General features: G+C 38.7%; 1 protein-coding gene across 2 annotated transcripts; it reads left to right on the top strand.

Moving 5' to 3' along the window:
- Positions 1 to 24642: 24642 nt before the first annotated feature.
- ntf3 (neurotrophin 3) lies at positions 24643 to 86195 on the top strand. Of its 2 annotated transcripts, XM_066724665.1 has the most exons (3): positions 24643 to 24844; positions 29945 to 30066; positions 80570 to 86195. In XM_066724665.1, exon 3 carries the CDS (start codon positions 80591 to 80593, stop codon positions 81347 to 81349), a length of 759 nt encoding a protein of 252 aa, XP_066580762.1. In that variant the 5' UTR covers positions 24643 to 24844; positions 29945 to 30066; positions 80570 to 80590; the 3' UTR covers positions 81350 to 86195. The 2 variants fall into 2 exon arrangements, with proteins under 2 accessions (XP_066580762.1, XP_066580761.1); XM_066724664.1 differs by lacking the exon at positions 29945 to 30066 and having other exon boundaries at positions 24645 to 24844.
- The last annotated feature ends 46231 nt before the right edge of the window (positions 86196 to 132426 follow it).

Raw genomic sequence — 132426 nt, 5'->3', positions numbered from 1 at the left:
AGGCCCTAGTACTGATCCCTGTGGAACTCCACTAACAACCTCACAGCAACTCCTCTAATTGACACCCTCTGTTTCCTATACATCAACCAGTTCATAATCCATATACTTACATTACACTGAATACCTACAGCTTCCAATTTGAGGATCAGTCTTTGGTGTGGAACCTTATCAAAAGCTTTTTGAAGATCTAAGTATATCATATCATATGCTTTCATATGTTGTGATCTACAGCTGCAGTTGCATGTTCAAAAAAATTGAATAAATTAGTAAGACATCTGCCTTGTCCAAACCCATGCTCCAAGAATATGGTTTTCATTAAGATGCTCCTCTATTTTCTGTCAAATAATTTTTTCCAACATTTTACAAGTAATGCAGGTGAGACTGATTGGTCTGCAATTTCCTGGCTCAGTTTTGTCCCCTTGTGGATTGGTATGACATTTGCTGTCTTCCAGTCAGTTGGCACATCCCCTGTTCTAAGTGTCATTTGGAATATTTGTGTTAGCGGCCTATAAATAATTTCCTTCATTTCTTTAAGTACTGTTGGAAATATACCATCTGGCCCAGGTGATTTGTTGGTTTTTAATTCTGCTAGTCCCTTTAGTACTTCCTCCTCATTTATCCTGATCTCTCTTAGGGATTGACTGGACTGATTGTTAACCTGTGGCATGTCATCTGTTTTTTCTTTTGTAAAAACCTCTGTGAAATACTCATTTAGAACATTTGCCACATCTTGTTCATTTTCCGAGATACCTCAATTTTTGCCATTTATCTGTTTCACTTCCTCCTTTATTGACCACTTGCTGTTGTAATATTGAAAAAATCTCTTTGCATTGGTTTTAGCTCCAAGAGCTATGTTTCTTTCTATTTCCCTCTTTGCTTTCCTGATCCCTTTCTTAAGATCTCTTTGCAGCTCAACATATTCTATGTATTTTGTTTCGTCTCCATCCCTTTTGTATGCGCTATACAACATTTTCTTCCTCTTTATATTTTTTTGCATACCTCTATTAAACCATTTTGGCCAGTGTTTTTAGGTCCAAATTGCTCCTGAGCCTCAAGTAGTATATTCTTAAAATATACTCATCCATTTTCAACTGACTCTGTATCCAATGTGCTCCAGTCTTCCTCTTCTCATACCTTCAAGGTTTGCTTTTCTAAAATTGTAGACCATTGTTTTAGACTTGGACCTTGTCTTTTGAAAGAATGCCTCAAAGCTAACCATATTGTGATCACAATTTACCATTGGTTCTCTAACTACTGTCCCCCTGACTCTATCTTGGTCATTTGAAAAGATCAAGTCAATACATGCACTCTCTCTGGTTGGTTCTCTGACAAATTGAGTTAGAAAGCAGTCATTTACCATCTCAACCATTTCTATTTCTGCTTCTGTAGTCCCCACTGGGCTTTCCCAGTCTAAGTTTGGGAAATTGAAATCCCCCATTATAACAGCCACATCCTTGCTACATGCAGTCCTGTACTGTACAATGCAGCATCTTCCTGAATATCTGAGTTTGGTGGCCTGTAACACACTCCTACCACTAATCCTCCAGATCTCTTGTCCAAAAGTTTCACCCACAAAGATTCTGTTTCATTACTGGGATCTAATACGAGTTCTTCTGCCTCAATGTCATTTTTCACATATAATGTTACCCCACCCCCTCTTCGATTTTGCCTGTCTCTCCTAAACTGTGTGTATCCTTCCAACTTGTATTCATCCCCATTCATTTTCTGTAAGCCATGTTTCTGTCACTCCTACAACATCATAGTCACATGCTAGCACTGTGGCTTCCAAGTCTAACATCTTGTTCCTTATACATTGAGGTACAAACATTTCAGGACTCTCCTACTAGCAGTTTCCCTTGGTTTTCTTTCCATCTCCCATTGTCAGAGCTCCCTGCCCCCCTGGTTCCTAGTTTCAATTATTCTAAATTTCACTGCACATATGCTCTCCCAATGCATTAGCCCCCCTTCTGTTTAGATGTAGACCGTCTGGTTTGTACAGGTCCCATCTATCCCAGAAGAAAGACCAATGCTCCATAAACCTAAACCTCTCTTCCCTACACCAAGCTTTCAACCACGTGTTAAACTTTCTAATCTCAGCCTGTCTCCCTGGGCATGCACATGGTACTGGGAGTATTTCAGAGAAAACTACCGTGGAGGTTCTGCTCTTTAGTTTTGTTCCTAACTCTTTAAATTTGTCTTGCAGAACCTCTGTCCTATCTTTTCCTATGTCATTGGTTCCAATGTGGACCATGACTAGTGGATTCCCCCCGGCTTTGGCCAGTAGCCCGTCTACTAGTTTAGGGAGATCTGCAACCTGAGCACCAGGCAGGCAAGATACCATGCGGGTCTCCTTGTCACTAGAACACACTGTGTGATCTACACCTCTAAGAATTGAGTCTCCTACTTTAACTACCTCCCTCTTCTGGGGGGGAGTGGGCACCATGGTGCTCTGGTACTCAACTGCCCCCCCCATCACCCTCTGAGCTGTCACTGTCCAACTCGGTGTCCAGCAGTTGGAACCTGTTCGGCAATTCTATCTCTTGGGGTGTCTCTAGGGGTTGTGCATGCCCTTTTCTGCGGTTACTACTGTAACCCAGCAGTTCTCTACACTGTCCTGCTCTAAGGTCTCAACTCTCCTAGGTTTTGGCGTGCACACCATCTCTCTCATGGGCTGATTGACCAATTCTTCTATATCCCTAATACAGCGCAGATCGACAAGCTGAGCCTCAAGATCACAAATCTTGATCTCTAGGATTTCAACCTGTTGACAATGTTCACAAATGAAGCCTTCTTGGATGAGTTCATCCAGGAAGGCAATCATTCTGCAAACCTTACACTGTAGTGGCCACATGCTTCTAGATGTTAGTTTATTTTTTTATTGTAGGTCTCTTGGTTCCTGCTGCCTAGTCAACTGCCTAACTTTTGTCAACGAGAAACAGCGCAGCTCTTTCTCATGTAGTGGGAAAATTTACTGTTATTTACTTTATATTCTTTATCTTATTAATTGTTTCAGTTTTGTCTATGAAGCAATCATTTGTTTGTATTTGCTCCTTTTTGCGGGCTACTTTAATTAAGTTTGTTAAAGAATTTTTATCTGTAGTTTCGTACAAAAGGCCAAATGCTAAAGAAATCTACAAAAAGCATGTTACCCTGTCTTAAGGTTCATCGTTTCTTGAAATGTATACAGCCATTATCTTCTGAATACTTGAGTCAATTGCTGCCTGAGAGGGCATGTTATCTAACCAACCAGTCTTTTGCATTTTCAATCTCCTGGACACTTAATCAACGACTGTATTATTATGTATGTGGCAAACTGAAAACCTGTACAGCTTTTTTTAATGGATTTTAATGAGATCACTTCCAATAGAAAAAATGGTAACCTATTGTTCATCACAAGATACAGAAAGGCTTCTTTCAACTCTCAGCGCTAGTTCTTTTCTTTCACTTCACCTGAGAGGAGAGCTCCAGGTTAACCTGTATTTATGCTTTCTGTAATAAACTTGTTACTTCTTCATCAGTGTTTCCTGGGATTTACTGAAACCAATACACTAAGGTCTACACCACTAAACCACAGCTGCTTTAAGTAGCTTTTGTCTACCTGACCCCAATTCACACCTAACTGGCCGCACCTGGCTGCTACTACAACAGAATTCCTTGCTAGTCATTGACTAAATCACCTTTCACCAACTCAGCAGCTGAACTGAATTTACTTCAATTAAGGCAAACTACAGACAATACTAACTTCAATTAAGGCAAACTTAAAACAAAATGAGGAATGCTAAAACTGGTCTGAAACTAGTCAAACAACAAGATGGCTGCCTCTCACCTGTACTCTCCCTGTGTCTGTCTGTGGCAGCTTGTAAATACTTCTTGAGACACTTCTTCACACAGTTTTCACAGTCTGGAACAAATTCCCCAGCGATGTGGTTGAAGCTGAAAATTTGGGAACATTTAAAAATAGACTATAGACTAGGCTATTATCCTTGGAGGGTGGCATGGTGGTTAGCACTGCTGCCTTATAGCTCCAGGGGTCCTGGGTTTGAGTCTTGGCTCAGGGTGTCTGTCTGTGTGGAGTTTGCATGTTCTCCCTGTGTCTGTGTGGGTTTCCTCCCACCATCCAAAGACATGCTGGTTAGGTTGATTGGCCACACTAAATTGTCGTGTGCGTGTGCCCAGTGATGGACTGGCTTCCCATCCTGGGTGTATTCCTGCCTTGTGCCCTATGCTTACCGGGATTGGCTCCAGTGTCCCCCGCAACCCACATGGATAAGTGGTTTTGAAAATGGATGCATGGATGGATGGATGTTCCTTGGATCACCTAGTTATTAATGGACACCAAACAAGAACAATGGGTTGAATGGCCTCCTCTCATTTGTAAACTTTCTTATGTTCTATCGTTTATCAATAACTGCTTCAGCCAGTACAAGGTGGTGGTTAACCCGGACAGCCAGGCAGGTTACATCCTGGAACAGAGTCCTGCCTAGGTCTGATTTTAACTACTAATTTCCACCCTGATCCCAAAATAACAGCAATGGACCCGCTACCGGAACCTGCAACCAGAGTTACTTCTGTCTGCAACCTGACCGGACCTACAGTTAGGTCCATAAATATTTGGACAGTGACACAATTGTCAAAATTTTGTCTCTATACGCCACCACGATGGATTTGAAAGGAAACAATCAATATGCGCTTTAAGTGTAGACTTTCATCTTTAATTTGAGGGTAGTTACATCCAAATTGGGTGAACGGTGTAGGAATTACACACATTTGTATATGTGTTCCCCCAAATATAGGGGCTCAAAAGTAACTGGACAAACTAAAATAATCATGAATTAAATTGTGAGTTTCAATACTTGGTTGCAAATCCTTTGCAGTCAATGACTGCCTGAAGTCTGGAATCCATAGACATCACCAGATACTGGGTTTCTTCCCTGGTGATGCTCTGCCAAGTCTATACTGCAGCTGTCTTTAGTTCCTGCTTGTTCTTGGGGCGTTTTGACTTCAGTTTTGCCTTAGAAATCAAAACAAACCAATCAGAGAGATAGCAAAAACATTAGGTGTGGCCAAATCAACTATTTGGTACATTCTTAAAAAGAAAGAACGCACTGGTGAGCTCAGGAACACCAAAAGGCTGGAAGACCACACTTTGCCACACTGTAATGTATGTGACTATTTATGACAGCTACAGTGAGGGGGAAAAGTATCTGATCCCCTGCTGATTTTGTACATTTGCCCACTGACAAAGAAATGATCAGTCTATAATTTTAATGGTACGTATATTTTAACAGAGACAGAATAACAACACATATCAATCAGCAAGATTTCTGGCTCCCAGGTGTCTTTTATACAGGTAACGAGCTGAGATTAGGAGCACTCTCTTAAAGGGAGTGCTCCTAATCTCAGCTCGTTGCCTGTATAAAACAGGTCCACAGAAGCAATCAATCAATCAGATTCCAAACTCTCCACCATGGCCAAGACCAAAGAGCTGTCCAAGGATGTCAGGGACAAGATTGTAGACCTACACAAGGCTGGAATGGGCTACAAGACCATTGCCAAACAGCTTGGTGAGAAGGTGACTACAGTTGGTGCGATTATTCGCAAATGGAAGAAACACAAAATAACTGTCAGTCTCCCTCGGTCTGGGGCTCCAAGCAAGATCTCACCTCGTGGAGTTTCAATGATCATGAGAACGGTGAGGAATCGGCCCAGAACTACACGGGAGGATCTTGTTAATGATCTCAAGGCAGCTGGGACCATAGTCACCAAGAAAACAATTGGTAACACACTACGCCGTGAAGGACTGAAATCCTGCAGCGTCCACAAGGTTCCCCTGCTCAAGAAAGCACATGTTCAGGCCCGTCTGAAGTTTGCCAATGAACATCTGAATGATTCAGAGAACTGGGTGAAAGTCTTGTGGTCAGATGAGACCAAAATCAAGCTCTTTGGCATCAACACAACTCGATGTGTTTGGAGGAGGAGGAATGACCCCAAGAACACCATCCCCATCCCCGTCAAACATGAAGGTGGAAACATTATGCTTTGGGGGTGTTTTTCTGCTAAGGGGAAAGGACAACTGCACCGCATCAAAGGGACGATGGACGGGGCCATGTACCGTCAAATCTTGGGTAAGAACCTCCTTCTCTCAGCCAGGGCATTGAAAATGGGTCGTGGATGGGTATTCCAGCATGACAATGACCCAAAACACACAGCCAAGGCAACAAAGGAGTGGCTCAAGAAGAAGCACATTAAGGTCCTGGAGTGGCCTAGCCAGTCTCCAGACCTTAATCCCATAGACAATCTGTGGAAGGAGCTGAAGGTTCGAGTTGCAAAACGTCAGCCTTGAAACCTTAATGACTTGGAGAGGATCTGCAAAGAGGAGAGGGACAAAATCCCTCCTGAGATGTGTGCAAACCTGGTTGCCAACTACAAGAAACGTCTGACCTCTGTGATTGCCAACAAGGGTTTTGCCACCAAGTACTAAGTTGAAGGGGTCAAATACTTATTTCACTCATTAACATGCAAATCAATTTATAACTTTTTTGAAATGCATTTTTCTGGATTTTTTTGTTGTTATTCTGTCTCTGTTAAGATACACCTACCATTAAAATTATAGACTGATAATTTCTTTGTCAGTGGGCAAATGTACAAAATCAGCAGGGGATCAAATACTTTTTTTCCCTCACTGTACGTTACAAACATGATGATTCAATAGCTGTATTGCGCTTATATTTTGTAAGTCGCCCTGGATAAGGGTGTCTGCTAATAAATAAATAAATAAATAAATATAATAACTAGAAGTTGCATGCAACTTTTAAGGCTTCCAGGGTGTATCAGTAGGTTTCAAATTTGAGCAGGCATTTGTAGTGCTTGTGTTATTAAATGTGTAATTTTCAATGTCAATCCATTGTAGTATACATTTGAGATTTTCAATCTTTTGTCATTTGTAGTGCATATTTCAGTGTCACTGGACTATAATCTTAATTTCCTGTTTGTATGCATCAACTATGTAAGGTTTCATTGTATTTTTCACTTAATTCCAGCACATATGTGAAGTTTTCATTCTTGTGTCATTTAAGATGCAGACTTCAATTTCCAAACTTGTCCACATGATGGAGGTAGAGGTCTACATACAGTGAGGGAAAAAAGTATTCGATCCCCTGCTGATTTTGTACGTTTGCCCACTGACAAAGAAATGATCAGTCTATAATTTTAATGGTAGGTGTATTTTAACAGTGAGAGACGGAATAACAACAAAAAAATCCAGAAAAACTAATTTCAAAAAAGTTATAAATTGGTTTGCATGTTAATGAGTGAAATAAGTATTTGACCCCTTCGACTTAGTACTTGGTGGCAAAACCCTTGTTGGCAATCACAGAGGTCAGACGTTTCTTGTAGTTGGCCACCAGGTTTGCACACATCTCAGGAAGGATTTTGTCCCACTCTTCTTTGCAGATCCTCTCCAAGTCATTAAGGTTTCGAGGCTGACGTTTGGCAACTCAAACCTTCAGCTCCCTCCACAGATTTTCTATGGGATTAAGGTCTGGAGTAGCACACTGCCTGTCCCTTTCTTTGTGACTCCTCACTTATGTCTCCTGCTAAAGTGTAGTAAAAATAATGTACCCAATAATTTGAACCTATAGGCTTCACCGTAATTACCAAAGAACACATTTCTCTGTGGTAATTACCCTACATTGTTTGAATGAGATCAGGTCAGTTTTGTGTTAAACAGCACAGTAACATAATGCTAATCATATTTTGGGCACAGTGGGTAGTACCTGCTCTTCCTCTCTCATCTCTATCATCTTCTTTTTATTTTTTTCTCAGTCTCATCTCGTTGTTCCCTGTTGCTTCCCTTCCCAAAGCTGAGCTTTAATTGATATAGTCTTTTCATTTTCGTCTGTGTCAGTAAAGAAAGCAAATGTTACCGGCCTCAGCTAGGATAATCTTGCAATGAAAATAAAAATATATAGTAGTACCTCATCATTTTAACATGCATTTCAACCCTACACAAACTGATATGAAAGAAAAGCATATCATAATTAGTCCGTCACTGGATGGATGTAGTTAATGGTAGCTGGTAGCTAGTTTACTCATGATGGACGGCCACTGTTTAACGAAGCGCGACCGCGCACTGGAGCTATTTGTCAGATGATGTGTGACTGGGTGGGGATGAATCATGGCAATGAACTACAAGCAGACGACTAGTACAATTCTCCAGTTACCTCATAACGCTTGGGCGGATTAAGGTGTCTGCCTGCCCGGTGTGTTGACACATAGTCATAGTCGATAGAAATCTCCATCTCTACGTGCACACTGCCCGCTCGCAGGGGGCGGGTCTTATTTTTAAACTAGCGAGTAGAAAGAGAAGGCACTTCAATATGCAGAGCACATCTGCCTCCCATTGGTTGTCGCCGAACTCCATTACTGCGCGCTCGCTGCTAATTTGCATAAAGTTGAACATGCACAACTCTGCACTGTCGCCGGGATGCTGCTCTCCTTGTAGATGAATGGGAGCGAATCGCTCTGTCGCGCTAGCGGGCAGGCAGTGTGACGCACCTTGACCCTGCACAGTGCAGCGCAAAGCCCGCTCCCCGGCCCATTTCATTGGTCAACTCATGCAAGCAGTAATTTGAGAAGGTTGGTTATCTTTGTGTTGTACGAAGTGAGATCTTGCATGGAGCCCCAGACCGAGGGAGACCGATAGTTATTTTGTGTTTCTTCCATTTGGGAATAATCGCACCAACTGTTGTCACCTTCTCAACAAGCTGCTTGGCGATGGTCTTGCAATGGCCCATTCCAGCCTTGTGTAGGTCTACAGTCTTGTCCCTGACAACCTTGGACAGCTCTTTGGTCTTGGTCGTGGTGGAGAGTTTGGAATCTGATTGATTTATTGCTTCTGTGGACAGGTGTCTTTTATACAGGTAACGAGCTGAGATTAGGAGCACTCTCTTAAAGGGAGTGCTCCTAATCTCAGCTCGTTACCTGTATAAAAGACACCTGGGAGCCAGAAATCTTGCTGATTGATAGGGGATCAAATACTTATTTCACGCATTAACATACAAATCAATTTATAACTTTTTTGAAATGCGTTTTTCTGGATTTTGTTGTTTTTATTCTGTCTCTCACTGTTAAAATACACCTACCATTAAAATTATAGACTGATTCACGACATGCATACTTTGCAGAGTCTGCGCATACTTTTCGCATACTCTGCGATTAAACTGTCCAAGTTACCCGTCTGCATGAACTCAGCTGGAATACACGTCACAATGCGACGCATCCACAGGCTGCAAAGTCTGCACAGCCGTGCAGCTTCTCAAGAGGTAGTGCGCTGGTGCAGCCGCGGCTTCAAAACAACAAACGAGCGCTGTGTGACAAAGACGTGTCAATCAGAGACAGAGCTCACTAGTCAGTGGGTGTGAATCACCCTTGAGTCATGTCATGAAGGATCTTCTTAATTTCATGCTAGATATGGCAAAATACAACAGAAATATAATATTTTAAAGATTGACAGTTCAACAATAAAAGAATATGCATGTGTAGTGGTTGCCGTATACATTATAACCTAATTTCCACGTATTATGTGAATTTGTAAGTTGCACACCTGGCAAGGAAATCCATAATAATACATACAAAATATTGTACATGTGTATTTCTCTGAATGCACAGGTTTAATGTAGATTCAAAACCAGTCGATATATAATATTGTATACACACAAACAAAATCTGTTGTAGTTAATTTGATCAGTATGTGAGTATATAACCCTTAAGTGTCCCAACAATGAGTAGGAATAAAGATTTCTACTAATTAAAGATTATTAACGGATCCTAAAGCTACTTAATCTGATATGAACTGATTAAATGGCCCATTTTCTGATTACACTGTAAAGTGTGAAGCTGGTGCAGCACAAAGGGAACTTTGATTGCATTAACTTCTGTGAATAGAACTGATTTCTCTCAACACCAACTCCATGTTTATTCTGCTGGAGTCTGCAGCTCTAGTGCCAAAGCTGTCCACGCTCCGTCTGCACAGACCGTGGCGTCACACTCCCGTCTGCAATCTAACCGGCACAAAAGTGTCGAGAACGTAGCCAGAGACAGAGAGAGAGAGCGCAAGAGAGAAAGATACAGCAGTTAACAGAGCACAACAGGTGGCCGCCGAGTCCACACAAAACACGACAAAGTCAGCACAGTTTCAAAATCAACCCTATTATCTAAAATATATTCAAACTCACCATTTACATTTTCAAAGGAGCACAATCTTTGAGCACAAAGTTGTTGTGGTTGGATCGATCCATAATAATGTTAGCAATGTTACAATTTCCCAAATTACTTAGCTAGCTAGCGGTAGCTAACGTTAACTAATTTGGCTCAGACTACACTGCGTGCTAATGCCCGCCAATTTCACGCAGCAAATGACGCAGTGACGCAAATGGAACTGGCTGGCGCTTATTCTGCTCAGTGATATTCTTGGTTGTTCCATGGTGGGGCTAAGTTGGGGCTAACACGATTCTTGTTGGGGCTGTAGCCCAACCAAGCCATACCCTGCCGCCGCCCCTGATTAAGTGACATATGCATGTGTCAGTTGGTTTTGGAGAAGAAGATTTTTGTAGCATTTCACAATTTTGCCGCTAATCGCAATATGGTGGCAGCACCGTGTGACTGGTGCGTGTAGTTTTCATTGCATTTGTAGGTGGAAGTGGTGTCTGCAAGCCACGTCGTGCATGGAAGCCTAATAATTAGATATTTGTGTATAAACAAACATAACCGAACATAAGTGACAGACAGGACAACATTTATCTTTTTACATACTCAGCATTTTATTTATCTAATATTTCTCATACAACAATACACATGCAGAAAACATTTCTCAAGCAGTGTTTACATCTCTCTAATGGTTTTCTAATGATTGTGCTGTATGCTTTGCTGGTAACTGTCACTGTTTCATTCCACACATCCACAATTCCCAGGTTCACCACCAGAGGTCAGCATCACCAGAATTCTAACCCTGGCTCATTCTCATTCCTCAACCAGTCCTGCAATTACCCAATCAGCATTCCTCAACACCATGTGCACTTGCTCAATCATCCTCAGCTCCCACTGGACCAGCACTCTTCTTCACTGCCCTCTGCTCCCCTCTAGACATATAACCCCCCCTTGACTCCCTATCACTGCTAAGTCTTGTCTTCTGCCTTAGTTGCAATTCTAAGTGTTCCCTGTTACCATTGATTATGTATTCTGACCATTGATTCCCAAATTCTCCCTACTAGTCTTTAGCTTGGTCACTGACCTCCTGCTTGCCTTATCGGCTACACCAGGGTGTAACAATTTCCCGGAAACACTATCGACTATCAACATGAAAGGGTAAGATTATTAAAAGTTAAGACACTTAACCCAATAAACTGCCAGCAAAATAAGGAACACCAGATTCACTTAAAATGGATTGCTTCGTCTTTTATTAAAGTATAGAATGTGAGAATCATGGGATTAACCAGAGGAAAAATTAAAGGTAGTAAAAAATAATGAATAGCGAGGTAGGACACTGCAAACGTTCATCCATAAGATTAAGAAAAAAACAATCCAAATAGAACGTGCACGCAATAAAGATAATCAACATAAAAGTCTCGAAACACAAAGGCTCACTGTAATCCAAGGAAAAAATTAAGTAAAGTCAGATGAGCGTATTCCATATAAAAGAATAACGCAAAAAATCTAAAAAACAATCCCAAAAAATCTAAAAATTAAACAAAGTATTCTCACCCACCAGGACGCACTTCAGGCTTGTATGCAGTTTTGTTTTGCCATGTCCAATGTTGCTGAGTTCCCTTGAACTTGAAGTAGTGGGAAAATAACCAGGGTCCCGGCGTTCCACACTTTCAAAGGCAGCTCCAAACAATAGGGTTAGAGAAATGATGACCATGAAACCACACACGGCCATCCCAAACAGCCGTCAACAGGAAGTAAACATAGCCAGAGGCTAGGCCATGTGACACCTTGCCTGTCATTTCCTGTGTAGACTGTATTCCCCCTTAAAGAGACAACATCCCTTTACTGCAGCTAAGGAAACTTTGTGTCAAAGGAAAGGAAAGCTATAACAATTATAGTTAAATGAAAGAATGGAGTCCTGGCCAGGCTACTGAAGCTTATTAAGTCTGCAGATGGGGAATGTAAGCCTCCACTTTATGTGGTGTAGTCACATGGTCGTCGTCCCCCAGACCGAAGGTGCGAGGGTTCAAACCAAAATAAGTTTTGAGATTAACGACATTGATTACATCCTCTTTTTGACGAAGAGATTGAACCTTGTAGTTAATTGGGCCTAGTTTCCTCTCCATGGAATATGGACCAGCCCACCGTGGTGCTAACTTTGCTGAAAATCTGTTGGCAGCATCGTGGAGTGGATGTGTTCTTATCTATACCAGATGTCCTACTTGGAAGTTCACTATCTGCTGCTTTAAATTATAATATTTTGCCTGTTTCTGTTGTGCTTTTCCAACATTACTTGCTACCTGCTCTGCTATTTGCCTCTGTCTTTCTAAAACTGCATATCTTGAAGAACATGGTGTGGGTGCAGCAGTCAGCAACCAGTCGAAGGGCCTCTTCAGGGTCCTACCTAATGCTAATTCTGCTGGAGAAAACCCTGTCAACTCCTGGAATGAAGAGTTGATGGTATACCTAAACTCATGAACCCACCTATCCCAATTCTCGTGGCGATCCCCCACATATAAGGCAATCATGGTTTTTAGAGTCCTATTGACCCTCTCTTTAAGGTTAGTTTGAGGGTGGTAACTGGTACTTAATTTTCTCACAACTCCACATATTTTACACACGTCTCTCAGGAGTTGGCTGGTAAACTGACTTCCCCTGTCTGACACAATGCTGCAAGGAGTTCCCCACTGGGTAAAGATGCCATTGACTAGGATGTTAACAATACGAAATGTCTTACCGTCACACAAAGGGAACAACTCCACCCATTTGGTATAGTAATCCACCACCACCATCAGCATTGTATTGCCAGATTTACTCTGCGGAAACGGTCCCATTAGATCAACCCCCAACGTTTGTCCAGGTTCGGAGACCTGAGTGGATTGTAGCATGCCAGCTGGCGTGGTGTTAGATGGTTTGTACTTCTGACAAACAGAACATGGTTTGATATAGGACCAGGTGTGTTTTCTGATCTCTGGCCACCAAACGACTTCTAACATTCTGATCAATGTTTTCAGGCGCCCCCAAATGCCCTGCAAGAGGATTGTCATAGTAATAGTGGAGAAAAGACAGAGTTAATTATGCTGGAATCACAATTTGGAATTTATGACCATCATTTGGTATAGGCGATATAAAACACCCTGCTTCTGTGTAAAGACTATATGGTCAGTTCTGACCAAATCAGCTGAGGACTGATTAACAACGAGGTCCTGTATAGTCTTATCTCTCAACTGGGCTGCTGCAATCTCATCAAGGGATACCGGCAGGTCAGAATTAGAAGATGAAGTTATGTGCATTCTTGACAATGCATCAGGGACTGCATTTAAGCTACCTTTCCAATAAAGAACAGTGAAGTCAAACTGCTGGAGTCTTAAAGTCCACCTAGTCAGCCGTGAAGTGGCTTTGGGGGCATTGAAAGCCTAGGCCAGAGCAGCATGGTCAGTCACCACCTCAAATGGCACTTCTTCAAGAAAGTGATGCCACTTCTCTACTGCCCAAACAACGGCCAAACACTCTTTTTGAGATACTGTGTAATTAATTTCCGCACCAGTGAGGATCCTGGAGGCATAAGCAATCACTTGCTCTACACCTTCATAACTCTGGACCAATACTGTGCCCAGCCTCACCTCACTGGCGTCAGTATAGACACGGAAAGACTTGGAGAGATCAGGATGACCTAAGACCGGAGGAGAGAGCAGAGCTTCTTTAAGTGCTGTCAAACTCTGCTGACATGCAGGAGTCCAATTCCAGCACACATTTTTCTTCTTCAGGTTATTCAAAGGAGCCGCAATGTCAGAGAAGCCTGGAATAAATCTGTGATACCAACCCACTAAGCAAAGAAAGCATTGTAACTCTTTTGCATTAGTGAGAACTGGATATTCCTGAATTGCTTTCAGTTTATCTGGATCAGCAGCTATCCCTTGTTTTGACACCTGGTGTCCCAAGAAGGTCAATGTATACTTGAAAAAGTTACACTTGAGATTCAATGTCAAATGTGCTTCATGCAGTTTTTTAACACAGTACCAAGATCCTTCAAGTGTTGCTCCTCACTTCTGGAGTACACTATGATATCATCGATATACACAAAATAACATTGCCCTCGTGTTCTTCTAGCAAATTCTCCATTAATCTTTGAAAGGTGGCCGAAGCACTTTTCAAACCAAAGGGCATGACATTAAACTGAAACAAACCAAAAGGGGTGTTGAAAGCAGTTCTCTCTTTACAAGCAGAATCCATAGCCACCTGCCAATAACCAGATTTTAGGTCAAGAGAACTGAAAATACTTGCTCCTTTAAAAGATTCAAGGATTTCATGTATTAATAGCATGGGATATGCATCAAAGTGGTAGTTCACACAGAAACGCCAAGTACCATCTGGTTTTGGTACCAGAACAACAGGTGCAGCCCAGGCCGATTCTGATGGCTCTATTATGCCATCTTTTTGCATTTGCTGTAGATGTTCCTGTATAATGGCCTTCTTCTTGGGACTTACTCGATAAGTCCCACATCGCACAGGCAATTCATCGGTTGTATGTATTACATGTTTGTTAACTGATGTTTTCCCAGGCTTTGTTGAACACACTGTAGACCACTGCCTCATTAAGCCAACCAAATCAGGTCGGAAACTTGTTCCTGAAATGGCTCTGAAACCAGGCTGTCATGCTCAAAGCTATTCTCACTGTTTTTTACTGGGAGGGCATAATACAGGTGAACCCCAGGACACCAAGTATGTCCCCAGTCTGCCTGATCTAAGAATGGGAAAAATGTGTACTGATCACTTCCACACACCCCATACTGCCTTTCAGCTAAATTGATCTTAGTTTTTGTTTTTACCAGAAAAACCAATCCAAGAATAACTGGAAATGCCAAGTCTGCATCGAATAAAACAAATATAGGCATTGACCAGTAGTTACAATGGAGGTCATCTGTAAGCTGTGCTTGGCCTTGTGCCTTGTGCCTTGTCCCATTGGCAAGAAAATATATTTGCCCTTCACATTGCACCAACGTTTTGCCCTGCCGTTTTACCTTATCCCATAGCTGTTTCTGCATCAAGGAAAATGTGCTCCCTGTGTCAAGTAAAGCGGGGCGCTGGACTCCCCTCAGCTGGATATTCAAAACAATAGAGAGAGAGAGATTCCTGGTTCTGTTTTTTCATGGCTTTATTCTCCATTGACTTTATGACACTCACTTCAGCTGGCTTTTTTGGTTTGCGAGGGAGCTTTTGCTCTGGAGGATTTATATGGTTTACTTTGGCCCAATATGCTTTCAGGCTGGCCCAGTCCCTCTCAATCATTGTTCCCACCTTTACCAGTTCTGCCACCATACGAATAGCACCATGCATACCACTGGCAACTTTGGGTTCACATTATTTAGGATTTTCCAAACAACCTCATATTCCTCAATCTCAGGCCTCCACTTTATACAAAGAACTCTATAGTCATATGCAAAGTCTTGAAAAAACTCCTGAGGTGACTGTACCCGGTCAAGTAAGCGATTCTCAATCTCTGTCTGGAAATCAGAGGACAGGAAAGCTTTCAAAAAGGCAGATTTAAAACAAGCCCATGAATCAATATTATGCCACAATCCACCAACGTTTTGCAGAACCCTTCAATACAGATGACAGAGTGGCCATTATTTCCAGTTCAGATAAGGGTCTAATCACTAGGAACTCCTCATATAACTCAATAAACCCCATGGGATCTCCAACTTTATCTTCAGCTCCAAACTCAGGGAAATGTATTTGAATTGGCAATGCTGAAGATCTTTTCTCACCTATTATTGTGTCAAAGGAAAGGAAAGCTATAACAATTATAGTTAAATGAAAGAATGGACTCCTGGCCAGGCTACTGCAGCTTATTAATTCTGCAGATAGGGAATTTATGCCTCCACTTTATGTGGTGTAGTTCATTATTAGTTTTTTTCAGGGTCCAGATTTCTTGGTCAAGGTATTGTCAAGGTCCAGACTCCAGAGGGGGAAAAAAATTACACCTCCAAATGCCCCTTTCCAACAGTGGCGTGCACAGACAATTTGGGGGACATGTGCTCAAGCCCAAAAAAGGGCACTGCCACTGAAGTGCGTTCCGGGGGGGAGCCACCGAAGTGCGGCCTGGGGGGCAGGTGCTCGGGAAAAAGGGCACTTTGGAAATCTTACGGAAAAATGGCATGTGCAGTTTGAGCCTTAACTGTGCACATGCCTGCTTTCCAACACACACACAATTCTGTGAATTAGTAATATACCCCTTTGCTTATCTTTAGTACATTCATTTGTTTTAATTTGTTAAAGATTATTGCAGGCATATAGATATACATAATATAAACTTTCAAGCATCTTATTGGATTTAAGTCTTTACCACTTCACTTTATCACTATCCACTGTTAAAAATTTATGTTGCAAAATTAAAGCAAAGAGGATTGAGGAATTTCCGGCATGGGGTCTGGGGGTCCTCCCCCAGGAGATTATTGAAGAGTCGCAGAAATCCAGAGAGAGATGTACCTCCAATCAAAAGGTTTTTATTACAAGCAGCTGCAAGGAAGAGGTTCAAGAGGCAATCTCAAGAACAGTCTTAGAGAAGTTACAAACTACAGGTACATTTATAAAGACCAGACAGGAGAGAAAGATAATAGGTCCCACATGTCTGTCCCGTGATGAGTGTAAGTTCAGTTTCTGCCTGACAATTGCTCAGGAAGACCCATATATAGTCAAACCAGGGAGAATTAAGGCAATGTTTAATATAAGGGTGTTTGTACGATGTATCAAGCCCAGATTGCTGGTGAAAACTGGTTCTTATTAGACTCTGTTCTCCTAGGTATCAGGGTTGAACTATAGCACAGTACCATAGCACAGTGAGACAGTGACCTTGTTTACACAGACACACATCTAAAGAAATAATTTCATAACTGAAGAACTGAAATGAACAATTCTGAGTCATTTCGAAGTCGAAAAACTTAGCTCAAAATCTCAATGAAATCCATTAAATCAGGCAGATTTGGACTTAAACATATCTTTGCTTCATGACCACATATCACCAGCGATCACATCACATATCAACTGAGATTATACATGCAAACTAAACGCAGTTTCGAGTGCTTGTCAATCACAGAGATCTATTTCAGAGGAGCACTGTAACAGGTGAGGATGCACAATTTTCAATCAACAACTTACGTGAACACGAGCTCTATATAGGACATCCCATATTAATACATAACATCCTATTGGCTAATAACCAGGAAGAGCTGCTACTAGGTTCCACATTATAACAAGCACTGAGTGCAACAAACCTCCATAACAATACATAAAAAAAACAAAACAAAACAAAAAAACAATCTTGATAATAAGTTAATTAAAATTATTCTCGCTGTCCATTCAAAAGCGTCTGGTGGTCCGGATTTGGCCTGCAGTCTGCCTATTGACTACCCCTGGACTACACCTTCTGGATTCTCCTGGACATTACTGTTTGCTGGCATTGACCCCAGCCTGTTCCTGACTACCTCTCTCTCCGCACCTGGGTTCCCCTACATTGTAGTGCTATGTTACAGTAACATCATTGTAAGTAGTAGCAACCATAAGTGCTTCAGAAACAATTCATGTTAACTAGAGAGGTATTACTGCACTTTAAAACAATAAACAGTGGGTTTTCCATAGCCATGTTGTGCTAAGAGCGTTAATATAAAGAAATCATTAATATACATTTTTTTGTATTAAGAATTGAAATGTTGCCTCTAAGTTAGGTGCAGAGCATTATATCTATTTTAGTTTTTATAATCCACCCATGTCATTTTATAATCCACCCCAGAGATAAAATCTATGTGGTTTCAGGGTTTGTTGCGTTAAGTGTTGTAAGTTAATATGACGCTGAAAACTCCAACCCCCATACAAACTTAAGAATTTAGTGATAAGACAAGTCATAATATAATCCTTGCAATACAGTATTCACAGATCTTTCTAGTGTTTCATTCTTACGCTTCCAACAAAATACGTTTATAATTAAACAATGAGCATAGACAGGCTTAGCAAATGCTTCTGTCTCATCTTGAATAAATGAAAACCAAAGGACCATGTGATTATCACTCCACCTAAGTTCTCAAATACCTAATTTAACCAATAATTTTCTCCACTTACCTAATCCCTTTTCATTTGATGAAAAAAAACACCTTGACTTGGTCCCATTTAAATTTGTGTTGAGACTGTCTGGGCCTAGGACAGGCTAATACTGATCCAGATTAAATCAAATCTGCCAATCACAGTGCAGTATTAATTAATTGTAATTTATGACTGTTTTGAAAAATATTTCTAAAGCAATTATCTATAAACTAATATAATATATGTACTTCCTTGAAGCTCATAGTACAGAATGGCATATTACTAAATGTGGAAAATGATGGTTCCAAACTGACATGATCTTAATGATAAACAGTTTTTAAATATTCAGCATTGTTACACAACTTGAATGCTTTCTTCAGATGTGGAATCAGAAGAAAACATAAAATGTTAATCATGACTGCCATGTTTATTTTTGCAACAATCAAATGTGAGAGGATGATTAAGTGCACCTTGCTGAAGTGACATTGATACTTATATAAATCAATTTCAAACAAATTATATCAGTATAGTCCATAGAAGATCTTTATTTTTTCAAGTAATCTATAAAGATATTTATTTCTCAGCAGATGCCCTTATCCTGGGAGACTTATAGTTGTCACACAATATCAATCAATCAATTCAATTTTTTTTTATTTGTATAGCGCCCTTCGCAGGGTAGCCACAGAGCGCTTTACAGACTAGTAAACATATAACAAATGTACAGCAAAATAAAATATATAAATAATAGAATAAAGTAAAAATAGAAATAGACCATTAACAGTTTAAGTAATCTAAAATAATGTAAATAAGAATTTAAATAAATAAATAAACCACTAGGCACAGAGGCGAGAATGTAGGAGAAAATAAATCTCTGGGGGTTTCATAGCTTAAGGCCTAGGCCTAATGGTTGCCTCCCCTCCAGGCAGTATAGTTGTTACAGCAGCAAGGAGATCAGAAAGTTCTTAATCGGTGCTGCTGGCTGTGGTTTTCCCTCCGGAGGGGGCCTCTTTGCAAGCCCTCAGGGGTGGGGGGGGTTGTACCATCAACGGCCGTTGGGTGGCGATAGCTCATCAGACCTTGGAGTGTGGGTGCCTTGTTAGCATCCCATAGTGGGGTGCCTCTGGGGTGGGTTGTGCCTCGTCGAGCTTGCCTCATCGGACCCTCAGAGGGGGCTGTTGCTGGAAGACAAAGACAATTGTGTTCAGATACTTGTCATGGAATGCAGGACATCTCCAAAAACAGTTATGCATTGCATGTCCAATGCACACTGGTGGCACTATGTGCTAGAAAAACAGAGACTAAACAGATGAGTCTTCAGGCATGATATAAAGGCTGAGGGGGCATCTCTTACAGAGGCTGGAAAATCGTTCCACAGTTTTGAGGCCCTATAACTAAATGCTCTACCACTTGCGGTTTTCTTGTGTATTTTAGGGACCACTAAGTAACCACCGGCTTCCTGGGATCTCAATGGCCAACCTGGAGTGTATTCGATAAGGCGATCTTTAAAATTGGGAGGTGCCAGTTCCTTTACTGCTTTAAATGCTAGTAAGTCTATCCTATAGCGCACGGGCACACATGTCAAATACATATGTATTTTTCATCAAGATTCATTCTATTTTATTTAGCTTTTTCCTTTTCTTGTACACCTAAAGACAATACAATTTTCATTTATAGGCCCTTATTTTCACCATGTTGTAGGTTGATAAAATGGAAAGATAGATTATACTAGACATAAATGCTTTAAATAGTTTGTACAAAAGCCTGTTAAAACTTTGATGAGTAGCAATACAAGTTCCTCCCCATGGCATTGAACATGAATCATTGCTTCTCTTATAATTACTTTAGACGTCAAAAATCATTCAAATATTTATAGCTGTGGAAAAGTATGAATAAAAAATGAGTTACAATAAAGAATGTATAATGTTAACAACAGGTTATTTTAATTACAACTTGCATAAATAAATTCTGAATGTGCTTATGGAGTGTTAACTAAATGGACAACAAGGACAGAAAACATCTTAACTGTTACTTCCAAAATAAATGAATTAGATCTGAAAGCTTTGAAGAAGAGAAAACCTTTCTAATTTTCTTCCATAAAATTAATAAATAATTTAGGTTTAAGGATATTATTATAGGTGTACATAAAAAGGCCAAAATGTTTTTGGGCAGCACTGACGAAAATTCAGAACTAGAGCTAGAGATTTCAGAACTAGAGAGAGAAAAACATCCTATGCAAGAAATTTCTTATGAGGTTTAAAATCTACGCTACATGGCCAAAAGTACGTGGACACCTGCTCTGAACATCTCATTCCAAAAGCATGGGCATTAATATGGAGTCGGTTCCCCCTTTGCTGCTATAACAGCCTCCACTCTTCTGGGAAGGCTTTCCACTAGATATTGGAACATTGCTGTGGGGATTTGCTTCCAGTCAGCCCCAAGAGCATTAATGAGGTCGGGCATTGATGTTGGGCATTTAGGCCTGGTTCACAGTTGGCGTTCCAATTCATCCCAAAGGTGTTCGATGGGGTTGAGGTCAGGGCTCTGTGCAGGCCAGTCAAGTTCTTCCACAACACTCTCAACAAACCATTTCTGTATGGACCATATTTGTGCACGGGGGCATTGTTATGCTGAAACAGGAAAGGGCCTTCCCCAAACTGTTGCCACAAAGTTGGAAGTGCAAAAACTGTATGCTGTAGCATTAAGATTTCCCCTCAGTGTAACTAAGGGGCCTAGCCTGCACCATGAAAAACAGTAACATATATTCATCAGAACATAAGAAAGTTTACAAACGAGAGGAGGCCATTCAACCCATCGTTCTCGTTTGGTGTCCATTAATAACTAAGTGATCCAAGGATACTATCCAGTCTATTTTCAAACGTTCCCACATTTTCAGCTTCAACCACATCGCTGGGGAGTTTGTTCCAGATTGTGACAACTCTCTGTGTGAGGAAGTGTCTCCTGTTTTCCATCTTGAATGCCTTGAAGCCCAATTTCCATTTGTGTCCCTGCTGATCTGGAAAAGCTCCTGGTTTGATGAGGTTGATGCCTTTCATGATTTTGAAGACTTGAATCAAGTCCCCACGTAGTCTCCTCTGTTACTGGGTGAAAAGGTTCAGTTCCCTCAGTCTCTCCAAGTAGGACATTCCCTTCAAACCTGGAATAAGTCTGGTTGCTCTCCTCTGAAATGCCTTTAGAGCAGCAATATCTTTCTTGAAGTGTAGTGCCCAGAACTGTACACAGTATTCCAGATGAGGTCTAACTAGTGCATTGTACAGTCTTAACATTACTGCCCTTGTTTTAAATTCTACACTTTTGACAATATACCCTAACATTCTGTTTGCCTTTTTTATTGCTTCCTCACAATGTTTGGATGGAGAAGATGAGGAGTCCATGCAGACTCCTAGGTCTTTCTCATGCGATACTTCATCTAGTTCTATTCCTCCCATAGTGTAATTATAGTGGATTTTTTTGTTACCTGCATGTAATACCATGCACTTGTCCACATTGAATTTCATCTGCCAGGTGTCGGCCCACAACTGAATATTATCTAAGTCCCTTTGAATAGCCTGTGCTGCCGAGATGGTATCTGCTGAGCCACCTATTTTAGTATCATTTGCAAATTTGACAAGTTTGCTAACTATCCCAGAGTCCAGATTATTAATATAGATTAGAAAAAGCAAAGGCGCTAGTACTTGATCCCTGTGGAACTCCACTAACAACCTCACTCCAGTTAGAAGCAACTCCTCTTATCGACACCCTCTGTTTCCTAGACATCAACCAGTTCATAATCCATCTACTTACATTAACCTGAATGCCTACAGCTTCCAATTAGAGGATCAGTCTTTGGTGTGGAACCTTATCAAAAGCTTTTTGAAAATCTAAGTATATCATATCATATGCTTTCATGTGATCTGCAGTTGCATGTTCAAAGAACTGTAATAAATTTGTAAGACATGATCTGCCTTGTCGAAACCCGTTGACTATCTCCAAGAATATGGTTTTCATTAAGATGCTCTTCTATTTTCTGTCTAATCATTTTTTCCAACATTTTACAAGTAATGCAGGTGAGACTGATTGGTCTGTAATTTCCTGGCTCAGTTTTGTCCCCTTTCTTGAGGATTGGTATGACATTTGCCATCTTCCAAGGTGTCTTTTGGAATATTTGAGTTAGTGGCCTATGAATAAATACCTAATTTCTTTAAGTACGGTTGGAAATATACCATCTGGCCCAGGTGATTTGTGTATTTCTAATTCTGCTAATCCCTTTAGTACCTCCTCCTCATTTATTCTGATCTCTCTTAGGGTTTCACTGGACTGATTGTTAACCTGTAGCATGTTATCAGTTTTTTTCTTTTGTAAAACCCTCTGTGAAATACTAATTTAGAACATTTGCCCCATCTTGTTCATTTTCCAAGATACTTCCATTTTTGCCCTTTATTTGTTTCACTTCCTCCTTTATTGATCTCTTGCTGTTAAAAAGTATTAAAAAAAGCTCTGCATTAGTTTTAGCTCCAAGGGCTGTATCTTTCTATTTCCATCTTTGCTTTCCTGATCCCTTTCTTAAAATATCTTTGCAGTTCAACATATTCTTTGTATTTTGATTAGTCTCTACCCCTAGTATATTCTTAAAATATAACCATCCATTTTTAAAAGAAAGACAGAACAATAATCAAAAACATGAAGAAAAATTAATAGAAGAATTAGTAGACTAAACAGATAAGACAATTATGCAAACAGATAAGTCATATGAACAGACATATGTAAAAACAGAAGAAAAATAATAACTTAAAAATATAAACAATCAGAATTGAAAAAAAAAAAAGATTTTTTGTTAATATACATTGCCTTTTCTCTCTGTGCATGGCCAATACTTATGTGTCATCATTTGTTGTAAGCATTCTATATTTTTACACACAAGGAGGCATGGATGTGTCTAAGTAATGCTTTTATTTAATGTCCATTGTGCTTTGATTGTCTGTTGCTTTTAGAAAACTTTGAAGAGCTGTAAGAACATTATCAGGTTGTCTCTTGTAGGTCCGTTTTTGGTTTAATTGTTGTGCAAAAGAACAGCAGTGAGAAGATAATCTCACACAAAAAATCTGTTTTGATATAATACCAAGAACATTAAGTTTCAGGACAATAATTTACTTACTTCTGATAATGCATCTACAAACAATTTGCAGAGGGAACATTACATAATTGAATCCAGTCAGGTTTTGCAGAAATGTAACTGCAAATGTTTCTCATTAATACCATGCCAATGCTCACAATTATAGCTTGATATATTCTAATCCAGACATAAATTTAGATTAGATTAGATTTAGACACACAGCCCTGACTATATCTCACAGTCTACAGTCAACCTTCTTAACTTCAAACTCCCCTCTCATCCGACATCTACAAAATAAAATGGCAATACCAAAAGCAGTGTTAAAGAGGAAGGCTCTTCCTTATTGTACTTCATTAACAGAGTAATCATGATTGCATTGGAACTGCTAATTTAGTTCAATATATTAAAATGATGTGGTAAAATTATTTTCATTATGCAAACCATCCAGTGGAGACTGCTTGACATGAGCAGACTACAGCTATATTTCATTCCAGATTAATGTAATGGGTGGAAATATCAACTGGAAAATGTTTAAAGAAAGGAAAGTAATTTAAAAATACACCAAAGGTAAACCAACATGATTTTCGTAATTGTTCATTTGTTTCCAACATCAAAGTAAAACAAACAAACAAACAAAAAAACATTTTCACCAGACAAATGCAAAGGGTGAAAGCAGCTTGTATACATTTAAAAAGGAATTGGAAACCGTTGGCATGTATACGTTATTTGAGGAATCAACAATTATTTCCTCCCAGAAGTCTAATTTTACTACTGTTGTTGGAAACACGATTCCTTTGAACGTGAATGCAAACTTTCTTGAGCCTTCTCCAAGATTTGTAGTCATCTTCTATGTATCATATTTCAAGGCGTGTTTTGCTCCACTACACAATCATTATAAGAGAACAAGAACACCATTACCACCACCAATAATATATATATATATATATATATATATATATATATATATATATATATATATATATATATATATATATATATATATAATTGTCTTAATAATACAGGAAACTACTACTACTGCTTCGACTACTACTACTACTACTACTAATGGTAATATCAGTATAAATTCCACAGTAGTAGTACCCGATGCAGCGGTTTTCTCGGTCTCCAATTGTCATCGAATATTTGTGCGGTGACCAACGTGTCTGATTCAAACTGCAAAGGGCAAGGTTCCAGTGCGCAGCCCATCAAAGCCATCTGGCTCGCCTGGTTGGTTGTAGTCGAGCAGATTACGACTGGGAAACACACACACACACACACTGTTCGTGTGTGTGAGAGAGATATCAATCCGCACAGTTTACACGTTACACTCACTGTTGAAGCACGCACTGCAGTTTTAATTGGGAACTTTTAAACCAACCTTCACAAAATTATTACCTTCATGTCGTCTCTGCTGGATAACTCTAAACTGATGCTATGGTTACCTTTATTACGGTAAGTTTCGTTTTGGATATACTTTCCCTCCACTTGAATTTGAGTTATTTGGGAATTTAACTTACCCAGCTCTTTTATGAAGAAAAAGTACATGCATGTATGTGCCCTACATATGTATACTATCTACAGTGGAAGTAGTGCAGGAAAATATATAGTGAAATGGTATTATTATTATTATTACGTAGTAGTAGCTGAATAAGTAATGCGAGGTGTCGAGTTTGTTAACGAGACCATCTATGTTTTTTTTTCTTATTAAAAAGAAAAAAAAACATTACCACTAAAAACTGATCGTAACGCTCTTTTTATTTTTAAACGATTTTCTTTTGTAAATTCCGAAAACATAGATGCAATGAGTGGTCAGTCTTGACTTCTAAAGACTCCAGACTTAAATTGTTTGGATTAAGGTCTGCTAGGAATGTAGAACCAGCTTTTCAGTCTGCGCAGTGCCCGGGGGTAAAGTTAAAACCAGTACGGGCGCAGTTGAGTTTAATCGCACACCTCAATTTAGGTAGTGAACAAAACTATAACCTGATTTTATTAGAATTATACTTTAATGCTTTGCCTTCATTTTATTTTTATTGTAGTTTTTATTATTTTTTAAGATGATTCTATCACACTAATGTTTTTCCCCAGTGTTTAAATAAAATCATGTAGCATTGCCGTTTTCATTTTCAAAGAAAAAACTTAAAAACACGTGCAAGAAATTATACAATAGAATACAAACATAGATAGTTAAATTCATAGATAGCAATACATAGCCTATACTAAAATACATACACATAACTTTGTCATTCTAACAACATTTTTTAATTACATGTTGCAAAAGTGTGTTGTTATGATGATGATGATGATGATGATGATGATGATGATGATGATTGTAGTTTTGGTGGAAGGACACAACAACCTTCACAGCCCTCTTTTTAGGAACGATTGTATGTTAATGTACAATGATGGAAATGCATGATTCCTGCTGTTTCCAAACATAATCAGATGAAAATATGTATACATAAACACCATCATCTTTCATTAATTTATCTTTGACGTGTATTGATGTACTGTTTTAGCTTAAGCATTGCCAGGGATAGTCAGACAATCCTTAAAATGGATAATCCATATAAAGCTTTAGTGCAGAAGGGATTGCCAGACGATTTCAATAGCGCAGTGGGATAACAGTGGCTTTCAAATGTGTATGTCCAGTACATTGATTTATTTTTTAAAGTTATCGCGTGTTACTGTTCTTGCGGTGTTGATTCGTGTATAGGCTTGATCTTTACAGAAAGATACTTAATGGATTTTACCCCAGAAGGTAAATGCTCCTGCTTAGGAGACACATAAATCAAGCTTTTCGACTTAAATACATACACACATAAACAAAAAGAACTATATTTATACATGTAACCATTTTGTTAATTGTTACATAAAATAATATATTTGTTCCCATTTGTTCAGTTTTTGGCGACTTAAAATAGAAGTCCCACACACAAGACAAATCGAAAATTAAGAACCAACAATTGAAGGCGGCTTTTTGCTTGACAGGCTTAGTGCTTTAACCCAATTGAAACCTACATTCTAATAATGGGGTTGCTATTTTATGTTTAGATAAAACGCCTTCAACAATAGTACTCTGTGGACTTTCCAAGTTGGGTAAATTTCAGATATATATGTATGATACAATCTTAAGTAGAACTCCCTAAATATATTATTCATTATATAAATGGATATTACTCAAAAAGTTTAACAAATATAAGTATTATTATTTGGAGTACATTCTTCATTATGTGCTATTTGTCTCATTCAGAGGCATTGTTGGATATGAAACAAGGCTCTGCATGAAACATGGAATAAGTTATATTGCAAAAACAGACCAATTAAAATATGTGTTTTATTTTGATTAAATAAGTGAACAGAGCTGTGTGCTGAGATTACATGAGTGGCAGACATTTCTGTTTTATTTCTGTAATCTTGAGTGTGATTCCTCCTGATAAGGTTAACAGTGGTTGTTTATTGTTCATCACACTGATCAACATGTGATCAGCTGCTTAATGTGTTTAACGTCCAGCAGTGTCTTTATTATCAGCATTTAACTGGTGATGACCAACATGTTCTTTGTATGGCAGCTCGAAAAGCCATTTAATGACGTATGTGGTCACTTTATGTATGTAGATGAGTAGAATATGTATGCATTAGGCACACATACTTACAGTGAGGGAAAAAAGGATTTGATCCCCTGCTGATTTTGTATGTTTGCCTACTGACAAAGAAATGATCAGTCTATAATTTTAATGGTAGGTGGATTTTAACAGTGAGAGACAGAATAACAGCAAAAAAATCCAGAAAAACGCATTTCAAAAAAGTTATAAATTGATTTGCATGTTAATGAGGGAAATAAGTATTTGACCCCTTCGACTTATTACTTGGTGGCAAAACCCTTGTTGGCAATCACAGAGGTCAGACATTTCTTGTAGTTGGCCACCAGGTTTGTACACATCTCAGGAGGGATTTTGTCCCTCTCCTCTTTGCAGATCCTCTCCAAGTCATTAAGGTTTCGAGGCTGACGTTTGACAACTCGAACCTTCAGCTCCCTCCACAGATTTTCTATGGGATTAAGGTCTGGAGACTGGCTAGGCCACTCCAGGACCTTAATGTGCTTCTTCTTGAGCCACTCCTTTGTTGCCTTGGCTGTGTGTTTTGGGTCATTATCATGCTGGAATACCCATCCACGACCCATTTTCAATGCCCTGGCTGAGGGAAGGAGGTTCTCACCCAAGATTTGATGGTACATGGCCCCATCCATTGTCCCTTTGATGCGGTGCAGTTGTCCTGTCCCCTTAGCAGGAAAACACCCCCAAAGCATAATGTTTCCACCTCCATGTTTGACAGTGGGGATGGTGTTCTTGGGGTCATTCCTCCTCCTCCAAACATGGCGAGTTGAGTTGATGCCAAAGAGCTCGATTTTGGTCTCATCTGACCACAACACTTTCACCCAGTTCTCCTCTGAATCATTCAGATGTTCATTGGCAAACTTCAGACGGGCCTGTACATGTGCTTTCTTGAGCAGGGGGACCTTGCGGGTGCTGCAGGATTTCAGTCCTTCAAGGCGTAGTGTGTTACCAATTGTTTTCTTGTGACTATGGTCCCAGCTTCCTTGAGATCATTAACAAGATCCTCCCGTGTAGTTCTGGGCTGATTCCTCACCGTTCTCATGATCATTGAAACTCCAAGAGGTGAGATCTTGCATGGAGCCCCAGACTGAGGGAGACTGACAGTTATTTTGTGTTTCTTCCATTTGCGAATAATCGCACCAACTGTTGTCACCTTCTCACCAAGCTGCTTGGCGATGGTCTTGTAGCCCATTCCAGCCTTGTGTAGGTCTACAATCTTGTCCCTGACATGCTTGGACAGCTCTTTGGTCTTGGCCATGGTGGAGAGTTTGGAATCTGATTGATTGATTGCTTCTGTGGACAGGTGTCTTTTAGACAGGTAACGAGCTGAGATTAGGAACACTCCCTTTAAGAGTATAAAAGACACCTGAGAGCCAGAAATCTTGCTGATTGATAGGGGATCAAATACTTATTTCCCTCATTAACATGCAAATCAATGTATAACTTTTTTGAAATGCGTTTTTCTGGATTTTTTTGTTATTCTGTCTCTCACTGTTAAAATCCACCTACCATTAAAATTATAGACTGATCATTTCTTTGTCAGTGGGTAAACATACAAAATCAGCAGGGGATCAAATACTTTTTTCCCTCACTGTATACTTACTTTGCATACTTTGGATATTTTCACATTCTGTTAGTAATAATCCTGCATTGTGCTGTTCATGCACCACCTAAGGCATTCCAATCTTTTGTGGGGAAGCTGAAGCTAGGCAGTTCTTATGTGGGCCTTCACCAAGTTCTAACTTTGTGACATAGGAGGGATTACAAATATGTTGCAAATCTTATAAAAATCTAAAAAAAAATAACAATTCACGTTAAAAAAAGTACTGCAACAGTAAACATACATAGAAGGTATACAACAGGATACCACCAACAGTAATTTGCTATTTTAAGTTATAATACTGGAGTCAATCAATTTTTCAATTACAAAACCAGTGTTTTAATTGCATTTAATGAATCATGCAGACACCAAATGTTTATCATTAAAACAATATAGGATATGCAACAATTCACAGTTTCTGTTCAATCAAACATTATATAATTAAACAGTACAAAAAAAAAAAAAAAACCTGCACAGATTTTCTCTGTGTAACACTAACACATAACACTGGCAGAGTTTGTTACATGTTTGTTAAAATACTTGCAACGTTTTGATACAAAGAAAAAAATGACCATATCCCTCATGGGTTACGTAGGTTGTATTTATTTTTCTTGGAAAGAGCTGCTGTTATCCTCATATCATGCAAATGAAGCAGACAGGATGGCATTTATATGCAAATTAGCAATGTCTACAGGTCTCCTGCTGTTGTAGTGGGAAAATAGTTGTCATGTGACATTTTATTTCTCTGCCATCATGGAAAATATGGTAGAAAATGCTCCCTGCTCTTTTGAACTCATTGAGATCATTCACATTTGGACATAATTTTGCGATCGAGTCTTACCTTGTAGTTGCTCTTTATGACATGATTCTCCTTAGATTTCGAAATGGGCATGCATATCATCAATTATTTAATCAAAAACAGTGCAAATAAACTCTACCTATCATTAATTGACAATTAATAAGCACAAGTAGACAATGGGCGAGTTTATATGTGTGTTTTTACTTTACTCAAGACGATGTGCTTGAGTCAAAGATTAAATTACCCTATCTCTCTTGGTGTTTACATGGTCTTCGCACTCAGGGCAAGCAGCTGTTAATCTGACTTCATGCAAAGGAGAGTGAGTTAAAAATTACCTATACAGACAGCACTTGTGCTGTTTTTGCAGGAAAATACCATGGAGAACAATATTCAAAACACTTACATCACGGAATCCATTGTTGTCATGTGACAACTTGTTAAAATTAAACAGTGTACAGCTGTGGCCTGTGCCTTGTGCCTTGCGTCTAGTTGTTTAATACTTTGTTTTACTGATCTTTTTTCACGTAACCTTTTTTCAGATTTTCAGAACCTTCCCTAGAATTCAAATAATGCTTCCACCATTGTGAGTAAAGAGAGATTACTCTTGTCCCTTGGCAGCTCTGAGGGCTGTACTACGAAGTGAGGTAACTGGCTTATACAGGTAAGTTCAGGAGTAACTTTGCGAGGTCAGGTGTAACTTCCCATTAACCCGTACTACGAAAGGTGGATAAGTTTTACCCGAAGTATGTTGTCATAGCAATATACGTGGCATCTCTAAACTGCTCCAAGCAGGTTATGTTCGTGGTTAACTCGGTGTTACCCTATGTAAGCACCGCCCCTCCGCCCACAGTCTTGTCGGGACCCAGTTGACATTGGGCATGGGTTGAGAGAGGCTCACTCCGCAGGGCGAGGGTGTTTAGCTCACCCCGATGATGCTCTCTATGAAATATATCGATTCTCATCTGAGGGAATTCAGTGTCTTTGCCGGCTTCTAGGGCCAGACGTCTCAGTGCCACTCGCCGGAGTGATGGTGGCGGTGCTTACATAGGGTAACCGCGGAGGGGCGGTGCTTACATAGGGTAACACCGAGTTAACCACGAACCATGATTGGTGCGATTGACTGTACTCACATCCCTAATAGAGCACCCCTAGGAGAACATGAGGGGGATTAAGTGAATAGGAAGTCATTTCACAGCATCAGTGTTCAGGTATTTGATCATATCATATTTGATCTGACATGTAGGTTAGCCTACATTATTTTGTCCTTAAAACGTATACTTATATTCAAGACAACTAAAGACACATTAGGTGGTGAGCCACGACCAAGAGTGGATTCCCGAAATATGCGTGAATCATGCCCTCCTCCAGTTTTCACTATCTCTGCCATTTTTCTGTTTGCTGTGAACACATGAATATGCTATTATAAGTGTAGGCTACACACCACATCTGTACTGTGTATTAATGATGAGTATTATTAATACACACCACCTGATAGAATATTTTTATATTTCATCCGGACTTGTTGCAGGTGTGCTTTTCACTGGGGCTGCAGCTGAAATGATTTTTAGAATTAAGTTATTCTTAACACAATAGCATTACATTCATACAGGCAGCCCCACAGCCTAGGTGCTTTAAGGAGATCTTAATTCATTAACAGTGAGTAACGGGTCAATTTCAGAGATGTAGCCCATGTGTAGGCTATAATTGAATTATCCTAATTGTTGTCACATCTCAATCATATTACAAATAAAAGAAGAATCTGTAAGACAAAATAGAGAACATATGACAAGAATACTGTTCTTACGAATTGACTCTGTCGGCATTGTGCTGCCAGCAAGCCTCCCTGGCTTTGTTGGCCGCCACATTGTTAGATTTAGCCTCTAACCTTTCTTTAAACCCTCATATCCTGACATTATCAGCTGCATTATTCTGGGAACATTCCAGTGCACAGACACTGCGCACACACTGAGCATGGCGCACCCACTTCACGCGAACACGCACTAACTCCAGTTAAGTTAACACCGAGTCAACTAACCGACATCTTAGCCACCGTCACAGTAACGGTCAACACCAGTTTAGGCAATCAGAGTTTGTCAACCCTGACTTTCCTTGATAACCCCGAGTTAAATCTTAGTAGGTTAAACTCCCTTCGTAATACACCCCTCTGGTCTTCACTGTGTAAAAAGAAACTAAACAAAACCACCAGTCTAAACAAAACAACACATAACACTGGGCAGGTTTCCTCCCACACCCAACACTCTATCCCTTCTCCTTAATGGCAGGCTGAGGCCTCCTTATATAGCAGGTGGCTAGGGTTGATTTAACCTTAATTGATCAATCACCCCAGCCACCTGCAGTCCATGCACAGGCATGGCAATTAACCCCCTCCCTGCCACAGGGGGGTTTGTACGATGTATCAAGCCCAATTGCTGGTGAAAACTGGTTCTTATCAGACTCTGTTCTTCTAGGTATCAGGGTTGAACTATAGCACAGTACCGTAGCTCAGTGAGACAGTGACCTTGTTTACACAGACACACAGGGAAAGAAATGCAGTTCTTCAATACATTTTACAAATTCCAATTTACACAAGTGTATACAAAATATACAGTAAACAATACATAAGGTTTTGCATCCTAGATTGTAAAAGCTGATAAGTGCAGACAAGTCACAGTCAAGGGCTAAGGGAAAAGGGGAAATCAAAATAATTTGAGTACTAGTAATGCAAGGCAAGTAGTATCATGAAACATTGTAAAGTGCTATCTTACAGGAGAGTAAATGACTAAATTACAAGTACTGTCTGAAAAGGAGGACAAGGACTCTGCTGTTTTGACTTCAGTGGGAAGGTCGTTCCACCACTTAGGGGACAGAGATGAGAAGGAGTGGGCCTGGAGGAAGGGGAGTGGAGAGGAGGCAGAGTTAGTCTTTTGGCACCGGAAGACCGCAGTGGTCTGGAGGGGATGTATGGGGAGACGGTGGTCTGAATGTAGCTTGGTGCAGTGTGGTAGGTGAGGGTCATTGTCTTGAATTGAATGCGTGCCGGTATCGGGAGCCAGTGGAGGGAGCGGAGCAGTGGAGTAGCGTGTGCAAATCGGGGCAGAGAGAATACCAGACGAGCCGCAGAGTTCTGGATGAGCTGGAGTGGGCGGGTAGTAGTTGCCGGCAGGCCGGCCAGGAGATATATATCGGTATTCATTTACGGACCGGTTTGGACTTTTACTATACCTTCATATCGGTATTTTAAAGTTTTTAATAATTTACTATTTACTGTGTCATTGAGTCATAGCATTCAGCTACCAATAAACTGGATCATATTCGCGTATGCCACAACTTGCTGCGCCGGCTGCTTGAGACTGCACTGTCTGACGCATCTGATAAAAAAAAAGTGTTTGTGTAACGCAAATTTCCACTGATCTGCGCAGATCTGCACAGCTCCACCAGTGGGACCTACGCAGAACTGCGCACATCTGCGCTACAAGAACGCGACCACTTTTCTTCACAAACCGTGCAGAAATCAATGTAATTGGAAGGTTTATTATTTTTATATTTTAGTTATTTTAAAAAATAGAATTGCCAGTCATTTAAGTAACAACTTAATTATTGTGCATCATAGATTTACATTCAATTTTTAAAAATAATTGATGTAATTATTTAATAAAGCATTGACAAGTGTTGATCTAGAATTCTATATCCATGGTTTTGACAGTGCTGTTCACAGCTTCATTGTATAATGAAAGTTGACATTCGCCTGCGGTAACAAGGGGACTGTAGTAGTTTTGATTCAACTTAACACGTCCCTCTTGATTTCTGCATAATCTTTTGTCTGACAGCCACAGCTCGCTTCCTGCAGCAGCTTCTCAGAGCTGTGCTGGGCTGCGCGATTCTGTACATATTTCTGTCGCTGGGTCTTAGTGGCGTCACACAGAAACACTGCAGTAACACGCATCTCTGAGTCTCTGTGCAGAACTGCGCTTCTCGAACGCGACCCTTGTTCTGGAATTAATGCGCCTCAGCCAGATATCGAAAATAAATTCCATGTGTATTGCGTGTTGACAAACAAACAAACGTGATCAATGCACAAACAATGAAGACGAGATAGAGGAGAGACCTGAAACCTAAGAGCAAAGTGGTGACCCCCATGAATCTGTCCCGAATAAAGGTGCGTCGTCGATAGTGTGGACATGATTTGGTTTCAAGACAACTGACACAGAACAGGAAATGTAATTCAATGTCAAATGGCCATTAAAAATACCGTCATACCATCATGAATGTGAAAAATACCGCGCTATTGTATTTTGGCCATATCGCCCAGCCCTAATCTCTATTATATTTAACTTGAGAATCTGGGTTCTGTCTTTGAATTGTCCTTGCTTTTTTCACAAAAAACATTTTACTCCTGATAATTGCATATTTCTGCCCATTAAAGTTCAAACTTCAATCAAATAGTTTTTCATACTTAGTAAAACAAATCAATAGAACGTTTACCAGCTACACACTTTATTTTCATTTACCATGGAGTAGTTTTCATTTTAATTGTAACTCATTATTTCCTTTACTTTTGTTTTCTATGAAGATGTGAGCTAGCGACATTCATCAGTACATTTGAGGACATATAGCTAGAGAGATATGACAAAGTAAAATTACAACAATTTGGAGAAAACAGTGTTTGTTTTGTGAAATTGTCTACGCTTTTTTTTTGTAGGCTGAAATTTATTTTGCATTGGCAAGAAGTGGCGTTTACTTTGAATCAGGACATTATTCTGTACTATGTACCAAGTTGATTTATTGAGCTTGCTTTAACTATAATAAACTATTTCCATACTTATTTCTGACTATTTTTGTTCTTCTGGTACTGATACTGATTTATAAGTTTAGGCTTTTGTCACAATAGCTGAAGCCCACTGTGCTTTGTACTAGTGATGAATCTGATTTATACCAGTCACATAGGCACATGTGCTCATATACTATATTGTCATTGTATTATATTTTATGAACTTGCTCCGGATTAATGCATACTCAGGTTAAGTGCATAACGTCATGGCGATCCCAAGTCTATGCTTCAATTATCTGGAGTCAAATGTACGTTCACTTTTTATAGACAATTTTTCCCCAACTTGTCTTATCAAAATAGTTTTTGAAGGATCCATTCTTGAGACTCATAACATCATTTAAAATGATTGACATTTACATTCTTTTTTTGGCTCTTGGTCTAACAGCATGGGTGCTAGTTATTTTTTTACCCATGAGAAAATTCTATAAAAATTTATAGAAACCCAGCCAGCACTGTAAATGCTAGTTTATGAGAGTTACAAACAGTATTGGTGGTCAAAGTTTTTTTATGCAAGATATACCAGATGTTCTGTATCTTGTATACTCTAATAATATGTAGTTTCCATTTAAAAAAAATAAAAAAAATATATATATATATAGACGGGTGACAAATTAAAGGAAAAACCTGAATAAATGAGTGGAGGAACACAATGAAATCAGATGCCTCCAAACAGGTGTACTGCATGATACAATTAAGCAATTAACATCGTATCATTCTCTGTGGCATGTGTAAAAATGCTGACCAGGCCCAGCTGACTTCGATTTTGAATCAAGATGGTAAGAGGAAAGGATCTAAGTGACTTTGAAATAGGGGTCATTAGTGGGGCACAAATGGCAGGAGCGTCTGTCACAAAGACTGCTCAACTGGGTAGTGTTTCAATAGGAACAGTGACTAAAGTTACATCTGCATTTAGATCTATGGGAAAGACATCAGTAGGGTTGGAAATTTTGGTCGAAAGCACATATTTGATAACCGTGATTTTCTTGCATTACTGCGATATATAAGAAAAAACAGAAGAGCAACTCTTTCCCAGGTGACTGAGAATGTCAATGCAGTATGTGATCAGACTGTGTCAGCATGAACAGTCCATTGAGAACTACACAGAGAGGGATATTATAGTAGGGTTGCAGTGCATGAACCCCTCATTACAAAGACAGATGCACATTTGAGGTACGCACTGGTCTACAGAGATGTGGAAAAAAGTTATATGGTCAGATGAGTCATCTTTCACCATATTCTCGACAAGTGGGCGAGTGCATGTGTACACCAAGAGAACGTTACAGGCCTGACTGCTTGACCCCTACAGTGCGGAGTTATGCTGTGGGGGGCATTTCCCTGGCATGGTTTGAGTCCACTTGTCCCCTTAGAGGGAAGGGTCACTGCAAATCATTACAAAGTTATTCTGAGTGATCACCTTTATCCTCTGGTGAAACATTTCTATCCTGATGGGAGTGTTTCTTCCAGGATGACAATGCCCCCAGCCACAGGGCACGAGGTGTCACTGAATGGTTTGATGAGTATGAAAATTATGTGAATCATATGCTATGGCCTTTGCTGTCACCATATCTCAACCTAATTGAACACCTATGGGAGATTTTGGATTGATGTGTTAGACAGCTTTCCACCACCATCATCAAAACACCAAATGATGGAATATGTTTTGGAAGAATGGTGTTCCATCCCTCCAATAGAGTTCCAAAGACTCATAAAATCAATGCCAAGGCACATTGAAGCTGTTCTGGCGGCTCTTGGTGGCGCAACACCTTACCTTGAGACACTTTATGTTGGTTTTTCCTTTAATTTGTCACCCGTCTGTGTATATGTTTTTTTCAGTAGTAGTACATTTCAAGAATGTCAAGTATTCCCTATGAGATATGATACTCCAATAGGTATTGCTAAGTGCACTGTGAAATTTGAAAATAAATAAATTACAAAACTACTCATTTTCAGAACATTCTTTCAAGGTTAGTTTATCGCTAATGCATAGCTCTCATAAAATTATATTATTAATAAAACAAAAATATAGCACCTTTCCAACTATGGTAAGAATCTGCCATCTCAGCTGTACGTACATAATCTGTGCATACTGTTAAGTTCCAGTAAATCCAAAATACAAGTGTTTTTATTTTATTTTTTTATTTTATGTAGGTGTCATTAATATCATATGTGCCTTATACAGACAATACTTTTCCATCATGAGTTTGGTCCGTCTTATGAATTCTTATAAATTCCGTCTTAACTTTTTCTCTTAAAAAAGATAAAGAAAAAATGCCTGAGAACTGAAAATAGTTGATGGACTGGGAATGCTATAGGAGCATGGATTCCAGAGTATCAGTATCATTACTCACATACTTTAAAGAGCACACTTGAAAAATGGGAGTTCATTTTAGTTGTATTTGAGCTGAAAGGAAGAAAGGGCAGTGTAGTTAGGCTGACATTTCAGCTATTGTGTATCTTATTCTGGTTAATTCAATTAGCTGGCCGTTCAATCTCACAATGCTGCAATTTCTTCATATATGCATGAGAATAGAATAGCCTTCCATACCTTTTAAGCCAGTCAGTTCCTTGCCACTCCTGCTGAATTTAGCTAAAGTAAACTGTTCGCAACATTTTGTTTGCTTTATTTAAAGTGGGCGAAGGATTATTACCAAATTCCCCAGACCTTCTAAGCACAATTGCTTCAAATACAGTTGTTGGTTACCAATTTCCCTTCAGGTTACTACTGTGTTATTTCTTTTTGCTACTTGGACCAGTACACTTTGAAACAGGAAAGATTATTTTTAATTCCGCTTTAAATGATAAAAAATATATAACACTGAGCATTAAATCCATGATAAAATTTCTTAATTAGTGAAATGTGGCATAACAACAATATAAACTGACCAAACATGCATACTTTCCTCCTTTCTTACCTCAATTTGAAATCAGAAATAACTGAACTCAGATCACAAGTTCTGTGCTGCTTCAGGTGGAATTAGAATCAATGAGTTATTTGATATGCATGCTATGAAATCCAATTATAAATCTTCAATTTGTAAGCCCAGACTGCCTATAAGTGCATTTATCAATCAGCACATACCCCATAAACACAATCAGAGGATTTTGATGGAGATTGAACAGCTAATTCTCTTAACTGTACACAGAATAGTGTCCTTGCTAGCCAACTTCCACTCACCCTTCCCACCACAGTGCTCTTATCCAGTTGTGTACTCTACCCTGGGAAATAGAAGCCAAAGCTGGCAATGCCATAGGCTGGATCTCAACCTATTTTTTAGAGAAGGCACACCCGGACACTTGAATAATTTCTGATCTGGGCTGACAATTAAACATGCACACAACACAATCTAATTGAGCGAAAGCCCTAATTCAACTGATTATACACATTTTTGCAGGGCACATTCATCCAATAATTGCGAGTGCGTAGGCAGTTTAGCGAGGCACCGTGCAATATTCCAATGATTGAATATCTCTCTTTTTGTGCCAAATATATATATTTTTTTTTTCATATTTTGAAAAAAATGTTTGAGTTTTGAATATTGGGGCTTTAGTATATAAAACATTTTTTTAAGATAATATAAACCCTATGAAATTCATTTTATAATTTTGAATTTTCAGATGTTTTTTTTCATATATATGACAAGAGAGGGTGGAGGGGTGGTAGAGAGGGAAAAAAGCTTGTGCTTTAATATATTAGCGAGATATTTTTATACTATTAGGGAGCCCTGTGTATCTTAAGAACATAAGAAAGTTTACAAACGAGAGGAGGCCATTTGACCCATTGTGCTCATTTGGTGTCCATTAATAACTAAGTGATCCTATCCAGTCTATTTGTTTTAACGTTCACAAGTTTTCAGCTTCAACCACATCGCTGCGGAGTTTGAAGAAGTGTGAAGTTGTGAAAGCCTTGAAGCCCAATTTCCATTTGTGCCCCCGGGTCACTGTGTCCCTGCAGATCTGGAAATGATACTCTGGTTTGATGTGGTCAATGCCCTTCATGATTTTGAACACTTTATTATTATTATTTTTTATTTCTTGGCAGACGCCCTTATCCAGGGCGACTTACAACTTAAGTGCAATACAAAGTGCAACAATACAGTTAAGTATTAAGGCATCAAACATTACAAATTCAATTTACATTAAACATAGCAATTCAAAATATTATACATTTTACAACTTCCACTTTACACAGGCAAGTACAGTAAGTGAGGTCATACATCCTGGACAGTAAAAGCTAAGTGCTGTCAAGATGTAGAGTCACAGTCAAGGGCTATGGGAAAGGGAGCAAGGAGGAAAACAATCAAAAAGGCAAGAAGCATAATAAAACTATGTGAAGTGCTATCTAACGGGGATTAAAAGGATTAATATTACAAGTACTGTCTGAAAAGATGTGTCTTGAGTCGGAAGGAGGTCAAGGACTCTGCTGTTTTGACTTCAGTGGGAAGGTCGTTCAACCATTTAGGGGCCAGACACTTGAATCAAATCCCTATGTAGTATTCTCTGTTCCAGGGTGAAAAGGTTCAATTTCCTCAGTCTCTCCGAGTAGGACATTCCCTTCAAACCTGGAATAAGTCTGATTGCTCGCTTGCTCACCAGAACTGTACACAGTATTCCAGATGAGGTCTAACTAGTGCATTGTACAGCCTTAACATTACTTCCCTTGTTTTAAATTCAGTGTGATTCTCACAAAATCTTGGTTGCAAAGATTTCAAACATGACATTTAAAAAAAGACTTGCATCAACAAATTTCAACAAAGTTTGTGAGTGTTAATTAAAAAACATTTACTGACAATTTAACACCTTTTTGAACATATTTTCCAAAACAAGTCTTTAAAAATCTCATTACTGCAACGGTCTGAAAACGTCTAGACCACTAGGAAGCTAATACATTTTCACATTTTAAAAAAATTGATTATTAACAGTCATGAGTTGAAACTCTGAAATAATATATATATATATATATATATATATATATATTTTTGATTTTGACTGATTTCTCTCATTACCGCAATGATTTCGATCAATTACGGTCAATTCATTAGTTGATTAATAGACCTGATTAATCGATTAATCAAAGCAGCCCTAGTAAAAAATAATGTGATATCTTGTAACAATTGTAAGTCACCCTGGATAAGGGTGTCTGCTAAGAAATTGAGTAGTAGTAGTAGTAACATTAGAACATATGCTAAAAAAACGTAAACCATTTTACCACGGCACTGAAAAATTACCGACCACCTAGGGCAAGTACCATATTTTGATTTGTCAGTACTTGTCACATGGGGGTACATTAATTCTGAACAACCATGCAGATGTGTAGAATTTGCGCACAGCTAAAATGTCAAACAAATATAAATGCATATATCATAGTGTGCACACCATATACTTCTAATTAATGGAAGTTGTCCAGAGATAGATAACTCAAGTATGGAGGTCCACCAGCTTTTCAATGAAGGTATGCCTCAAGAAACACATTCCTCACTTCTCTTCAGTGGACCCATCTTTGCATTTCTTTGTTATTGGTACAGATTTAGTGACCCACTCCTCCCATACGATGATGTTTCCTTTCGTTGAAGGATCCAGTGTGAAATGTCTTATGCTTGCAATTGTTGCATGTCCTGTACATGCAGGACATGTCACCATCACTACACACACTGGCCTGTACAGTGTCCCTTGAGGATGATGTTTCTGTGACCCCAAGCTGGTGCAGCTTCTTTATCTTCAAGCCAAAGTTTTCATGCGTTTTGCAAGCACATGTTTCTCTGTCTGTGATTCTTCGCTGGCCAATCCAAAATGGCTTCTCTCTACCGCAACTGGCCTTAAATTGCAGCGGTAAGTGAGAATGGTGTTGCGGAGGATGAGGAACCTTAGCATGTTTTGCTAACAACAGAGAAGCCATGATGACTAAGCAAATTTGTACTTAATGTACATAATTAGACATTAATGAAGTATATTTTCATAGAACATTTTAAATCTAATGTTTTTCGAAATGAGGAAAACTACCTGTATTGGTAATGGTAATCAATACTGTCATGTACGCAGTCTGACAAGAGAATGTTTAACTTTTAACTGGAGAAATATAAAGAGATCTGCTTACCTGGTAGCCATCTTGAAGGTACTGGCAGATGTGGTGCTTCATTCAAAATCAAACTTTATTTAAAATTCTCTGTGTGTCTGTAAACAGTCCTTCAAAAATGTTGCGGAGGATGAGAACATCAGTCATGGACACTTAATTTTTCCACTTTTTTATTATTATTATTATTATTATTATTATTATTATTATTATTATTATTATTATTATTATTATTATTATACATGAACATTCAGTTAATACTTGTTCTGTCATTTGAAAACATGTAGTAGAACATCCATTTATTTTTTTCAGAATATTTTCATTTTACTCAATTCATTTCATTTTACTAAATTACATGTTTTATATTTAAAATCATTACTGCCATGGTATTTGAATGACCATTCTACACTTTTGACAATATATCCTAGCATTTTGTTTGTCTTTTTAATTGCTTCCGCAGTTTGTTTGGATGGGGAAAGTTAGGAGTCCACATAAACTCCTAGGTCTTTCTCAAGTGTTACTTTATCCAGTTCTATTCCTCCCATAGTGTAATTATAGTGGACATTTGTATTACCTGCATGTAATACCTTGCACTTGTCCAAACACATTGTGGAACCTTATCGAAAGCTTTCTGAAAATGTAATCTTCCAGAAAATCTTCTTAACACAAAACCACACAGTGTTTGCTGCTGATGTCATTAAATCTTATTTCAGAGCATAAAAACAGTACTCAGTCGTAATTTTATATATTATTATATGAATACCAAGAAGAGATAAAAGATCACAGGCAATCTTTGGCTTAAACCCACTTGGTCAAGGTGATGACTACATATCTTTCTGTTAACAAATAGTATTGCTGGCAAGGTGTGGTCCGCAGGAAGGCAGATGCATGAATGGAGTGCGGTGTGGGGGAGGGGAATGCTGGCGAGGTGTGGCAGTTTGTTTTGTAAGTAAATTTTGGCCATTCTCTCGCAACCCCATTTGCATATCAGGTGACCTCCACATGGGGTGGCAACCACAAGTTTGAGAATCACTGCCTTAAAGGGTTTCCACATGAGCAAGAAATATGCTTGAAAGTGTTTTCTTACGGTTTAATTAGCTAAAATGGGTGGAGTTTCAAAATGCTATTTTCAGCTCACATTTATGTGTGCTATTCAAAAGTGCAATTAAGTCATGATCACAGGTGTGTTTTATTAGTGTATCATGACACCTCATAGAAAAAGCAGGGGAAGTAATAAAAAAATATGAAAAAGTTGAAGATTTATGTAATTTTTACATCTTGACATAGAGCAAAGGATAAGAAGCCAGGGATACCTTCTCAATATGGTTTATAAGTAAAAGGTCAGTTTTCTGTCACTAAAAGACCTTTCACCACTTGCATTTGTGATGGGTAAAGTCAAATATATTCTGAGTGCAATATCCACATTAGGGTAAACCACATGGAGTCCTTATCCTTAAGTAAAATAAACATATTCTGTGGTGTCTGAGCAGTGCTGGTGTTTGCAGAAAAATGCACACATTGAAGGAGTTCATCAGGATATTTTTCAACTAGATCATTGTTATACTTCCTTTGCAAATTGCATACTACTTTGTGTATTTCATCCTTAGAAAGTGACCCAAGTTGGCTTAGAAAAACAGTCTTTGCTGCAAAGCACCGATCAATGGGTCTGTCATTATCAGAATCACCTCCACTTTGAATTTCTCTCCTCAATAGAGAATGTGGTTGGGTGTTTCAGATTCGTCTAGCCTAGACTTGCGCTTTCCCAGGTGTCACTGGTCACTGATATTTCCTTTGCTCCAGCTTCAAATTCTTAAAATGTATCATGCAAATCCACAACAAAGTCTTTAAGTGAGGTAATTAACCCCACCACTGTTACCAGGTCCAAATCCACATTTTGGAGGGCTGTGCTGATTGACTGAAATCGTTGAAGGACTGCATTCCAAAATATGCATAAAAATGACAATTCCAGTTGTTCCAGTTTATTAACCAAAGAGCCTGCTTCGTTGCGTGTAGCCACATTCTGTGTTTCATCCTCAGCTATTTTTGTTAAATATAAATTAAATATAAAATAAATGATTTGTGCAATTTAGGTAAAGTGCCTTAGTGGCCTGTGAATGGTTTGACTATTTTGTGTCTGATAGACTTTTTCATGTCTCTGGTTATTTTTGTTTGTTTCAAGCCCATCTGTGACCATTTTCCAGCGCCTGGGAGAATTAGAGCAAAAGTTGAAGATTGATTGGACCAATCTGAAAAAAACTTGGTCTCAGTAGAGCAGTCCACACTACACATCCCCACAAGATTAAGTGAATGTGCTGCACATGGAATCCACTCAGTAAGAGGGTTATCTTCTGTAATGCGTGAGCACAATCCCTTATACACTCCATTCATGTTACTGGCATATCGTAGCATTGCCCCCTGCAGTATTGATGTCAAGATTCATATTTGTAAGCACATCTGTAACAGATTTAAAGAGGGACTTTCCCGTATGGCTAAATTTGGGTTAAAAATTTAATTTCAAACCCTCCTGTGATACACAAGGAATGACAAAAGTAAGCTGGTCAATGTGTGTTAGATCAGAGGTAGAATCAACCAAATCAAGAGAAAATATTTTGCCTATTTCTGCAATATAATTTCTGCTTGAACATGCTTGTCCCATTTAAACAATACATTCCTCACATACAGTGGAAGATAAGTATGACACGGTGTTCCTCTGCCCCTATTTCCATATTTCTTGAGTGAGAAATGGATCAAACTTGCTGAGCAACTCCCTAGATATAATTGCAATTGTGGGGGGAGGTGACAGTCAATGCCATGAACCTCGTTGCGAACCAGGTGAGAGTCGCATTACGATGTGCTTGACCAGTTTCATGTACCTTGTTCCTCAAAGCGATGTGATGCATTTGTCCAGTCAGAAAACCCCAAATCAGTAAAAGCCGACTTCACCTCACTAAACAACCAACAAAAAAAACAGTAGACTTTCCCAACTGATGGGGAATAAACTACCCAATCTCTGTCCGATTTCTTTCCATTTCTAGAGAGAATGTAAAGACATGGCTTTGCTGAAGCATTGTCGTTGGTTCTTGTAAACTCGTTCTGATACAGAAAATGACACATTTGTATTATTACACAATAATGATGCCTTCACACCCTTGCTCACCCAATATGAGCGTAATTCCTCCGTAATGGCCCCTCAGCATGCTACATCGGATGAACTTCATTTTCTCAGCCTGGCCAAGTGCTTTGGATAGACCTATTCCAGTGGTTCTCAAACTGTTCTGGACCAAGGTGTTTCACCACTAAAAAACTAATAATGGCGTTTTTTTCTACATTTCGCATAAATAGTTTAAGTTAATAAATAGAATGTTTTCAATTTTACATTTTCCGTACATTTTTCTAAAACTTACATCGCCTGTCTCCGTTTGTTCAGTAGAGAGTGCTGAACTATGTGCTAGCAGACAACATAGAAGGAGACTTAAAAAAAAAACCTCAGCAACAGACGATCATTGTTAGTTTGATAGCTGGATTTGTATTTCATGCACACGTGTCCTCGTGGTCGTGAATCCATATTGTTTAACGTTGTGCAAATTAAATTACATTTAAAGTAATCTGAAACTTATACATCAAATACTTAAATTAATAATGATGTGATAATCCAATCTTAATGGATCGTTGGCTGAAAAGTAGCTCACTGAAAGGAGTTTGGAGTGTTCCTACTACCTTGACCTCCAATAACCTGCAACAACAAGATGGCGATGTTGACTACGTAACAACTGACACAGGAGATGAGGCAGAAAATTCTCCATCCACAAGTGTTAAGGTTAGTCATCATGTAATTCAAAGTGTTGGAAATGAATTACCAGTGCCAAATGAGCCATTAAACATACCCGAAGGCAGCAGACAAGCTGTTAAAAGAAAGTATGATGAAAGCTATCTCTCTTTCAGCTTTGCATGGACAGGGCCTGAGGTTGTATGCAAGAAAATCTTGCAAAACAGCTCGCTTGTGCCAGCCAAAATAATGAGACACCTTGAGAGTCAACATCCAGATTTGGTTGATAAGGATGTGACATTCTTTGCTGATAAGCTTGAAGAGCTGAACAAAATGCAAGGATTAATGCAATCGAGAGCTACAGTAAATGATAAGTTACTAGTAGTATCTTATCTAGTCCGCAAGAGAATAGTGATGGCAGGTGAAGCTCACACCATTGCAGAAAATCTGATCAAGCCCTGCATTCTGGATGTTGTGAGTGTAGTGTTGAATGAAACAGCTGCACAAAAAATCAAATTCCTTTGTACAACAGCACAGTAGGTCATCGTATTAATGATATGGCAAACGATATAAAATCGGTGTTATGTTCCCGATTTAAAAAATTGTGATTTCTTTTGCCTTCACCTTCATGAATCAACGGACGTAGATGGGCTTGCAGTACTTTTAGCATTTGTGTGCTATTTGCATAATGGCGAAGTTCAAGAGGATTTGCTTTTATGCAAGTTGCTGCCATCTTTTACAACTGGTGAGGAAATGTTTAATATTTTGGATTCTTTTTTTATTGAAAATTCAATCTCATGGCAGAAATGTACAGACGTGCACAGACAGGGCAAAAAGCATGACTGGTTCGGTGAAGGGCGTCATAGCGCGAATAAAGCAGAAAAATCCACAGTGTACTAGCTACCACTGTGTTATTCACCACCAGCAACTTGCAACGAAGAGAATCCCTCAAAGTTTGACTGATGTATTGAATGAAGTTGTTAAGATAAGATAGTCAATTTTATCAAATCCAAACCTCTGAAAGACTTTTCACTATCATTTGTGATGATATGGGAAGCTTCCATACTTCATTACTGATGCACAAGGCTGTTCGCTGGTTGAGCCGAGGCAAATTACATGTTTTTTTGAGACTCACACTTTTAATTTGTCTTATGTGGCTGCAAAGTCTGACAAACAATGAATGAGTTAATCCTGAGCCTTCAAGGAAAATACATTACTGTTTTCTCCGCTTGGGACAAAATCGCAGCCACAGAAAGTAAACTTGAATTCTGGACAACTTCCTCTCAGAAAGAAATCTCAAGATTGATGGTGCAGTGAGTGATATTATATTGCACATACGTGGACTCCAAACTACATTCAATTAGTATTTTCCTATTGAAATTGAAAATTGTGACTGGATTCACAATCCATTTAACAGCACAGCCCCTGAATTCACAAATAAAGAAATGGAGCAGTATATTGAACTCACATGTAATGGAGATTTAAAGTTGGAATTTTCCAGTAACAATCTGATCAAATTCTGGGCGAAAGTACAGGGTGATTTCCCAGATATTGCAACACAAGCTCTCCTTAAAATCCTGCCTTTCACTACCACCTTCCTATGTGAAGCTGGATTTTCCAGCTAAGTGTCCACAAAAACAAAATACAGAAACATACTGAATGCAGAGCCAGAAATGTACATGCAGTTGTCAACACCTGATTTCAAGCGTCTTTGCTCGGCCTTTCAGGCTCATCCATCACATTCAATTTGGTAAGTAGACTTATGTATTTTTATTGCTAACGATAACTGGCTGGGCCACCGACCCCCCAGCTGATAACACCGCTGTAACGTTAGCATAGTCTAGCTGTCTCATTAGTGTCAGCAGGTCGGTGTGTAAAGTACGTTGTCATTTCATTTTCTGACAACCTTCAATTGTGTGTTTTTTAGTTTTTGACTCCCACTCTCATGTTTACAGCATGGATTTGACATTTTTGTAGACCAAACAGATTCTGTGAGAAATGATAGTAGTTATTTTTTTTCATGATGGCACAATAGGTATGGGTACACTTGCAGTACAAAAGCTCAGAGAACCACGATTACTAAAACAATCAAAATTATAATAAACATTTGTACATCCCTTGCTGAGGCCCCCTAATGGAGCCTCCCTAGGCTGCAGCCTATGTAACCTGTGTGGTTAACACAACCCAGCTCACAGGTATTGACTGTGATAAATGATGGTCATGTCCAAATACATATACCTTCTGAAAATATAGTAAATTACATTAACCGTAAAGGATTTCCTTCTTTAGATGTTCTGGTAGTATATATGGTAGAAATATATGACACCTGTTCTTAGGCCACAAACAGTGGGTGAAAACACATATAATGACGAACTTTAGGTGTTCAGGAGCAGGGTTGGGAGGGTTACTTTTAAAAAGTATTCCGTTACAGAATTCTGATTACCTTGTTTTGAAAATAATCTGTAACCTATTCAAATACATTACTTCAAGTCAATAAAGTAATCAGAATAATTTTAGATTACTTTTGGAATCCTTTTTTCCCCTTTATTAAAAAACAAATGCAGCTGAGTTCAAATCAGACAAAATGTACTAAACATTCTAATATGGATGATGGATTGTGAAACTGCATCTTGATACCTTTTACATTTTTACAAACCGACATAAATCAGACATCAATAATGTGTTAATGTCAATGAAGATGTATCACGTTCACCGTCATTTTAATGCAGGAGTTGCTTTCAGTTTTCTGGTAATCACTGATATCGTGAAACCTATTTTCTTGAAAATTTAAATAGTCTTGTCTGTAAAGTGTAAGTAAGTTTAATGCTTATAAAGACTACAGTTTATTTTGTTCTATCTGTGAAGATACATGGATCAAACAACTTGCTATAATAAAGGGGATTTAAATGCCATGCATTCTTATCCATCTTATTGTTATCACCGGTTTCAATTCACCCAGTACCAAAAACACAGTTTGAAATCAGTGCAATTTGGGCTTTATTTTATATCGATAACATTTTTGGTTATACTATGTCTGTGTTGCCGTTTTGCTTATTATTATGCTTTTATCAAAATATTTAATTATTAAATTTGATTATATTTTTTATTAAAATGTATAATTTCTACTCGCATGTCAGGCATAATTGTATTACTGCTGCAGACATTTAAAAAATAAAATAAGATTTTTTTTTAGATTTGAAGTTGAGTCCTTGGAAGCAGACAGTACATTGTCCCACGTAAGCACATCTTGTATTGCACTTTAATATTTGTTCCATTTTCTTTCTTTGAAAGTTAACAATTGCCTGTACTTCCGGGAGTTAAATCCCTGCTAACACACAATCTTACTACAGTGGCTTGGTTTGCAATACAATAATAACTTTAAGAACATAAGAACATAAGAAAGTTTACAAACGAGAGGAGGCCATTTGACCCATCGTGCTTGTTTGGTGTCCATTAATAACTACATGATCCAAGGATCCTTTCCAGTCTATTTTTAAATGTTCCCAAATTTTCAGCTTAAACCACATTGCTGGGGAGTTTGTTCCAGATTGTAACAACTCTCTGTGTGAAGAAGTGTCTCCTGTTTTCTGTCTTGAATGCCTCAAAGCCCAGTTTCCATTTGTGTCCCGGGGTGCGTGTGTCCCTGCTGATCTGGAAAAGCTCCTCTGGTTTGATGTGGTCGATGCCTTTCATGATTTTGAAAACTTGAAATAAGTCCCCACATAGTCTCCTCTGTTCCAGGGTGAAAAGGTTCAGTTCCTTCAGTCTCTCTGAGTAGGATATTCCCTTCAAACCTGGAATAAGTCTGGTTGCTCTCCTCTGAACTGCCTCTAGAGCAGCGATATCTTTCTTGAAGTGTGGAGCCCAGAACTGTCTTAACTTTACTTCCCTTGTTTTAAATTCTACACTTTTGACAATATACCCTAACATTTTTTTTGCCTTTTTTAGTCTCCTGGGTTTTTTCTCATGTGTTACTTAAACTGGTTCTGTTCCTCCCATAGTGTAATTATAGTGTAGTGTAGTGTAGTTAATACTCTTGCAATATACTACAATCAGTATGTAGCCTATGTCATGTGGTATTAGTAGCTATATAGTCACTTTAAACATAATTTAGTCCATACAGGTTGAGATGCCATGTTTAATAATGTTATATTCAGAGTTGGGGGTAACATGTTAGTAACGTAACGAGCTACTGTAATAATATTACTTGTCTTAATAACACGTTAATATAATGCATTACAGTTTTAATTGGAGTAATATTAGTTACTTTCCATATAAAATAAATGGCAGGCTTCTCGCTATATTCATCAAAATGATGTGGTGTTTAAATTGGAAGCAAGTAGCAATACATTCCACAAGACTTATTTACTGATGTGCGCCATATCTAAAACACAACAACTGCCCACACGGCATATAATGTCTATCCAGCGGCACCACTCGGACTGTTTGGTAATTAAAATAGCTTCCTGGTATTGAGAAAAGAATCCCATGCCTTGCACACACACGTGCTTGTGTACATGCTGCTGTTGTCAGACATACAGAGCTGAACTGTAAGGTAGGCATTATTATGAAACCCAGACTGTATTTGAAACTGCATACTACCCATACTACAAATACTACATACCAACATTTAAACATTACTGAAGTGTTGGTATGTAGTATGTACAGAATGGGTAGAATGCGGTTCCGAGTACAGGCCCAATCTTTCTCCTTGCAAGCCATGCCCACACACGCTGGCATTGGTCATTGGAGTAACTGTCAATCATTGTGTATGCAGCCAATCACTTTTCAGGACATTCTTGTCAATCATTTTTTTTAACACAGCCAGTCACTTGCAGAAGACACTTGTCAGTGTTTTAATGCGGCCAGTCGCCTTCATTTATAACAGTAAGTCGGAATTCAAAAACAAGATTCATGTAGTTTAATACAGAATAGCCTTTATAAGCCTTTGCCAAGTTTTCTGCTGTTTTATTTCCTGGTATGGGTTAGAAATGTAACTAAAAATGTCTGCGTTGATTTATATTGAAAGGTTATCTCAATTAAATGATTTAAGTGCTTGTTGGTTTTGCAAATGGTTATAATGAAGCTAGTAAATTGAAATATGCATTTGATTTGACAGTGTTGTCAAGTGCACAGCGGAGCTCCCCTTGATTTATAGTGAATGTTTTAATTGTTACCCAGTTTATATCAGACTACCGGTAGATAGGGCTGGGCGATATGAATAATATCTCAATATTTTTGAGTTTGAGCTATACGATATATATCTCGATATTTCTTGGTTTTATCCAATCAAGCTACAAGTATTTTGTTAATCATTAAATATGCAAAACTAACAAATACCACATGCAGGCTGTCATGGTAAATATATGCAGAATGCAACATTACAGCGCAAGTGTTTTGTGGTTAGTATTACGTGTGTTATGTTGTTATGGGATATATATATATATACACTCACCTAAAGGATTATTAGGAACACCTGTTCAATTTCTCATTAATGCAATTATCTAACCAACCAATCACATGGCAGTTGCTTCAATGCATTTAGGGGTGTGGTCCTGGTCAAGACAATCTCCTGAACTCCAAACTGAATGTCTGAATGGGAAAGAAAGGTGATTTAAGCAATTTTGAGCGTGGCATGGTTGTTGGTGCCAGACGGGCCGGTCTGAGTATTTCACAATCTGCTCAGTTACTGGGATTTTCACGCACAACCATTTCTAGGGTTTACAAAGAATGGTGTGAAAAGGGAAAAATATCCAGTATGCGGCAGTCCTGTGGGCAAAAATGCCTTGTTGATGCTAGAGGTCAGAGGAGAATGGGCCGACTGATTCAAGCTGATAGAAGAGCAACTTTGACTGAAATAAGCACTCATTACAACCGAGGTATGCAGCAAAGCATTTGTGAAGCCACAACACGTACAACCTTGAGGCGGATGGGCTACAACAGCAGAAGACCCCACCGGGTACCAGTCATCTCCACTACAAATAGGAAAAAGAGGCTACAATTTGCACAAGCTCACCAAAATTGGACAGTTGAAGACTGGAAAAATGTTGCCTGGTCTGATGAGTCTCGATTTCTGTTGAGACATTCAGATGGTAGAGTCAGAATTTGGTGTAAACAGAATGAGAACATGGATCCATCATGCCTTGTTACCACTGTGCAGGCTGGTGGTGGTGGTGTAATGGTGTGGGGGATGTTTTCTTGGCACACTTTAGGCCCCTTAGTGCCAATTGGGCATTGTTTAAATGCCACGGCCTACCTGAGCATTGTTTCTGACCATGTCCATCCCTTTATGACCATGTACCCATCCTCTGATGACTACTTCCAGCAGGATAATGCACCATGTCACAAAGGTCGAATGGTTTCTTGAACATGACAATGAGTTCACTGTACTAAACTGGCCCCCACAGTCACCAGATCTCAACCCAATAGAGCATCTTTGGGATGTGGTGGAACGGGAGCTTCGTGCCCTGGATGTGCATCCCACAAATCTCCATCAACTGCAAGATGCTATCCTATCAATATGGGCCAACATTTCTAAAGAATGCTTTCAGCACCTTGTTGAATCAATGCCACGTAGGATTAAGGCAGTTCTGAAGGCGAAAGGGGGTCAAACACAGTATAAGTATGGTGTTCCTAATAATCCTTTAGGTGAGTGTATATATATATATATACAGTGAGGGAAAAAAGTATTTGATCCCCTGCTGATTTTGTACGTTTGCCCACTGACAAAGAAATGATCAGTCTATAATTTTAATGGTAGGTGTATTTTAACAGTGACAGACAGAAGAACAACAAAACAATCCAGAAAAACGCATTTCAAAAAAGTTATAAATTGATTTGCATGTTAATGAGTGATATAAGTATTTGACCCCTTCAACTTACTACTTGGTGGCAAAACCCTTGTTGGCAATCACAGAGGTCAGACGTTTCTTGTAGTTGGCCACCAGGTTTGCACACATCTCAGGAGGGATTTTGTCCCACTCCTCTTTGCAGATCCTCTCCAAGTCATTAAGGTTTCGAGGCTGACGTTTGGCAACTCGAACCTTCAGCTCCCTCCACAGATTTTCTATGGGATTAAGGTCTGGAGACTGGCTAGGCTACTCCAGGACCTTAATGTGCTTCTTCTTGAGCCACTCCTTTGTTGCCTTGGCTGTGTGTTTTGGGTCATTGTCATGCTGGAATACCCATTCATGACCCATTTTCAATGCCCTGGCTGAGGGAAGGAGGTTCTCACCCAAGATTTGACGGTACATGGCCTCGTCCATCATCCCTTTGATGTGGTGCAGTTGTCCTGTCCTCTTAGCAGCAAAACACCCCCAAAGCATAATGTTTCCACCTCCATGTTTGACGGTGAGGATGGTGTTCTTGGGGTCAGAGGCAGCATTCCTCCTCCTCCAAACACGGCGAGTTGAGTTGATGCCAAAGAGCTCGATTTTGGTCTCATCTGACCACAACACTTTCACCCAGTTCTCCTCTGAATCATTCAGATGTTCATTGGCAAACTTCAGATGGGCCTGTACATGTGCTTTCTTGAGCAGGGGGACCTTGCGGGCGCTGCAGGATTTCAGTCCTTCACAGCGTAGTGTGTTACCAATTGTTTTCTTGGTGACTATGGTCCCAGCTGCCTTGAGATCATTAACAAGATACTCCTGTGTAGTTCTGGGCTGATTCCTCACCGTTCTCATGATCATTGAAACTCCACAAGGTGAGATCTTGCATGGAGCCCCAGACCGAGGGAGACTGATAGTTATTTTGTGTTTTTTCCATTTGCGAATAATCGCACCAACTGTTGTCACCTTCTCACCAAGCTGCTTGGCGATGGTCTTGTAGCCCATTCCAGCCTTGTGTAGGTCTACAATCTTGTCCCTGACATCCTTGGACAGCTCTTTGGTCTTGGCCAAGGTGGAGAGTCTGATTGATTGATTGCTTCTGTGGACCTGTTTTATACAGGCAACGAGCTGAGATTAGGAGCACTCCCTTTAAGAGAGTGCTCCTAATCTCAGCTCGTTACCTATATAAAAGACACCTGGGAGCCAGAAATCTTGCTGATTGATAGGGGATCAAATACTTATTTCCCTCATTAACATGCAAATCAATTTATAACTTTTGAAATGCGTTTTTCTGGATTTTTTTGTTATTATTCTGTCTCTGTTAATATACTTTTTCCTATCAGAAAGTAATTTGTTCTATATTTGCAAAAGGGTTGCAGATATTTATTAATTATAATTTTATTATTTGCATTACCTGCCTTTTTGGTTCCGTTTTTCTTATAATTATATTCAAAGGACATACACCATCTGTCCAAGGCTGTATAATTTAAAATCGCATAATAGCTAAATAGAACCTCAGTAAGTCATATGATTCATAAAAAAGGTGCTTCATAATACATTTTGATTATGATTATGATGAGACACATCTGCCACTCATATGCCTCAGCAGTAAATATTTAGCAGCACTCAATTTTTAACCTTCTTTTGATTTCTTCCATAATATCTGCACTGATTTGTTCTCCAAAGTAGACATAACTTTTAACTTATTTTAGTATCTACTACATTAATCTACTTCAGTTTTCTTCATTATTTTCTGAATTATTTTATTACTTTCTGAATTAAAGTCTAGACAGTTCCCTTGAAGTTATACGTGGATTTGTCCTATATAAAACACAGATGGCCAGTAGCTATTTTATATACACTGGATTGCATAAGTATTCATCCCCCAAGGACTTTTTCACATTTTGCTAGCCTATTTTCATTACACCAATTCTATATCCGACAATTACATTTTTTTTTTAATAAATAAAAGGAAAAAATTAAATTTTAAAAAAGCAAGATTAATGAAAAATGATCCACTCATGCAAAGCATATTCATAATAAACTGTATGCGTGGTGACGATTGCATGTTAACTTTAATTGTATTTTACTCAATACAGAAAAATAAGAAAATCTGAAATAGTGAATCGGTTTAAAATCCTTCATGAATATACCCCAGTGTTTCTACCTGTGGACAATTACCTAAATTGTAATAGGAATAGGAAGGATAAATAGTGTTAAATTTATGATGTTTTATGTATATTTTATGATTATGAATAAGAATCTAAAATTAATCTAGCATTTTCATTCCATGTAGCACCTTAACTTCCTTGTAATGTAGGAATGAGGAGGAAACATTATATTTTGTCAAATTATACATAAATAAAAGTCAGCTTAGCATATCTGTATAGTTTCCATTTCGCTTCTGCTTGTCTACATGTAATCTCATGTTATTTTGTTTTTCCATATTCTAACCTAAACTGTGGTGAAAATTTGCTAAAAGTTTTTCCTAGGATTATATCCTACTCCCAGCTAAAAGTAGGTGTAAGAGACGTTATGACTAACTTCTACCTCTTACTCTGAGTAAGGAGTAATTTTACTCCTAAACTAACTTTTAGTGTGATTACTAGGAGTAATTCTGAGATGTTTTATGCATACGGGCCCTTTGCCATATCTTTGCTGGGTCTTTCACATACCTTATGGGATACTCCAAATGGGATTTGATGTGACAGATTTTCAGCAGTGGCTTTCTTCATGCCACTCTTCCATATAGCCCAGCTTTGTGGAGCACCCAGGTAATAGTTGACAACCCAGCTCCTTCAGAGTTACCATTGGCCTGTTTGTGGCTTCTTGTACCACTAACTCTTTGCCCCGGTCACACGGCACACTCTAGGAAGAGTTGTGGTTGTGCCATATACTTTATTTTTTTTTATTATGGACTTAACTGTAATCTGGGGGATGTTCAGAGTTTGGGATATTGTTTTTTTAATTGCCCACCCCTGACTGGTGCTTTTCCAGAACTTTCTCTTGTTTTGAAAGCTGATTGGTCTTCATGGGGTGGTTGTTTGGATATGCTCTCTGACATACTGTGGGGCCTTCCAGAAACCGGTGTATTTAATGAGATCATTTGACACAGGTGGACTCTATTCAACTAATTATGTGACTTTTGAAGTTAATTGGCTGCACCACAGCTTATTTAAGTATGTCATATGTGGAAAAAAGATAATAGATTTTGTTTCCGACATCAACATTATGTAATACTTTTTGTAGATCAGTGACAGAAAATTCAAAATAAATCCACTTTAGTTCCGGATTGTAACACTACAAAATGTCCAAAAGTCCTTGGAGGGTGAATACTTATGCAATCTACTGTTGAATTAATAAGGTCTGTTATGTAAAAAGAGGAAAGTGGTTTGGATTTGGTATCAGCCTGTACTGGAGTAGTACAGTGGCTCTCAAAAGTATTCACCCCCCTTGGACTTTTCCACATTTCATTATGTTACAACATGAAATCAGAATGGATTTAATCAGGAGTTTTTGCCACTGATCAACACAGAAAATGTCAGCAATGCTGCAAATTGTTCTAAATTATTTCCAAATACGAAACAGAAAATAATTGAATAAGTAATCACCCCTTCAGTCAATATTTGGTAGAGGCACCTTTGGCAGCAATTACAGCCATAAGTCTATGCGGACCAGTCTCTACCAGTTGGACACAGCAATGTTTGCCCAAGCTCTCTAACATTGGATGGGCACCATTGGTTAACAGCAATTTTCAACTCTTTCCACATATCCTCAATTTGATTGAGGTCTGGGCTTTGACTGGGCCACTCCAGTACATTGACCTTTCTGTTTTTAAGCCACTCCAGTATGGTTTTGGCTGTATGTTTGGGGTCAGTGAGCTGGATGATGAATCTTCTCCCAGGTTTTATTCCAGGATGTCTCTTTACTTTGCTGCATGTAATTCCAGCCAATCACTGCAACAATAGCAATTATTGGAATTACTCCAGCAAGTCCACTTTTACTGTAACTTAATGCTAATTGGGATTATTAATTTAATAAAGTAAAAAAGACTGAAATGTTTTGTAAACAATAAACAAGCTATGATTGTAAGAAATACCTGTTTCATTATTATAGTTTGTTTTTTGGGCATACATTGTGCATGGGAAATATGCTTATAAAAGCCTATTTACGAAATATGTAAGAGCATACATATTCAAAATTAAAATACAAAATAATGTCACAATGCAATGATCCCCAGCATATGAACACTATTTTAAAATGCATGGATGCTTCATAAAATAAATTTGATGTATTACAGCCCAAAATGCTTTGAATGCTTGCTGATATTTTGGAACTGCTTCACATCCAACTCTCCCCCCAAACATAGTAGTATATGCTTTTGTGTGAGGTCTATTTGTTTTTCTTAGAATGCTTTATCAGGACGTAATTAAAATTTTCCAACAGTTAAGGAATGTCAATTTATTATATACTATCTATTAAAATCTGTGATATAAATTATCAACACGTTTATACATAAACACAGTCAGGATAAGATTAATTGATGCCATTAAATCAAAAGTAACCAGATACTAACATAACCTTTTAATTGCATTATACATTAATGAATTTCCATGATTACAATAACATAAAAACAATGTTTGAGTAGTAGTTATTTTTCTAACTCTGCCTATTATTACTTGAATAAGTTTCATAGAAGCAGTCATTTCTGTATGTATTAAAAAAAATATCTATGTGATAATATCAGTAACAGGGTGGCATGGTGGTGTGGTGGTTAGCGCTGCTGCCTCAGAGCTCTGGGGGCCTGTCTGTGTGGAGTTTGCATGCTCTCCCCGTGTCCACGTGGGTTTTGTCCGGGCACTCTGGTTTCCTCCCACCAACCAAAGACATGCAGGTTAGGTTGATTGGTCTCTCTAAATTGCCCTCTGTGTCTGTCTGTGTGTGTTGCCCAGCGATGGACTGGTGTTCCGTCCTGGGTGTATTCCTCCCTAGTGCCCTGTGCCTGCCAGGATCAGCTCCGGCTTCCCTGCAAACCTGGTGGTTTTGAAAATGGATGGAATATCAGTAACACATAAACCTTACAAATATTAAATATTGGCCTGTTTACCCATTAAGCTTAGATTTAAGATAGTTTAATATTTTCTTATACAAATATCAGTGGTAACTTTCACTCCAATTAATTTATATAAATATCCCATCTTTATTAAGAATTTAATTTGTATAAATATTTAGTGGACTGTCTGTTATTTTTAATTGTGGAAATTGTCTTTAGTTGTACTTATTTGTGCTTATTTTCCACTGCAGAAAAAAACAATACATCAGCTAAAGACCCACCACATCCCTCAATACAATTAAAACTTAAAGTAGGGATGCACCGAAATGAATATTCTTGGCTGAAGCCGAAACCGAATATAATGAAACACTTGGCCGAAGGCTGAGTACTGAGTACCGAATACCGAATGCGGTTTTTCGCATTTATTTCCATTTATTTTGCCAATTTTTTCACCATTGCATGAATTAGTCTATCTTATCTTGCTTTTCAAAGACAAAATCAATTACAAAACTAGAATTTAAAAATATGTATTTAACACAGAAGATTAAACACTATGCCAACAAAGCACAATATAACTTAAAATAAATAAATTAGTAAAATACAAATATTTTTATTTGGCCATCTTTGAGCCTCCCTTCTTGAATAGCCTATATTAGGCCTATAACTGACTGAGGGTGCATAAATGTGTGGTGAACATGTTAAAACGTGGCAATTATTCAGGTAATTAATCAATCACTATAACATAAGATAATTACACACCTGTATAGACTAGAGAGGTATATGAGGGAAAAGGATCCGGATAGAAAAAACATGTTCCCACACCGTTTCTACTTGCAAGTGTTATAAGGTCTTTGACCAAAACACTGCATTCTGTTGAATTTTAACACTTACTAGTAGAGACTGTGCGGGAGCATCGTTTTCAAATTAATCAATCACATAGGCAATAACATGGCAGCTAATGGGGATCTGTGTAAACACATGAGAAGGGGTGTTATATGGTGACACATTAATGCTCTTCATACTCCTCTTCAGTGCTACTCGCTTCTCTGGGTCTCTGCACATCATTAAAAGGATTTAATTGGATTGGCTAGATATTCATAGAGTCACTCTGTGGTTGGGTAAAAAATATATAATCTGTAGGAATGATGATAGACAGTAACGTCCTTTCCATTGCTCAGTACCATACATGCCAGCAAAGACGCAATGTGGCAATGTTTTCCGGTCACAACAGCGAAATACAAAATGTATAAGACCTATCAAGCTAATTTATACAATCTACTTGACTAAACGATTGGCTTTTCGTCTCCACACCACACTCAGACTGCCGCTCTGCGTTCAGAAACATAACTGTGCATTCGAGTTACAGCGAATACAGAATAAACAGCAATAGCTGATTGCTATTTGATCGCGTCCTCAAAAACGTCATTGTTCGGTAAAATTTATTCAGTCTTTTCACTTATTCGGCCGAATAATTTTGGTTACCGAACATTCGGTGCATTCCTAATTTAAAGATGGCTATACAACAGAGAGATGTAGAATAGGAAACATCTGCACAACTACCATAAGAATATAAGAAGGAGACCATTCAACCATACGTGCTCGTTTGGTATCCATTAATAACTAATTCATGAAGTGATCCAAGCAGTTTTTCCTACAGGATTCTGTGGTTGCAGCGGGGGCACCGATTGTTCTAGGATGGTCCAGGGGCATTGTGAGCATATATATATATATATTTTTTTAAGTGTGGTGCCCAGAACTGTACACAGTAGGGCTGTGCGATATGACAATATATATCGTATGACGATAGAAAAACGTCTATCGTTTCATATTATGCTCTATCGTTTATATCGTGGTGTGTCATGGTGTCTCTTTACGGCAGTATTTTTCATCATTAGGATGGTTTGCGTCCTCCCCAGTTCTTCCACACGTGCCGGATGCGGCAAGAAATGTGCATCAGAAACACAAACACACATGGAGGAGAGTGAACTGACACAGAACAACCAACATAACCAAAAGATACTTTAATGCACAAGCGCACACGGTCCGCCCCGCTCTTGTCGCCGGGCTAAACTCGATCTGCAAGCAGCACCCCCGATAATACAATATCGCACCCCCACCCCCGCTAATTTAGACGGATATAATTTGTATAAAATTAAAGAATAATAGTTTGTTTGCATTTTAGTAAATTGGAAAGCAATGCAAACAGATGCAGAAAGAAAGTTTCATTAGATGGTGAAATAAGTATTTGACCCCTTCGACTTAGTACTTGGTGGCAAAACCCTTGTTGGCAATCACAGAGGTCAGACGTTTCTTGTAGTTGGCCACCAGGTTTGCACACATCTCAGGAGGGATTTTGTCCCACTCCTCTTTGCAGATCCTCTCCAAGTCATTAAGGTTTCGAGGCTGACGTTTGGCAACTCGAACCTTCAGCTCCCTCCACAGATTTTCTATGGGATTAAGGTCTGGAGACTGGCTAGGCCACCCCAGGACCTTAATGTGCTTCTTCTTGAGCCACTCCTTTGTTGCCTTGGTTGTGTGTTTTGGGTCATTGTCATGCTGGAATACCCATTCATGACCCATTTTCAATGCCCTGGCTGAGGGAAGGAGGTTCTCACCCAAGATTTGACGGTACATGGCCCCGTCCATCATCCCTTTGATGCGGTGCAGTTGCCCTGTCCCCTTAGCAGAAAAACACCCCCAAAGCATAATGTTTCCACCTCCATGTTTGACGGTGGGGATGGTGTTCTTGTGGTCATAGGCAGCATTCCTCCTCCTCCAAACACGGCGAGTTGAGTTGATGCCAAAGAGCTCGATTTTGGTCTCATCTGACCACAACACTTTCACCCAGTTCTCCTCTGAATCATTCAGATGTTCATTGGCAAACTTCAGATGGGCCTGTACATGTGCTTTCTTGAGCAGGGGGACCTTGCGGGCGCTGCAGGATTTCAGTCCTTCACAGCGTAGTGTGTTACCAATTGTTTTCTTGGTGACTATGGTCCCAGCTGCCTTGAGATCATTAACAAGATACTCCTGTGTAGTTCTGGGCTGATTCCTCACCGTTCTCATGATCATTGAAACTCCACAAGGTGAGATCTTGCATGGAGCCCCAGACCGAGGGAGACTGATAGTTATTTTGTGTTTTTTCCATTTGCGAATAATCGCACCAACTGTTGTCACCTTCTCACCAAGCTGCTTGGCGATGGTCTTGTAGCCCATTCCAGCCTTGTGTAGGTGTACAATCTTGTCCCTGACATCCTTGGACAGCTCTTTGGTCTTGGCCAAGGTGGAGAGTCTGATTGATTGATTGCTTCTGTGGACCTGTTTTATACAGGCAACGAGCTGAGATTAGGAGCACTCCCTTTAAGAGAGTGCTCCTAATCTCAGCTCGTTACCTATATAAAAGACACCTGGGAGCCAGAAATCTTGCTGATTGATAGGGGATCAAATACTTATTTCCCTCATTAACATGCAAATCAATTTATAACTTTTTTGAAATGCATTTTTCTGGATTTTTTTGTTGTTATTCTGTCTCTCACTGTTAAAATACACCTACCGTTAAAATTATAGACTGATCATTTCTTTGTCAGTGGGCAAACGTACAAAATCAGCAGGGGATCAAATACTTTTTTCCCTCACTGTATATCCCATAACATAACACACGTAATAGTAATCACACACCACTTGTGCTGTTATATGTTGCATTCTGCATATATTTACCATGACAGCCTGCATGTAGTATTTGCTAGTTTTTCATATTTAATTATTAAATAAAGACTTGTTGTTTAAATGTCTTTGGTCTTATTTTGTAGCTCGATTGGATAAAAACAAGGCATGTCGAGGTGTATATCGTGTATCGGCCAAACTTCAAAAAAATAATAATAATAATTAAAAAAAAAATATCGAGATATAATTTTTAAGTCATATCGCCCAGCCCTAGTACACAGTATTCCAGATGGGGTCTAACTAGTGCATTGTACAGTCTTAATATTATTTCTCATATTTTAAATTCTACACTTTTGACAATATAACAGCATTTTGTTTGCTTTTTGTATTGCTTCCCCACATTGTTTGAATGGGGAAAGTGAGGAGTCCACGTAGACTCCCAGGTCTTTCTCATGCTTTACTTCTTCTACCCCAGATAGCACAGCAGCATTGGGCCAATGTCGGCCTGACTGAACATGAATGGTTGCACCGACGTTGGCTATTGATGTCGACGGCGGCCCATCCTTGTTTTTACTTGCGAAATGTTAATTCACAAAAAGTATCCTTTGCTCTTATCCTGTATCCAGTGTTGCTCTTTCCTTTGCTGTCCTTGCCCTGTACCCCTCAGTGTTGTCAGAAACCAGTCTTGATCTTGTAGAAATATATTGCAGAAGAGCAGAACTTATTGCACACTTTTTCAATGCTTCGTTTTCCATCTCCCTAGTGAGGTACTGTGGTGGAAAAAAGCTTTGGAGTCGGGAGTTCTAATCAGAATGTATTACGTGCACAGGAGGAACAGCGCAACACAGAACTCAAAGGATTTTAGGCTAGAATGACACTGTTCCCCAAATGTTTTAAGATAGAACAAAGCTTTTATACCCTCTCTGGGACATACCCCCAAGGGGCCTTAACATATAATAATCAGTGTCTGAATGGTAATTTCTAATAACTAGCAGTGATTTCATTGGCATTCTCAACTAAGCCTTCCCATCTCAGCAATATTATAATCAATACTCATGAATAATAATCATTAACCTCTACATTGCCAGTTGCATTGGAAGGAAATATGCAGATAATACATTGCAATAAAGGAATGTGAATTGCTGATAACCAAGTTAGGAGTAACAGCACACCAAGGACAAACGCAGGATAGGATTTCTATATTTTCCCCCACAGTACGAATGGGGGAAACTTGTTAGTGTATTTCTAAAATTAGTATTATCCAATACACATAGTTATAAGCTGACATCTTATACAGGCTGAATAGAAAGCCTAATGAAATAATGAATTTAATATTTAATATGTAAACGTGCAGTAGCCACTTGGAGAATTACAGATCACAACACAACAGTACATTACGTTTCCCACACTGGTAAGACATGTAAGATCATATATTCAAATCACTCAGCCGAGGCATTATTAAGGAATAACAAGCACCATTTTTATTCACAAATAGTAGATGAAACATTTAAAAGAATAAATGACAAATGTCTGATTTGCTTCTCAGTGTCTTAATGGCGGGAATCTCCTCTGGACACGTCTTGGATCAATTCGAAACAGAAAAACAAAAAAATAACTAAACTACAAGGTATTCAATAAGTACAAACCTTAATTAATTATTATAACTGTAATCTTAATTGTCAGTATTGACCACTTTTTAAATGGTTATAAGTTCCCTTCTGTCCTGTAGCCATTAAAGGTAGGGTATGCAATCTTTTCCAGAAACATTTTTTGTTATACTGGTTGAAAGTCTCTTCACATCCTGATAGCAATTAATAATTTAAGTAGTCTAAATGTAAAATATATATATATATATATCTTCTGTGGAAGGGACAGGACTAAATAAGGATCGCCCAATCATTGCATTCAGTTCGAATGTAATGATAGGATGTCCTTCCTGTCTGTCAATCTATATTTGCATATCACCGCGCAACTTGTTCGCGCATACAATCACACATCATCAGCGCGGGAACCTTGACGCTGTGCAGAGCGAGCACGAGAATGGAAGGCGAGCCGCAGCTATTTTTAAAAACATAATAACCGTAAATAAGTTGTTTACGTTCATTATTATTGTAATGTCTAACCTGTGAATGAGACATGAGGTAATCTGAAAGCATTGCGATCGATTCCACCAACACATCTCTCATCCTGGCGCTAAGACTCTGCTCTGTGTGTGTGTTCATGTGTGATAGAGGGGGCGTGGCTTTGGAGACGCTTCTGAAGCGAGGGCGGGCACTATGCTTTCAAAACAAGCTTGCTAACTGCTGGCCTCTCAAGACTGCATACCCTAACTTTAAGTTACATTTGTGGCTAATTCAGTGTCCTCTTAGAAATACATAAACAAAAACTTGTTTCTGTATCATCTTCACACTACGCCTATACTTAAGAATAAAACCAGCTCATAGAAGAAAAATAGAATGCAAAGAAAATGTGAACACTATTCTGTTTTTCACTTCTGACAAATTAGTTACATATTTAAATACATTTGCTACATAATGAAGTAACCAACTGGCAATATATTGCCATTTAAATTAACTTTAAACCATTCCGCGATACAGAAAATAAAAAGACTATCAGTGATATTTAAAAAAATATATTTTGAAAACAACCACAGTAAATGGGTCATACATACAACCTGGTACTTCAGACAGTTCAATATTCTACTTTTCAGTACATTTAAACAACATTAAATTTAAATATTTTAATAATAGTTGAAGGTGAACTTACCATACACACACAGGGTTTCCAGCAGGCCCTTCAGTCTGAGGTCATCTGAGGACATCTGAGGAGACGCCCTTTCTCAGTATGGTCTTGAGGAAGAGCTCAGTTTTGTCCCCTTTCTTGTGGATAGGTATAAAATTTGCAGTTGTCCAATCAGTTGGCACATTCTGTGTTCTAAGTGTCAATTTGAATTTTTTAGATAGCGGCCTGTAAATAATTTACCTAATTTTGGTAAAATACCATCTGGCCCAGGTGATTTGTGTGATTTAGTTCTGCTAGTCCATTTAGTACATCCTCTTCATTTATCCTGATCTGTCTTAAAGTTTGACTGGACTGATTGTTAACCTGTGGCATGTGATCTGTTTTTTATTTTGTAAAAACCTCTGTAAAATACTAATTTAGAACATTTGCCACATATTGTTCATTTACTAAAGTACTTCAATTTTTAGCCTTTAGCTGTGTCACCTCCTCCTTTATTGACCTCTTTGTGTTATATTATTGAAAAATGCTCTTTGCATTAGTTTTAGGTACAAGAGCTACATTTCTTTCTATTTCCCTTCTTTGCTTTCCTGATCCCTCTCTTAACATCTCTTTTCAGTTATATATATTCTTTGTATTTTGTTTTGTCTCTATCCCTTTTGTATGGACTATACCAGTGGTTTTCAACCTGTGTACCATGAGGACTCCCCAAGATTTGTATCCCCTCAAAATATTATGTAATTTTTTTTTTGTCAACTTCATAAATCGTTTATCAAATCAGATTTATTCAAAGTCATTAAAATGTAACATTTAAACATCTACTGTAGATGTTTTTAAATGACATATCTAACTGAAGTCGATTTCTAAACAGAAAGGAAGGGAGAACTGTGGCAGTTGCTTCGTGCCGGTTGTGACTGAATGCTGGTTGTGACTGAATGCACACCTGCGCTGAGTTGCAGTGCTATCAGTGGTACTGAAACGCAATTGATTAAATGGACAGAGGTTGAATTCGTTTTTATCTTGCACTCTACTTGTCCTATTTCTAGGTTGGACTTGTGGATGAAATAGATTTTATAAATATTATTTAATATGTTTGTCCTTGCCCTTTTGGTAGGCTTATTTATTTGATATGAAACTACTTAAATTTACTGTGCATATATTTTTATCGTGCTCAGCTCAGGTGTGCATTCAGTCCGCAAACAAAACATTTCACTTTTGTGGACTGAATGCAAAGGATAGCATGTTTGACTGAATACAAAGGATAGCATGTTTGATCCATGTGCTATTGTTTTTCAACAATTGTAATGCCCTTTGTTATGTTTAACCACTTAGTTGAATTCACTTGTTATAAGATACTGTGAACTGAACATATTTTGCTGTTAATTTGTATTTACTGCAAATAGTTTTTAGTGTCTAGTCTTGGTCTGCCTGCACTAAATACATTATTTGTATTAAGTAATTATTTAGTATGGCTGTCTACTTTTTTACCATACTACTAAAGACCACTCCTTGCACTTCACTTTTTTCATGTTGGTGAGCCACGAAGAAGAGAAGCTAATACTGAAGTGATGTGTTCATGTTTTTTTGTTTTAGTTAGGATTCTTGCAGCAGCATTTTGATCTAAGTGATGTGCAGAAATAGCTCTGTTTGTGCTACCTGACAGAATGGCATTACAGTAATCCAATCTAGATGCAGCAAATGCATGTATCACTTTCTCAGTGTCATGTCTTAATTTAGCAATGTTTCTAAGCTGGAAGAAGGAAGATCTCGACACATTCTGAATGTGTGATTCAAAGGATAGATTATGTTCACAGATGTAACCAAGGTTTCGTGCCATCTCCTTAGGGGTGCAATTAAAGTTATTACTCAGTTTTGTCAGTGTGTGATGCACAGTTAGAATTTTGGCCCCTTAAATTAGAAAAAGAAACTTCAATACGCTTCCATACACACACACAGGGTTTCCCGCAGCACTATTCAAGCTCAGCGCCCCCCCTGGCCAAACGTGTATGAGGGGGAAAAAAATAATAACAAGAAACTTTAAAGCACAAGCACACATGTTCTGCCCCACTCTCAATCACTGTGGCTAAACCTAATCTTCGAGCACCCCCAACAATGCACGATAGCATCCCTCACCCCCCACTAATTTACATATAGATATAATTTGTATAAAATTAAAGAAAAATACAGTTTGTTTGCATTTTTATAAATTGGAAAGCAATGTAAAATAAAGCAGAATGTTTGATTTTCTTCTTAGTAAGATGGTGAAATGGTACAACCCAGTTTTGTTTTGTATTATAATAATAACACAAATCGAAACTCTACCGTCATGGTGAAGAAATGTATCAAGAACAGATGTTAAATGCACCACTATAAACCAAGATGTGGTAAATCTTCTTGAATCTATACTATTTTACAGCGCATGTGTTGCGTGATTATGATTAATTGTTATGTGATAGTAAATAATACTTTGTTTGTGTATATCACATAACAACAACACACGTAAGTAATCACGCAACACATGCACTTGTGACGGTCTCACTAAGTTGGGCGCCAGGTGTGATAAAAGCACACCAGAAAAGACAGATAGTACAGTGTAAGTAAGAAATCGTGGAACGTCACCAGGACACAGGTATAGTGAAATTTAGGAAACAGGAAGCGAGAGTAAGAAAAGACAAAGAAAGAAAGATCACATGACCTGTACCCTGTGCTGACAGGGTCAATGACTACACAACAGATTTAAACTTTTCAGTTGGTAAGTATTGTAAATAAAGAAAACAAAGGAAAATACAATTACAAAAGTCAAAGTTGAATTCAACAGTTTCACTAAACAACACAGTCCCGGTCAAACTAAACAAAGAAGTTCAATGAGGGTTGGAGGAGAATCAAAATCAATATTAACACAAAACAAAACAAAACAAAACATTCAATGTCACTTTCCAAATACAGTATGATGTATTATTAATTTCCCCCCCCTGATTGAGCTCAACCTAAGTTTAAGGCACAAATAGGGAATGAGAGAGAGAGAGAGAGAGAGAGAGAGAGAGAGAGAGAGAGAGATGTATGATAGTGTGTGTGTGTGTGTGTGTGTGAGAGACAGCACAAGTGCACCTGCAGAAAATTGACAATTACAAGAACAGCGAACTCCAGAGAACAGTGGGGTGAAGATAGCAGACCAAGCCTATAATGTGTAGGCCCTATAACAAACACACACACACACACACACACACAAAGCAGAAACATCCACACACAGACAGGACGTACCAGAGAATAACAAACTACAGATATAGTATTAATGTAAAGTATAATAGGGAAATAAGCCTAATAAAAGAAGAAAATTAAGAATTAAACTTCTAAATAGAGATATGAGAAAGTTTTGATCCGTGGAGTTCAAAGGAAAAGTTCGGCAGTGTTAGGCCTAGAAAATACAAGGACAGAAAAGAAGAACGAACATGGCAAAGAATAACTGATAATGATAATAATAATAATAATAATAATAATAATAATAATAATAATAATAATAATAAGAGTAGAAAGGCGCAGGGAATAGTAGCGGCAGTTCAGGGAAGAAAATATAGAAACAGAGTCAAACCAGATGCCAAGTAGAGAGTGCCAGTCCATGATCCAGTCCGCTCCCGATTAGCAGAGGTCCTCTTCAAAAGACTCGGAGCCGGGATACGCAGACAGTGTAATATGTTGCATTCTGCGGGTTTCATGAAGTCTATTCTGCAGGCTTGAGTGTATTCCATGCTTTTTAGTCAAAATGTAGTTTCACAGCCAGTACTTGTTATTTTGCGCATTGTTTTGACAGGAATACTAGAAGCATTTTTCTATTGTTATTTTTTATTTATTTAATATACTCAGGTTTTTAACGTAAGTCAGGTGTTGAAGCTATTTGATGTAGCAAAGCCTTTAAACTCTGAATTTAATGTGTTCTTTCTTTCTTTCTGTTTAATTATTTATTAAAACATTTTAGCACCTTTCAAACTGAAGAATAAAACAGCATTGTGTTTTGAGAACAATGTAAAGACTGTTGCTGTATGTACTTAGTAAAATCCATAATTTTTTGTAAGTTTTTTAATTTGTTTTATAACTGCCATCTCAAGTTGTTTTAAAGAGTGCATTATGCAAGATGAGGAAAAACTCAAAACATTTTTTTTTTTAAATAAAACACTTGCATTTAATGCTGGAATCGATTGTTATTGTATCTAATAATTTAACTAGTAATCGACAGATTAAACGAGTATCAAAATAGTCAATTGTTGCAGCCCTAGTGCCTACCTTGTAATTGAGCACATGCCAGGGCTGCTGATTGTCACTGCAGGGTGCTTCCTTCTATCCAGTGGCAGGTCATCCCAAAGTAGCTTATATTGTGAGATGTCCAAATGTCTGCTCTGATTGGATGGTCTTTAGTTTTGTAGTAAGCATTTCTTTCATAAACTGGAATGCCCTTTCAATCTACCTGTTCTACCAGACTGAAGTCTTTCAATGAGCTTACGGAAGGCAGGCTGGTCTAACACTGACCTGCACATCTTCAATAATTAAGTTGATTCATTTTCTTATAGGGAGATGATCTGATTGAGCTTTGAAGCTTTGCTTGTTTTAGTGGTCTCTCTTCAAATCAGCTCTCTGTGGAATTATCGGGGAAAGGTTTCGCCATTTTCATATGGTCCTTGGACATTTGCTTGAAGAACTCTTTGAAAGATGATTGGCATAGTTTGTGAGATGCTTTCTCTAAAATACAATTACAACAATTACTTAAGAGCTTGAACAGATTTATTGTAGAGTTCAGCAATAAAAATAACATCACTGGCAAATATACTTAATATTATACAAATATGTAAACACAAACTTATGATTGTTATTTATTCAAACACATTTAAAAGCACAGATACAAATAATTTAAACCCTCATTATAAATCAGTTGGACTAAGAAAAATGTACATATATACATTACTGCAGTTTTGTAATGCTTAAATTGAATCTAATAATTGACATTACAAATAATCTCTTCCTTTAAATGTTAGCATTATAATCTCTGACACTATGAAATACTCAACCAGTCAACCAGGCCAGATGTTTATAATATAACAACTGTAAAACTTTCGTGTTTAATTTAAAATTTTTGGTTTTATTTTGATAAAATCTGGTTATCTGATAAATAAAGCATTACCCAAAGTGGGAGGGGTTATGCTTGTTTCCATAGAAACCTGAAACACTTTTCTTTCAATTTTGGTAGCAGTTTTCTCAAAACTTTTCTAAATAGGCTACGTTCTTTCAAATGCACATTATTCCTTCATTTCTATTCTATTTTCACCCAACAACTTCTACAAATGTCAATCTGAGTGTTATTTCAACATAAAAATGTCATATCAAGATATCCCATAAAGTTTAATGGAGGAAAAAGATAAAGTTCACAATTTCACATTTTTGTTTTTGTGAAAAAACTTGGTAGTACTGTAATATAGTTTTTCTAATCATTATATTATCAACTATGCAGAATATGATTGTCTACTTTCATTTCATAGGTGTCACATACCTGTACTCCTTAAAATGTCCATATTAAACACTTGCATATCTAAGAGTGTGCCAGTTTGCATTGAAAGATGGAGTAATCCTGCATCAGAAGCTAAACTATTTTACTTTATTTTGGTGAAACTAAATCTGTAATATAACATTTTACCCTTGTTTACAAAACACACAAAAAGGTATATGATTTTCCAAGCTGCACAGCATGAATTTTGATGGACAGAAACATTTAACATCAGACATTATTTATTATTATTTATTTATTTCACAAGAAACTGATTTCAACCACAATATTAAAAAGTCTCTGTGTATTAATATTTGTTTTATCTGAACATTACGACAATCATGTGGTGCTGCACTACAACCATTATTTTATTAATCTTAAAATGTAGGGCTGGGCGATATGACTTAAAAGTAATATCTCGATATTTTTAGAAGTTCGGGCGATACACAATATATATCTCGATATTTCTTGGTTTTATCCAATCAAGCTACAAAATAACACCAAAGACATTCAAACTACAAGTATTTCATTAATCATTAAATATGCAAAATGAACAAATACTACATGCAGGCTGCAGAATGCAACATATTATAGCGCAAGTGGTGTGTGATTACTATTAAGTGTGTTATGTTATGGGATATATATATATATATATATATATATATATATATATATATATATATATATATATAGACACACATACATACATACATACATACATACATATACACATGATTTACTGTCACATAACAACAACACAAGTAATAGTAATCCCGCAAGACATGCGCTTTAAAATGGTATAGATTCAGGCAGATTTACCACAGTGGTGTGTGGCGCATTTAACATCTGCTACACATCGACATTTCTTCTCTGACTGTCATGTCTCGATTCTACTTACCAGTACAGCACGTGTTAATGCAAAACAGTTATAATAATAATAATAATAATAATAATAATAAGCTGTTGCACCACTTCAACATCTAATGAAACTATTATTCTTTAATTTTTATACAAATTATATCTGTCTAATTTAGCAGGGGTGGGGGGAGCAATCAGGGGTGCTTGCAGATCGAGTTAAGCCCGGCAACGTGAGCGGGGCGGAACGTGTGCACTTGCGCATTAAAGTTTCTTTTGTCTATTTTTGTTAGTCTGTGTCAGTTCACTCTCCTCCATGTCTGTTTGTGTTTCTGATGCACATTTCTTGCCGCATCCGACATGTGTGGAAAAACCGGGAAGAACGCAAAGCATCCTAATGACGAAAAATATTGCCGTAAAGAGTGGGATTTGCCACACTACGATATAAACGATATCGTTTCATTATGAATATGAAACGATAGACATTTTTCTATCATTATACGATATTTATCGTCATATCACACAGCCCTATTAAAATGTATTGGTTTGGGGAATGTTCATCCAGGGATAACTGTTTTTGGATGTCTTGGAAATCAGTAAAATCAGGTTGTGGAGTGGAGAGGGGGTCCAGAGTGCACTCTGAGTTACTCTTACTATATTTATTTTCTGTGCTTTTATGCCGAGAAAAGAAGTAGTTTACAGTACATTTTACTAAATTAAATGGGACAATAAAAATACAACTAGAAACTGTGCCAATTTTTTTGTAATGCCTTATAAATCACAATATATTAATATATTAGATGATATCAGATGAGGAAAAAAAAATAAAGCTTATTCTGAGTTGGGAAAATATGGGAAGGGAGAAATGACAATTGAGTTTGTAACAGCATGACATATTTAGCAGAAAAGACTGCATACAGTATACTGCCGTACTTGCTATTTGGAAGAGGCAGGGACAGCTTTTTCCCTTCCGTCTTCAAATATTTTCTCACAGTGGCCCTTGGGAAAAATAATTCAATATCAGAAAGTTGGCAAGGGTGCATTCCAGATCTTTTCAGGGACTGAATTATACTTTTGAGGTCAACCAAGGGATTAAGTTTTTTTGTGTGTTTTATTTTTATATATAAAAATGAAAGAATTGAATTAGCGATAGCTTTGAGTAACCAGCTGTGAATAAATGTTAGGGGCAGGATTTTGAAACAAGTGCTAAGGGAATGTGTGTATATGAATCAAATAATATGTATTTGTATAGCGCCCTTCACAGGGTAGCCACAGAGCACTTCACAGAATCATAACCATACAACAAAATAAACCATTAGGCATGGAGTAGAGAGAACCAAATCAATGGCTTTAACTGCTCTGTATATTATATACACCACTTTCAAATATCAGTATCCACCTTTATGAATTAATAACACCAAGCTTATAATGCAAAGTGCTAGAACAGCTTTTAAACAAGATAACATTTTACTGTATGTGCGCACACTAGCTCCTTAGTAGAGTGCCCACATGTGTTTGTGCACTTTTCTTCCTCAATGGGAGAACAAAACATGTATATTACTTTCTCCGATTATCATAACTTGCTATGAAATCAATCATACATGACAGATACATCAATATACTCAATGTCTGTGTCAATAAAATTACTACTGAAAAGATTTAATATAACATTTGAAACGTGTCTGCAGTAGCCACAATTTCGGTCGCACCCCTCCTTTAAGGGAAAATGTTCTTATGTTCTTAAGAAGTATGATTTCACAGATAAACTGCATATCAATTTAAAGTAGAGGGTTTCACCAATATGGGTCTGAATGTGCTATAGAAAGGGCACAATATAAATAAATAAACTTAAATTTATTCCCTTTACCTCATGTTTAAAAAGGTAAATCAATCAGCGCATATCTGACACTTACATGACACTTACACTTACTCCTACAGTGCCTGTCTGTACTGTAGTTGTTTTTGGCAAATCGGTTGGGACTTGGCAGTTCTGAACGTGAAAATAAGAGGCACGCTGGTCAATTATTTTACCAAGTCAGTCTGTTTACACAGGGATTCCAATGCAGAGATGCTGCACCACACGGCTGAGCCCATCCCCCACACAGCACTGCTACCGGGTCAAAAGTGTCAAAACTAGTTTCAATTCAGAGTACTGTACATGTAGAGAGTTTAATATACTGTGTTTTTATTCAAAACACATGTGTGTTCAATACAATAATAATTGATCTGATAAGAAACAATGAAAATTAATTCAGATTAAGCCAAAACAACGTATTCCACACGATAAAATGATTTAAAACTAAAATACAAAGCTGATTAATTTGCTGATACATGTTTGCGTATTGCTTTATATAATATATATTATTAATATATAATGTGTGTTACTGAAATGTAACTCGAAACCTTGTAAACAAAGCGGTACATTATTGTGGCGCAGATCTGCAGAATCCCACCGATCCCATTGGTGGAGCAGCTTACATATATGCCAAAAACGAATGTGACCAGCTGTGCTTGCGTAAGGGGCGTGACATACAGCAACGCCCCCACCGGTGCCACCTCTTCCCATTGAGCCAATGGGGGCTGCCCGGAAGAAAACACGTGTTGTGACGAAAAAGCCATCTTTGTAAGGATCTGACGCAATTTTTGAAAAAAAATGTAATGTAGAAAATTAAGTTAGGTAAATATCTTTATAATAAACAATTCAGAATGTTTATTTCATTACAATTTTAAAACTGATTGGCGATCTCTATCCTTAGATTACTAGCTAGTAAGGCGCCGTTTGTTTTCTTACTTCACTCTCAATTCAATCAAAAAACTCAAGTTTCATAAGGTATATAAAAATATCTTGACTGGTTTTAACATATGAATTCACTCACAGTACATCAAATAATCTACATTGAACAATAACCAGATAACGGTGGAGAGCAAAACCTACCGAGATTCTTAAGTGTATAACTTATTTTTGGTAGAAAAACAAAGGGGAAAAAATTATTATTTTAGCAAAATTAAAATACCACTTTTCCACAGATAATTAACTGTGGAAACTTTAGTAGCTAGTTACAATTAATCTGTTAATAATAATAATTTCTTCTCAGTCAATTAACGACAGTCATGTATTCACCACTCAAGTAGAGAAAAAACTAAAATGGCTGATCAAAGAAAAACGACACTGCACCCTCAAGGGCCACCAATAAATTCCCTCGAAACTCCCCTCGAAAAGTGTTAAGGGATTCTTAATAAGGGACTATCTAAATTTTTTTTTTAAATAACCTGGGTTACACTAGCATGTTCCTTGTACACCGGTGGCACTATCATTTATACTGGCTAGAAAAACAGAGTCTTCAGCCGTGATTTAAAAACTGTTTATTTAGTTATTTACATTTTCAAATCGAATAAAAACATCCCAATTTTAATACTTGTGATTAAATCATTAAATAAATCATTATCTCAACAAGAACAAAAACAAGTGAATCAGTGCATTAATATAAACAATATATAACTAAATCAAGTGTCAATTAACATCCAAAAGAATCAGTTCAAAACAATCGGATGCATTGTAATTAACAGTAAATGCATTAAACAAAGCAAAACCAAAACGCCACCAACAAAACAAAAACAAAACAATAATGCATTTCCTTTTTGTTTTTAAAGATGGTCAATGCATCAGACAAATCATCAAAATAACAAACTCATCAAACAATCAAATCAAAGAGTCAGGTGCATTTAAAAACGGGGACAATTATATAATAAAATCTATTTTTGTTCTATAAAAAAACTAATACTTCAGCAAATAATTTCTGCAGAGGAAGTTCTCACAGGTGGAGATGTTCTACCTATGCTTCCTAGTGCTTCTGGTTCTCTCCAGACTGGTTCCTGTCACTGATGCACTGACTCCCCTCTCTGCAGGCTGTGGTCCACCTTGCTGGCTTCATCACAGTGTGCGGATGTTCTCCAGGCGCCAGCGTCTCGGCGTCCTCACAAACCTGCATAGAGAGAGAGAGACAGAGAGACAGTCCAGGTGCACATGGGAATCTTCATTCAAATTTCTGTACTACTGACCAGTGTGTCTAGGCCAGGCCTTGCAACTCAGGTGGCAAGAGGAGGCACCTTTCTGTTGTGCTGGCGGTTGGGCAGTTCTCCCCTTGGCAGACTCCTGTGCAGCAGCATTGATGTTTCTAGCCTTAGCTTCCCTCTCAATTCGAGCCAGCACCTGATCTAGTTCACCCTCCAGCTGCAATGGCTCCGGGACTCTCTCTCACCACCGTCCCGTTGCAGCCGGAGGGGGGCTGGCTCTCATCTGCGAGACGGTCTCAGCTACGTTGTCCTTTGACCTGGCTCCCGAGGCTCTGCTCTCCCCTCTCGCAGGGGCTGGCAAGGCGGGTCTATTTTAAGGGGGCCGGGCCACCATGGTGGGGCCTGATTTTCCGGACTCTGCAACCCCTGCTTTCGCTGTAGGGAGTGTGGCTTCTGCCCTGGCTCCAGCGAGGGGGGGGGGGCAGATCGGACTGGGTGCTTGGCTGTCTTGGGTTTCCTCCTTAGAGGAGACAATGGTCTGTTTCTTTGCAATTTTCTCCTCTCTGTCCACCACTTTTCTATTTTCACCCAACCAATCCCTTCTAGATGTTCTCCCTTTTCCCTAGTGGTTCTTTTGGGGTAGGGGGAGGTTCTGGAGCCAAGGCATATACCTAGTCTTCTTCTCCTCCTCCCTCCTCCTTCCCCACCGGGTCGCCCTCCTGTTCCCGATCAGGCTCTGGGACTCGGATTACTCAGTTGTGAGAAGGGAGACCCGACTCTATTTGCATAGGAAGGGGGCAGTTCTTACAAGTGTGGCCTTCCCATCCGCAGAGGTTGCAGTGTTTCTTTCCTCTGCAGGCTTGTGTCAGGTGCCCTCCATTACACTTGCTACAGACCACCACTGTGCACTGAGCAACAACGTGGTTTCGGGCTTGACACCGCCTGCAGAGTTTTGGCATTCTGTCATAGTTGGCCAGGCCCCTGGCATCCCCTATCTGTATCGTACTGGGGAGGTGGCAGACGTTCTCCGGGTTCTCAATACTACGTCTCAACCGGATCCGGCATTGCGTCCTTGTCCAGCACCCTCAATATTCTTGTTGAGAGCTCGCTGAACCTTGCGAGCCAGATCTCAACGTCCTTGCCAGAGACTGCAAAAACTGCATGGTAACATTCCTATAACAGATGTCTGACAAGATAATCCTGACAAATTCCGCTAGCACTCCCATTTCCCTTTCCTATACATGCAGTAACAGTCCTCTAGCAGGTCATTCTCCACCACCAGCTGTAAAAGTTAACATTTTCACACAATAATTTCACCTAAAGGGAGCATATATAATAAAAAAGTATAGGTCTGAGGACTGATCCCTGTTTCTATGGCAAGCCAAATTATCATTTAGAGATATCTCTAAATCATTTAAAGATATCCGCAAATATTTAAAGATATCTCTAAATCATTTAAAGATATCTGCAAATCATTTAAAGATATCTTCAAATCATTTAGAGATATATCTAAATGTACTTTTAAATGAGATATCTTGAAATGATTTGCAGATATCTCTAACTGATTTGCAGATATCTTTAAATGATTTAGAGATATCTGCAAATCATTTAGAGATATCTTCAAATAACTTCCTGTTCATTTAGAGGTATCTGCAAATCATTTAGAGATATCTTCAACTGACTTCCTGTATGTAGCCCAAGATTATCAATTCCTGTTAACTTTTCTATGTAACACATAATCTCAGCCAAAGTACAGGAAGTCATTTGAAGATATCTTGAAATGATTTGCAGATATCTCTAAATGAACAGGATGTCAAATCATTTATAGAGATATCTTTAAAAAGCACCTTATTTAGATATCTCTAAATCTTTTGCAGATATCTCTAAATCATGTATAGATATTTTTAAATTATTTAGAGATATCTTTAAATATTTGAAGATATCTCTAAATGATAATTTGGCTTGCCATAGGTTTCATGCCATCTCCTTAGGGATGAAATTAAAGTTATCATTACTCAGTTCTGTCAGTGCATGATGAACATTTACATTTATATCTCCTAAAATTAGTAATTCTGTCTTATCAGAGTTAAGCATAAGGAAAGTTTTAAATCTTGCACACACAGGATTTTATTGTTGGAATGGATATGATATATTGCTCAGATTTACTGACATTGTCGCCTGTAAAGCTGTAAAAGTTAACATTGTCACCAAATAATATCACCTAAAGGGAGCATATATAATAAAAAAGTATAGGTCTGAGGACTGATCCCTGTGGTACTTAACCTCAGTTTTCATTAATTTGTACATATTGGAGTCTGTTTGTCAGACATGATTTAAACCAGGACAGAACATAGTGAAATAGGGCAACAAGGTTTTCTAATTGGTGTATCAAGATTTGGTGGTCTGTTATGTCAAAGGCCATATTTAAGACATGCCCTAAACTTTTATTGGGGGAAGAGACCACTTAACATAGATTTCTGAACTTGGAGTGGTCTCTTAATTTTTTCCAGAGCTGTATATATAGTTTATTGATTGTAATTAATGTTTCTGGGAGATTTGTGAGATCTTCTGATTTACAGATAAAAACATTACTGTGAGCTTTATTCTGAATGCAGTGAATGTGTTGTAAGAGAGGGAAAATATATATGCTGTTAGAATCTGCTGTATCATAATCCAAATACTTCGGACTGGGAAGAAAGAGTTGCTTAAAGAGCAGTTAAACAGAGATTATTTGTATAAATTACGATATGCCGATGACTTTGTCATATTTGCAAAAACACCTGAAGACCTGCAGCTTCAATTTCAAGAACTCTCAGATGCAAGCAAGAAAACTGGACTTAAAATGTTCCAGAGTAAAACAAAATTAATGCTTAACAGCTTTGCTACATATAATAAAATGTAACGGATACTCAAAGAAGTCAAAAGCTATTTCTACCTTGAACACTGAATCAGCGCAGACAGATATTATGGAAGAAATAAAAAGAAGAGTAAAAATGGGTGCTTTGGGATGAAATTGAATGCTGCTGAACAGAAATCTACCTTCTTGCCTCAAGAGAAAAGTATTTGATTAATGCATACTAACAGTGCTCAAATCTGGTCACTTAATGCAAAAATGATACAGAAACTGTGGACAACACTAAAGAGCATGGAAATATGTATGCTTGAAATAACAAGAAGAGATTCAAGAACAAACTGATATATGTGACATAATTAAAAGAGTATACATTTTAAAATAACAATGGGCTGGACACATTGCAAGAAGAACATGGATAAATATGGATAAAGAATATGGATTAAGGAAGTTATTGAATGGAACCCAAGAGATTAAAAAAGAAGACACATAGAAAATGGGAAGACGAAATCATACACTTCGCAGGTGTGACTTCGCAGTTGCCTTGCCGTGCTGTGCTGGATGCGTCCGTCCTCAGATGTGTTCCAGAGCTTTTTTTAAACCTGACCATTAGAACATAAGAACATAAGAAAGTTAACAAATGAGAGGAGGACATTTGACCCATCATGCTCGTTTAGTGTCCATTAATAACTGAAACCACATTGACACTGAAACAATTGCTGGCAATTTTCCGGCAAGGGTCAAAGTCAATTTGCTGGCAACGTGTCTGTGTGAATGTAGCCAGAATGTGATTGCCGGTAAATTCAGCGTCAAGTCCTTGAATGTCGATGCAGTGCGTTAGCTAACTGCCGTAACCAATCAGAATAGGGGCGCATTTTTGCGACCACAGCACGACAAGGTTAATCCACCTTTGAACAAGACTCTGTTGTTATAAATGGCAGAGCTTGAAAATAGTATAGTCGCAGCAATTCCGAGTGTTATTGATGAACCAACAGGTTATCGTATTGTAATGCTAACTATTGTCACACGTCAGAAGTTATGTACCAATAAATCATACAAAATATATTATCTCTAAACAGGCAAACGTGTTACCCCCTCAAACTGCATTCGTTTCAAACGAAATTGGTTCAGTTCGTTTGCTTTGAAACAATGTATCAGTCACTGCGCTGCTGTTCAGTTGCCTTGTGTACAAACGCGCTCAGTTCGTAACTCAGGCTCGTTTTCGTGATTCACTTCCGTGTTTTCTCAGGACTCAGATCATATTGCAATAATAAAGTGAGCTCAGTTACTTTGTATTAATTAAACACAGGATATTTACATTTTACGTGATTAGTGCATATAAGAAATGGCAGCATAACGCATACAATAACATACATATGACTACATTATATTGTTTACTGTATATTTCCTATACACGTGTGTAAATTTGATTTTGTAAATTGCATTATGCTTTGAGCTGTACTGTAGTTTTGCACTTTGTATTGCTCTTATCGCCCTGGATAAGGGCATCTGCCAAAAAATAAATAATAATAAAAACGCAATACTACATGTAGTCTAACACATTTGACTACTTCTGATACAACCAAATAATACATGGGTGTGTTCTGAGATCTGAGCAACAAAGCGATTCATTTTCATAATCGCGTGACAACAGTCTGAATAGTGACGCATCCATTTAAACACACTGTATGCAGTTATACAGAGCACAACAATAGGCTACTATATTTGTGAATATTATAATCAACGTTGTGCTGCCGAATGTTGATTGTTTTGCCTATATAAAAATATACAATTACACAGTAGTGTGATGTCTCCTAAATATCCATCTCAGAGTATTTTACTGCTTCTGCCTACATTACTACACTTCCCCTTTAAACGGGGAAATGATCGCACGTCCAGAGTGCCGGTCTGGGTCTGCTCTCCGGATCCACGGGCTTCTGTGGCGTCTTGTCCCCAGGGCCACAGCGCTCTTGTCGGCAATCTCTGTTTTCTGTGTGAATTAATCCTTGCCGGCAATTTTCCTGGATTCAAACCCAGTGTGAATGGGGGGCAACGGGAAAAAAGCAGACAAACGTTGCCGGCAATTTTCTGGTATTTCAGTGTGAATCCAAGGATCCTATCCAGTCTATTTTTAAATGTTCCCAAATCTTCAGCTTCAACCACATCGCTGGGTAGTTTGTTCCAGATTGTGACAACTCTCTGTTTGAAGAAAGTGTCTCCTGTTTTCCGTCTTGAATGCCTTGAAGCCCAATTTCCATTTGTGTCCCCGGGACCGTGTGTCCATGCAGATCTGGAAAAGCTCTATCTCCTGTTGTGGGTTTATTTTGTGTTTTGTTTTAAAAACAAAGACAGAGAAGAACACTATGAGCAATAGAGCCTGACGTGGAAAGGATTTTTGTGGTTATTTTATTCTTTCTGCTTTAAATGATTGTAAAAAGCGTAACAAATACACTCCAAAATTTCACAGTGCTGACTTCAATTGGAATTTTGTAAAGTCTCTGTGGAGTCTCTGTGCATGGCAGCCATCTGGCTGATTCCTGCTGTGACTTGTGAAGGACAGCATGGAAGTGTTATCTGCCGTGCTTACATGAGTGCAGGCCTGTATTGTAAAACCAGAGCTGCAAAGCTGTCTCCTGTCATAGACAACTTCTTTACCACAAGCCTAAATTTACGAATTAGGAAGGTATATAAATGTATCTTATATATTTGCCAAAATAAGGTTGTATGATTTACACATCCCACCAAGCTGCCTCTAGGCCATGGTAGAGATACAGAATGAATATGTAGAACACTATGTGTGTGGGCTAAAATAAGAAAAATACACTGAAAGAAACTATACAAATATATCGATATTAAAACCCATTGCGGGAAATTAAAATATCTAAAAGAAGAATAAAAGCAATCTGATTGCACATACTCCTCTAAGATACTGTTAACACATACATTCTGGCATTCTGTCACAGAGAGTGTACTATACTAATCATTGTAAAACAAATACAAATATTTACCTCGGGTCATGATATACAGTGAATCCTGGAGGTCAATTAAAACCCGAGGCTCACTGTACAATACCAAAATATTTGTTAACGATTAAAAGCACAAAGATTTAAAACAAGACATTTGCTCTGGGTAAAAACATGTGATGTGACCAGCTTACCCTGACATAAAGTGGATTGTGCTCAGGGAGTTGCTTGCGTGTAGACAGACTCTTGTCTGTCTTTCTGCAAAACAAAGCCTTGTTGCTGCATCTTTATGGAGTGCTGCAATTATGTGCTAATGCAGAGCACTTAGCAGATTGGTCTCACCTGCTACACTAGCAATTTCTGTAATTTGAATGCACTGCTCCTGAAAATGAGTGAAGAATGTACAACTATTTTGTCAGCTCCCTTCAGAAGGCTGTAGTGTTCTGAACAAATTCTGTAAATATTTTGTTAACTTTTGGAACTGGATTCCAATGTTTTGTTGCTACAACATACATCTCTACAAGGCAAATTGATATTTGTTCATTCTGTAGACTGTCTTAACTTTTTGAGTATTTAGTGTTGGCTTTGATGTCATAATTTGTCAATATTGAAAACTGGCCTCTATTTCTGAACAGGCTGTTTTTCTTAGACCTAAGGACCTCTTTACATACTATATAGCTTTGCCACCTGATGATAAAGAATGCAACATCTCAGGAGAAAAAGCTAAATTAATTGACCTGTAAAAGAGGAATGGAGAAGGTGAAAGATAATATAGGGTGTTAGACATGCTTCGTTAAAATACTAAGTTCCCTTATTTAATAGGGGCAGCAATAGGAAACCAGTGTATAGTACAAATCTAAGAGTATTATGAGAAGTGTGGCTGAGAGAATATAAGGAGCAAAAGAAACACAGAGATGTATTAAAATCTAAATGAAATGCAGGTGAGTGACATATAATAAATTAAATAGCTTTTTCTTCTCATATCAAGTAAGAATCAGAAGTTAATCTGCCATTTTAATTTATTAGGCCACCCTCACACCCACCTGCCACTTTTCTCTCTTGTCTCTCTCTATACTATTTCTTTAGAATGCAAGCCTTGCTTACCACCAGTGACATTTTCATATTCAATTTCATGCAGTTCAGTTTAGCAGGAAAATGTTCTGTAATGGTTGCCCTGAAGCAGTCTTTAGTAGTGAAATTATATAGCAGGAACATGTGTTGCTTTGAAGCCAATTTAATTTTAACCCCAGCAATTTAAAAAAGAGCAGTAAGCATGTTCTAGATTATAATAAATTGGAAAGGAAGTAATAACAAGTAGAGGTGACAGTTTTAGAATTAATAGATTATGTGTCTAATATTTTCATTTATGGTGTTGAACTCCAGATAAACAGCAAAGCGACCTAGTATAAGTAGAGCTGATATTCAAGGCCTCCACTTTCATTTTTATATGCCATAGTTGTAAATCATGAAGAGGAATATACATATGGTTAAAAGATGTTCTGTGAAATGTTATGAAACAAAAACTAGCAATCATTAAAGGTCCTGCATATCCTCATTGTATTGGTATGATGTATTATTATTATTATTATTATTATTAATAATAATAATAATATTACATTTATAAAGTGCTTTTCTAAAAACTCAAAGCACTGTACAATCAAATATGAAACAAAGATGAATAAATTGAAAATGGACACTACAAATAAATAACATTAATATACATATATAATAGTATAATACAATAGCTAAAACATGTACTTAAAATGGAATTAATGAAAAAACAGATGTGCTTACTACTGAATGTTTTTGCAGCACAAAGATGGTCTTGAAGTCTGAAAGTTATACAATCAAAACCCTAGACATGTTTCTACACAAGACACTTAATACCTTTGCTGACATGATAAACACATTTTACATTTTACTGAATTTATTACTGCCGTTTACAATCAACCAGATTAACTTTTTTTTTTTTGGCTTCAATAACCTTTCCTTTTTTGTTCTACAGATCTTACAGGTGAATCTAGTGATGTCCATCCTTCTTTATGTAATTTTTCTTGCATACCTTTGTGGTATCCAAGCTACATCAATGGACAAGAGGAAATCATCACAAGACCCAGTGAATTCACTGATAATTAAACTTCTTCAGGTTGACATCATGAAAAGCAAAGAGAAAGGAGATATTCACTACAAATTACAAGACACCAAACTAGTGGAGGACATCCAAGAGGATACAGAATTCTTGGAAAAGAAACCATCCATCTATCAACCAGTGTTTAACATAGACACAGAGTTGTTAAGACAACATAAGCGATACAATTCACCTAGGGTGCTTCTTAGCGATCGACCCCCTTTGCAACCACCTCCATTGTACTTAATGGATGATTATGTGGGGAATTCAGATGTAGGCAACAAAACGAGAAAGAAGCGGAATGCAGAGCACAAGAGCTACAGGGGAGAGTATTCTGTGTGTGATAGTGTAAGCACATGGGTTACAGATAAATCCATTGCTGTGGATATCAGAGGTCAGCAGGTGACTGTTCTGGGAGTTATCAAAACAGGTGGAAGAGACGTTAAGCAGTACTTTTATGAAACCAAGTGTCAGAATGCCAAGCCTTTCAAAAGGGGCTGCAGGGGCATTGATGACAAACACTGGAACTCCCAGTGCAAAACCTCACAGACATATGTGCGAGCATTGACGTCAGAGAAAACATCTGTTGGTTGGCGATGGATACGAATTGACACCTCATGTGTTTGTGCTCTCTCACGGAAAATGAGGAAAACGTAACCATGACACTTTCTTTGGGATGTAAATATAAATTATTAATTTTAAGTTATATGAATTGCATGTAGCATATACATGTTTATATATTTGTATTATTTATTAAGTCTTAAAAGGAAAAAAAGACAACAAAAAAGAAACACGCAAAGCCACCAAAAGAAACATCTTTGGAAAGACAATGTGCCTTGCTTAAGCATTTAACAGAGATCAGTTTTAACATATACCAAGACCAGTGGGTCAGAAAAATCAGTATTTCACAATAGTGTGAATTTTGTTAATTCTGTAATAACATCACTCAACCAGTTACTACATACATATTACACTGTATTTTACCTATTGAAAAAGCAAGTTATGTATTAACTATTTGAGTTTTCAAAATCAAGTTAATGTGGTTAACAAGATTCATGGTTTATGGCCAGGCAAATTAATCATATATTTGACTCATACATTAGAAAACAAATAAACAAAGGAAACACAAAGAAACAGGGTTATAATAACTTAGGTGTAAAGAGTTGAAGTTTCTTCTGGTTTTCATTTTTATTGACATAATTTGTCTAATTGTTTGCTTAATGCACAGATGTAGACCTTTTTTTTTATAAGTCTTAAACTGCTGATAATCTAAAAAGCTATAAATCTGCTGAATTGTCTACATCTGAACAAGAGCTAATGTAATTTTTTTTGATATTGCTCTAAAGTGCCAGTCTTACTGGAAGAAGTTGGTTATATAATTTCCTAGCACCATGTGAAATCATATGCTGATCATATTTTTAGCTTTCAAAAGCAATACAGAATTGCAGACAATGAAGGTTTTGTTCAGATCCAAATTTTTGCATCCAAGACAAAATCTCTGTGTAGATCAAAAGTAATTTATAATTGTACCATTATAATACATCTATAACCTTATCATTTTTTTAATAAAAATATATTATGCAGGTACATAAATTACACATATGTCTCAACACATATTTTCCTATAACACCTGACACATCTATCTGCATTCTAGGCACAAACTTTTGAAGAAATGTGAATACTGTACCCCAATTTACATACACCTGCTCTTGAATTTGCCTTGAGCTTGAAGTTGTACAATTGTATCAGAAGTTGTACAATTCAGGTCTGAAAGGGTCTTGAAGAATGCTTTTAATACAAATGTACAAATACAGGGTCTTCAAGAATTATTCAGGTTTCTTGAAATCATATTTTAGACATGTATTTTAGATAATGTAAACTGAAAAAGTTAATGTGTTATATAATATGCAAGCAACAGTTTAATAACATGTTAACGTTTTTTGTACAAACATTTATTATGCATAAAGACATTCCATTCACAAGTGAATTAGAACAACCTGATGACCAGGTTTGAATCTAGAAACCTATTAAGAAGTACTGAATTTAAGTACCTTAAATACTGGGTTATTATGAACCATACTCTAAATGAAACAGATCAATGACTTTGGTTGCTCAAAAGATATCCTTTATTTGTATACGTTTAAAGCAGTCTCACTTCAGAACAAATGTAATAGGGAAAGCAATATGAGGGGAGAAATGTAACGGAATATGAATTCTTGAATGCAATAAAATGTGACAAAATTCAGATGCTAAATACATGTTCAAATGTTTTATTCTGAATAACAGTGGAAACAGAGCTTGCAAAGATCATTGCTTTAATTAGGCATATTATTAGAGAAGATTAATTTACTTTACAGGTTGCCTAGATATATACTTAATACAAACAAGTAGCATTTTGTAATAAGCTATGCAACACACCCATTAAATGTTTTTATTATTTTTTTGTTTTGTTTAATATACGTTTGAAAGTAGTCAACATATTTTATATATTTGGACATAATTAACTTAATATTAGGTTTTAATACCAATCAAACAACACAAAAATAATTGTACACTAAACACCTAAACCCAGCTACATTAAGAATCTGTTTGGCTATTGTTATTTTATATTGTTAGCAAAGAATACGCTATGAACACTGAATTTGGTCATCATATTCATATTCACAGCATTAAACATGTGCATTGAGCAATTGTGTGAAACGGAGCCAAAGTATTTTAAAGTTATACGAGTACAAAAATGCAGATATTAGATGATTGTAGTCACAATTGCTAAAGGTCATATTAGAAAACTAAATATTATAAAATGCAAATATATAGTTCACATTAAACAAGTGCATTTTTGTATAACTATTGTTTTGCGATTTAAAGATATTTATTGGGTTTCATTTCTAGGTGAAAGAAATATGTTCTTTTAAAATACCAGTAGTTAAATAATTACCCATAGTGTGGAGAAATTGTTGTCCCTCAGAACAACAATGTTAAAAGTAGTAGTATTCCAAATTACAATAAATACATGTTTTTTTTCAATATAATATAATGTTCTATATAAACCATGCACTTTTGAAATTCTAAGAAATATAATTTGATATTTATATTATTTGTAACCAGGATCCCATAAAACCCAGTACACAGCATCAAAGCAGTTGTCTTATAAAAAGAGTTTAGATTAAATTTGATTAAAGCTTTTTTCAAAGTTTGCCCTGGCGTTACTATACAACAAACCTATTTTCTCCCTCCCATTCTAAAGTCTATCACATATAACAAGTATGCACTTGAAGGGATATTCTTTCAGAGATGAACACAAAAGCCTTACCATCCATTTTAGCACTTCCAGTAAATTGCAAAAGCAGGACATTACCAGAAACAAACTAAAAAGCAAGAGCAATATGCATTGGCTTTATATACACAACTGCAGAGTAGTAGTCTTATTGTGGAAAAGCTGCTTTAAGAATCTATACACACATGCAGAGCTGGGATTTGAACACATAATCTCCTGATTAAGAGGACTTACAACATGCCGGTCTGATCTTTTGAAGTAAGCATTTTACCAGTGCTTGAGATTAAAAAAAGGTCTGTAAACTGTGTCAGTTTAAGCATAAAACAAGATACACAAAAACCCAAAAAATCCACTGGCTTTGTTTGTGTTTTAGTAAACAATAATCAAAAAACAAATACATATAGAGTTTGGCTCAATGTGTGTGTCAATAATCATAAATAAAAATCATGTATTATGGATCAGCAAAATTAACTTTGTTTAATGAGCTCTTTTTTCTGTACATAGTGTAATGGTTAGACATTGTCATGTACAGTTTCAACCATTTTCTAAGATGGATAAATATCTTATGTATGGGAGCAAAGGTCAAGTTAAGCTGTTATGTGTTTCTGCTGTCAGTTCTAAATACAAATTAACTGTCACCATCTACACAAAATCAGAAACATAAATACATTATACAATGTAGAAAATGTACCTGTAAAAGCATTACTACTGAAAACAATTGAAATATTGAATGCTTCAATGCGTGACCTCATATTTTCTTTCACTGAACTGAGCTGAAGTTCTGTATATAATGTTTTTTTTTTTGTACTTGTTTAAAATAAAATTACTAGACAAGAAACAAAATTGTCACATATTGTGAACTGAAACCAATAGAGTTCTTTTTGTTGATGGTTAAAACTCAGTCTTAGTCAAATACAAATTTGAGCTCTCACAGATTCAAAACATGATGATTGGCAGGTTTGCAAGCAGGGCAAATCTTGTCAAATTAAAAAGCCACCATCAAGTATCATATGTGTACTTTATTAAGTTAATGGGTGTATGGTATGTAGAAATAGGACTGTATACTTCGAATGTTTATCTCTGTTGTCACTACCTGTTTTAAAGTCATATCGCCAAAAACCATTGCCGCTTGGCCAAACAAATAAAACTGCAAAATAATACTTTAAAAACAAAAGTGCTCATGCTCCGCCACCAACTATATGGGAAACCCTGGTCAGTTTCTTATCATATCATTCTTTTACTAAATATACTTAGCAAGTGCAAATGTCATTAGGTGAATTGTTTTTATATTGAAAAATAACAAGATTTGATCAATATTCTATATTGGTCTATATTCACTGGAAAGATTACACAATTGTACACTGACTAATTAATAACTCTAATGTGCATTATGTTTGCCATTTAAGGAGTGTAATTGTAATGGAAAGTTAATAAATATGTGGTTTCATTTGTGAATTAATTTAAGAAACTGACAGCATTAATTACAGATTCATAGGAAGTTAGTGACAGCAGAAATATACATAGAAAGTCTTATGTCTAGAAATACTGTTGGTATGGTCATCAGCATATGTTTTCAGTCATGGTTTAAGACATTAGCCATATGAATCTAATATGTACTGGGGTTAATGATATGTAAAGATGAATGAACCACTATCCCAAAACCATGTTCTGGCACATACAGCACAGAAAAGCAAATTGGTCAACAAAACATGAAAAGGACATCAATAAGTATTGAAATTGGAGATTTTCATTAGGAAACTTTTTGATAATGATTGGGTTTGATAAGCATCAAGTATTGGAAGAAAAAAAAAGTCAAAAATGTCAACAAAACAGAAAGGGGATCAAGCAAATAACTAAAATGTATCTTTCTGTTGTCTGTAGAGATTTACCTCTACACAAGAAATTCTATTGTTTAAAAATGTATTTAATCATTGTTCAACATTATATATGCAAATGTATAAATTCTGTTATGAAATGTTTATTTATGTATTTATTTATTTTTTATAAAAATGGTGGTTTGTGTTGCTGATGGTGGAGTATTTCTTGTCTGTTTTGCCCATAGCTTTTTTATGAATTGTTATTGGTACCATTGTATGGCATGTCTACAAAAGCCATATAATTACAGTACTCTCTTTTTCACTGTTATAGAATACAATGTTGGGGTTAAAATGCAGAACAGACAAAAACAACAAAACCAGTGTTAAATAAAAAGGCTGTTTAAATCTGGGCTGTGTAAGGGTCTTCATCCTCATAATCAAATTATTCTGCATTTAACTTGAGTTCTGTGCAGGCCATGTGGGTTGTTAAAGTTGCCATTATTGATAAAAAAAAAGTGCACAAAAAGGGTTTCAGGGTTTCTGTATTCACCCTCCTTTGGACTTTTTCACATTTTGTTGTGTTATTATGGAGGGTAATCCGTGCCGAAATTTAAATATAAATAAATAAATAAAATAATAGGAAATAAATAAAATACGAAATAAATTATATATATTATTTTTATTTCTTGGTAGACGCCCTTATCCAGGGCGACTTACAACATAAGTGCAATACAAAGTGCAAGAATACACTTAAGTACGGGGCATCAAACATTAAAAATTTACATTAAAACAAAGCAATTCAAGATATAATACAGTTTACAACTTCCAATTTATACAGTTAAGTACAGTAAGTGCGGACATACATCCTGGAAAGTAAAGCTAAGTGCCTTCAAGATGTAAGGTACAGTCAAGGGTTACAGGAAAGGGAGCAAGGAGGAAATCAATCAGTAATGCAAGAAGCATGATAAAATGCTATGAAGTGCTATCTAACGGGGATTAAAATATTACAAGTACTGTCTGAAAAGTGGTGTCTTGAGAAAACGCCGGAAGGAGGTCAAGGACTCTGCTGTATATATATATATATATATATATATATATATATATATATATATATATATATATATATATATATATATTTATTTCCTTTTTTAATTTTGGCACAATCTTTTCATTATTGCATTACTTCCTATAGTGTCAATCATTCACAGAGGGCGGCACAAGACGTGGACCGACGATCTACTAACTTTGCCTGGTGTTGGAGCGGAGAGCCGCCCATCATACAGGAGCATTTCAAACCCAGACTGCATTCGTGTTATAGAGCCATAAAACATAATAATAATAATAATAATAATAATAATAATAATAATAATAATAATAATAATAATAATATCTTACTGAATCCATTTCAGACTAACTCCAGTAGTTATACAGTCTATCGTTATATATTCGTTACAATATTTTATTTATTTATTTATATCTTAGCAGACGCCTTTGTCCAGGGTGACTTACAAAATATAAGAGCAATACATAGTGCAATAATGCAGTACAGTTCAAGGCTTAATACATTTTACAAATTCCAATTTATACAAGTGTTTACGAGAAATACAGTAAACAATATATTATTTCCTGGAGTTGAATCAGAGTAGATCAAAGATCAAGATGATCAATAACGCTTTTACAAAGCTTCTAATTAGCAGGTTTGTAAAACTACTACTACTACTACTACTACTACTAATAATAATAATAATAATAATTGAGTCTTACCGCTATTTTCTTGTCAATTTACACGAGTAAGCTATTCAATCAAAATAATACAGCCCACTGGGCACACAACGTAATTATAGCGTTTTTGGGTTGTATTTGAGTCGCGACGTCGGGCAACCAAAATATAACCAACTCACAACGTCTTATTGCTGACGCCGAGGCTGTTTTAGACGTTTTTAAGTGGTTGTATTTGAGTCACGACGTCTGGCAACCAAAATATAACCAACCTACAACGTCTGTTTTAGACGTAATTTATTGATTATATTTTAGTCGGTACTTTAGAAGAAATAACCAATACACAATCATGGAGGTGTCTGTGTTAGTCTTTAGTACAGCTGTAAGCCTATTCTGACATATTATTTCCCAGTTTTACACCCTGTGTCATAATTATTTAACAATTGCTATTACTTTAACCCAAAACGGCTAACTTTTAATGTTTTTGATTGGCTAATTTTCCAATAATAAACTGCCAATTTAGACAATCAGAACTCGGCGGTTTCAAGCGAGTAGCCATGACTACAGAAGGCAAAGAAGTAAAAAAGGTCAGTAAACGTGATAAATTACGTACAAAAATGCAAAATAAAACACTGTAATATTAAAATTAGTGACAGGAATTTTATTCTTGACATTTAGCTTGTATCGTTTGTTATTAACATGTGTGTGGTTTGGGGGGGGGGGGTATCGCAAACAATAACTAATAAGACAGGCAACATATAAATAGTAAATATAGAAGCAATGTAGAGTTCACACGGGTGACATTTAATAATGTTGAATATTAAAAGTCGGTGATTTTAGATTGTACTGCCTGTCTGTGTTACATACTGTGTGAACTTGAATTAGTACGAGTTGTGTGAGTGAGGGTTACTGGTTTATCTGGTGGGCCTCCCCCAGGTTTCGCAAACATCGCATCGCGTGGAGTTCAGTTCAATAATACAGCAGGGATCCGCAGCCTCTACACTCAAGCCAGTCCCAAAAGTCCCCATATACCTTCTGAGCATTACTTTTACCCCATCTTTTCAAAATAACAACAGCATCCTGCTATTGGTCACAATGCTCCAAAGTTAAAGATCTTTTGGCTCATCACAATAACAATACTCACGGCTTGTATAGGCTAATTATTTGTAATCTTGACCGAGATACAACTGTAGAATATTGGATTTGTTGTTGTGTTGAAAATATCCAGTTTCACATTGTCCGGTGAACACTTTTTTCTCCAAAGATGAAGAATATAATTCAATTGTCCGTTTAAGAAAATAATCTTAATAATAATAAAGGATTTGTTTTTTTCAATGCATTTTTTTATCCCTTTTATAAACGGGACCAACTAGGAGACGGTTGCACTATGGCAAGCCAAATTATCATTTAGACATATCTCTAAATGCATTTAAAGATATCTTCAAATATTTAAAGATAGCTCTAAATCATTTAAAGATATCTGCAAATCAATTATATATATCTGCAAATCATTGAAAGATATCATTTAAAAGTACATTTAGAGATATCTCTAAATGATTTGCAGATATCTCTAAATGATTTGCAGATATCTTTAAATGATTTAGAGATATCTGCAAATCATTTAGAGATATATCTAAATGTACTTTTAAATGAGATATATTTAAATGATTTGCAGATATCTCTAATTGATTTGCAGATATCTTTAAATTATTTAGAGATATCTTGAAATATTTGCAGATATCTTTAAATGGTTTAGAGATATCTTTAAATATTTGAAGATATATTTAAATGCATTTAGAGATATCTCTAAATGATAATTTGGCTTGCCATAGTTGCACACTTAACTCCCAAGCAGGATTTTAAATCCACTCCAAAACTACATTCAAGTTAAAGCATGATGGGGAAATGTCGTTTTGAAGTCGATTTTAACACTTTCATTGGAGTATGACTTTTAAAATTGTATAGGCCTATATCTTATGAAATGTTCCAATTCAAGTTTCTTATAACATTATGCTTAACTTGAAAATTATTGGAAGGCTTGGATTAGGCATTGATAACCACTGGCCTAGCTAAATGACATGTTTTTATTTAGTTTTTATTGTTAATTTTACTGTTAATGCAAAATTGTATAAAATAAAGTATGACTTGAATTCAGCTTCTTTCTACAAAAGCCTGGTGTTATTTCAATTATATACTGCAAGTGGTGTACTAATAGCATTGTTTAATTTAGGAACTTAAAGTCAGACTTGTAATATTGGTATGATTGATATAATAATGTTTTACAGAAGTCAGAATCTGACGTCAGATTTTGGTCATATACTGGTTGTAGGTGAAAGTTGGAATGACGTCAGATACTGACGTTGTAACAACGACATTATTCCAGTGTCAATCCAACTTTCATATACAACCATCATATGACCAAAATCTGACGTCAGATTCTGACTTCCCACTAACTGTGCCAGCTGGGTTATGTTGAAACGGGTGGCTTAACACTGTACTTATATATTCGGAGAGTTATGTCACTTGTAATATGCTCATATTACAAGTGATGTTCAGTGAACTAAAACAACTCGAAAAATATTTGTGCTCCACTGTGACAGAAGAAATACTTAATGGGCTCGCGCACCTATACATAAGGACCTCACACTAATGTATGTTAATGTCACCAATACACATAACCCATAATTCATGTTGTCACAACATTGTGGCAATGTTGTCTGTCAGCTGGGAAGTGGACGCTGAATATAATATTTACATTGAGTTGTTATGTTTTCTACTCATATTTGTAACCGCTACTAAGTATAGGCTTGTAGTTTTGTGTCAGCAGGGAGATTAATGCTGTCAATTTACAGCATGGAACAAAAAAACGATGTGTTTATGTGCTTTATTGACCCATTGCTGATTCTCGCAGGACCGTCTTGCTCTTCCGCCCCTCAGTTTCTCTTCAGTTTCAAACACTGTGGTGCCTCTTGCGCTGACATAGCAATGACATAGGAAAAGGTAGAGCAGAGTTTCTGCAAAACAAATTTAGACTTAGGAAAGAAACTAAAGAGCAGAACCTCCATTGTAGTTTTCTCTTAAATACTTCCGGTACCACATGCATGGCCAGGGAGACAGGCAGAGATTAGAAAGTTTAATGTGGTTGAAATCTTGGTGTAGGAGTATTTATTATTAATATTTAAATAAATAAATTAAATTAAAATGGAGTGGCCAAGACCTGTTTTGCTCATATTGTTTAGTATAATGGCCCAGCTCCCCCTGTCAATGATCTAGCACCCCCAGCACCCGCAAGATAAATTCTCTGGTGCCACCCCTGCTCGAGACGCATCTTTTCAGAGTCTACTTGTAATTTAGTCAATATTCTCCTGTTATTTTGTCATACTACTGCCTTAGCATTACTTGCACTTGAATTGTTTATTTTGATATCTCCTACGCTCCCTTTCCCTTAGCTCTTAACTTTGACTTAACATCGACTTAACATCTTGTCTGCACTTATCAGCTTTTTCATTCTAGGATGTAAGACCTTATATTGTTTACTGTATATCTCGTATACATGTGTGTAAATTGTGAATTTGTAAAATGTATTATGCCTTGAATTGCTTTGTATTATTGCACTTTATATTGTGCTTATATTTTGTAAGTCACCCTGGACATGGGCGTCTGCTAAGAAATAAATAATAATAATACAAATGGAAATTGGGCTTCAAGGCATTCAAGATGGAAAACAGGAGACACTTCTTCACACAGAGAATAGTCACAATCTGGAACAAACTACCCAGCAATGTGGTTGTAGCTGAAAATTTGGGAACATTTAAAAATAGACGGGATAGAATCCTTGGATCACTTAGTTATTAATGGACACCAAAAGGGCACAATGGGTCAAATGGCCTCCTCTCATTTGTAAACTCCATGTTCTTATGTTTTCATAGATCTCGCGCTGCTAAACTTTTGTGGTATTAAATCTAACACAATTTGCGCCACAAAAATACCTTCTCGCAGCTCCTTTCCTTGCACAACGCGAGAGAATAAAACACAACTTTCACACACCCGCTACTAGGAAACTACACAACTGTACTGTTACACTTTTATGTTTAGTTAGATGCTACTTTCTTCAATTTTTTTTATGTAAATCCCATGATGTACAGATGTACTTTGCTATTTGCGGCTTGTTAAAGTTGTATTTAATCCCACCCAACAATACAGTGGGAGTGGTCCCATGTTCGCTGTATTAAATCAAGGAAATATCGGTGATAAGACAACCTGAAAATGCTCTCGCAGGTCCTCTAGTATTAGACAACTTCAAAGTTATTTAAAGCCTCTTGCGGTTGTGGCAACGTGTAAAGAAAGCCTGTTTGCATAGGTGCTGCTCCGTAGGTTTATTCATGCACCTTCTCAGCTCTGTGTGTCCAGTGTAAATAACTGTTTATTGCTGCAATACAGGTGTACAGTGCGGTAACAAATTACATGTTCCGCCCAACATCCACACATATTAAATGTTGCCTATTATTCGTGCACAGAGCAAAAAGTTTAAGTTTAAGTCCACCCTGCAGGTTGTCAAGCTTGCATGTGTGCATGCTCAGCGCCTGTGGGAGGGTTTGCCCCGCAGGCAGTCACCTTGTTTCCAGTGTTTTCCAGCTCAAAGAGGGTAAGCCAGGTATCCAGATATATTTCCCTTCATGCACAATGGCTTGTAAAATGTCACAATATATTTTCTACTTAACTAGAGCTAGGTTTGGAAGTTGGAAAACTGCCTGACAGTTCTAGTTATTAGTCTTCTACTGTGTTATTCTTTCAAAAACAGACTATTTGGATCCTTGGATCACTTAATTATTTGGACACCAAACGAGGACGATGGGTCGAATGACCTCCTCTCGTTTGTAAACTTTCTAATGTTCTTATGTTATTGTAAGGACTTTTAAAACTATTATAATTCTATTTTGTTTCACAAAATATTCACAAGCATTTTTCAATTAAATACATGAATGGTCCTGGAAAAAACTAAGAATTTCACAGAGTGTTACGGTAACATCAAAATGACAAAAAAACACATTTTGATGTAAGTTACTTCATATTTCTTATAAGTCACTAACATTATCATCCCCAAAGCATAGGCATGTTCAGAGCTGAAACATTGTAACGTCCCTGAAAGCTCCAAATTAAATTTGTAACATTGGAAGTTGCAATCAAAACCTTATTTTCAAATGTTTTGAACAGTTGCTGGAGAAAAAATATATAACTTAAAAGGCTACACTTTGGATGCACTAGTAAAATAAATGAAAAATGTAATGCTAACACTGTCAGCATTGGCATTACATAAAAATGAAAATAACAATTCAGCAGCATGTTTCAATGTCTTGTTTTGTGCTGTGCAATTGTAATTGAAGCTGGGGATTACATCAGAGTGGCATTATCATGGCACCTGTCAGTGGGATATATTAGGCAGCAAGTGAACATTTTGTCCTCAAAGTTGATGTGTTAGAAGCAGGAAAAATGGGCAAGCGTAAGGACTTTGACAAGGGCCAAATAGTGATGGCTAGACGACTGCGTCAGAGCATCTCCAAAACTGCAGCTCTTCCCGGTCTGCAGTGGTCAGTACCTATCAAAAGTGGTCCAATGAAGGGAAAGCGGTGAACCGGTGACAGTGTCATGGGCGGCCAAGGCTCATTGATACATGTGGGGAGTGAAGGCTGGCCCGTGTGGTCCAATCCAACAGACGAGCTACTGTAGCTCAAATTGCTGAAAAAGTTAATGCTGGTTCTGATAGAAAGGTGTCAGAACACACAGTGCATCGCAGTTTGTTGCGTATGGGACTGCGTAGCCACAGACCAGTCAGGGTGCCTATGCTGACCCCTGTCCACTGCCAAAAGCACCTACAATGGACACGTGAGCATCAGAACTGGACCACAGAGCAATGGAAGAAAGTGGCCTGGTCTGATGGATCACGAGTTCAAGGTGTTGACTTGGCCTCCAAATTCCCCAGATCTCAATCCAATCGAGCATCTGTGGGATGTGCTGGACAAACAAGTCCAATAAATGGAGGCCCCACCTCGCAACTTACAGGACTTAAAGGATCTGCTGCTAATGTCTTGGTGCTAGATACCACAGCACACCTTCAGAGGTCTAGTGGAGTCCATGCCTCAACGGGTCAGGGCTGTTTTGGGAACTACACAATATTAGGTCATTAGGTCATAATGTTATGGCTGATCGGTGTATGCTCTCTCAATGCGTTAGCCCCCCTTCTGTTTAGATGTAGACCGTCCTGTTTGTACATGTCCCATCTATCCCAAAAGAAAGACGAATGCCCCATACATCTAAAGCCCTTTTACCTACACCAGAATTTCAACCACATGCTGAACTTTCTAATCTCTGTCTATCTCCCTGGCCTGGCACTGGTAACCTTGTATTATTTCGGAGAAAACTAGCCCTTGGGTGTGTGTACGCCCTTTTCTGCAGTTACAACCTACTGTAACCCAGCTGTTCTCTACACTTTCCTGCTCTAAGGTCTCTCCCTTCCTAGGTGCATACCACCTCTCTAATGGGCTGATTGACCAATTATTCCATATCACTAATACAGTGCAGATCAGCAAGCAGAGCCTCAAGATCATGGACCTCAACATGCCAACAACATTCACAGATTAAATCTTTCTGGATGAGTTCATCCAGGAAGGCAATCATTCTTCACACCTCACACTGTAGTGGCCACATGTTTCTAAATTTAGCAAGTTGTTGATGCCCTAAACATTGTCTCTTGTTTATTGTCCCTAAGTCAACTGCTTGAATTTGTTGTTAACGAGAAACAGCACAGCTGATTCTCAACAGCAGTTTATGTACCTTTTAGGTAACTGCCACCTATTGACACTTACAGTGAGGGAAAAAAGTATTTGATCCCCTGCTGATTTTGTACGTTTGCCCACTGACAAAGAAATGATCAGTCTATAATTTTAATGGTAGGTGTATTTTAACAGTGAGAGACAGAATAACAACAAAATAATCCAGAAAAATGCATTTCAAAAAAGTTATACATTGATTTGCATGTTAGTGAGGGAAATAAGTATTTGAGCCCCTATCAATCAGCAAGATTTCTGGCTCCCAGGTGTCTTTTATACAGGTAACGAGCTGAGATTAGCAGCACTCTCTTAAAGGGAGTGCTCCTAATCTCAGCTCGTTACCTGTATAAAAGACACCTGTCCACAGAAGCAATCAATCAATCAGATTCCAAACTCTCCACCATGGCCAAGACCAAAGAGCTGTCCAAGGATGTCAGGGACAACATTGTAGACCTACACAAGGCTGGAATGGGCTGCAAGACCATCGCCAAGCAGCTTGGTGAGAAGGTTACAACAGTTGGTGCGATTATTCGCAAATGGAAGAAACACAAAATAACTGTCAGTCTCCCTCAGTCTGGGACTCCATGCAAGATCTCACCTTGTGGAGTTTCAATGATCATGAGAACAGTGAGGAATCAGCCCAGAACTACACGGGAGGATCTTGTTAATGATCTCAAGGCAGCTGGGACCATAGTCACCAAGAAAACAATTGGTAAAACACTATGCTGTGAAGGACTGAAATCCTGCAGCGCCCGCAAGCTCCCCATGCTCAAGAAAGCACATGTACAGGCCCGTCTGAAGTTTGCCAATGAACATCTGAATGATTCAGAGGAGAACTAGGTGAAAGTGTTGTGGTTAGATGAGACCAAAATCAAGCTCTTTGGCATCAACTCAACTCGCCATGTTTGGAGGAGGAGGAATGCTGCCTATGACACCAAGAACACCATCCCCACCGTCAAACATGGAGGTGGAAACATTATGCTTTGGGGGTGTTTTTCTGCTAAGGGGACAGGACAACTGCACCGCATCAAAGGGATGATGGACGGGGCCATGTACCATCAAATATTGGGTGAGAACCTCCTTCCCTCAGCCAGGGCATTGAAAATGGGTCGTGGATGGGTATTCCAGCATGACAATGACCCAAAACACACAGCCAAGGCAACAAAGGAGTGGCTTAAGAAGAAGCACATTAAGGTCCTGGAGTGGCCTAGCCAGTCGCCAGACCTTAATCCCATAGAAAATCTGTGGAGGGAGCTGAAGGTTCGAGTTGCCTCGAAACCTTAATGAATTGGAGAGGATCTGCAAAGAGTGGATCTGATCGTGGTTCACCAAGGTGGATCTGAAAGACTTTCCCCATCATGCAGGCGCACAGGCTCCTCTTCGGCCTGTAGCTAGCTCCTTACACTTTCTCAAAGTACATGGATGTTTTTTGTTGCCAGGGGGTCCACGTTCTCAATTATCTAGACAACTGACTGTTCTGTTCTCACTCTAGGGAGCAGGTTCAGAGCCACACGAACCTGTTTCTCGGCTGTATCCACAAATTGGGCCTTCGAGAGAAAAGCCGCCTGATGCCAACTCAACAAGCACAGTTCCTCGGATTGCGCCTCGATTCCACTGCCATGCTTACCATGCTGGTGCCAGAGAGAGTTGCTTCCATACAAGTGTGTCTCTCCCTCTTCCAGTTGAGAGCCCGTGTCAGGGTGGCCCTCCACATCAATGTCCTGGAGTTACAGGCTGTGCTCCTTGGCCTGTCTTTTTCTGCCAGTCCTACAGGACAGACACGTGCTGGTCCAGACAGACAACACAGCGGTGGACAACAGCCAAGGAGGTCTCTGACTATACTGTCTAGCACGCTGTCTGCTTCTATGGGTGCAGCCATCAGATCAATTCACCTCCCTGGCCCGTCCAACACGGCGGCGGATCTCCTCTTGCGGGGAGGCCCCTCGGTTTCGAAATGGCGCCTCCACCCACTGCTGAGCCAACAACTTTGGAACAAACACGGCATAGCAGAAGTGGATCTCTTTGCCTCAGCAGAGTCCACCCACTGCCCACTATGGTTCTCCATCTGAGACCGCTCAGGAACCCTAGGGATCAACGTGCCAGATCACACATGGCCACGCTGTCTTCTCTGTGCATTCCCACCATTCCCCCTTCTCCCAGTGGTCCTGGAGAAGATCAGGTGAGAACAAGTGACAGTTCTGCTGATAGCGTCCCAGTGGCATCACAGATTCTGGTTCACAGACCTGACCTCCCTCCTGAATGGAGAGCCCTGGCAGCTCCTACTATGATCGGACTTGTTGTCCCAGGTGCAGGACATGCTCTGGCACCACCCTAACCCGGGCCTGCTCCAGCTTTGGGTCTGGCCTCTGAGCGGGATCGTTTGATGGCCTGGTGTCTGTCCGATACGTTAGTGGCCACAATCCAATCGGTGAGAGCTCCCTCTATGAGGTTGCAGTATTCCTACCGCTGGTGGACGTTTAGCACCTGGTGCCAAGATGGAGGTCATGACCCAGTCACTTGCCCTACCAGGGTCATGAGTATTGAGCTGATTGAAGAATGACAGGAGTATTTGTCAGAAGTTTTAATTTAAAAGATACAAATGTAACATACAGAGAGCCATATACATTTTTTTTCAATGTCTAAACACAAACCATAAATAAATCAAATACTTACAGACATATATTTGACCAGAGCATGGTAAGAAAATATCACGTTCACACTTATTGGATGAATGTGCTGTGGAAATATCACACAAAAACTCAAATTCAATAGTGCTATGCGCATGTTTAATGTCAGCCCAGAAAACATTTGCATCTCATGTTTCCAATTACTGAGTCATTACCATATGTTAATAAGCCACGGCATTAAAGGAACAGGACTCTGCAGGTGAATGAATGAAGGCAGTATCAGAGGCAAGTTAATACTCTTTCCCCTGACCTACTGGTTCTCTTAATATGTCTCCAAATATCTTTCATTACCTCCGGTTTGTGAAACATTTATATAGGATTTGATTTGACGTTAGTGAAGATGCTATTTTTGTGGAGTAGTACTCCAATTCTGGTAACAAGTGGCATCTCTAAAAGTAATAAAGCTAAAATACTCCTCAAGAAACCAACCCTTGATGCCACCTCTCCTCAGAACTACCGCTCTGTCTCACTACTCCCCTTCCTCTCAAAGACTCTCGAGCAGGCGGTCCACCGTCATCTCTCTGACTTTCTGTCCCAACACTCATTTCTTGATCCTCTGCAATTCGGCTTCTGCACAGCTCACTCCACTGAGACTGCTCTCCTGGCAGTCACTGATTCCCTCAGCTGTGCTCGGGCAGCCTCCCTCTCCTCAGTCCTAATCCTCCATGACCTCTCTGCAGCATTTGACACCGTTGACCACTCCATCCTCCTCTCCTGCCTCGCTGACCTTGGAATCTCTGGGACTGCTCTCACCTGGTTCTCCTCCTACCTCAGTGACTGGTCCTACCAAGTGACATTGGGAGGTTCCTCATCCACTCCGCAACCTCTCCCCACAGGCGTACCCCAAGGCTCTGTCCTGGGCCTGCTCCTGTTCTCTCTCTACACTCGCTCCCTGGGCCCCCTCATCGCATCCCATGGCTTCTCCTACCACTATCTATGCTGATGATGCCCAGATCTTCCCGTCTTTTCCCTCTTCTGACCCTCTCATCCCCTCTCACATCTCTTCCTGCTTGTCTGCTATCTCCGCCTGGATACACTCACACCACCTCCATCTCAACCTCTCCAAATCGGATCTCCTGTTTTTCCCCCACTCTTCCTCATCTTCTGCTGACCTCCCCATCTCGATCCCTTTGGAATCCACCACACTCTCTCCTTCTTCTTCTGCTAAAAATCTAGGAGTCACCATCGATCCTGCGCTCTCCTACACCCAGCACATCACCATGCTGACACGCACCTGCAGATTCTTCCTGAGCAACATACGCCAAATCTGTCCCTTCCTCACCAACTACTCGACTCGTCCAGTCACTGGTCCTCTCCCGCCTGGACTACTAGAACTCCCTCCTGGCCGGCCTGCCTGCAACTACTACCCGCCCGCTCCAGCTCATCCAGAACTCTGCGGCTTATCTGGTATTCTCTCTGCACGCATCCAGTTCAAGACATTGACCCCCACCTACCGCTGTCTCAACCACACTGCACCAAGCTACCTTCAGACACTCGTCTCTCCATACAGTGCATCCGGAAAGTATTCACAGCGCTTCACTTTTTCCACATTTTGTTATGTTACAGCCTTATTCCAAAATGGATTAAATTCATTATTTTCCTCAAAATTCTACAAACAATACCCCATAAAGACAACATGAAAGAAGTTTGTTTGAAATCTTTGCAAATTTATTAAAAATAAAAAACAAAAAAAGCACATGTACATAAGTATTCACGCTTGGTGACACAGGCAAAACTGACAACACTTCACCCTGAGTGAGCGCAGTGAGGGGTTTATAAAGGGAAGCAGAAACTAGAAAGGCAGGAGCAGGACCAATGAGAGCAGAGGAAAGGAACAGAAGTGCACAAGGGTGTGGAGGAATGTTAATTGAAAGATTGACAAAGGAAAGCAGTGAAGGGAGAAGAAAAAGGCAAGGGAACATTGGCAGCCTCTAGTGGGGAAAGAGGGTAAGGGCTTGGAACCATGACACACAGATTGTTATTATGCTTCTTGCGTTTTTTAATATATTTCCTCCTTGCTCCCTTTCCTGTAGCCCCTGACTGTGACCCTACATCTTGACAGCACTTAGCTTTTACCGTCCAGGATGTAGGACCTCACTTACTGTACTTGCCTGTGTAAATTGGAAGTTGTAAAATGTATTATATTTTGAATTGCTATGTTTTATGTACATTTAATTTGTAATGATTGATGCCTTTATTGAACTGTATTTTTGCACTTTGTTTTGCACTTATGTTGTAAGTTGCCCTGGATAAGGGCGTCTGCCAAGAAATAATAATAATAATAATAATAATAATAATAATAATAATAATAATAATAATAATTAATAATAGTGAAGATGCTATTTTTGTGGAGTAGTACTCCAATTCTGGTAACAAGTGGCATCTCTAAAAGTAATAAAGCTAAAATGTTATACAGATGTGGCCAAATGTATTGGTACCCTTGCATTTTATTCAAATAATGCACCATTCGCCCTGAAAAGTGTTGAAATTAAAAGATCTTTTGTCATCCATACATGCATGTCTTTGGTTTGCAGTGGAACAAAGCAAAAAAACTGAAAAGAACTGAATTCTTGCTTATTCTATAAAGACATTCTAAAATGGCCTGGACAATATTATTGATACCCTTTAGAAGTTATATGAAATAATTGTATTGTAGTGATACCTCAAGCAGACCATTCTCTTTTAATTAGTATCACAGGTGTTTTCACATTATCACTCATTCAGCCAGTTTAAATGGAGAACAGTACTCACTCTGCTGTTTTGTGTCACTGTGTATATCACACTGAACATGGAAAAGAGAAGGAAAACCAGAGAGTTGTCTGAGGAGGTTAGAAAGAAGGTTATAGCCAAACATGGTCCTACAAGACCATCTCTAAAGATATTGATGTTCCTGTGAGCACTGTTGCCAATATTTTTAAGAAGTTTAAGCCCCATGGGACTGTAGCCAACATGCCTGGACGTGGCCGCAAGAGGAAAATTGACCCAAGAATGAAGATAAGGATTGTTCGAATGGTGGAGAAAGAACCAAGGAAAACCTCATAACAGAACCAAGCCGACGTTCAATCTCAAGCAGCAGCCATCGCTGTCTGAATGAAAATGGGCTCCATGGTTGAAGACCTCTCTCTAAGAGAGAAACACAAAAAAGCCCAGCTGGAGTTTGCCAAAATGCATGTCGACAAGCCACAGTCCTTCTGGGAGAATGTCCTTTGGACAGACGAAACAAAAGTAGAGTTTTTTGGTAAATCACAACAATGTTTACAAGAAAAATAATGAAGCTTTCAAAGAAAAGAACACCATCCCTACCATGAAACACGGAGGAGGCCACATATTTCTGCCACATCTGGCCACATATTTGTGTGGTAGTGGAAATTTGTACTTGGCACATCACAATATAAGCACTTTTACAAATTGTTTTAAATTGCTTTATTAAAGTTAATTCATTTATTATTACTTGTTTTAGTTAAGATCTTTATTAGATCTTTAGAGTGTTGATTCCCAATCTGTGGGCCATGAAAATATTCTCAAAAAATGCTTTTAAAATTGGAATATTGTTTTTGGTAAAAAAAAATTACAAATAAGTATTCACACACACACACACACACACACAAAAACATAATTCACAGGTCACTTAGCAACCACAACATCATTGGCCAGCTATAGCTGGCTTGATCGAAAATCCAAAATGGATAGGTGGTTGGAATCAGGATCGCTAAAACGAAAGAGACCACATCAAAACTTAATGATCCTCCAAAACCAGAAGAAATTGTTAACAAAAAATGCAAAATGAAAAGAAAATACAACAGTGAGTACTTAGCGCTGGGCTTTACTTACACGGGTAGAGAAGACGATCCTTTGCCGTTATGTGTGGTCTGCAATGATATTTTATCAAATGAAGCCTTGAAGCCGACTAAGGTTCGCCTTAACCTTGACACTAAACATGGGGAATATGCATTGAAGCCACTTTACTTTTTTGAAAACAAGTTCACAGAGTACAAGAATAAAACAAAAGTCATGGAGTCTGTATCCTGGGTAAGCGATAACGCAAAAGCAGTGGAGGCATCATACAGGGTACCTCGACTGATAGCAAAGCAAGGGAAGCTGCACACAATCGGTAAGGATCTGATTTTTCCCACCACTAAAGAACTGGTGGATATGATGTTCGGAGAGAAGGCCTGCAAGAAAATAAAACTGGTTTCCTTGTCAGATAACATGATGATATGGTCCGTGACGTGACGAGGCAGCTAATAATGAGGATACAAGAGAGTCCTTTTTTTGCACTTCAACTGGATGAATCAAATGACATTATGAGTCCTTCAAACATGATGGCTTATGTTAGGTTTGAACACAACAGAGAGATACAGGAGGACTTTCTGTTTTGTAAATCTATGTCCACTCATTCAACAGCAGAGGACATTTTTGACATTCTTAACAGCTTCACTGTCTCATTGGTCAAAATGTGTGGGTGTGAGCACTGATGGTGCTTCTGCAATGATGGGGCGACACAGAGGGGTTGTCACACGTGTGAAAGCAGTGGCTCTGCTCACAAAATCTGTGCACTGCATGATACATAAGTGCCAGCAGATCGTTTCGGACGAGGCAGTCAAAATAGTAAATTTTATCAAGAGCCGTCCACTGCAGTCACATTTATTTACAGCTTCATGTGATGAGATGGGCAGTGACCATCATAATCTTCTTTTGCACACCGAGGTAAGGTGGCTGTCACGGGGAAAGGTTCTCATTCGCCTTTTTGAGTTACTGTACGTGATGAAGTGAGAATCTTTTTGTTGGACTCAAAGTGTGAACTCTCAGATCGCCTTACTGACTTTGGGTGGCTTTCCAAACTGGCATACTTGGTAGATATATTCAATCACTTAAATGCGCTCAATCTTGGGCTCCAAGGGAAAGCTGTAAATGTGCAGAGCAAGATAGAAGCCACCATTAAGAAATTATTCCAGAACTGTTAAGAACTGGTCCAGACGACTAAACTACGAGTCATTTGAAAACCTGTCAGATTTTCTAGCAAAGGAAGAAATGCAGCTTCCCATCGACGTGACCAGCAACATCCGAGATTCTGATGCCTTTCCCAACAACTTACCTCTTAGCGCTTTTCCACCCACATGATGCCCGTGCTGGTTCGGAGTTGGTACCATTCCATGCTTTTCCACAGCACAAAAACTGGTTCCCGGCCGGCATGGAGCCACTTTTGCCGGCACCAAAAACTTGCTGGTCTGGAAACAAGGAACCCGTGACAGGGGCGGGGTAAAGTCGTCTCCACATAAAGTCATTTCCTGGAGTTCAACCGCCATTTTTAAAATGCCAGCAGAGACGCGAGCAGTAAAGAGTAAAGAATAAAGAGTAAAGAGTTTTGATTAAAAAAATTTGAAAACAGCAGCAACAGTGGTCTGTCGAATAGAGACACTTTAGTAACAATATGGTCTCACCAGGTCAAGTAACTAGGAGTTGTCAACTGGTAGCAATGAGAAGACGACTGAGCTCACCTTCCGTGAAAGGAAAGACATGTTACAGCAATATTATGATGATGGAGAGTTAATGCGACGATATAGATAGGATAGAAATTTAATATTGTTTGCTAATGAACTGGTCATTAACTGGTCCTTAACTGGGCAGTTTCTTCCACCACTGGCAGAAATGCGGTGTTACGCCAAATTCAGTGCCCCCTACAAATCATGTGTCCCTGGTTGGTTTGCACATGATTAATAATTTATGAATAAATTCATTTTCTTAGCACAGGGCGAATTACACAAAATATACATATTTTACAGTAAGAGATCAAATACACAATGACTTATGTGCTGATGAGTGCAACTTTAACTATGTATGTATATACAGATTGATAATCACAATGTACATGGAATACTTACGTCCTAAAAGTTTAACTAATTTAAAAACATGAAGAAACACAATTTACATTGTTGTTGTTGCTGTATTTCAACAATTGCACAAACACAATCACTGCAGTGCAGAAGCACTAAACTCGCTCTGTTTGCAGCAGAGCGTTGTTGACAGTGATGCACTTTGCGATCACACACTAGCAGAGTGGTGACAATTTATTATTATTATTATTATTATTATTATTATTATTATTATTATTATTATTATTATGTATTTGTGTAATGATCTCCCCTGCTTTTACCTTAGTTCACCACCAGAGGTCTCCCTCTCCCGAATACTAAATCTAGTGCTTCTCCTTTCCTTTGTCCAGTCCAACCAGTTTTTCCACATTCTTTCCTTCCAGGTGCACCTGTTCTGTCCTCCTCTCCTGTCATTGGTTAGTCATTCATTCACCTAGTTCAAACCTTCTTTGCTACACAGTAATTAAACCCCTCTGTTTCCTAGCTTCATTGCGAAGTCTTGCATTCTCTCCTGGATCAATTCTGAGCCTTGTTTCTTTATTGCCTTACTGTCTTCCCTCTCTCGTTTACCCCTTTTGGATCTCCCCACTAGCCTGTTCGCCTGATCAATCGACCTTGGACTGTCTCTGTTTACTCTCTCTCGTTATGCCCTTATTGGATTATCTGCTTCAACTTCTAGCCTGCACTTGGATCCTTTCCTTTGGTCCTTGAGGACGTTACACAGACGCCCTTATCCAGGGTGACTTTCAAAACATAAGAGCATTGTTGCGGTGTCTGGCAACAGGGACAATGCAACAATTTGGGACCATCATCACAGACATCATCAATAAGCAGAATCTCGCATCAAACCATGATGGCATTAACATCACCTGAAACCGTCCAACAGTTTATTGATTTGAAATACCCCCAAAACAAGTCACATTCATAATCAATAGGCTAGCCTATAGTCATTGTTTTTAAAACAAGAATAAAACTAAAAATACACCACAAAATCTATGGAAATGTATCCACTCATATGAAGTATATTCATAATAAACTTTATACGCGGTGACAAATGCATGTTAACTCTAACTTGTATTTTATTCAATACAGTAAAAGTGTCTGAAATAGCAAATCAGTGTAAATCACTTAGTGCAGGGGTAGTCAATTATTTTGTGTCAGGGTCCAAATTTCTTGGTCAAGGTATAGTCAAGGTCCAGACATCAGGGGGTCACACCTTAAAACGGTTTCAGACCACTTACATTTTAATTTGTTAAAGATTATTGTAGTCATACATAAACATAATAGAAACTTTCAAGCATTTTGTGTCTTATTAGATTCAAGTATTTAAGATTAGTGTTGAAAAATGAGGCCAAAGACGATTGAGTAAATCAGGGTGGGGGGTCTGGGGGTCCTCCCCAAAAGATTTTGACAGCTGGAGACCTGAAATGCGCAATTCGGAGTCATTTCGAAGTCAAAAAACAGCTCAAAATCTCCATGAAATCAGGCAGATTTGGACTCAAACATATCTTTACTTTTATCTTCACAACCACACAACACCAGTGAAAAATCCCATATCAACCAACATTATATATGCAAACTAGATGCGGATTCTGGTGCTGGTCAATCACAGATCTGTGTCGGTGGGTCTGTGTGATTGAAACGGGTGAGGAGCACAACTCTTGATGTGTGCGCTGCTAGAAATACGCATCTGCAATGGAAATAATTTGTTTCCACCGCTGACGTAGGAGTTTCTAGGTGAACACAAGCTGTGACACCGTGCACCCCCGGGTCCTGTGTATGCTCTTTTATATTTTAGAGGCGAGGCTGACATATGTCCACATGACAAACGATGCACATTTTAGCTGCTTATGTATTGAAATCATGAAAACCGAATATCTGTTTTTGTGTTGTGTTTTTGAGGAGTACAAAGTGCCGCTCTTGCCCAGTCCAGACCGTGTACAGAGACGCCGAACCTGGAATCTGCGAGCAATCAACTCACTGACTAACTAACACTATCTCTATATAGGACATCCCATATGAATACGTAACATCCTATTGGCTAATAACCAGGAATTGCGGCGACTAGGTTCCACACTGTAACAAGCACTGAGTGCAACAAACCTCCATAAAAAAAAAAATATATATATATGATAATAAGTTCTCGCAGTCCAGTCAAAAGCATCTGGCGGTCCGGATTTGGCCTGCGGGCCGCCTATTAATGACCCCTGCCTTAGTGCATAAACCTTAGTGTTTCCACCTGTGGACAATTTCCTATTGTAGCGTAAGGTACACTTATAAATTTCAGTTAAAGAAGTGAATTTAAGTATCACCTCATCAAGAATCCTAGAATCTTGTAGAACTCAATTTCTGCAATAATTGGACGCAGACACCAATTCCAAAGATATAAATTCTCAAATTTATTAAAACAAAGATAAAATGTAGCACTACACTAGTTATACAAAAAGGGAAAAACTAATTAAAATTCACTCAAGATCAACAAATCAAAGACAAATCACTTCCGTGACCAAATCAAAGACCATGGAATCACACACAAAACGTTACACAAAATTACAAACACATTGACTACAATACCGGTTAGTAAGACGAAGGTGAGTCTCTCATTTGTATTGTTAGTCGGACATTAAATAACTAATGCAGGTTAGTATTTAAGTCAAATAACTTCTCGTTATATATATTGGTCTCATTTACGTTTGGGTGCCGAGAAAGATCCTATCATTACTTGTTACCACAATTTCCCTTAACTGATTATTATTCAATGATTAAGGATAGGCAGGGCCACCTATAATCTAGTGTCTATTAACGTGTGTCAATTTCAGACTAAACAGTTAAACAGGAATGAGAAGATATTTCTCGGCGTTGACAGATTTTATTTCTAAAATTGTCAAACAAAACAGTTTAATGCAGCACTCATTTATATTTAAGAAAATACTAAATGATATTACACATTCTAAAGTTTATGACTCACAGAATAACATGAACTTCATCACAGAGAGGTCTCTCTGTCTTCGGGCTCAAATAAAAACACAGCACGAGGTCTGTGTGGTTTGGAACAAAGGCAGTCAGGTTCGGCTTTGTCCAATAACTTCCACTTAGTCGATGCACCTGGAAGTTGGGGTTTCGTGAAAGTAGAGTCTTTTCCAAACAGATTTTCCATTGGTTTGAAGGCTCCAAGGTTGTGCACAGGATGTCTTCTTTGTAAGCAGGATTTTCCACTGTAGTTACTTGAAGACAAAGTCTTTGAGGAAAGCAGAGCCCTGTTCGTTTCCAAGGGTCAAGTTTCTTAAGACTCAATAGCTGTTTAAATGACTGAACACTTTCGTATTGCAGTCAACTTAGTCAATTTTCCAGCTGTAAAACTCCACTGATCAGATGGGTACAGGTGGGCATGCGCAGTTTCTAAAGTTCTTTAATTAATAAAGTTCTTTAAAGAATTCTTCATACGGTTCAATCTCCTTCTCCCAGTTTAACTCTTCTGTTGCCGGCAAAGACTTAGTTGGTTTCTGGTTCTGGTTCTGGCAACAGAGCTACAGTTTGAGCTGTGGCAGCGAGTTACTGGTTCAGGTGAGAGAGAGAGAGAGAGAGATGCCATGCGCTAGCTTTTAAATGCCTGTCAGATCAATAGACGATTGGTTCTTGAGTTTGTGAGATTGGATTTCGGTTTCAGCCCCTAGTGTACTATTGAAGGAGGCTTGATTTATGACTGATGACAATCCATGCCATCTTTTGGAAATGTTGGTTGGCCTGGGTTCGTAGCTCTGTTTCGGGATTTCGGCTCTCGTCCACTTCAAAGAGTTTTATGACCTCCATGCCATATTCCCCAGACATTTTCACAGGAGGTATTCCAAGCCATTTGGCCCATTCTCGGTGCCATCCTCCCAAGACTGCCACTTTGATATAGAACAGTTCATGTGCTGATGAGCTCAGGAAATCTGATAACTTTGGGGGAGAGGTCTTCTTTAGATCAGAGCTTCAGCTAAGGCTTTGAATGCTCTTATCAAAATACACCTCCACTTAACACTACACTATGAACAAGTGAAGGATAAATAGTGTTCAATTGAATATGTTTTATATAGGCTGTATATTATGATTGTAATTATGAATGTGAAATTAATCTAGCATTTGAATTCCATGTAGCATCTTAACATCCTCGTAATGAAGGAATGAGGGGGAAAACACGTATTATTTTGTGTCAACTTATAAACAAATAGAAGGCTGAGTTATCTTAGCATATTCTTATAGTTATAGTTTCATTTCTGCTTGTCTACATGTGATCTTGCGTTTTCTTGTTTTGTTTTTAACAATGTATTTGTGCTCTGTGTAGACACTTAATGAGTTTAATTTTGATGGTTAAATAGGTTTTCAAAGACAGTAGTAAAGCTTTCATAAGGACATAGTCCGCCTCGTGGTGATTATTATTGCTGTGTGTTTCTTGTCTTCTAGTGACGTAAGCGTTCAGTTCCCAAATGCAGGCCGGTTCGCAAAACGTTTAGCTGGTTCCCAGGCCAAGCATCAGCTCCAGCACTGGCACCATATCGATGGAAAAGCGCCATGTGAAATTGGATTTTCAGCACTTGTGGCTCTGAAGACCAAGTATAGGAATAGACTGGATGCTGAACCAAATCTACGATTGCCACTGTCATCCCTGGAGCCCGACATAATATGTTTGAAAGATGAGAAACAGCACCAGCCCTCTCATTAGGCAAGTACATTTGTGTATAGTTTTTACTAACTAGTTCTATAAAAGCTCAACTGGGATTGTTAGAGAGTGAAAGAGAGTTAAATCAATACTGTGCATTGCGAACAATATAACGATCAGCCATAACATAAATACCACCTGCCTAATATTGTGTAAGTCCCCCTTTTGCCGCCAAAACAGCCCTCACCCGTCGAGGCATGGACTCCACTAGACCTCTGAAGGTGTGCTGTGGTATCTGGCACCAAGATGTTAGCAGCAGATCCTTTAAGTCCTGTAAGTTGCGAGGTGGGGCCTCCATGGATCGGACTTGTTTGTCCAGCACATCCGACAGATGCTCGATTAGATTGAGATCTGGGGAATTTGGAGGCCAAGTCAACACCTTGAACTTGTGATTCATCAGACCAGGCCACCTTCTTCCATTGCTCCATGGTCCAGTTCTGATACTCATGTGCCCATTGTAGGTGTTTTTGGCAGTGGACAGGGTCAGCATAGGCACCCTGACTGGTCTGTGGCTACGCAGCCCCATACACAACAAACTGCGATGCACTGTGTGCTCTGACACCTTTATATCAGAACCAGCATTACCTTTTTCAGCAATTTGAGCTACAGTAGCTCGTCTGTTGGATCGGACCACACGGGACAGCCTTTGCTCCCCATGTGTATCAATGAGCCTTGGCCGCCCATGACCCTGTCACCAGTTCACCGCTTTTCCTTCCTTGGACCACGTTTGATAGGTACTGACCACTGCAGACCGGGAACACCCCACTAGAGCTGCAGTTTTGGAGATGCTCTGACCCAATCATCTAGCCATCACAATTTGGCCCTTGTCAAAGTCGCTCAGATCCTTACACTTGCCCATTTTTCCTGCTTCTAACACATCAACTTTGAGGACACAATGTTCACTTGCTTCCTAATATATCCCACCCACTGACGGTGCCATGATAACGAGATTATCAGTGTTATTCACTTCACCTGTCAGTGGTCATAATGTTATGGCTGATCGGTGTATATTAAAACTGGTGCATTATATTAGGTCCTGGCCTGCGTGTGCAGACTGAAAGCTGTAATCTCCTGCTGGGCCAGTGTGTCTGTGTGTGTGTGTGTCATGACAAACAGGATAGCACTTTTCATTGACCCAAAGCCACTTCACAAAATGTACTATACAAAAAACAAATATTTAGTTATCACATTTGTGTTAGTATGAAATGTAATAAAGAAGCAGTTGTTGTTGTAATACTAATAATTAATAATACATGAGACTTAGTGCTTTACATTGATTCAAAGAGGGTTCACAAATGCAGTACACTAACCAGAAAACAAAAGACAAATGTCTTGTTGTTACACTTTTGTTAATACGAGATGTAATAAAGTAGTTAGTTGTTATAATTATGATACATTACTTTATATAGCTTTTCATTGAACCAAATAAGTTTTCAAAAGCTAATAGATAAGCTGTTGTTAATTTGATTCCCACCTTTCTGTTGTGTGTAACTTGTGCTATGATTTTATCGAGTTAAAAACGTGTTGTTGAATGGATTGTGTGGGTAGTGGGCCTCAAAGGTTTATAATGTTGATCAAATGGGCCTTGGGATGGCAAAGGTTGGGAGGCCATGCAGAGCAGGGGTCGTCAATAGATGGCCCGCGGGCCAAATCCGGACCGCCAGACGCTTTTGACTGGACTGCGAGAATAATTTTAATTAACTTATTATCATATATATATATATTTTTTAAATGTAATGTTATGGAGGTTTGTTGCACTCAGTGCTTGTTATAGTGTGGAACCTAGTCGCTGCAATTCCTGGTTATTAGCCAATAGGATGTTACGTATTAATATGGGATGTCCTATATAGAGATAGTGTTATTTAGTCAGTGAGTTGATTGCTTGCAGATTCCAGGTTCGGCATCTCTGTACACGGTCTGGACTGGGCAAGAGCGGCACTTTGTACTCCTCAAAAACACAACACAAAAACAGATATTCGGTTTTCATGATTTCTATACATAAGCAGCTAAAATGTGCATTGTTTGTCATGTGGACATATGTCAGCCTCGCCTCGCCTAAAATATAAAAGAGCATACACAGGACCCGGGGGTGCACGGTGCCACAGCTTGTGTTCACCTAGAAACTCCTACGTCAGCGGTGGAAACAAATGATTTCCATTGCAGACGCGCATTTCTAGCAGCGCACACATCGAAAATTGTGCTCCTCACCCGTTTCAATCACACAGACCCACCGACACAGATCTGTGATTGACCAGCACCAGAATCCACGTCTAGTTTGCATATATAATGCTGGTTGATATGGGATTTTTCGCTGGTGATGTGTGGTTGTGAAGCAAAGATATGTTTGAGTCCAAATCTGCCAGATTTCATGGAGATTTTGAGCTGTTTTTTGACTTCGAAATTACTTCGAATCCCGCATTTCAGGTCTCCAGCTGTCAAAATCTTCTGGGAGAGGACCCCCAGACCCCCCACCCTGAATTACTCAATCGTCTTTGGCCTCATTTTTCAACACTAATCTTCAATACTTGAATCTAATCAGACACAAAATGCTTGAAAGTTTCTATTATGTTTATCTATATGACTACAATAATCTTTAACAAATTAAAATGTAAGTGGTCTGAAACCGTTTTAATACTAATATATACAAGTATTTAAACATTTTATTTTGGTACTTTGTCAAATGAATGTACTAAATATAAGCAACAGGGTAATTTGCTAATTCACAGAATTGTGTGTGTGTTGGAAAGGGGCATTAAGGTGTGACCCCCCGATGTCTGGACTATACCTTGACCAAGAAATGTGGACCCTGACACAAAATAATTGACTACCCCTGCTTTAGAGGATCTTTGGTGCCAGTGTCTGGAGTTTTGTTACTTCGGCAACAGGTTAAACGACCCACTGCAGAAATGAGGGTGGGATGCCATGTCAATCACAAGCAGTAGTTTCTACTGATTACTGATATTTCTGTATTAAGCTGTTTGGTCTTTTGATCACAAGTCTCTGTTTTGAATGTTTTCTCTTTGCCACTCTGATGTAATCCCCAGCTTCAATTACAATTGCACAGCACAAAACAAGACAAAAAAAACATGCTGCTGAATTTTTATTTTATTTTTTGTGTAATACCAATGCTGACAGTGTTAGCATTACATTTTTCATTTATTTTACTACTGCATCCAAAGTGTAGCCTTTTAAGTTATATATTTTTTCTCCAGCAATTGTTCAAAACATTTGAAAATAAGGTTTTGATTGCAACTTCCAATGTTACAAATTTTATTTGGAGCTTTCAGGGATGTTACAATGTTTCAACTCTGAACATGCCTATGCTTTGGGGGTGATCATGTTAGTGACTTATAAGAAATATGAAGTAACTTACATCAAAATGTGTTTTTTTGTCATTTTGATGTTACCTTAACCTTGAAATTCTTAGTTTTTTCCAGGACCATTCATGAATTTAATTGAAAAATGCTTGTGAATATTTTGTGAAACAAAATAGAATTATAATAATTTTAAAAGTCCTTACAATAACATAAGAACATAAGAAAGTTTACAAACAAGAGGAGGTCATTCGACCCATTGTCCTCGTTTGGTGTCCAAATAATTAAGTAATCCAAGGATTCAAATAGTCTGTTTTTGAATTAATAACATAGTAGAAGACTAATAACTAGAACTGCCGGGCAGTTTTCCAACTTCCAAACCTAGCTCTAGTTAAGTAGAAAATATATTGTGACATTTTACAAGCCATTGTGCATGAAGGGAAATATATCTGGATACCTGGCTTACCCTCTTTGAGCTGGAAAACACTGGAAACAAGGTGACTGCCCTCCCACAGGCGCTGAGCATGCACACATGCAAGCTTGACAACCTGCAGGGTGGGAAACACAGCTGCCAACAATGAGCACCAGAGCACTATAAAATGGCCACTCCTCACACATATCATTGCAGAGTATCAGAGGGGAAAAGCAAAGAGGGTGACTGGAGAGCTAGCAAGCAGTGAGTGAAGACAGAGTAGAGTGAAAACACCATTTAACCATCTAGATAACAATCTTTGGCTAACTGAGATAACTGAGGCTAAACAATTTGGAACCCAATCTAGACCTTAGCAACCTGGAACTATGCCTTTTGATTGGGAAAACCGAGTAGTGGCCTGAAGACAGATAGGGAAGCACCGGCAGTGTTAGGTAGTACCCTGAATTGGGCTAGGAACCTTTGTAAAGGCTCTCCTTTTGTTTCTCCCCACTTCAGAAACTTGCATTGTCACAGTATGTTAAGTAGAAAATGCCAACTTGTTTTTTCACATCACATTATTTTTTCATAATTGTATTCTACAGTTTCCAGGATGATACGTATGGAGTTGTTGGCTATATGTGTAACACACCGTGGGGCACAGGAACAGGGGAACCCAGTAGCAGTGCTGAGAGGGATGATCAAACAGGCGTGGTCCAGATACCGGCAGGACAGGGCAATCAAGGTAAGGCAAAGACATGGGCGTGGTCACAAGCATGTGTCCGTCAATCAGGCAAACAGAGTCAGGCAAAAGTCTTGGTCAGGAGGTAAAGCAATGATTCAAAGGCTAAACAAGGCTCAATTAGAATACTTGGAAATGTAGTGTAAACTGATAAAACAGAAAACCAGGTTGGGAGGTGCAGGGTGAATGGGAGAAGAGAGTGATTGCAGATGTGCACATGGGTTTCAGGAATATTGATTGAATGATTGAATTAAGGGAGCTGGGAGAGGTGACTGGAAAAGGGTAATGGCATCTAGTAGAGAACTGGGGATGTATTTTGAACTGTGACAATATGGTTGTTCAATACAAGTAGTTTGAAGTTTAGGATGTCTTTTGTCAAATTTGTGTTTAGCCATTTTGATTGTAAAATGAATCACAGGAACATATTATTTGCTTAATGGAAGGGGGATACACTGATGATACTTGCAAAGATTCAAAATTATTGCTTCACTAGGTCTGAAGAAGATTGAAAGGTTTTTCAAAACAATGCATCAAGCTGCCAACTTTGACACAGGAACAGTTTTTGGCATCTGATTTCAAGACTAGGCATGTGGATTTCAGCCAAGTAAGAACCTGTTCAGTAATGCAGCTTCCAAGCAGGAGCTGTTAAAACATTTCAAATGTTTTGGTAATAATAAGTTGAATTTCCAGTGTAGTGCATTGCAGAAGGCATTAATGATGAATTGCGAAGGTAAGAATCCTCTAACATAATGTACAGCCATAGTCTAGTTGTAAAATAATAATGTAACTTGTATTTGACTTATTTCATAATTGTATATTTGTATCTTTAGTGTTTCCATAATTATGTATTTTTAGAGGACTACAAATTGAGAATATAAAGGGGTACCAGCTGTATTTGAAAGTAAATCCTTTTTTAAATTGTCTTCTGGCATTAGTTTAATACTAAACTTGTTAAATAAGTTTATAGTAAAATGTTGTTACATTTCACTCTAATTATCCTATTTCCACAGGAGCTCTGATTTAAAATAAAATAAAGTGATTCCACGCATCCCATAAGTTACAAATGATGGGTGAATACTGCCTGTCTTAGCAAAGCTCACTTCCATTAAAAAAGATAATTGTTGTGTTTTATTAGCATACTTCATAAAACTTTGCAGGGCAGCCACAGAGCACTTCACAGACTGGTAAACCTACAACAAACATACATCAAAAATAAAATAGAAATAAATAAATACAAATAATAAAAATAGACATTTAGCAGTTGAAATAAACTAAAATAAAGAAAACCAACATTAAATAAACCATTGGGCACAGAGGAGAGAAAAAAAACTCCATTGGATGGGATGTAGGAGAAAATAAGTCTCTGGGGGTCCACGGCTTAAGGCCTAGGCCTAATGGTTGCCTCCCTTCCAGGCATTATAGTTGTTACAGCAGCAAGGAGATAAGAAAGTTCTTTGTTGGTGTTGCTGGCTGTTGTCTTCCCTCTGGTGGGGGCCTCTTGCCAGCCCTCAGGGGTGGAGGGGTTGGTACATCAAGAGCCCTTGGGTGGCAATGACTCGTCAGACCTTGGGTGGTGCAGGGTGCAGTGTTAGCCTTCCATGCATGGTGGGGTGCCTCTTGGATGGAATGTGCCTCGTCGGGCTTCCACGGTGGGGTACGAGGTGCCTCAGCGGCCTCTCACAGGGGACTGTTACTGGAAAACAAGAAGAACATTGTGCTCAGATACTGGTCATGCAATGCAATGCAGGACATCTGCATAAACAATTGTGCATTGTATGTCCATGGCACACCGGCAGCAGTATTGGCTAGAAAAACAGACTAAAACGTTGAGACTTCAGTCGTGACATAAAGGGTAAGACACGGGGCATCTCTTACAGAGGCTGGATGATCATTCCACAGTTTTGGGGCCCTATAACTAAATGCTCTACCAACTGTGGTTTTCTTGTATATTTTAGGGACCACTAAGTAACCGGCTTCCTGGGATCTCAAAGGCCGACCTGGAGTGTATTCTTTTAAGTAGGGAGGTGCCAGTCTCTTTAGTGCTTTAAATGCTAATAAGTGAACTTTGAAATCTATCCTGTAGCGCATGAGCAGCCAGTGAAGAGAAGCTAATACTGGAGTGATGTGTTCATGTTTAGAGGAATTTTCTTAGTTTAGCAATGTTTCTAAGCTGGAGGAAGGAAGATTGAAATTCACTGTAACTTACTGTGAGTTTCTTGTCCCTGTTGGAGTCTGTAAGCTTCACTCAGCATGTGTCAGGACCCACACATTGTCACAGTCACACACTAGATCTAGTTATTACCCGTGGGGTAGAGATTCATGACCTAATAATATCACCCCAAAACCAGATGATTTCTGACCACTGCCTTATTACATTTGAGCTACTTGGAGTATCAACAGACACACAGGAGAGAAACATACAGTGCATCCGGAAAGTATTCACAGCGCTTCACTTTTTCCACATTTTGTTATGTTACAGCCTTTTCCAAAATTGATTAAATTCATTATTTTCATCAAAATTCTACAAACACCACCCCATAATGACAACGTGAAAGAAGTTTGTTTGAAATCTTTGCAAATGTATTAAAAATAAAAAACAAAAAAAGCACAAGTATTCACAGCCTTTGCCATGACACTCAAAATTGAGCTCAGGTGCATCCTGTTTCCACTGATCATCCTTGAGATGTTTCTACAACTTGATTGGGGGCCACCTGTGGTAAATTCAGTTGATTGGACATGATTTGGAAAGGCACCACGAGGACTCTTCCTAGAGCTGGCCACCCGGCCTAACTGAGCGATCGGGGGAGAAGGGCCTTAGTCAGGGAGGTGACCAAGAACCCGATGGTCACTCTGACAGAGCTCCAGCGTGTCTCTGTGGAGAAAGGAGAACCTTCCAGAAGAACAACCATCTCTGCAGCGCTCCACCAATCAGGCCTGTATGGTAGAGTGGCCAGACGGAAGCCACTCCTCAGTAAAAGGCACATGAGAGCCTACCTAGAGTTTGCCAAAAGGCACCTGAAGGACTCTCAGACCATGAGAAACAAAATTCTCTGGTCTGATGAAACAAAGAATGAACTCTTTGGCCTGAATGGCAAGCATCATGTCTGGAGGAAACCAGGCACCGCTCATCACCTGGCCAATATCATCCATACAGTGAAGCACGGTGGTGGCAGCCTCATGCTGTGGGGATGTTTTTCAGTGGCAGGAACTGGGAGACTAGTCAGGATTGAGGGAAAGATGAATGCAGCAATGTACATCCTTGATGAAAACCTGCTCCATAGCGCTCTGGACCTAAGCACACAGCCAAGATAACAAAGGCATGGCTACAGGACAACTCTGTGAATGTCCATGAGTGGCCCAGCCAGAGCCCAGACTTGAACCCGATTTGAACACCCTAACCCTCTGAAGATCTGAAAATGGCTGTGTACCGATGCTCCCCATCCAACCTGATGGAGCTTGAGAGGTCCTGCAAAGAAGAATGGGAGAAACAATGATGTTTGGGCAGTGTCAAGCTTGTAGCATCATACTCAAAAAGACTTGAGGCTGTAATTGGTGCCAAAGGTGCTTCAACAAAGTATTGAGCAAAGGCTGTGAATACTTATGTACATGTGCTTTTTTTATTTTTTATTTTGAATAAATTTGCAAAGATTTCAGACAAACTTCTTTCACGTTGTCATTATGGGGTATTGTTTGTAGAATTTTGAGGAAAATTAATGAATTTAATCCGTTTTGGAATAAGGCTGTAACATAACAAAATGTGGAAAAAGTGAAGCACTGTGAATACTTTCTGGATGCACTGTAGAAACTTGTTGCCTAAATCCTACTGCTATTCGTCAATGTACAGTGAGGGGAAAAAAGTATTTGATCCCCTGCTGATTTTGTACGTTTGCCCACTGACAAAGAAATTATCAGTCTATAATTTTAATGGTAGGTGTATTTTAACAGTGAGAGACAGAATAACAACAAAGAAATCCATAAAAACGCATTTCAAAAAAGTTATACATTGATTTGCATGTTAATGAGTGAAATAAGTATTTGATCTCCTATCAATCAGCAAGATTTTTGGCTCCCAGGTGTCTTTTATACAGGTAACGAGCTGAAAGGGAGTGCTCCTAATCTCAGCTCGTTACCTTTATAAAAGACACCTGTCCACAGAAGCAAGATTCCAAACTCTCCACCATGGCCAAGACCAAAGAGCTGTCCAAGGATGTCAGGGACAAGATTGTAGACCTACACAAGGCTGGAATGGGCTACAAGACCATCGCCAAGCAGCTTGATGAGAAGGTGACAACAGTTGGTGCGATTATTCGCAAATGGAAGAAACACAAAATAACTGTCAGTCTCCCTCGGTTTGGGGCTCCATACAAGATCTCACCTCGTGGAGTTTCAATGATCATGAGAACGGTGAGGAATCGACCCAGAACTACACGGGAGGATCTTGTTAATGATCTCAAGGCAGCTGGGACCATAGTCACCAAGAAAACAATTGGTAACACACTACGCCATGAAGGACTGAAATCCTGCAGCGCCCACAAGGTCCCCATGCTCAAGAAAGCACATGTTCATTGGCAAACTTCAGATGGGCCTGTACATCTGAATGATTAAGAGGAGAACTGGGTGAAAGTGTTGTGGTCAGATGAGACCAAAATCGAGCTCTTTGGCATCAACTCAACTCGCCGTGTTTGGAGGAGGATGAATGCTGCCTATGACCCCAGGAACACCATCCCCACCGTCAAACATGGAGGTAGAAACATTATGCTTTGGGGGTGTTTTTCTGCTAAGGGGACAGGACAACTGCACCGCATCAAAGGGACGATGGACGGGGCCATGTACCGTCAAATCTTGGGTGAGAACCTCGAGTTGCCAAATGTCAGCCTCGAATGACTTGGAGAGGATCTGCAAAGAGGAGTGGGACAAAATCCCTCCTGAGATGTGTGCAAACCTGGTGGCCAACTACAAGAAATGTCTGACCTCTGTGATTGCCAACAAGGGTTTTACCACCAAGTACTAAGTCGAAGGGGTCAAATACTTATTTCACTCATTAACATGCAAATCAATTTTATAACTTTTTTGAAATGCATTTTTCTGGATTTTTTTGTTGTTATTATGTCTCTCACTGTTAAGATACACCTACTGTAGTGTAAGGTACACTTATAAATTTCAATTAAAGAAGTGAATTTATAGTATCACCTTATCACGAATCCTGGAATCTTGTAGAACTCAATTTCTGTAATAATTGGACACAGACACCAATTCCAAAGATATACATTGTCAAATTTATTCAAAACAAAGACTAAATGTAGCACTACACTAATTATACAAAAGGGAAAAACTGATTTGTTGATCTAGAGTTCAATTTTAATTAAAGACAAATCACTTCCGTGACCAAATCAAAGACCATGGGATTGCATATGATAACACAAATCGTTAAACAAAAAAAGGTTATAAACACATTGACTACAATACCGGTTGTAAGACGAAGGGGAGTCTCTCGTTAGTATTATTAGTCAGACATTAAATAACTACGCAGGTTAGTATTTATGTCAGGTAACTTCTCGTTATATATGTATCAGTCTCATTTACGTTTAGGTGCCGAGAAAGATCCTATCATTACTTGTTACCACAATTTCTCTTAACTGATTATTATTCAATGATTAAGGATAGGCAGGGCCACCAATAATCTAATGTCTATTAACTTGTGTCAATTTCAGACTAAACAGTTAAACAGGAATGAGAAGATATTTTTCGGCGTTGACAGATTTTATTTCTAAAATTATCAACAAAACAGTTTAATGCAACACACATTTATATTTAAGAAAACTAAATGATATTACACATTCTAGAGTTATGAATCACAGATTAACATTTCTAATTGATTTCTCAAATGTCATGAATCATGAACTCCAAACTGTTAAACTTATCTGAACTTCGTCGCAGAGAGGCCTCTCTGTCTTCGGGCTCAGATAACAGCACACGGCACGAGGTCCGTGTGGTTTGGAACAAAGGCAGTCCGGTTCGGCTTTGTCCAAGAACTTCCACTCAGTCGATGCACCTGGAAGTTGGGGTTTCGCGAAAGTAGAGTCGTTTCCAAACAGATTTTCCACTGGTTTGAAGGCTCCAAGGTTGTGCACAAAATCTTCTTTGTAAGCAGGGGTTCCACCATAGTTACTTGAAGACGAAGTCTTTGAGGAAAGCAGGGCCCTTTTTGTTCCAAGGGTCAAGTTTCTTAAGACTCAAATAGCTATTTAAATGACTGACACTTTCGTATACAGTCGACTTAGTCAATTGTCCAGCTGTAAAACTCCACTGATCAGGTCGGCACAGGCGGGCATGCGCAGTCTGTAAAGTTCTTTATTTAATAAAGTCCTTTAAAAGAATTCTTCGTACGGCTCAATCTCCTTCTCCCAGTTTAACTCTTCTGTTGCCGGCAAAGACTTGGTTGGTTTCTGGTTCCGGTTCTGGCAACAGAGCTACAGGTTGAGCTGTGGCAGCGAGTTACTGGTTCAGGTGAGAGAGAGAGAGAGAGAGACTGTCCGCTGTTCCTTATAGTCTGTCAGATCAATAGGTGATTGGTCCCTGAGTTCTTGAGATTGGATTTCAGTTTCAGCCCCCAGTGTCCTATTGGAGGGGGGCTTGATTTATGACTGATGTCAATCCATGCCATCTTTTGGAAATGCTGGTTGGCCTGGGTTCGTAGCTCTATGTCGGGATTTCGGCTCTCATCCACTTCAAAGAGTTTTTATCACCTACAGGCCCCTTTCTCCAGACATCTCAGAGCAGAATTCCAAACTATTTGGCCTCTTCTCGGTGCCATCCTCCCCAAAACTGTCACTTTGATGCAAACCAGTTCCAAGCTGATGAGCTAAGGAAATCTGATAACTTTGGGGGGGGAGAGGTGTTCTTTAGATCAGTGCTTCAGCTCAGAGCCCAAATGCTCTTATCCAAATACACCCAACATAACGCTACACCTACCATTAAAATTATAGACTGATCATTTCTTTGTCAGTGGGCAAACGTACAAAATCAGCAGGGGATCAAATACTTTTTTCCCCTCATTGTACTACTAATGTTAGCTTTATCAAAACAGGATCTGTAGATGAATTATTAAATAATTTCAACAATAAACTCAGCACAGCTTTAGATACAGTAGCTCCATTAAGGACAAGACTAATTAAACCAATGAAACACTCACCATGGTTTAACAAGCTCATTCACTCACTTAAAACAGAATGCCATGGATATGAATGTAAACGGAGAGCATACAAATTAGAGGTCTTCCACATGGCATGGAATGACAGTATAATAAGATAGAAACAAGGTCTGTCCTCTGCAAGGTCTGCCTACAACTCTAATTTAATAGCAACACTTAAAGCCTTCAAATGTTATCCTCCCCATATCACCTACAATGACTTTATGGATTATTTCAATAGCAATGTCAGTGGCATTAGAAAACAGATAGAATTGGAAACAAACACAAATACTATAGTCGATGCATGCAATCCTTCACAGTCCCTGACAGTGCCTACCTTGGACTTGTTTAATGCAATAAATCATCAGGAATTAGTCTCCTTAATTAATAAAATGAAAACTACAACCTGCGCACTAGACCCTATACCCACTAACCTACTAAAATGATCTCTGCCATTAATTATTCACCTCATACACAATATTATTAATGCCTCTTTATCCTCAGGATCTGTTCCTGAGTCCTTTAAAATAACTGTAATTAAACCACTTCTTAAGAAATCCAGTGCAGACCCTAACTCACTTAAACACTACCAACTTATTTCAAACCTTCCCTTCCTTTCTAAAGTTCTAGAGAAAGTAGTTGTAAACCAATTGCAAGCATTTTTAACTGATAATCATCTTTATGACAAATTTCAATCAGGCTTCTGCTCCAGCCACAGTACAGAAACAGCCCTGTTAAAAGTATTAAACGATGTGTTTCAGTCCTCCGACTTAGGGCACGCCACTGTCATTATTTTATTAGACTTAAGTGCGGCTTTTGACACAATTGACCACCAAATCTTGATACTCCGCTTAGAAAACCTTGTTGGCCTGTCTCACAATGTTCTATCATGGTTTAAATGATATCTGTCAAACAGACTCCAATATCTACATATTAATGAAAACCACTCAAATGTAACTGAGGTTAACTATGTACAACAAGGCTCAGTCCTTGGACCTATACTTTTTTCATTGTACATGCTCCCTTTAGTTGCTCCCTTTAGTATTTCGATGACATAATAACTTTCACAGTCATGCAGACGACATACGATTATATTTGTCAGTAAATCCTAACAATACCATAGACATAGAAACAGTAATCTGCTGTCTGTCCGAGATTAAAACATGGATAACAAGAAATAGTAATTTTCTTATGCTTAATTCTGATAAAACAGAAGTCCTAATTTTAGGGGACAAAAATCTAACTGTTCATCATACACTGAAAGAACTGATAGCTTTAATTTCACCCCTAAGGCGATGGTATGAAACCTGGGTGTCATCTGTGATCAAAATCTATCCTTTGAATAACACATTCAGAATATGTCGAGATCTTCCTTCCTCCATCTTAGAAACATTGCTAGACTAAGACAATTCCTCTCAATTCCTCAATTCCTCAGGCTGACTAAATCTCCGCCTTCGCCTCCCACCACTCCCTGGATTTCTCATGTCTCTCCCCGGACAACTCAACCACCCTCTCTATTTGTCCTGTCGCACTCCCCCCGTTTTACTGGTGCTATATCAACTGTGCTACATCCTCTTTGTTCTCCTCCCTCACCTCCTCCCTTGACTATCTTTGTCTTCTCACGTCTCATCCTGTCCCTCCCTCCCCTACTTAGCCTTGGATCTCTGCTGTTCTCTGCTCAACCCGGACTAGTCTGCGTACTGCCAAACAGAAGTGGAAAAGGACCAAACTCCCAGCTGCCTCAGTCCTCATCCTCCTTGATCTCTCCACAGCATTTGACACTGTTGATCACTCCATCCTCCTCTCCTGCCTCGCTGACCTTGGAATCTCTGGGACTGCTCTCGCCTGATTCTCCTCCTACCTCAGTGACCGGACCTACCAAGTAACATGGCGAGGTTCCTCATCCACCCCCCAACCTCTCCTCACAGGCGTTCCCCAAGGCTCCATCCTGGGCCCCCTCCTGTTCTCTACACTCGCTCCCTGGGCCCCCTCATCGCATCCCATGGTTTCTCCTACCACTTCTACGCTGATGATGCCCAGATCTTCCTGACTTTTCCCTCTTCTGACCCTCTCAACCCCTCTCGTATCTCTTCCTGTTTGTCTGCTATCTCCGCCTGGATGCACTCACATCACCTCGAGCTCAACCTCTCCAAATCGGATCTCCTGTTTTTCCCCCACGCTTCCTCACCTTCTGCTGATCATCTCGATCCCCTTGGAATCCACCACACTCTCTCCTTCTTCTTAGGCTAAAAATCTAGGAGTCACCCTCGATCCTGTGCTCTCCTACACCTAGCACATCACCACACTGACACGCACCTGCAAATTCTTCCTGAGCAACATATGCCGAATCCGTCCCTTCCTCACCGACTACTTGACTCAGCTGCTCGTCCAGTCACTGGTATTCTCCCGCCTGGATTACTGCAACTCCCTCCTGGCCGGCCTGCCTGCAACTACTACCCGCCCGCTCCAGCTCATCCAGAACTCTGCGGCTTGTCTGGTATTCTCTCTGCCCCGATTCGTACACACTACTCCACTGCTCTGCTCCCTCCACTGGCTCCCGATACGCATTCAGTTCAAACATGTCATTGACCCTCACCTACCGCTGTCTTCACCACACTGCACCAAGCTACCTTCAGTCCCTCGTCTCCCCATATATCCCCTCCAGACTAGGGCCGGAATGATGCGTCAACTATGTAAATACGTCGATTTGCGTGGACTGCATCGATGCGTCCCACTGTTTATGTTCATCCCCAATGATGGCGGCTCCTGCTCCTGGGCATGCTGAAAATGATACTTAATCCCAAAAAACTCCAACCCGATTGTCAAAAGTGTGGGAATTCTTTAAACATAGACCTAATAAAATGGTGATCTGCAACATAAACTACACCTCACCATAAAGACACAAACATAGAGTGCATGTTTCAACGTTAAGCTATTTATTTAAAAGTGTAAATCTTTGTTAATAATGTATGTCACATTGTTGGTGTTAACCACTTTGTACAATTCTGGCTACATCAGACAGTAGGTTCCTTTCCTGCCCAGCTCCTCAGCGATAACTTGCCATATATTGTCGGTCTATATTTATTTGCTCTGTTGTACAGTTATTCGTGGTTAGACACACAGATCATAAGCTTTTCCAATCCATGTCTTCCTCTCGTGTTTCATTGGTCAATGTCATTTTTAATGAACAAAATCAGATCTAATCAAACTAATCTAATCAAACCAGTGTACGAGGTGGAAAGGGAAGATGCACACACTCGTGTTTTTCTCTTGTCAAGCAAGTCCAGTATTGGACTGTTGTGGAAGCTTTTTGATGTAGAAAAGCCTGTAAATACAGAATTTAATGTTTACTTTATTTTTCATTATTTATCAAAAGAGTTTAGCACCTTTCAAACTGAAGAGTAAAACAGTTTTGTGTTTTGAGATCAATGTAAAAACACCTGTTAATTTTGTAGTGATCTGGGACTGGGGGGGTCATTTGGGGTATGTTCATGTTACTTCCTGTTGTGTTTATGTAACTTGTTTAGTTACTTCCAGGGGTCAGGGGTTGGCCCCGCGCGGGAACACGTGGGCCGCTGTGACTGGGGGAGCCAGTCACGGGGTGAGAACTAATAAATAGGGGTGCCCAGATCCCGCGTGGCAGTTGCAGTGGCAGTAGGAGTTGAGTTGCAGTAGAGCTGGTGTTAAGAGCTATAGTCAGCCAGCGAAGTTGCTCCAGCCTGAAAAGCCTGTTCAAATAAAGTTCCTGTTTGGTTTGCAACCTGTGCCTCCTCCGTTATTGCTGCACAGCATGGTGGACCCACAACGATAGCCGTGAAAAGCGGTGCTCGTTGCAATATATACACTATATGCAATAAAGCCCTTTATTTTTTGCACATATATTTTCTATTGGTTTTATAACTGCCATCTCAAGTTATTTTAAAGAGAGCATTATGCAAGATGAGGAAAAACTCAAAACTTTAATAAAACACTTGCATTTAATGCTGGAATTATTTTTATCCGATTAATTGAAGTAGTAATTAACAGATTAATCGAGTATCAATATAGTCGTTTGTTGCAGCCCTACTCCAGACCACTGCGGTCTTCTGGTGCCAGAAGACTAACTCTGCCTCCTCTCCACTCCCCTTCCTCCAGAGCCGCTCCTTCTCATCCCTGGCCCCTAAGTGGTGGAACGACCTTCCCACCGTCCAAAAAGTCCAAACAGCAGAGTCCTTGACCTCCTTCCAGTGCTTACTCAAGACACATCTTTTCAGGCAGTCATTTTCTCTCCTGTAAGATAGCACTTTACAACATTTTATCATATTAATTGCCTTAAAACATCTCCTTATTGAATACACTCCAGGCCATTGAGATCCCAGGAAGCTGGTTACTTAGTGGTCCCTAAAACACAGAAGAAAAACGCTGGTGGTAGAGCATTTAGTTACTAGTACTCGTATTGTTATTTTGATTTCCCCTATGCTCCCTTTCCCTTGGCCCTTGACTGTGACCTAACATCTTGGCTGCAGTCAGCTTTTACAATCCAGGATGTAGGACCTCATATATTGTATACATTTGGTTAAACTGGAACTTGTAAAATGTATTATGCTTTGAATTGCACTGTATTATATAAATTGGAATGTGTAATGTTTTATGCCTTGAACTGCACTGTATTTATCGCCCTGGATAAGGGCATCTGCTAAGAAATTAATAATAATAATAATAATAATAATAATAATAATAAAATATATATACTTGTGTGTGTGTGTGTGTGTCTCTGTGTGTGTCTACTACTGTACAACTGACTCACTTCGCCAACAGAGATATTATAATTAGGCTTAAACGATTCTCAGTTGCAGAACTAAACACACATAAGTTAGTTCCTAATTTGTGGAGTTTTCTCCCGTGAGAGTGGGGGGGGGGGGTTCTTCCATGAGAGCGGGAGGGGGATGCAGTGGAGTTTTCTCCCGTGAGAGCGGGGGGGGGGCGGCGGATCAAGGGAGGGGGAGTTTCCCATTCGGCCCCCCCTCAGCCCAGGGCCTCAGGCAATTGACTAGGTTGCCTACCCCCTTGTGACGCCCCTGCCTAAGTGCCAATCACAACTCCCATTCAACACAGAACTCGTCCCCACATGTTCCGTCAATCAAGACCAGAAGTCAATATTGTTTTAGAGTCCCTCGGGCTTTGGGACATTACAGTTTGGTAGTTCGATCCCAATTTTTTGTAGTCCTGGGCAACAGGAATACTGATTTGTCCGCCCCTGCTGCAGAACAGTCCATTAGTGCAGAGCAGCTGTGCATTCAGTGATCATTTGGACCACTTTCATGTAGTTGGGGGTTTCCCTCCAGATCTGTTGCAGGGTGTTATTCCGAGATGGCTTTATGTTTGTGGGATTGATATCTAAACATTACTTTTCCCTTGAACAGTTCTATCAAACAAATCCAATACAAATTTTCTGACAAGATTTCAAAACACAGGGCTTTGCTTCAAGAAGTGTTCCCAAAAGTTTTTCTGTGTCCAAAGCACCACTACATAGAGCACTATCCTCAATTGAAAATAATGTACAGGCTACTCAGAAATTTGTGGGCAATCAGGTTTGAGGGCTGAAGAAACCCTCTTAATCTGACGAAAACGGCAGCACAGGAGTTGTGTTGCAAATGGAAAAGAAGTCTTTTATTCAGGCCGGCCCAGAAGAAGAACAGAGCGAACTTGTGTTCAAACTGCTTTTCTTACAGATATCTTCCGGGTTTGCATTTTTATACAGTTCTAAACAAAAGGTGCATAATGTCCAATGAGCAGAGGGCAGTGTCTCGGATGTGCATGTGGATTGGCTCAGCCCTCGCTTTTCTACTTCCTCTTCCTCCTTTGGAGGGTGGAGTTACCAAGCATCGGGGCGATGTCACCACTTCCTCCGCATAGCATTCTGGGATGTGCAAAGGACTGTGGGGGAGAGAGTGGTTCAACGTGCGTAGAACCCGTCTCGGAAATAACTGGAAAAGTCGTTGTGATAAAGCAAATAGAACTTTAATCAAGCTGGCTTGGAAGCACCATGTCAGGGAATTCCTTCAGTGAGAACTTAATGTTTACAAACATGAGTGCAGCTTTATAGGAAAATGACGTAGAATGTTGTGGCCGTTCATCCAATCAAAGGCTTCAAAAGATGCAAGCTCTGCAAAGTTTGTAGGCTGCCCTTCCCAAGGGTCATCATGGAGGCAGATGTCTGGTCCTGTTAAACATACAAACGGTACGATCTTGTGGTTTTCCTAACAACGAGGTAACATCTTTAGCTTTGAGAGGAGAAACAGGAAATCCACAAGCGGACAAGCCCATGGGCGATACATTCGGACAAACTCATTTCTCATCATACAAAAACAGAAGCGGTGAGAGAATTTAAGAAAGGGTTGTATCGTTAACTGCTTGGTTTGGCTTTTTACTAATAAATCCAATTTGCCAAGTCTGCACAAATGTCATTATTTCTAATATCAATATAAAATATTATATTAATATAAAACACTTTCTTCATCATTCCAATACAGAGTCTTCAACGTGTTTTGCACGTGGAACCAGACAAAGAAAAGTGGCTGTGCAGGGGGAGGGAAGAATTGTTCCATGTGTTTTACATGTGGAACCAGAAAAGTGGGTGTGCAGGGGGAGAGAGACAGACAGACAGAACTATACAACAACATTTTACATATTCCATTCAAAGAAATATATATACATATTCATATACATTTGAATATTTATGCAGAGCTGATAGGTCATTTATTGTATTTAAATTTGACAAGACCTCAGGTCTTTCAAGGGCAAGCACAAATTCATCAACAAAGTAATTAGTGAAGCACAGGACTTCAAAAATGTCTCCCTGACGCTGGCAAACAATCATCAAATCATTTCACTGGCAATGCCAGTTCATTTTTTAAACCAAGGGTTCAAATGGACAGGGTCTGTAGTTCACTTGTCACAGCATTCCCTGACAATGTTCAGGAATACCTACGTCTGAAGAGCAGTGCCTGTAGTGTGCTTGTTTCATCCACTGTACTAGCCCTTCACTATAAATTTACTCTCCAGTATGAATACCCTGACTTCAATAATGCCTTGTTTAACCTTAATGACATCAATGACTTACCTGAGAGAGCAACGTTGAAGATAATACCCCTTGTCACACCTCCCAATTCCAGTGAGGCAGACACTGTATTACTCGCCAATGGAACGTCAAAGAGTCAGAGTGGCCAGAAAACTTTGAAATACCAAGGTTTTCTGTCAATGTGGAGTGCCGTCTCCGTCAAGGAAACCTTAATTAATGCAGGACAGGACACATCTGAATATAGGGATAGATTTGAAGCATTATATTTTGGAAACTGGCTGGTGCAATGTACACATACAAGGCAAATCCTAGCGAGGAAAACTTCAGCCTAGTTGCTTCATTCCTCATTAAAATGCATCCCTAACAGAACCAGTCTCCTCAACTGACTCAGCTGGCTAGAAGAATAAAATTGAAAACTACAGGATTTTTTTTTATTTAATTGTTGTATATACCATTATAAAGCCCTCACCCCAAAATGTCTCTTATTTCGCAGTTTTCTGTCTGTCTCTTTCCCCCTCGCATCTGTCCCCCTCTTAGTCATCTGATGTAAAGGCACTGTGTACAGCAGTACTCCGTTGCCTTCCAGTCCTTCTTGGTGATGACTCTTGTAGCGTAAGGTACACTTATAAATTTAAGTGAATTTAAGTATCACCTTATCAAGAATCCTAGAATCTTGTAGAACTCAATTTCTGCAATAATTGGATGCAGACACCAATTCCAAAGATATAAATTCTCAAATTTATTAAAAACAAAGATAAAATGTAGCACTACACTAGTTATACAAAAAGGGAAAAACTAATTAAAATTCACTCAAGAGCAACAAATCAAAGACAAATCACTTCCGTGACCAAATCAAAGAACATGAAATCGCATATGATAACACACAAATCGTTAAAATTACAAACACATTGACTACAATATTGACTACAATACTACAATATTACACATTCTAAAGTTTATGACTCACAGAATAACATTTCTAATTGATTTCTCAAATGTCATGAATAATAAACTCCAAACTGTTAAACTTATCTGAACTTCGTCGCAGAGAGGCCTCTCTGCCTTCAGGATCAGATAAAAGCACACGGCACGAGGTTCCACGGGGTGGGACGAGGTCCATACAGACTTTGGAACAAAGGCAGTCCGGTTCGGCTTTGTCCAATAACTTCCTAAGTCGATGCTCCTGGAAGTTGGGGTTTCGCGAAAGTAGAGTCTTTTCCAAACAGATTTTCCACTGGTTTGAAGGCTCCAAGGTTTGAAGGCACAGGATGTCCTCTTTGCAAGCAGGGTTTTCAACAGTAGTTACTTGAAGAAAAATTCTTTGAGGAAAGCAAGGCCCTGTTAATTTCCAAGGCTCAAGTTTCTTAAGACTCAATAGCTATTTAAATGACTTCAAACACTTCGACTTAGTCAATTGTCCAGCTGTAGTAACTCCACTGATCACATGGGTACAGGTGGGCAGGCGCAGTTTCAAAAGTTCTTTACTTGATAAAGTTATTTAAAAAGAATTCTTCGTATGGCTCAATCTCCTTCTCCCAGTTAAACTCTAAATTCTGTTGCCGGCAAAGACTTAGTTGGTTTCCGGTTCCGTTTCTGGCAACAGAGCTACAGAGCAAGTTGAGTTGTAGCAGTGAGTTACCGGTTCAGGTGAGAGAGAGAGAGAAAGTGCTGTGCGTTGCCTTTTATGCCTGATAGATCATAGATGATTGGTTCTTGAGTTTGCGAGGAGGCTCGATTTATGCCTGATGTCAATCCATGCCATCTTTTGGAAATGCTGGTTTGCCTGGGTTCATAGCTCTGTTTCGGGATTTCGTCTCTCGCCCGCTTCAAAGGGTTTTATTACCTCCAGGCCCTATTCCCCTATTTACAGCAGGGATTCCAAGCCATTTGGCCCATTCTAGGTGAGCCGACTCCCTAAACTGTAATTTTGACATAGAACAGTTCATGGGCCGATGAGCTCAGGAATTCTGGTTTATGGAGGCAGTTATTATAAAAAGAGTAAAAGAGGCCATACCTTAACCCTGTAGTAGTTACCTTTTCCAGAAGCATTATGAGTGAGGACCTTAACTTCTCCTGGGACCTGTGGTACAGCACCACTTTAGCACATTTCTGTTCAGGGGAAAGTGTTGGGATTGGTTACTATTTGTATATAGACTATTGACCTAACTTTTTAACCTTTGTTGGATTTAAAAAGACTGCATGGATGTGTTTTGGCCTACAGCCTTTATCAGTGTGACCAGCTTGAATTGCAGGCCATTGTACACCTGTGTGCACATGCACCCCTTCACCTTGTCCATTTTTTTCATAATACAAATAATTAAGTCACAAGACTTGCCTGTGATTCACGGCTGTCATTGATGGAGACTGGTGGCCTAAGTATGTCCCTGATCAGTCCAATAAATATTTAAGTACAATGGTGTGCTATGATTGGTGACAATGCACATTTAAGGATATGTTACTGATTTTTGCACTTTCTCTTTCTTTAGAACACGGCTGCAGATACTGACTTCAGGCAGGTTGCAGTGGAAGTGCTCACAGTCATCCCTGAAGATGAACCAGCCCAGACTCCAAACTTCCTACACTTCGAATCTCAGCGATCGAGATATCGTGGTCAATCTGCCAAACCTGCCACAAGCTGTATGTCTCTTGTTTGGCTTGATTTATGCTCTGAACTTGAACTACCCAAAGGCAATGAAGAACACCTTTGAATTTATTCAGAGGGTGTTTCTTTCATTGGGACACAAGTTTCTCAAACCCAAAACTGCAAACACTGAAAAACCAGTGTAACACAAATGTTAAAATAAATTGCATTGCAGATTATCAGTCATAAAATATTTTTATGTTGTTTATTTTTATGTTTTATTTTATAAGACTTTATACATTTGTTCTTAGTTGCAGTGTGGCTATCACCAATGTGACAAGGTGCTACCTGTTGATAAATCAATGTTTTAAAGTTGTTCTAATGTTAGGCATTACAGTCTCCAGCCATAAGCTGTGTTTTATGTGTGTGTGTGTGTGTGTGTGCGTGCATGCGTATGTACATGTGTGTGCGTGCTTGTGTGTGTGTCTGTGTGTTTCTGTATGACCGCAGGACCCAGGTGTCTTATTTTATTGTTGTATACTGTACTCTTATTTTGTTTTTTGATTGGCTGGGTGTCAACACACCACCACACTGACTCATACAATCTACTGACTCAAAGAGACACTCACTCTGCAGACACACACATTGACACATTGAGTCAAACACACAATCACATTACTGACAACACACACATCACCACACTTATATGACTGCCGACATAGACATAGACATATTCATACTATGTGCGTAATTGCACACATTTTGTTAACAATGTTTTGTTAATAAACATTTGATAAAAAGGTTTATTCTGTCCACTGAAAATTTAAGTCAATTTGAATGTTCACTGTACTTTGAATACATGTTCACTTTACTTGAAAAAAGTTGGGAAACCGATTGCCTCACTTACACCAAATAACCAAAGCTTCAATTTGCTGATTAAATTCATTGTGAAAAATAGCATTACATTAAAATTAAATTGAAGTAATGCAGTAATCCTACATATATGTTTTCAGTAAGATAACTGAATGTCCTAGAGTAGATTTTCTTCAAATCATTCAGTAAATTTACTTCTGACCTCTCATATGTTACTCTATAACATTCTGTTCAACTAACTTTAATTTGATTACTAACTTTACTTTAACTGGGCATTCAAGTTTGCTGGTTAAAAGTGAGGCAATCGCTTTCCCAACTTTTTTCAAGTAAACTGAACATTTACAGTGTATATTCACAGCGAGTACAGCTCGAGCGCCATCAGCTGGAAACAGCAGCTGCAGCCCTCCTGTCTACTAGCAGAGCTAAGGCCTGCTGTTCTCTACGCATAGTACATATACAGTGGTGTCCAGGCAACACGCATGCACCAACGCAACATGATGCAATAATAATGCAAGAAACAACTAAATATATACAGGGCGGCTTTGAAGAACCGGTATAAGTTTTGTAGTAACTGTATAATGTTTTATATTAATACTAGCATTAGAAAGAATAGCATATATACAGACCTAGCAAATTGGATCTATCAGGCTAGCAAACGTGAACAAGGTACATCTATTAGAAATTCCTCTCTGTGATGAAAGGACCACACAGTGGATAGGTAGCCTGCAGCTGCTTGCTTGTTTAGAGTCTGTTTGTGGACTTAATTGTTTTTCCAGACAGGTTGAAGATCATAGTGATTGATTGACAGTTGTTAATGATGACCATGGGACCGGACTTCTCGGAGTACATCAAAGGAAGCCATTTGGTTTCCAGATCCCACACCTCCCCCCAGGAAGACAGATCAAAAACAGACCAGTGCTTGCACTCTATTGGACCCTGCTCACAGCACCACATATCATGCTTTCTATAAAGGCTGTTATATTTTGATGTTCAGAGAGACTCAACTGAGGTTGGGGAGCTGAATTATCTGAATTGTAATGGTAAAAAAATAGAAATGTATATTTTAAATAAACACTTCATTATTATAATTGCTACAGCAAACGCATCTTTTGCTCAAAAATGATATTGCAAAGTACTGGCACTGCCCTTGAAACAGAAAACCTTTCCTTTGTCTTCAATATTTCAATCCGAATCTTTGTTTGAATGCAAAGCGAGTCTGTACTTTTCCCTTTAGTGGCTTCCCTTTAATGCTCCAGATTGTGAGTGGATACTGTAGGCCTACTGTAGCTCTTGTGATGTAATATTTTGCGTGATTCATCTTTATAATTTAACACTAGAAGCACTGGTCAGTTTGACAGATTTAATTTGAATTACTCTGTATTCCTGAATACACTGTGCATACCTGTTCTTGACTTTTTCTAAATATATTATTTCTATATTATATATATTAAACCTACAGCGTTTTAGCTGCATAAACGCAAATCAAGTTCCAGTCAAGTTCAAAAACACGCATTGTATAGCATTACAAGTGTCTTCTTACAACTGTAATCAGATTGAGTGGACACTGAGATTGATTACGCCACAAATAAACACATTTAATTTATTTGTTTTGACTGTGCAGTGTACGTGTTTAGAAAAAGAAGCACTTGTGATTTATGATGTGATTTATACCAATAATTTTAATGTAAATACCCTACTCCATTTGTCCTAGTTTTATTTGATCATTTGTATTTCATTATACCACAGCATTTAAAGAGCTTAAATTTGACGTTTTGGCTCTTGTAGGTAGCTTCTAGTCGGAGCATCTAGTGTTAACCATATAATCGCCAGTCATTGTAATGAAAAAAATAAAAATTAATAGACCTACTAATAACTAGGGCCCCGTGTTTTTTGCAACTTGTTTTTTAAAATAGTAATTCAACTGCTATGCCATAGATGTCCCTGCAGCCTCCTAATTTATAGTAATTGAATTCACAATTATAAAATCAACAAATTGTGCTTTAACCTTTTATGAATTATGATTTGTATAAATGGCAATTAAATAAATTAATGCATTTAAATAAATATCGTGAGTCATCAATCGCAATCAAAAAGCTTTTTATTGAGCTAACGCTTGGACCAGTATACACCTGGTATTATGTACATCGATGGGTATAATTTATTTTGTATTGTAATTTATCTTAATACCACACTTGAAAGTCAACAACAGACCAACATTTATCACCAGAAAAAAACACAGTAAACGAAAGGTTGAGATTGACTTTTGATGGCTATTAAATGGCATCATTCAGTAAATACATGAAAGAAAGTTATGAATCCTGAAGTATTACTTTGGCATACAATGACATTCTTTGAGATTTACTGCCGAATTCAGTACATTTGTACTGCCCACATAATAGCCCTTGCTAGCAATATCTGGGCAAATAATTTTCCCAAAGCAGATAAGCTGGTTGAGACCAAAAATATGTATATATTGCCCATACAGGAAACTATAGTTTAAAGAGCACCCGACAGAAGCAATCCAACAAGACCTCTATACTTTATCAATAAAGTATTTTTTTAAATTTGTATTGTTTTATTTAAAAATCTAACCATTCTGTACATTGTAGTTGCGCACACACACACACACACACACACACACACACACACACACATATATATATATAC

Source organism: Amia ocellicauda, chromosome 15 (genome assembly GCF_036373705.1).
Source record: "Amia ocellicauda isolate fAmiCal2 chromosome 15, fAmiCal2.hap1, whole genome shotgun sequence".
In the NCBI taxonomy this organism is placed as follows: domain Eukaryota; kingdom Metazoa; phylum Chordata; class Actinopteri; order Amiiformes; family Amiidae; genus Amia; species Amia ocellicauda.
The sequence above is the reverse complement of the archived record's forward strand: the minus strand, read 5'-3'. Positions and strand labels throughout refer to the sequence as shown.